Source organism: Eschrichtius robustus, chromosome 14 (assembly GCF_028021215.1).
Source record: "Eschrichtius robustus isolate mEscRob2 chromosome 14, mEscRob2.pri, whole genome shotgun sequence".
In the NCBI taxonomy this organism is placed as follows: Eukaryota; Metazoa; Chordata; class Mammalia; order Artiodactyla; family Eschrichtiidae; genus Eschrichtius; species Eschrichtius robustus.
Genome location: NC_090837.1, coordinates 62,271,046 through 62,413,378, shown reverse-complemented (window position 1 = coordinate 62,413,378; position 142,333 = coordinate 62,271,046).

The following is a 142,333-nucleotide window of genomic DNA, read 5'->3' as shown; positions in this document are numbered from 1 at the left end:
TGAGCCTGGCAGAGAGGCAGACTCTGCCACTCAGCATTCGCACACGGCTGAGCCCAGGTAACGGGACAGAGAGAGGGAGAAAGATAGCCGTAAGCACGAGCTTTTCCTCAAGAGAGCCTAGGCCTCACCTTTCAAGCCCACTTGAATTTCCTAGAGAAAGCACCAGGCCTCGCTGTGCTTTCCTCTGGCAGGAAACTTGGCTCTCTTTCTTCAGGAGACACACTGACTCAGGACTGCCCTACCCCAAGGACTCACGGTGTGCAGGCCGATTGGTTGAGATCAGCCCTTCTAGCTCTTTCACGGATGATACCAACTGGGAAAAGAGCCGTTCAAAACCTGGAAACCGTGGTGGTTTTCCCTAGTCTACACAGGAACAGCACTGTGAGGGAGAGGAGCTGCTGACGCGTGGTAGCAAAATCTCCTCTTCTGAATAGAAACATTTCGTTGTCAGCGGGTTCCGTAAGCCGTGCCCCATTTTCTCAGCAGCCTATAAAGGAGGCCAATCAGGTGGCAGACTCCCCTCAGGCCCTACTTCCCAGGATGTGATACAGACACGTCGCCTGCTTCAGCCCAAAGGCACAGCTTATCGTAAGGTAAAAACCGAGTGGGAGAGTTCCTGCCTAATCCCTGCCACAAGCACAAGCATATTGCCATTGGTCAAAGGCTTTCTCCACAAGCTTAACACGTTTGCTCCCATCTAGCCTCCGAAGTCCGGGTTTACCTAGCTAGGAATCAAACTTGAGGACTAGTACTCAGAGGGCTGGCGGCTGCAAACTGTTTCGGCAGGCAGCCCAAACCGAGTACACCTACTTGTAATTTCCATTGGCAGAACAAATGGTGTCAACCTACACGCCCCTAGCCCAGGAGGGGCGACGGACACATTCTCCATGTGAAACAAGCCCATGCCTTCAGGGTGAAAGGCCTCTATGCCTCTTTGCTTCTGCAGCCAAGGGATAGGGTCAGGTCTGAAAGGCTTCCAAAGGAGCAGAGTCAAAGAACCTTTGAACCACAGAGCAGGTGCAGCCCAGAACAAGGACTGAACTTGGCCTGAGAACACCCACTGCGCACCGCTTCTTTGGGGTCCACATGTGTAGAGAAAGGGGGTTGATATCTGCTACGTCATAACTTCTCTGGGACACGTAGGGTGAGCACAAGCAGAGTGGCCTACTTCTCATCACAATTTCCTGTGTAAGTTGTACAAGGCAAACTCCCTGCTTGAATCCCTGCGTGGGGTACGTACCCTCAAGAGAATGATGGAAGCTTGGGACCCTGGGCTGGTATCTACGTTAATGTTCTGTGCATCCACTTCGCAGCTTCTCTCTCTAAGCGGGTCCCAATGGCTTTTTGGAAGAGTTTCCTGAGAGGGTCGGAAACAGGAAAGTAGCCGACAGCCCCACGAGGTGACAGTGCTCTCCAGGAAAAAGGCTACAAGCCTCAGACCTTTGCGTTCTCTATGGTACAGGAAAGAACACTGGGCTTGGAAGCTTCTTCCATTCCGTTTGAGAGTCGCACTTCCACTGTGTCCTAGGATTCCAAGTGTTGCCATGTCGTCACAATGGCCAGTGCTTAGGCATAGGACGGCAGAGTGCCTGGCAGCTCTCACAGACACCTTAGGACTGCTGGCTTTTTGGCTCCTTCCAGCTCCTCCAGATGCTCTGTCATTAGTTATTTCATGTCAGAAAATCTCTGGCCACCCTCATTCCTCCTCCACGAAGTAAGACACAAACAGAATTGCCCTAAAGGGAAGAAGCCTTCTGAGCCTGGCAGAGAGGCAGACTCAGCCACTCAGCATTCCCACACGCCTGAGCCCAGGGTACGGGACAGAGAGAGGGAGAAAGATAGCCGTAAGCACGAGCTTTTCCTCAATAGAGCCTAGGCCTCACCTTTCAAGCCCACTTGAATTTCCTAGAGAAAGCACCAGGCCTCGCTGTGCTTTCCTCTGGCAGGAAACTTGGCTTTCGTTCTTTAGGAGACACACTGACTCAGGACTGCCCTACCCCAAGGACTCACGGTGTGCAGGCCGATTGGTTGAGATCAGCCCTTCTAGCTCTTTCACGGATGATACCAACTGGGAAAAGAGCCGTTCAAAACCTGGAAACCGTGGTGGTTTTCCCTAGTCTACACAGGAACAGCACTGTGAGGGAGAGGAGCTGCTGACGCGTGGTAGCAAAATCTCCTCTTCTGAATAGAAACATTTCGTTGTCAGCGGGTTCCGTAAGCCTTGCCCCATTTTCTCAGCAGCCTATAAAGGAGGCCAATCAGGTGGCAGACTCCCCTCAGGCCCTACTTCCCAGGATGTGATACAGACACGTCGCCTGCTTCAGCCCAAAGGCACAGCTTATCGTAAGGTAAAAACCCTGAGTGGGAGCGTTCCTAACTAATCCCTGCCACAAGCACAAGCATATTGCCATTGGTCAAAGGCTTTCTCCACAAGCTTAACACGTTTGCTCCCATCTAGCCTGCGAAGTCCGGGTTTACCAACAAGGAATCAAACTTGAGTTCTAGTACTCAGAGGGCAGGCGACTGCAAACTGTTTCAGCAGGCAGCCCAAACCGAGTACACCTACTTGTAATTTCCATGGGCAGAACAAATGGTGTCAACTTACAGGCCTCCAGCCCTGGAGGGGCGAGGGACACATTCTCCTTGTGAAACAAGCCCATGCCTTCAGGGTGAAAGGCCTCTATGCCTCTTTGCTTCTGCAGCCCAGGATAGGGTCAGGTCTGAAAGGCTTCCAAAAGAGCAGAGATAAAGAACCTTTGAACCACAGAGCAGGTGCAGCCGAGAACAAGGACTTCTCTTGGCCTGAGAACACCAACTGCCCAGCGCTTCTTTGGGGTGCACATGTGTGGAGAAAGGGGGTTGCCATCTGCTGCATCATAACTTCTCCGGGCCACGTAGTGTGAGCACAAGCAGAGTGACCCAACGTCTCCTCCCAGTTTCCTGTGTAAGTTGTACAAGGCAAACTCCCTGCTTGAATCCCTGCGTGGGGTACTTACCCTCCAGAGAAAAATGGATGCTTGGGACCCTGGGATAGTATCTAGGTTAATGTTGTGTGCATCCACGTCGCAGCTGTTCTCTCTAAGCAGGTCCCAACGGCGTTTTGGAAGAGTTTCCTGAGAGGGTCGGAAACAGGAAAGTAGCCGACAGGCCCACAAGGATGCCAGTGCTCTCCAGCAACAATGCTACCAGCCTTAGACACTTGCGTTCTCTTGGGTACATGAAAGAACACTGGGCTTGGAAGCTTCTTCGTTCCAGTTTGCGAGTTGCCCTTCCACAGTGTCCTAGGATTCCAAGTGTTGCCATGCCGTCACAATGGCCAATTCTTAGGCCTATGACGGCAGAGTGTCTGGCAGCTCGCAAAGAGACCTTAGGAGTGCTGGCTTTTTGGCTCCTTCCACCGAGAAACCAGCTCCTCCAGATGCTCTGTCATTAGTTATTTCATGTCAGAAAATCTCTGGCCACCCTCATTCCTCCTCCACGAAGTAAGACACAAACAGAATTGCCCTAAAGGGAAGAAGCCCTCTGAGCCTGGCAGAGAGGCAGACTCTGCCACTCAGCATTCGCACACGGCTGAGCCCAGGTAACGGGACAGAGAGAGGGAGAAAGATAGCCGTAAGCACGAGCTTTTCCTCAATAGAGCCTAGGCCTCACCTTTCAAGCCCACTTGAATTTCCTAGAGAAAGCACCAGGCCTCGCTGTGCTTTCCTCTGGCAGGAAACTTGGCTTTCGTTCTTTAGGAGACACACTGACTCAGGACTGCCCTACCCCAAGGACTCACGGTGTGCAGGCCGATTGGTTGAGATCAGCCCTTCTAGCTCTTTCACGGATGATACCAACTGGGAAAAGAGCCGTTCAAAACCTGGAAACCGTGGTGGTTTTCCCTAGTCTACACAGGAACAGCACTGTGAGGGAGAGGAGCTGCTGACGCGTGGTAGCAAAATCTCCTCTTCTGAATAGAAACATTTCGTTGTCAGCGGGTTCCGTAAGCCTTGCCCCATTTTCTCAGCAGCCTATAAAGGAGGCCAATCAGGTGGCAGACTCCCCTCCGGCCCTACTTCCCAGGATGTGATACAGACACGTCGCCTGCTTCAGCCCAAAGGCACAGCTTATCGTAAGGTAAAAACCCTGAGTGGGAGAGTTCCTGCCTAATCCCTGCCACAAGCACAAGCATATTGCCATTGGTCAAAGGCTTTCTCCACAAGCTTAACACGTTTGCTCCCATCTAGCCTCCGAAGTCCGGGTTTACCTAGCTAGGAATCAAACTTGAGGACTAGTACTCAGAGGGCTGGCGGCTGCAAACTGTTTCGGCAGGCAACCCAAACCGAGTACACCTACTTGTAATTTCCATTGGCAGAACAAATGGTGTCAACCTACACGCCCCTAGCCCAGGAGGGGCGACGGACACATTCTCCATGTGAAACAAGCCCATGCCTTCAGGGTGAAAGGCCTCTATGCCTCTTTGCTTCTGCAGCCAAGGGATAGGGTCAGGTCTGAAAGGCTTCCAAAGGAGCAGAGTCAAAGAACCTTTGAACCACAGAGCAGGTGCAGCCCAGAACAAGGACTGAACTTGGCCTGAGAACACCCACTGCGCACCGCTTCTTTGGGGTCCACATGTGTAGAGAAATGGGGTTGATATCTGCTACGTCATAACTTCTCTGGGACACGTAGGGTGAGCACAAGCAGAGTGGCCTACTTCTCATCACAATTTCCTGTGTAAGTTGTACAAGGCAAACTCCCTGCTTGAATCCCTGCGTGGGGTACGTACCCTCAAGAGAATGATGGAAGCTTGGGACCCTGGGCTGGTATCTACGTTAATGTTCTGTGCATCCACTTCGCAGCTTCTCTCTCTAAGCGGGTCCCAATGGCTTTTTGGAAGAGTTTCCTGAGAGGGTCGGAAACAGGAAAGTAGCCGACAGCCCCACGAGGTGACAGTGCTCTCCAGGAAAAAGGCTACAAGCCTCAGACCTTTGCGTTCTCTATGGTACAGGAAAGAACACTGGGCTTGGAAGCTTCTTCCATTCCGTTTGAGAGTCGCACTTCCACTGTGTCCTAGGATTCCAAGTGTTGCCATGTCGTCACAATGGCCAGTGCTTAGGCATAGGACGGCAGAGTGTCTGGCAGCTCTCACAGACACCTTAGGACTGCTGGCTTTTTGGCTCCTTCCAGCTCCTCCAGATGCTCTGTCATTAGTTATTTCATGTCAGAAAATCTCTGGCCACCCTCATTCCTCCTCCACGAAGTAAGACACAAACAGAATTGCCCTAAAGGGAAGAAGCCTTCTGAGCCTGGCAGAGAGGCAGACTCAGCCACTCAGCATTCCCACACGCCTGAGCCCAGGGTACGGGACAGAGAGAGGGAGAAAGATAGCCGTAACCACGAGTTTTTCCTCAATATAGTCTAGGCCTCACCTTTGAAGCCCACTTGAATTTCCTAGAGAAAGCACCAGGCCCTCGCTGTGCTTTCCTCTGGCAGGAAACTTGGCTCTCTTTCTTCAGGAGACACACTGACTCAGGACTGCCCTACCCCAAGGACGCACGGTGTGCAGGCCGATTGGTTGAGATCAGCCCTTCTAGCTCTTTCACGGATGATACCAACTGGGAAAAGAGCCGTTCAAAACCTGGAAACCGTGGTGGTTTTCCCTAGTCTACACAGGAACAGCACTCTGAGGGAGAGGAGCTGCTGACGCGTGGTAGCAAAATCTCCTCTTCTGAATAGAAACATTTCGTTGTAAGGGGGTTCCCTAAGCCTTGCCCCATTTTCTCAGCTGCCTATACTGGAGGCCAATCAGGTGGCAGACTCCCCTCAGGCCTTACTTCCCAGGATGTGATACAGACACGTCGCCTGCTTCAGCCCAAAGGCACAGCTGATTGTAAGGTAAAAACCCTGAGTGGGAGCGTTCCTAACTAATCCCTGCCACAAGCACAAGCATATTGCCATTGGTCAAAGGCTTTCTCCACAAGCTTAACACGTTTGCTCCCATCTAGCCTGCGAAGTCCGGGTTTACCAACAAGGAATCAAACTTGAGTTCTAGTACTCAGAGGGCAGGCGACTGCAAACTGTTTCAGCAGGCAGCCCAAACCGAGTACACCTACTTGTAATTTCCATGGGCAGAACAAATGGTGTCAACTTACAGGCCTCCAGCCCTGGAGGGGCGAGGGACACATTCTCCTTGTGAAACAAGCCCATGCCTTCAGGGTGAAAGGCCTCTATGCCTCTTTGCTTCTGCAGCCCAGGATAGGGTCAGGTCTGAAAGGCTTCCAAAAGAGCAGAGATAAAGAACCTTTGAACCACAGAGCAGGTGCAGCCGAGAACAAGGACTTCTCTTGGCCTGAGAACACCAACTGCCCAGCGCTTCTTTGGGGTGCACATGTGTGGAGAAAGGGGGTTGCCATCTGCTGCATCATAACTTCTCCGGGCCACGTAGTGTGAGCACAAGCAGAGTGACCCAACGTCTCCTCCCAGTTTCCTGTGTAAGTTGTACAAGGCAAACTCCCTGCTTGAATCCCTGCGTGGGGTACTTACCCTCCAGAGAAAAATGGATGCTTGGGACCCTGGGATAGTATCTAGGTTAATGTTGTGTGCATCCACGTCGCAGCTGTTCTCTCTAAGCAGGTCCCAACGGCGTTTTGGAAGAGTTTCCTGAGAGGGTCGGAAACAGGAAAGTAGCCGACAGGCCCACAAGGATGCCAGTGCTCTCCAGCAACAATGCTACCAGCCTTAGACACTTGCGTTCTCTTGGGTACATGAAAGAACACTGGGCTTGGAAGCTTCTTCGTTCCAGTTTGCGAGTTGCCCTTCCACAGTGTCCTAGGATTCCAAGTGTTGCCATGCCGTCACAATGGCCAATTCTTAGGCCTATGACGGCAGAGTGTCTGGCAGCTCGCAAAGAGACCTTAGGAATGCCGGCTTTTTGGCTCCTTCCACCGAGAAACCAGCTCCTCCAGATGCTCTGTCATTAGTTATTTCATGTCAGAAAATCTCTGGCCACCCTCATTCCTCCTCCACGAAGTAAGACACAAACAGAATTGCCCTAAAGGGAAGAAGCCTTCTGAGCCTGGCAGAGAGGCAGACTCTGCCACTCAGCATTCGCACACGGCTGAACCCAGGTAACGGGACAGAGAGAGGGAGAAAGATAGCCGTAAGCACGAGCTTTTCCTCAAGAGAGCCTAGGCCTCACCTTTCAAGCCCACTTGAATTTCCTAGAGAAAGCACCAGGCCTCGCTGTGCTTTCCTCTGGCAGGAAACTTGGCTCTCTTTCTTCAGGAGACACACTGACTCAGGACTGCCCTACCCCAAGGACTCACGGTGTGCAGGCCGATTGGTTGAGATCAGCCCTTCTAGCTCTTTCACGGATGATACCAACTGGGAAAAGAGCCGTTCAAAACCTGGAAACCGTGGTGGTTTTCCCTAGTCTACACAGGAACAGCACTGTGAGGGAGAGGAGCTGCTGACGCGTGGTAGCAAAATCTCCTCTTCTGAATAGAAACATTTCGTTGTCAGCGGGTTCCGTAAGCCGTGCCCCATTTTCTCAGCAGCCTATAAAGGAGGCCAATCAGGTGGCAGACTCCCCTCAGGCCCTACTTCCCAGGATGTGATACAGACACGTCGCCTGCTTCAGCCCAAAGGCACAGCTTATCGTAAGGTAAAAACCGAGTGGGAGAGTTCCTGCCTAATCCCTGCCACAAGCACAAGCATATTGCCATTGGTCAAAGGCTTTCTCCACAAGCTTAACACGTTTGCTCCCATCTAGCGTCCGAAGTCCGGGTTTACCTAGCAAGGAATCAAACTTGAGGACTAGTACTCAGAGGGCTGGCGGCTGCAAACTGTTTCGGCAGGCAGCCCAAACCGAGTACACCTACTTGTAATTTCCATTGGCAGAACAAATGGTGTCAACCTACACGCCCCTAGCCCAGGAGGGGCGACGGACACATTCTCCATGTGAAACAAGCCCATGCCTTCAGGGTGAAAGGCCTCTATGCCTCTTTGCTTCTGCAGCCAAGGGATAGGGTCAGGTCTGAAAGGCTTCCAAAGGAGCAGAGTCAAAGAACCTTTGAACCACAGAGCAGGTGCAGCCCAGAACAAGGACTGAACTTGGCCTGAGAACACCCACTGCGCACCGCTTCTTTGGGGGTCCACATGTGTAGAGAAAGGGGGTTGATATCTGCTACGTCATAACTTCTCTGGGACACGTAGGGTGAGCACAAGCAGAGTGGCCTACTTCTCATCACAATTTCCTGTGTAAGTTGTACAAGGCAAACTCCCTGCTTGAATCCCTGCGTGGGGTACGTACCCTCAAGAGAATGATGGAAGCTTGGGACCCTGGGCTGGTATCTACGTTAATGTTCTGTGCATCCACTTCGCAGCTTCTCTCTCTAAGCGGGTCCCAATGGCTTTTTGGAAGAGTTTCCTGAGAGGGTCGGAAACAGGAAAGTAGCCGACAGCCCCACGAGGTGACAGTGCTCTCCAGGAAAAAGGCTACAAGCCTCAGACCTTTGCGTTCTCTATGGTACAGGAAAGAACACTGGGCTTGGAAGCTTCTTCCATTCCGTTTGAGAGTCGCACTTCCACTGTGTCCTAGGATTCCAAGTGTTGCCATGTCGTCACAATGGCCAGTGCTTAGGCATAGGACGGCAGAGTGCCTGGCAGCTCTCACAGACACCTTAGGACTGCTGGCTTTTTGGCTCCTTCCAGCTCCTCCAGATGCTCTGTCATTAGTTATTTCATGTCAGAAAATCTCTGGCCACCCTCATTCCTCCTCCACGAAGTAAGACACAAACAGAATTGCCCTAAAGGGAAGAAGCCTTCTGAGCCTGGCAGAGAGGCAGACTCAGCCACTCAGCATTCCCACACGCCTGAGCCCAGGGTACGGGACAGAGAGAGGGAGAAAGATAGCCGTAAGCACGAGCTTTTCCTCAATAGAGCCTAGGCCTCACCTTTCAAGCCCACTTGAATTTCCTAGAGAAAGCACCAGGCCTCGCTGTGCTTTCCTCTGGCAGGAAACTTGGCTTTCGTTCTTTAGGAGACACACTGACTCAGGACTGCCCTACCCCAAGGACTCACGGTGTGCAGGCCGATTGGTTGAGATCAGCCCTTCTAGCTCTTTCACGGATGATACCAACTGGGAAAAGAGCCGTTCAAAACCTGGAAACCGTGGTGGTTTTCCCTAGTCTACACAGGAACAGCACTGTGAGGGAGAGGAGCTGCTGACGCGTGGTAGCAAAATCTCCTCTTCTGAATAGAAACATTTCGTTGTCAGCGGGTTCCGTAAGCCTTGCCCCATTTTCTCAGCAGCCTATAAAGGAGGCCAATCAGGTGGCAGACTCCCCTCAGGCCCTACTTCCCAGGATGTGATACAGACACGTCGCCTGCTTCAGCCCAAAGGCACAGCTTATCGTAAGGTAAAAACCCTGAGTGGGAGCGTTCCTAACTAATCCCTGCCACAAGCACAAGCATATTGCCATTGGTCAAAGGCTTTCTCCACAAGCTTAACACGTTTGCTCCCATCTAGCCTGCGAAGTCCGGGTTTACCAACAAGGAATCAAACTTGAGTTCTAGTACTCAGAGGGCAGGCGACTGCAAACTGTTTCAGCAGGCAGCCCAAACCGAGTACACCTACTTGTAATTTCCATGGGCAGAACAAATGGTGTCAACTTACAGGCCTCCAGCCCTGGAGGGGCGAGGGACACATTCTCCTTGTGAAACAAGCCCATGCCTTCAGGGTGAAAGGCCTCTATGCCTCTTTGCTTCTGCAGCCCAGGATAGGGTCAGGTCTGAAAGGCTTCCAAAAGAGCAGAGATAAAGAACCTTTGAACCACAGAGCAGGTGCAGCCGAGAACAAGGACTTCTCTTGGCCTGAGAACACCAACTGCCCAGCGCTTCTTTGGGGTGCACATGTGTGGAGAAAGGGGGTTGCCATCTGCTGCATCATAACTTCTCCGGGCCACGTAGTGTGAGCACAAGCAGAGTGACCCAACGTCTCCTCCCAGTTTCCTGTGTAAGTTGTACAAGGCAAACTCCCTGCTTGAATCCCTGCGTGGGGTACTTACCCTCCAGAGAAAAATGGATGCTTGGGACCCTGGGATAGTATCTAGGTTAATGTTGTGTGCATCCACGTCGCAGCTGTTCTCTCTAAGCAGGTCCCAACGGCGTTTTGGAAGAGTTTCCTGAGAGGGTCGGAAACAGGAAAGTAGCCGACAGGCCCACAAGGATGCCAGTGCTCTCCAGCAACAATGCTACCAGCCTTAGACACTTGCGTTCTCTTGGGTACATGAAAGAACACTGGGCTTGGAAGCTTCTTCGTTCCAGTTTGCGAGTTGCCCTTCCACAGTGTCCTAGGATTCCAAGTGTTGCCATGCCGTCACAATGGCCAATTCTTAGGCCTATGACGGCAGAGTGTCTGGCAGCTCGCAAAGAGACCTTAGGAGTGCTGGCTTTTTGGCTCCTTCCACCGAGAAACCAGCTCCTCCAGATGCTCTGTCATTAGTTATTTCATGTCAGAAAATCTCTGGCCACCCTCATTCCTCCTCCACGAAGTAAGACACAAACAGAATTGCCCTAAAGGGAAGAAGCCCTCTGAGCCTGGCAGAGAGGCAGACTCTGCCACTCAGCATTCGCACACGGCTGAGCCCAGGTAACGGGACAGAGAGAGGGAGAAAGATAGCCGTAAGCACGAGCTTTTCCTCAATAGAGCCTAGGCCTCACCTTTCAAGCCCACTTGAATTTCCTAGAGAAAGCACCAGGCCTCGCTGTGCTTTCCTCTGGCAGGAAACTTGGCTTTCGTTCTTTAGGAGACACACTGACTCAGGACTGCCCTACCCCAAGGACTCACGGTGTGCAGGCCGATTGGTTGAGATCAGCCCTTCTAGCTCTTTCACGGATGATACCAACTGGGAAAAGAGCCGTTCAAAACCTGGAAACCGTGGTGGTTTTCCCTAGTCTACACAGGAACAGCACTGTGAGGGAGAGGAGCTGCTGACGCGTGGTAGCAAAATCTCCTCTTCTGAATAGAAACATTTCGTTGTCAGCGGGTTCCGTAAGCCTTGCCCCATTTTCTCAGCAGCCTATAAAGGAGGCCAATCAGGTGGCAGACTCCCCTCCGGCCCTACTTCCCAGGATGTGATACAGACACGTCGCCTGCTTCAGCCCAAAGGCACAGCTTATCGTAAGGTAAAAACCCTGAGTGGGAGAGTTCCTGCCTAATCCCTGCCACAAGCACAAGCATATTGCCATTGGTCAAAGGCTTTCTCCACAAGCTTAACACGTTTGCTCCCATCTAGCCTCCGAAGTCCGGGTTTACCTAGCTAGGAATCAAACTTGAGGACTAGTACTCAGAGGGCTGGCGGCTGCAAACTGTTTCGGCAGGCAACCCAAACCGAGTACACCTACTTGTAATTTCCATTGGCAGAACAAATGGTGTCAACCTACACGCCCCTAGCCCAGGAGGGGCGACGGACACATTCTCCATGTGAAACAAGCCCATGCCTTCAGGGTGAAAGGCCTCTATGCCTCTTTGCTTCTGCAGCCAAGGGATAGGGTCAGGTCTGAAAGGCTTCCAAAGGAGCAGAGTCAAAGAACCTTTGAACCACAGAGCAGGTGCAGCCCAGAACAAGGACTGAACTTGGCCTGAGAACACCCACTGCGCACCGCTTCTTTGGGGTCCACATGTGTAGAGAAATGGGGTTGATATCTGCTACGTCATAACTTCTCTGGGACACGTAGGGTGAGCACAAGCAGAGTGGCCTACTTCTCATCACAATTTCCTGTGTAAGTTGTACAAGGCAAACTCCCTGCTTGAATCCCTGCGTGGGGTACGTACCCTCAAGAGAATGATGGAAGCTTGGGACCCTGGGCTGGTATCTACGTTAATGTTCTGTGCATCCACTTCGCAGCTTCTCTCTCTAAGCGGGTCCCAATGGCTTTTTGGAAGAGTTTCCTGAGAGGGTCGGAAACAGGAAAGTAGCCGACAGCCCCACGAGGTGACAGTGCTCTCCAGGAAAAAGGCTACAAGCCTCAGACCTTTGCGTTCTCTATGGTACAGGAAAGAACACTGGGCTTGGAAGCTTCTTCCATTCCGTTTGAGAGTCGCACTTCCACTGTGTCCTAGGATTCCAAGTGTTGCCATGTCGTCACAATGGCCAGTGCTTAGGCATAGGACGGCAGAGTGTCTGGCAGCTCTCACAGACACCTTAGGACTGCTGGCTTTTTGGCTCCTTCCAGCTCCTCCAGATGCTCTGTCATTAGTTATTTCATGTCAGAAAATCTCTGGCCACCCTCATTCCTCCTCCACGAAGTAAGACACAAACAGAATTGCCCTAAAGGGAAGAAGCCTTCTGAGCCTGGCAGAGAGGCAGACTCAGCCACTCAGCATTCCCACACGCCTGAGCCCAGGGTACGGGACAGAGAGAGGGAGAAAGATAGCCGTAACCACGAGTTTTTCCTCAATATAGTCTAGGCCTCACCTTTGAAGCCCACTTGAATTTCCTAGAGAAAGCACCAGGCCCTCGCTGTGCTTTCCTCTGGCAGGAAACTTGGCTCTCTTTCTTCAGGAGACACACTGACTCAGGACTGCCCTACCCCAAGGACGCACGGTGTGCAGGCCGATTGGTTGAGATCAGCCCTTCTAGCTCTTTCACGGATGATACCAACTGGGAAAAGAGCCGTTCAAAACCTGGAAACCGTGGTGGTTTTCCCTAGTCTACACAGGAACAGCACTCTGAGGGAGAGGAGCTGCTGACGCGTGGTAGCAAAATCTCCTCTTCTGAATAGAAACATTTCGTTGTAAGGGGGTTCCCTAAGCCTTGCCCCATTTTCTCAGCTGCCTATACTGGAGGCCAATCAGGTGGCAGACTCCCCTCAGGCCTTACTTCCCAGGATGTGATACAGACACGTCGCCTGCTTCAGCCCAAAGGCACAGCTGATTGTAAGGTAAAAACCCTGAGTGGGAGCGTTCCTAACTAATCCCTGCCACAAGCACAAGCATATTGCCATTGGTCAAAGGCTTTCTCCACAAGCTTAACACGTTTGCTCCCATCTAGCCTGCGAAGTCCGGGTTTACCAACAAGGAATCAAACTTGAGTTCTAGTACTCAGAGGGCAGGCGACTGCAAACTGTTTCAGCAGGCAGCCCAAACCGAGTACACCTACTTGTAATTTCCATGGGCAGAACAAATGGTGTCAACTTACAGGCCTCCAGCCCTGGAGGGGCGAGGGACACATTCTCCTTGTGAAACAAGCCCATGCCTTCAGGGTGAAAGGCCTCTATGCCTCTTTGCTTCTGCAGCCCAGGATAGGGTCAGGTCTGAAAGGCTTCCAAAAGAGCAGAGATAAAGAACCTTTGAACCACAGAGCAGGTGCAGCCGAGAACAAGGACTTCTCTTGGCCTGAGAACACCAACTGCCCAGCGCTTCTTTGGGGTGCACATGTGTGGAGAAAGGGGGTTGCCATCTGCTGCATCATAACTTCTCCGGGCCACGTAGTGTGAGCACAAGCAGAGTGACCCAACGTCTCCTCCCAGTTTCCTGTGTAAGTTGTACAAGGCAAACTCCCTGCTTGAATCCCTGCGTGGGGTACTTACCCTCCAGAGAAAAATGGATGCTTGGGACCCTGGGATAGTATCTAGGTTAATGTTGTGTGCATCCACGTCGCAGCTGTTCTCTCTAAGCAGGTCCCAACGGCGTTTTGGAAGAGTTTCCTGAGAGGGTCGGAAACAGGAAAGTAGCCGACAGGCCCACAAGGATGCCAGTGCTCTCCAGCAACAATGCTACCAGCCTTAGACACTTGCGTTCTCTTGGGTACATGAAAGAACACTGGGCTTGGAAGCTTCTTCGTTCCAGTTTGCGAGTTGCCCTTCCACAGTGTCCTAGGATTCCAAGTGTTGCCATGCCGTCACAATGGCCAATTCTTAGGCCTACGACGGCAGAGTGTCTGGCAGCTCGCAGAGACCTTAGGAATGCTGGCTTTTGGGCTCCTTCCACCGAGAAACCAGCTCCTCCAGATGCTCTGTCATTAGTTATTTCATGTCAGAAAATCTCTGGCCACCCTCATTCCTCCTCCACGAAGTAAGACACAAACAGAATTGCCCTAAAGGGAAGAAGCCTTCTGAGCCTGGCAGAGAGGCAGACTCAGCCACTCAGCATTCCCACACGCCTGAGCCCAGGGTACGGGACAGAGAGAGGGAGAAAGATAGCCGTAACCACGAGTTTTTCCTCAATATAGTCTAGGCCTCACCTTTGAAGCCCACTTGAATTTCCTAGAGAAAGCACCAGGCCCTCGCTGTGCTTTCCTCTGGCAGGAAACTTGGCTCTCTTTCTTCAGGAGACACACTGACTCAGGACTGCCCTACCCCAAGGACGCACGGTGTGCAGGCCGATTGGTTGAGATCAGCCTTTCTAGCTCTTTCACGGATGATACCAACTGGGAAAAGAGCCGTTCAAAACCTGGAAACCGTGGTGGTTTTCCCTAGTCTACACAGGAACAGCACTGTGAGGGAGAGGAGCTGCTGACGCGTGGTAGCAAAATCTCCTCTTCTGAATAGAAACATTTCGTTGTAAGGGGGTTCCCTAAGCCTTGCCCCATTTTCTCAGCAGCCTATAAAGGAGGCCAATCAGGTGGCAGATTCCCCTCAGGCCCTACTTCCCAGGATGTGATACAGACACGTCGCCTGCTTCAGCCCAAAGGCACAGCTTATCGTAAGGGAAAAACCCTGAGTGAGAGAGTTCCTGCCTAATCCCTGCCACAAGCACAAGCATATTGCCATTGGTCAAAGGCTTTCTCCACAAGCTTAACACGTTTGCTCCCATCTAGCCTCCGAAGTCCGGGTTTACCTAGCTAGGAATCAAACTTGAGGACTAGTACTCAGAGGGCTGGCGGCTGCAAACTGTTTCGGCAGGCAACCCAAACCGAGTACACCTACTTGTAATTTCCATTGGCAGAACAAATGGTGTCAACCTACACGTTCCTAGCGCAGGAGGGGCGACGGACACATTCTCCATGTGAAACAAGCCCATGCCTTCAGGGTGAAAGGCCTCTATGCCTCTTTGCTTCTGCAGCCAAGGGATAGGGTCAGGTCTGAAAGGCTTCCAAAGGAGCAGAGTCAAAGAACCTTTGAACCACAGAGCAGGTGCAGCCCAGAACAAGGACTGAACTTGGCCTGAGAACACCCACTGCGCACCGCTTCTTTGGGGTCCACATGTGTAGAGAAAGGGGGTTGATATCTGCTACGTCATAACTTCTCTGGGACACGTAGGGTGAGCACAAGCAGAGTGGCCTACTTCTCATCACAATTTCCTGTGTAAGTTGTACAAGGCAAACTCCCTGCTTGAATCCCTGCGTGGGGTACGTACCCTCAAGAGAATGATGGAAGCTTGGGACCCTGGGCTGGTATCTACGTTAATGTTCTGTGCATCCACTTCGCAGCTTCTCTCTCTAAGCGGGTCCCAATGGCTTTTTGGAAGAGTTTCCTGAGAGGGTCGGAAACAGGAAAGTAGCCGACAGCCCCACGAGGTGACAGTGCTCTCCAGGAAAAAGGCTACAAGCCTCAGACCTTTGCGTTCTCTATGGTACAGGAAAGAACACTGGGCTTGGAAGCTTCTTCCATTCCGTTTGAGAGTCGCACTTCCACTGTGTCCTAGGATTCCAAGTGTTGCCATGTCGTCACAATGGCCAGTTCTTAGGCATAGGACGGCAGAGTGTCTGGCAGCTCTCACAGACACCTTAGGACTGCTGGCTTTTTGGCTCCTTCCAGCTCCTCCAGATGCTCTGTCATTAGTTATTTCATGTCAGAAAACCTCTGGCCACCCTCATTCCTCCTCCACGAAGTAAGACACAAACAGAATTGCCCTAAAGGGAAGAAGCCTTCTGAGCCTGGCAGAGAGGCAGACTCAGCCACTCAGCATTCCCACACGTCTGAGCCCAGGGTACGGGACAGAGAGAGGGAGAAAGATAGCCGTAACCACGAGTTTTTCCTCAATATAGTCTAGGCCTCACCTTTGAAGCCCACTTGAATTTCCTAGAGAAAGCACCAGGCCCTCGCTGTGCTTTCCTCTGGCAGGAAACTTGGCTCTCTTTCTTCAGGAGACACACTGACTCAGGACTGCCCTACCCCAAGGACGCACGGTGTGCAGGCCGATTGGTTGAGATCAGCCCTTCTAGCTCTTTCACGGATGATACCAACTGGGAAAAGAGCCGTTCAAAACCTGGAAACCGTGGTGGTTTTCCCTAGTCTACACAGGAACAGCACTGTGAGGGAGAGGAGCTGCTGACGCGTGGTAGCAAAATCTCCTCTTCTGAATAGAAACATTTCGTTGTAAGGGGGTTCCCTAAGCCTTGCCCCATTTTCTCAGCAGCCTATAAAGGAGGCCAATCAGGTGGCAGATTCCCCTCAGGCCCTACTTCCCAGGATGTGATACAGACACGTCGCCTGCTTCAGCCCAAAGGCACAGCTTATCGTAAGGGAAAAACCCTGAGTGAGAGAGTTCCTGCCTAATCCCTGCCACAAGCACAAGCATATTGCCATTGGTCAAAGGCTTTCTCCACAAGCTTAACACGTTTGCTCCCATCTAGCCTCCGAAGTCCGGGTTTACCTAGCTAGGAATCAAACTTGAGGACTAGTACTCAGAGGGCTGGCGGCTGCAAACTGTTTCGGCAGGCAACCCAAACCGAGTACACCTACTTGTAATTTCCATTGGCAGAACAAATGGTGTCAACCTACACGCCCCTAGCGCAGGAGGGGCGACGGACACATTCTCCATGTGAAACAAGCCCATGCCTTCAGGGTGAAAGGCCTCTATGCCTCTTTGCTTCTGCAGCCAAGGGATAGGGTCAGGTCTGAAAGGCTTCCAAAGGAGCAGAGTCAAAGAACCTTTGAACCACAGAGCAGGTGCAGCCCAGAACAAGGACTGAACTTGGCCTGAGAACACCCACTGCGCACCGCTTCTTTGGGGTCCACATGTGTAGAGAAAGGGGGTTGATATCTGCTACGTCATAACTTCTCTGGGACACGTAGGGTGAGCACAAGCAGAGTGGCCTACTTCTCATCACAATTTCCTGTGTAAGTTGTACAAGGCAAACTCCCTGCTTGAATCCCTGCGTGGGGTACGTACCCTCAAGAGAATGATGGAAGCTTGGGACCCTGGGCTGGTATCTACGTTAATGTTCTGTGCATCCACTTCGCAGCTTCTCTCTCTAAGCGGGTCCCAATGGCTTTTTGGAAGAGTTTCCTGAGAGGGTCGGAAACAGGAAAGTAGCCGACAGCCCCACGAGGTGACAGTGCTCTCCAGGAAAAAGGCTACAAGCCTCAGACCTTTGCGTTCTCTATGGTACAGGAAAGAACACTGGGCTTGGAAGCTTCTTCCGTTCCGTTTGAGAGTCGCACTTCCACTGTGTCCTAGGATTCCAAGTGTTGCCATGTCGTCACAATGGCCAGTTCTTAGGCATAGGACGGCAGAGTGTCTGGCAGCTCTCACAGACACCTTAGGACTGCTGGCTTTTTGGCTCCTTCCAGCTCCTCCAGATGCTCTGTCATTAGTTATTTCATGTCAGAAAATCTCTGGCCACCCTCATTCCTCCTCCACGAAGTAAGACACAAACAGAATTGCCCTAAAGGGAAGAAGCCTTCTGAGCCTGGCAGAGAGGCAGACTCAGCCACTCAGCATTCCCACACGTCTGAGCCCAGGGTACGGGACAGAGAGAGGGAGAAAGATAGCCGTAACCACGAGTTTTTCCTCAATATAGTCTAGGCCTCACCTTTGAAGCCCACTTGAATTTCCTAGAGAAAGCACCAGGCCCTCGCTGTGCTTTCCTCTGGCAGGAAACTTGGCTCTCTTTCTTCAGGAGACACACTGACTCAGGACTGCCCTACCCCAAGGACGCACGGTGTGCAGGCCGATTGGTTGAGATCAGCCCTTCTAGCTCTTTCACGGATGATACCAACTGGGAAAAGAGCCGTTCAAAACCTGGAAACCGTGGTGGTTTTCCCTAGTCTACACAGGAACAGCACTGTGAGGGAGAGGAGCTGCTGACGCGTGGTAGCAAAATCTCCTCTTCTGAATAGAAACATTTCGTTGTAAGGGGGTTCCCTAAGCCTTGCCCCATTTTCTCAGCTGCCTATACTGGAGGCCAATCAGGTGGCAGACTCCCCTCAGGCCTTACTTCCCAGGATGTGATACAGACACGTCGCCTGCTTCAGCCCAAAGGCACAGCTGATTGTAAGGTAAAAACCCTGAGTGGGAGCGTTCCTAACTAATCCCTGCCACATGCACAAGCATATTGCCATTGGTCAAAGGCTTTCTCCACAAGCTTAACACGTTTGCTCCCATCTAGCCTGCGAAGTCCGGGTTTACCAACAAGGAATCAAACTTGAGTTCTAGTACTCAGAGGGCAGGCGACTGCAAACTGTTTCAGCAGGCAGCCCAAACCGAGTACACCTACTTGTAATTTCCATGGGCAGAACAAATGGTGTCAACTTACAGGCCTCCAGCCCTGGAGGGGCGAGGGACACATTCTCCTTGTGAAACAAGCCCATGCCTTCAGGGTGAAAGGCCTCTATGCCTCTTTGCTTCTGCAGCCCAGGATAGGGTCAGGTCTGAAAGGCTTCCAAAAGAGCAGAGATAAAGAACCTTTGAACCACAGAGCAGGTGCAGCCGAGAACAAGGACTTCTCTTGGCCTGAGAACACCAACTGCCCAGCGCTTCTTTGGGGTGCACATGTGTGGAGAAAGGGGGTTGCCATCTGCTGCATCATAACTTCTCCGGGCCACGTAGTGTGAGCACAAGCAGAGTGACCCAACGTCTCCTCCCAGTTTCCTGTGTAAGTTGTACAAGGCAAACTCCCTGCTTGAATCCCTGCGTGGGGTACTTACCCTCCAGAGAAAAATGGATGCTTGGGACCCTGGGATAGTATCTAGGTTAATGTTGTGTGCATCCACGTCGCAGCTGTTCTCTCTAAGCAGGTCCCAACGGCGTTTTGGAAGAGTTTCCTGAGAGGGTCGGAAACAGGCAAGTAGCCGACAGGCCCACAAGGATGCCAGTGCTCTCCAGCAACAATGCTACCAGCCTTAGACACTTGCGTTCTCTTGGGTACATGAAAGAACACTGGGCTTGGAAGCTTCTTCGTTCCAGTTTGCGAGTTGCCCTTCCACAGTGTCCTAGGATTCCAAGTGTTGCCATGCCGTCACAATGGCCAATTCTTAGGCCTATGACGGCAGAGTGTCTGGCAGCTCGCAAAGAGACCTTAGGAGTGCTGGCTTTTTGGCTCCTTCCACCGAGAAACCAGCTCCTCCAGATGCTCTGTCATTAGTTATTTCATGTCAGAAAATCTCTGACCACCCTCATTCCTCCTCCACGAAGTAAGACACAAACAGAATTGCCCTAAAGGGAAGAAGCCCTCTGAGCCTGGCAGAGAGGCAGACTCTGCCACTCAGCATTCGCACACGGCTGAGCCCAGGTAACGGGACAGAGAGAGGGAGAAAGATAGCCGTAAGCACGAGCTTTTCCTCAATAGAGCCTAGGCCTCACCTTTCAAGCCCACTTGAATTTCCTAGAGAAAGCACCAGGCCTCGCTGTGCTTTCCTCTGGCAGGAAACTTGGCTTTCGTTCTTTAGGAGACACACTGACTCAGGACTGCCCTACCCCAAGGACTCACGGTGTGCAGGCCGATTGGTTGAGATCAGCCCTTCTAGCTCTTTCACGGATGATACCAACTGGGAAAAGAGCCGTTCAAAACCTGGAAACCGTGGTGGTTTTCCCTAGTCTACACAGGAACAGCACTGTGAGGGAGAGGAGCTGCTGACGCGTGGTAGCAAAATCTCCTCTTCTGAATAGAAACATTTCGTTGTCAGAGGGTTCCGTAAGCCTTGCCCCATTTTCTCAGCAGCCTATAAAGGAGGCCAATCAGGTGGCAGACTCCCCTCCGGCCCTACTTCCCAGGATGTGATACAGACACGTCGCCTGCTTCAGCCCAAAGGCACAGCTTATCGTAAGGTAAAAACCCTGAGTGGGAGAGTTCCTGCCTAATCCCTGCCACAAGCACAAGCATATTGCCATTGGTCAAAGGCTTTCTCCACAAGCTTAACACGTTTGCTCCCATCTAGCCTCCGAAGTCCGGGTTTACCTAGCTAGGAATCAAACTTGAGGACTAGTACTCAGAGGGCTGGCGGCTGCAAACTGTTTCGGCAGGCAACCCAAACCGAGTACACCTACTTGTAATTTCCATTGGCAGAACAAATGGTGTCAACCTACACGCCCCTAGCCCAGGAGGGGCGACGGACACATTCTCCATGTGAAACAAGCCCATGCCTTCAGGGTGAAAGGCCTCTATGCCTCTTTGCTTCTGCAGCCAAGGGATAGGGTCAGGTCTGAAAGGCTTCCAAAGGAGCAGAGTCAAAGAACCTTTGAACCACAGAGCAGGTGCAGCCCAGAACAAGGACTGAACTTGGCCTGAGAACACCCACTGCGCACCGCTTCTTTGGGGTCCACATGTGTAGAGAAAGGGGGTTGATATCTGCTACGTCATAACTTCTCTGGGACACGTAGGGTGAGCACAAGCAGAGTGGCCTACTTCTCATCACAATTTCCTGTGTAAGTTGTACAAGGCAAACTCCCTGCTTGAATCCCTGCGTGGGGTACGTACCCTCAAGAGAATGATGGAAGCTTGGGACCCTGGGCTGGTATCTACGTTAATGTTCTGTGCATCCACTTCGCAGCTTCTCTCTCTAAGCGGGTCCCAATGGCTTTTTGGAAGAGTTTCCTGAGAGGGTCGGAAACAGGAAAGTAGCCGACAGCCCCACGAGGTGACAGTGCTCTCCAGGAAAAAGGCTACAAGCCTCAGACCTTTGCGTTCTCTATGGTACAGGAAAGAACACTGGGCTTGGAAGCTTCTTCCATTCCGTTTGAGAGTCGCACTTCCACTGTGTCCTAGGATTCCAAGTGTTGCCATGTCGTCACAATGGCCAGTGCTTAGGCATAGGACGGCAGAGTGTCTGGCAGCTCTCACAGACACCTTAGGACTGCTGGCTTTTTGGCTCCTTCCAGCTCCTCCAGATGCTCTGTCATTAGTTATTTCATGTCAGAAAATCTCTGGCCACCCTCATTCCTCCTCCACGAAGTAAGACACAAACAGAATTGCCCTAAAGGGAAGAAGCCTTCTGAGCCTGGCAGAGAGGCAGACTCAGCCACTCAGCATTCCCACACGCCTGAGCCCAGGGTACGGGACAGAGAGAGGGAGAAAGATAGCCGTAACCACGAGTTTTTCCTCAATATAGTCTAGGCCTCACCTTTGAAGCCCACTTGAATTTCCTAGAGAAAGCACCAGGCCCTCGCTGTGCTTTCCTCTGGCAGGAAACTTGGCTCTCTTTCTTCAGGAGACACACTGACTCAGGACTGCCCTACCCCAAGGACGCACGGTGTGCAGGCCGATTGGTTGAGATCAGCCCTTCTAGCTCTTTCACGGATGATACCAACTGGGAAAAGAGCCGTTCAAAACCTGGAAACCGTGGTGGTTTTCCCTAGTCTACACAGGAACAGCACTGTGAGGGAGAGGAGCTGCTGACGCGTGGTAGCAAAATCTCCTCTTCTGAATAGAAACATTTCGTTGTAAGGGGGTTCCCTAAGCCTTGCCCCATTTTCTCAGCTGCCTATACTGGAGGCCAATCAGGTGGCAGACTCCCCTCAGGCCTTACTTCCCAGGATGTGATACAGACACGTCGCCTGTTTCAGCCCAAAGGCACAGCTGATTGTAAGGTAAAAACCCTGAGTGGGAGCGTTCCTAACTAATCCCTGCCACAAGCACAAGCATATTGCCATTGGTCAAAGGCTTTCTCCACAAGCTTAACACGTTTGCTCCCATCTAGCCTGCGAAGTCCGGGTTTACCAACAAGGAATCAAACTTGAGTTCTAGTACTCAGAGGGCAGGCGACTGCAAACTGTTTCAGCAGGCAGCCCAAACCGAGTACACCTACTTGTAATTTCCATGGGCAGAACAAATGGTGTCAACTTACAGGCCTCCAGCCCTGGAGGGGCGAGGGACACATTCTCCTTGTGAAACAAGCCCATGCCTTCAGGGTGAAAGGCCTCTATGCCTCTTTGCTTCTGCAGCCCAGGATAGGGTCAGGTCTGAAAGGCTTCCAAAAGAGCAGAGATAAAGAACCTTTGAACCACAGAGCAGGTGCAGCCGAGAACAAGGACTTCTCTTGGCCTGAGAACACCAACTGCCCAGCGCTTCTTTGGGGTGCACATGTGTGGAGAAAGGGGGTTGCCATCTGCTGCATCATAACTTCTCCGGGCCACGTAGTGTGAGCACAAGCAGAGTGACCCAACGTCTCCTCCCAGTTTCCTGTGTAAGTTGTACAAGGCAAACTCCCTGCTTGAATCCCTGCGTGGGGTACTTACCCTCCAGAGAAAAATGGATGCTTGGGACCCTGGGATAGTATCTAGGTTAATGTTGTGTGCATCCACGTCGCAGCTGTTCTCTCTAAGCAGGTCCCAACGGCGTTTTGGAAGAGTTTCCTGAGAGGGTCGGAAACAGGCAAGTAGCCGACAGGCCCACAAGGATGCCAGTGCTCTCCAGCAACAATGCTACCAGCCTTAGACACTTGCGTTCTCTTGGGTACATGAAAGAACACTGGGCTTGGAAGCTTCTTCGTTCCAGTTTGCGAGTTGCCCTTCCACAGTGTCCTAGGATTCCAAGTGTTGCCATGCCGTCACAATGGCCAATTCTTAGGCCTATGACGGCAGAGTGTCTGGCAGCTCGCAAAGAGACCTTAGGAGTGCTGGCTTTTGGGCTCCTTCCACCGAGAAACCAGCTCCTCCAGATGCTCTGTCATTAGTTATTTCATGTCAGAAAATCTCTGGCCACCCTCATTCCTCCTCCACGAAGTAAGACACAAACAGAATTGCCCTAAAGGGAAGAAGCCCTCTGAGCCTGGCAGAGAGGCAGACTCTGCCACTCAGCATTCGCACACGGCTGAGCCCAGGTAACGGGACAGAGAGAGGGAGAAAGATAGCCGTAAGCACGAGCTTTTCCTCAAGAGAGCCTAGGCCTCACCTTTCAAGCCCACTTGAATTTCCTAGAGAAAGCACCAGGCCTCGCTGTGCTTTCCTCTGGCAGGAAACTTGGCTTTCGTTCTTTAGGAGACACACTGACTCAGGACTGCCCTACCCCAAGGACTCACGGTGTGCAGGCCGATTGGTTGAGATCAGCCCTTCTAGCTCTTTCACGGATGATACCAACTGGGAAAAGAGCCGTTCAAAACCTGGAAACCGTGGTGGTTTTCCCTAGTCTACACAGGAACAGCACTGTGAGGGAGAGGAGCTGCTGACGCGTGGTAGCAAAATCTCCTCTTCTGAATAGAAACATTTCGTTGTCAGCGGGTTCCGTAAGCCTTGCCCCATTTTCTCAGCAGCCTATAAAGGAGGCCAATCAGGTGGCAGACTCCCCTCCGGCCCTACTTCCCAGGATGTGATACAGACACGTCGCCTGCTTCAGCCCAAAGGCACAGCTTATCGTAAGGTAAAAACCCTGAGTGGGAGAGTTCCTGCCTAATCCCTGCCACAAGAACAAGCATATTGCCATTGGTCAAAGGCTTTCTCCACAAGCTTAACACGTTTGCTCCCATCTAGCCTCCGAAGTCCGGGTTTACCTAGCTAGGAATCAAACTTGAGGACTAGTACTCAGAGGGCTGGCGGCTGCAAACTGTTTCGGCAGGCAACCCAAACCGAGTACACCTACTTGTAATTTCCATTGGCAGAACAAATGGTGTCAACCTACACGCCCCTAGCCCAGGAGGGGCGACGGACACATTCTCCATGTGAAACAAGCCCATGCCTTCAGGGTGAAAGGCCTCTATGCCTCTTTGCTTCTGCAGCCAAGGGATAGGGTCAGGTCTGAAAGGCTTCCAAAGGAGCAGAGTCAAAGAACCTTTGAACCACAGAGCAGGTGCAGCCCAGAACAAGGACTGAACTTGGCCTGAGAACACCCACTGCGCACCGCTTCTTTGGGGTCCACATGTGTAGAGAAAGGGGGTTGATATCTGCTACGTCATAACTTCTCTGGGACACGTAGGGTGAGCACAAGCAGAGTGGCCTACTTCTCATCACAATTTCCTGTGTAAGTTGTACAAGGCAAACTCCCTGCTTGAATCCCTGCGTGGGGTACGTACCCTCAAGAGAATGATGGAAGCTTGGGACCCTGGGCTGGTATCTACGTTAATGTTCTGTGCATCCACTTCGCAGCTTCTCTCTCTAAGCGGGTCCCAATGGCTTTTTGGAAGAGTTTCCTGAGAGGGTCGGAAACAGGAAAGTAGCCGACAGCCCCACGAGGTGACAGTGCTCTCCAGGAAAAAGGCTACAAGCCTCAGACCTTTGCGTTCTCTATGGTACAGGAAAGAACACTGGGCTTGGAAGCTTCTTCCATTCCGTTTGAGAGTCGCACTTCCACTGTGTCCTAGGATTCCAAGTGTTGCCATGTCGTCACAATGGCCAGTTCTTAGGCATAGGACGGCAGAGTGTCTGGCAGCTCTCACAGACACCTTAGGACTGCTGGCTTTTTGGCTCCTTCCAGCTCCTCCAGATGCTCTGTCATTAGTTATTTCATGTCAGAAAATCTCTGGCCACCCTCATTCCTCCTCCACGAAGTAAGACACAAACAGAATTGCCCTAAAGGGAAGAAGCCTTCTGAGCCTGGCAGAGAGGCAGACTCAGCCACTCAGCATTCCCACACGCCTGAGCCCAGGGTACGGGACAGAGAGAGGGAGAAAAATAGCCGTAACCACGAGTTTTTCCTCAATATAGTCTAGGCCTCACCTTTGAAGCCCACTTGAATTTCCTAGAGAAAGCACCAGGCCCTCGCTGTGCTTTCCTCTGGCAGGAAACTTGGCTCTCTTTCTTCAGGAGACACACTGACTCAGGACTGCCCTACCCCAAGGACGCACGGTGTGCAGGCCGATTGGTTGAGATCAGCCCTTCTAGCTCTTTCACGGATGATACCAACTGGGAAAAGAGCCGTTCAAAACCTGGAAACCGTGGTGGTTTTCCCTAGTCTACACAGGAACAGCACTCTGAGGGAGAGGAGCTGCTGACGCGTGGTAGCAAAATCTCCTCTTCTGAATAGAAACATTTCGTTGTAAGGGGGTTCCCTAAGCCTTGCCCCATTTTCTCAGCTGCCTATACTGGAGGCCAATCAGGTGGCAGACTCCCCTCAGGCCTTACTTCCCAGGATGTGATACAGACACGTCGCCTGCTTCAGCCCAAAGGCACAGCTGATTGTAAGGTAAAAACCCTGAGTGGGAGCGTTCCTAACTAATCCCTGCCACAAGCACAAGCATATTGCCATTGGTCAAAGGCTTTCTCCACAAGCTTAACACGTTTGCTCCCATCTAGCCTGCGAAGTCCGGGTTTACCAACAAGGAATCAAACTTGAGTTCTAGTACTCAGAGGGCAGGCGACTGCAAACTGTTTCAGCAGGCAGCCCAAACCGAGTACACCTACTTGTAATTTCCATGGGCAGAACAAATGGTGTCAACTTACAGGCCTCCAGCCCTGGAGGGGCGAGGGACACATTCTCCTTGTGAAACAAGCCCATGCCTTCAGGGTGAAAGGCCTCTATGCCTCTTTGCTTCTGCAGCCCAGGATAGGGTCAGGTCTGAAAGGCTTCCAAAAGAGCAGAGATAAAGAACCTTTGAACCACAGAGCAGGTGCAGCCGAGAACAAGGACTTCTCTTGGCCTGAGAACACCAACTGCCCAGCGCTTCTTTGGGGTGCACATGTGTGGAGAAAGGGGGTTGCCATCTGCTGCATCATAACTTCTCCGGGCCACGTAGTGTGAGCACAAGCAGAGTGACCCAACGTCTCCTCCCAGTTTCCTGTGTAAGTTGTACAAGGCAAACTCCCTGCTTGAATCCCTGCGTGGGGTACTTACCCTCCAGAGAAAAATGGATGCTTGGGACCCTGGGATAGTATCTAGGTTAATGTTGTGTGCATCCACGTCGCAGCTGTTCTCTCTAAGCAGGTCCCAACGGCGTTTTGGAAGAGTTTCCTGAGAGGGTCGGAAACAGGAAAGTAGCCGACAGGCCCACAAGGATGCCAGTGCTCTCCAGCAACAATGCTACCAGCCTTAGACACTTGCGTTCTCTTGGGTACATGAAAGAACACTGGGCTTGGAAGCTTCTTCGTTCCAGTTTGCGAGTTGCCCTTCCACAGTGTCCTAGGATTCCAAGTGTTGCCATGCCGTCACAATGGCCAATTCTTAGGCCTATGACGGCAGAGTGTCTGGCAGCTCGCAAAGAGACCTTAGGAATGCCGGCTTTTTGGCTCCTTCCACCGAGAAACCAGCTCCTCCAGATGCTCTGTCATTAGTTATTTCATGTCAGAAAATCTCTGGCCACCCTCATTCCTCCTCCACGAAGTAAGACACAAACAGAATTGCCCTAAAGGGAAGAAGCCTTCTGAGCCTGGCAGAGAGGCAGACTCTGCCACTCAGCATTCACACACGGCTGAACCCAGGTAACGGGACAGAGAGAGGGAGAAAGATAGCCGTAAGCACGAGCTTTTCCTCAAGAGAGCCTAGGCCTCACCTTTCAAGCCCACTTGAATTTCCTAGAGAAAGCACCAGGCCTCGCTGTGCTTTCCTCTGGCAGGAAACTTGGCTCTCTTTCTTCAGGAGACACACTGACTCAGGACTGCCCTACCCCAAGGACTCACGGTGTGCAGGCCGATTGGTTGAGATCAGCCCTTCTAGCTCTTTCACGGATGATACCAACTGGGAAAAGAGCCGTTCAAAACCTGGAAACCGTGGTGGTTTTCCCTAGTCTACACAGGAACAGCACTGTGAGGGAGAGGAGCTGCTGACGCGTGGTAGCAAAATCTCCTCTTCTGAATAGAAACATTTCGTTGTAAGCGGGTTCCGTAAGCCGTGCCCCATTTTCTCAGCAGCCTATAAAGGAGGCCAATCAGGTGGCAGACTCCCCTCAGGCCCTACTTCCCAGGATGTGATACAGACACGTCGCCTGCTTCAGCCCAAAGGCACAGCTTATCGTAAGGTAAAAACCGAGTGGGAGAGTTCCTGCCTAATCCCTGCCACAAGCACAAGCATATTGCCATTGGTCAAAGGCTTTCTCCACAAGCTTAACACGTTTGCTCCCATCTAGCCTCCGAAGTCCGGGTTTACCTAGCTAGGAATCAAACTTGAGGACTAGTACTCAGAGGGCTGGCGGCTGCAAACTGTTTCGGCAGGCAGCCCAAACCGAGTACACCTACTTGTAATTTCCATTGGCAGAACAAATGGTGTCAACCTACACGCCCCTAGCCCAGGAGGGGCGACGGACACATTCTCCATGTGAAACAAGACCATGCCTTCAGGGTGAAAGGCCTCTATGCCTCTTTGCTTCTGCAGCCAAGGGATAGGGTCAGGTCTGAAAGGCTTCCAAAGGAGCAGAGTCAAAGAACCTTTGAACCACAGAGCAGGTGCAGCCCAGAACAAGGACTGAACTTGGCCTGAGAACACCCACTGCGCACCGCTTCTTTGGGGTCCACATGTGTAGAGAAAGGGGGTTGATATCTGCTACGTCATAACTTCTCTGGGACACGTAGGGTGAGCACAAGCAGAGTGGCCTACTTCTCATCACAATTTCCTGTGTAAGTTGTACAAGGCAAACTCCCTGCTTGAATCCCTGCGTGGGGTACGTACCCTCAAGAGAATGATGGAAGCTTGGGACCCTGGGCTGGTATCTACGTTAATGTTCTGTGCATCCACTTCGCAGCTTCTCTCTCTAAGCGGGTCCCAATGGCTTTTTGGAAGAGTTTCCTGAGAGGGTCGGAAACAGGAAAGTAGCCGACAGCCCCACGAGGTGACAGTGCTCTCCAGGAAAAAGGCTACAAGCCTCAGACCTTTGCGTTCTCTATGGTACAGGAAAGAACACTGGGCTTGGAAGCTTCTTCCATTCCGTTTGAGAGTCGCACTTCCACTGTGTCCTAGGATTCCTAGTGTTGCCATGTCGTCACAATGGCCAGTGCTTAGGCATAGGACGGCAGAGTGCCTGGCAGCTCTCACAGACACCTTAGGACTGCTGGCTTTTTGGCTCCTTCCAGCTCCTCCAGATGCTCTGTCATTAGTTATTTCATGTCAGAAAATCTCTGGCCACCCTCATTCCTCCTCCACGAAGTAAGACACAAACAGAATTGCCCTAAAGGGAAGAAGCCTTCTGAGCCTGGCAGAGAGGCAGACTCAGCCACTCAGCATTCCCACACGCCTGAGCCCAGGGTACGGGACAGAGAGAGGGAGAAAGATAGCCGTAAGCACGAGCTTTTCCTCAATAGAGCCTAGGCCTCACCTTTCAAGCCCACTTGAATTTCCTAGAGAAAGCACCAGGCCCTCGCTGTGCTTTCCTCTGGCAGGAAACTTGGCTCTCTTTCTTCAGGAGACACACTGACTCAGGACTGCCCTACCCCAAGGACGCACGGTGTACAGGCCGATTGGTTGAGATCAGCCCTTCTAGCTCTTTCACGCATGATACCAACTGGGAAAAGAGCCGTTCAAAACCTGGAAACCGTGGTGGTTTTCCCTAGTCTACACAGGAACAGCACTCTGAGGGAGAGGAGCTGCTGACGCGTGGTAGCAAAATCTCCTCTTCTGAATAGAAACATTTCGTTGTAAGGGGGTTCCCTAAGCCTTGCCCCATTTTCTCAGCTGCCTATACTGGAGGCCAATCAGGTGGCAGACTCCCCTCAGGCCTTACTTCCCAGGATGTGATACAGACACGTCGCCTGCTTCAGCCCAAAGGCACAGCTGATTGTAAGGTAAAAACCCTGAGTGGGAGCGTTCCTAACTAATCCCTGCCACAAGCACAAGCATATTGCCATTGGTCAAAGGCTTTCTCCACAAGCTTAACACGTTTGCTCCCATCTAGCCTGCGAAGTCCGGGTTTACCAACAAGGAATCAAACTTGAGTTCTAGTACTCAGAGGGCAGGCGACTGCAAACTGTTTCAGCAGGCAGCCCAAACCGAGTACACCTACTTGTAATTTCCATGGGCAGAACAAATGGTGTCAACTTACAGGCCTCCAGCCCTGGAGGGGCGAGGGACACATTCTCCTTGTGAAACAAGCCCATGCCTTCAGGGTGAAAGGCCTCTATGCCTCTTTGCTTCTGCAGCCCAGGATAGGGTCAGGTCTGAAAGGCTTCCAAAAGAGCAGAGATAAAGAACCTTTGAACCACAGAGCAGGTGCAGCCGAGAACAAGGACTTCTCTTGGCCTGAGAACACCAACTGCCCAGCGCTTCTTTGGGGTGCACATGTGTGGAGAAAGGGGGTTGCCATCTGCTGCATCATAACTTCTCCGGGCCACGTAGTGTGAGCACAAGCAGAGTGACCCAACGTCTCCTCCCAGTTTCCTGTGTAAGTTGTACAAGGCAAACTCCCTGCTTGAATCCCTGCGTGGGGTACTTACCCTCCAGAGAAAAATGGATGCTTGGGACCCTGGGATAGTATCTAGGTTAATGTTGTGTGCATCCACGTCGCAGCTGTTCTCTCTAAGCAGGTCCCAACGGCGTTTTGGAAGAGTTTCCTGAGAGGGTCGGAAACAGGAAAGTAGCCGACAGGCCCACAAGGATGCCAGTGCTCTCCAGCAACAATGCTACCAGCCTTAGACACTTGCGTTCTCTTGGGTACATGAAAGAACACTGGGCTTGGAAGCTTCTTCGTTCCAGTTTGCGAGTTGCCCTTCCACAGTGTCCTAGGATTCCAAGTGTTGCCATGCCGTCACAATGGCCAATTCTTAGGCCTATGACGGCAGAGTGTCTGGCAGCTCGCAAAGAGACCTTAGGAATGCTGGCTTTTGGGCTCCTTCCACCGAGAAACCAGCTCCTCCAGATGCTCTGTCATTAGTTATTTCATGTCAGAAAATCTCTGGCCACCCTCATTCCTCCTCCACGAAGTAAGACACAAACAGAATTGCCCTAAAGGGAAGAAGCCTTCTGAGCCTGGCAGAGAGGCAGACTCTGCCACTCAGCATTCGCACACGGCTGAGCCCAGGTAACGGGACAGAGAGAGGGAGAAAGATAGCCGTAAGCACGAGCTTTTCCTCAAGAGAGCCTAGGCCTCACCTTTCAAGCCCACTTGAATTTCCTAGAGAAAGCACCAGGCCTCGCTGTGCTTTCCTCTGGCAGGAAACTTGGCTCTCTTTCTTCAGGAGACACACTGACTCAGGACTGCCCTACCCCAAGGACTCACGGTGTGCAGGCCGATTGGTTGAGATCAGCCCTTCTAGCTCTTTCACGGATGATACCAACTGGGAAAAGAGCCGTTCAAAACCTGGAAACCGTGGTGGTTTTCCCTAGTCTACACAGGAACAGCACTGTGAGGGAGAGGAGCTGCTGACGCGTGGTAGCAAAATCTCCTCTTCTGAATAGAAACATTTCGTTGTCAGCGGGTTCCGTAAGCCGTGCCCCATTTTCTCAGCAGCCTATAAAGGAGGCCAATCAGGTGGCAGACTCCCCTCAGGCCCTACTTCCCAGGATGTGATACAGACACGTCGCCTGCTTCAGCCCAAAGGCACAGCTTATCGTAAGGTAAAAACCGAGTGGGAGAGTTCCTGCCTAATCCCTGCCACAAGCACAAGCATATTGCCATTGGTCAAAGGCTTTCTCCACAAGCTTAACACGTTTGCTCCCATCTAGCCTCCGAAGTCCGGGTTTACCTAGCTAGGAATCAAACTTGAGGACTAGTACTCAGAGGGCTGGCGGCTGCAAACTGTTTCGGCAGGCAGCCCAAACCGAGTACACCTACTTGTAATTTCCATTGGCAGAACAAATGGTGTCAACCTACACGCCCCTAGCCCAGGAGGGGCGACGGACACATTCTCCATGTGAAACAAGCCCATGCCTTCAGGGTGAAAGGCCTCTATGCCTCTTTGCTTCTGCAGCCAAGGGATAGGGTCAGGTCTGAAAGGCTTCCAAAGGAGCAGAGTCAAAGAACCTTTGAACCACAGAGCAGGTGCAGCCCAGAACAAGGACTGAACTTGGCCTGAGAACACCCACTGCGCACCGCTTCTTTGGGGTCCACATGTGTAGAGAAAGGGGGTTGATATCTGCTACGTCATAACTTCTCTGGGACACGTAGGGTGAGCACAAGCAGAGTGGCCTACTTCTCATCACAATTTCCTGTGTAAGTTGTACAAGGCAAACTCCCTGCTTGAATCCCTGCGTGGGGTACGTACCCTCAAGAGAATGATGGAAGCTTGGGACCCTGGGCTGGTATCTACGTTAATGTTCTGTGCATCCACTTCGCAGCTTCTCTCTCTAAGCGGGTCCCAATGGCTTTTTGGAAGAGTTTCCTGAGAGGGTCGGAAACAGGAAAGTAGCCGACAGCCCCACGAGGTGACAGTGCTCTCCAGGAAAAAGGCTACAAGCCTCAGACCTTTGCGTTCTCTATGGTACAGGAAAGAACACTGGGCTTGGAAGCTTCTTCCATTCCGTTTGAGAGTCGCACTTCCACTGTGTCCTAGGATTCCAAGTGTTGCCATGTCGTCACAATGGCCAGTGCTTAGGCATAGGACGGCAGAGTGCCTGGCAGCTCTCACAGACACCTTAGGACTGCTGGCTTTTTGGCTCCTTCCAGCTCCTCCAGATGCTCTGTCATTAGTTATTTCATGTCAGAAAATCTCTGGCCACCCTCATTCCTCCTCCACGAAGTAAGACACAAACAGAATTGCCCTAAAGGGAAGAAGCCTTCTGAGCCTGGCAGAGAGGCAGACTCAGCCACTCAGCATTCCCACACGCCTGAGCCCAGGGTACGGGACAGAGAGAGGGAGAAAGATAGCCGTAAGCACGAGCTTTTCCTCAATAGAGCCTAGGCCTCACCTTTCAAGCCCACTTGAATTTCCTAGAGAAAGCACCAGGCCTCGCTGTGCTTTCCTCTGGCAGGAAACTTGGCTTTCGTTCTTTAGGAGACACACTGACTCAGGACTGCCCTACCCCAAGGACTCACGGTGTGCAGGCCGATTGGTTGAGATCAGCCCTTCTAGCTCTTTCACGGATGATACCAACTGGGAAAAGAGCCGTTCAAAACCTGGAAACCGTGGTGGTTTTCCCTAGTCTACACAGGAACAGCACTGTGAGGGAGAGGAGCTGCTGACGCGTGGTAGCAAAATCTCCTCTTCTGAATAGAAACATTTCGTTGTCAGCGGGTTCCGTAAGCCTTGCCCCATTTTCTCAGCAGCCTATAAAGGAGGCCAATCAGGTGGCAGACTCCCCTCAGGCCCTACTTCCCAGGATGTGATACAGACACGTCGCCTGCTTCAGCCCAAAGGCACAGCTTATCGTAAGGTAAAAACCCTGAGTGGGAGCGTTCCTAACTAATCCCTGCCACAAGCACAAGCATATTGCCATTGGTCAAAGGCTTTCTCCACAAGCTTAACACGTTTGCTCCCATCTAGCCTGCGAAGTCCGGGTTTACCAACAAGGAATCAAACTTGAGTTCTAGTACTCAGAGGGCAGGCGACTGCAAACTGTTTCAGCAGGCAGCCCAAACCGAGTACACCTACTTGTAATTTCCATGGGCAGAACAAATGGTGTCAACTTACAGGCCTCCAGCCCTGGAGGGGCGAGGGACACATTCTCCTTGTGAAACAAGCCCATGCCTTCAGGGTGAAAGGCCTCTATGCCTCTTTGCTTCTGCAGCCCAGGATAGGGTCAGGTCTGAAAGGCTTCCAAAAGAGCAGAGATAAAGAACCTTTGAACCACAGAGCAGGTGCAGCCGAGAACAAGGACTTCTCTTGGCCTGAGAACACCAACTGCCCAGCGCTTCTTTGGGGTGCACATGTGTGGAGAAAGGGGGTTGCCATCTGCTGCATCATAACTTCTCCGGGCCACGTAGTGTGAGCACAAGCAGAGTGACCCAACGTCTCCTCCCAGTTTCCTGTGTAAGTTGTACAAGGCAAACTCCCTGCTTGAATCCCTGCGTGGGGTACTTACCCTCCAGAGAAAAATGGATGCTTGGGACCCTGGGATAGTATCTAGGTTAATGTTGTGTGCATCCACGTCGCAGCTGTTCTCTCTAAGCAGGTCCCAACGGCGTTTTGGAAGAGTTTCCTGAGAGGGTCGGAAACAGGAAAGTAGCCGACAGGCCCACAAGGATGCCAGTGCTCTCCAGCAACAATGCTACCAGCCTTAGACACTTGCGTTCTCTTGGGTACATGAAAGAACACTGGGCTTGGAAGCTTCTTCGTTCCAGTTTGCGAGTTGCCCTTCCACAGTGTCCTAGGATTCCAAGTGTTGCCATGCCGTCACAATGGCCAATTCTTAGGCCTATGACGGCAGAGTGTCTGGCAGCTCGCAAAGAGACCTTAGGAGTGCTGGCTTTTTGGCTCCTTCCACCGAGAAACCAGCTCCTCCAGATGCTCTGTCATTAGTTATTTCATGTCAGAAAATCTCTGGCCACCCTCATTCCTCCTCCACGAAGTAAGACACAAACAGAATTGCCCTAAAGGGAAGAAGCCCTCTGAGCCTGGCAGAGAGGCAGACTCTGCCACTCAGCATTCGCACACGGCTGAGCCCAGGTAACGGGACAGAGAGAGGGAGAAAGATAGCCGTAAGCACGAGCTTTTCCTCAATAGAGCCTAGGCCTCACCTTTCAAGCCCACTTGAATTTCCTAGAGAAAGCACCAGGCCTCGCTGTGCTTTCCTCTGGCAGGAAACTTGGCTTTCGTTCTTTAGGAGACACACTGACTCAGGACTGCCCTACCCCAAGGACTCACGGTGTGCAGGCCGATTGGTTGAGATCAGCCCTTCTAGCTCTTTCACGGATGATACCAACTGGGAAAAGAGCCGTTCAAAACCTGGAAACCGTGGTGGTTTTCCCTAGTCTACACAGGAACAGCACTGTGAGGGAGAGGAGCTGCTGACGCGTGGTAGCAAAATCTCCTCTTCTGAATAGAAACATTTCGTTGTCAGCGGGTTCCGTAAGCCTTGCCCCATTTTCTCAGCAGCCTATAAAGGAGGCCAATCAGGTGGCAGACTCCCCTCCGGCCCTACTTCCCAGGATGTGATACAGACACGTCGCCTGCTTCAGCCCAAAGGCACAGCTTATCGTAAGGTAAAAACCCTGAGTGGGAGAGTTCCTGCCTAATCCCTGCCACAAGCACAAGCATATTGCCATTGGTCAAAGGCTTTCTCCACAAGCTTAACACGTTTGCTCCCATCTAGCCTCCGAAGTCCGGGTTTACCTAGCTAGGAATCAAACTTGAGGACTAGTACTCAGAGGGCTGGCGGCTGCAAACTGTTTCGGCAGGCAACCCAAACCGAGTACACCTACTTGTAATTTCCATTGGCAGAACAAATGGTGTCAACCTACACGCCCCTAGCCCAGGAGGGGCGACGGACACATTCTCCATGTGAAACAAGCCCATGCCTTCAGGGTGAAAGGCCTCTATGCCTCTTTGCTTCTGCAGCCAAGGGATAGGGTCAGGTCTGAAAGGCTTCCAAAGGAGCAGAGTCAAAGAACCTTTGAACCACAGAGCAGGTGCAGCCCAGAACAAGGACTGAACTTGGCCTGAGAACACCCACTGCGCACCGCTTCTTTGGGGTCCACATGTGTAGAGAAATGGGGTTGATATCTGCTACGTCATAACTTCTCTGGGACACGTAGGGTGAGCACAAGCAGAGTGGCCTACTTCTCATCACAATTTCCTGTGTAAGTTGTACAAGGCAAACTCCCTGCTTGAATCCCTGCGTGGGGTACGTACCCTCAAGAGAATGATGGAAGCTTGGGACCCTGGGCTGGTATCTACGTTAATGTTCTGTGCATCCACTTCGCAGCTTCTCTCTCTAAGCGGGTCCCAATGGCTTTTTGGAAGAGTTTCCTGAGAGGGTCGGAAACAGGAAAGTAGCCGACAGCCCCACGAGGTGACAGTGCTCTCCAGGAAAAAGGCTACAAGCCTCAGACCTTTGCGTTCTCTATGATACAGGAAAGAACACTGGGCTTGGAAGCTTCTTCCATTCCGTTTGAGAGTCGCACTTCCACTGTGTCCTAGGATTCCAAGTGTTGCCATGTCGTCACAATGGCCAGTGCTTAGGCATAGGACGGCAGAGTGTCTGGCAGCTCTCACAGACACCTTAGGACTGCTGGCTTTTTGGCTCCTTCCAGCTCCTCCAGATGCTCTGTCATTAGTTATTTCATGTCAGAAAATCTCTGGCCACCCTCATTCCTCCTCCACGAAGTAAGACACAAACAGAATTGCCCTAAAGGGAAGAAGCCTTCTGAGCCTGGCAGAGAGGCAGACTCAGCCACTCAGCATTCCCACACGCCTGAGCCCAGGGTACGGGACAGAGAGAGGGAGAAAGATAGCCGTAACCACGAGTTTTTCCTCAATATAGTCTAGGCCTCACCTTTGAAGCCCACTTGAATTTCCTAGAGAAAGCACCAGGCCCTCGCTGTGCTTTCCTCTGGCAGGAAACTTGGCTCTCTTTCTTCAGGAGACACACTGACTCAGGACTGCCCTACCCCAAGGACGCACGGTGTGCAGGCCGATTGGTTGAGATCAGCCCTTCTAGCTCTTTCACGGATGATACCAACTGGGAAAAGAGCCGTTCAAAACCTGGAAACCGTGGTGGTTTTCCCTAGTCTACACAGGAACAGCACTCTGAGGGAGAGGAGCTGCTGACGCGTGGTAGCAAAATCTCCTCTTCTGAATAGAAACATTTCGTTGTAAGGGGGTTCCCTAAGCCTTGCCCCATTTTCTCAGCTGCCTATACTGGAGGCCAATCAGGTGGCAGACTCCCCTCAGGCCTTACTTCCCAGGATGTGATACAGACACGTCGCCTGCTTTAGCCCAAAGGCACAGCTGATTGTAAGGTAAAAACCCTGAGTGGGAGCGTTCCTAACTAATCCCTGCCACAAGCACAAGCATATTGCCATTGGTCAAAGGCTTTCTCCACAAGCTTAACACGTTTGCTCCCATCTAGCCTGCGAAGTCCGGGTTTACCAACAAGGAATCAAACTTGAGTTCTAGTACTCAGAGGGCAGGCGACTGCAAACTGTTTCAGCAGGCAGCCCAAACCGAGTACACCTACTTGTAATTTCCATGGGCAGAACAAATGGTGTCAACTTACAGGCCTCCAGCCCTGGAGGGGCGAGGGACACATTCTCCTTGTGAAACAAGCCCATGCCTTCAGGGTGAAAGGCCTCTATGCCTCTTTGCTTCTGCAGCCCAGGATAGGGTCAGGTCTGAAAGGCTTCCAAAAGAGCAGAGATAAAGAACCTTTGAACCACAGAGCAGGTGCAGCCGAGAACAAGGACTTCTCTTGGCCTGAGAACACCAACTGCCCAGCGCTTCTTTGGGGTGCACATGTGTGGAGAAAGGGGGTTGCCATCTGCTGCATCATAACTTCTCCGGGCCACGTAGTGTGAGCACAAGCAGAGTGACCCAACGTCTCCTCCCAGTTTCCTGTGTAAGTTGTACAAGGCAAACTCCCTGCTTGAATCCCTGCGTGGGGTACTTACCCTCCAGAGAAAAATGGATGCTTGGGACCCTGGGATAGTATCTAGGTTAATGTTGTGTGCATCCACGTCGCAGCTGTTCTCTCTAAGCAGGTCCCAACGGCGTTTTGGAAGAGTTTCCTGAGAGGGTCGGAAACAGGAAAGTAGCCGACAGGCCCACAAGGATGCCAGTGCTCTCCAGCAACAATGCTACCAGCCTTAGACACTTGCGTTCTCTTGGGTACATGAAAGAACACTGGGCTTGGAAGCTTCTTCGTTCCAGTTTGCGAGTTGCCCTTCCACAGTGTCCTAGGATTCCAAGTGTTGCCATGCCGTCACAATGGCCAATTCTTAGGCCTACGACGGCAGAGTGTCTGGCAGCTCGCAGAGACCTTAGGAATGCTGGCTTTTGGGCTCCTTCCACCGAGAAACCAGCTCCTCCAGATGCTCTGTCATTAGTTATTTCATGTCAGAAAATCTCTGGCCACCCTCATTCCTCCTCCACGAAGTAAGACACAAACAGAATTGCCCTAAAGGGAAGAAGCCTTCTGAGCCTGGCAGAGAGGCAGACTCAGCCACTCAGCATTCCCACACGCCTGAGCCCAGGGTACGGGACAGAGAGAGGGAGAAAGATAGCCGTAACCACGAGTTTTTCCTCAATATAGTCTAGGCCTCACCTTTGAAGCCCACTTGAATTTCCTAGAGAAAGCACCAGGCCCTCGCTGTGCTTTCCTCTGGCAGGAAACTTGGCTCTCTTTCTTCAGGAGACACACTGACTCAGGACTGCCCTACCCCAAGGACGCACGGTGTGCAGGCCAATTGGTTGAGATCAGCCTTTCTAGCTCTTTCACGGATGATACCAACTGGGAAAAGAGCCGTTCAAAACCTGGAAACCGTGGTGGTTTTCCCTAGTCTACACAGGAACAGCACTGTGAGGGAGAGGAGCTGCTGACGCGTGGTAGCAAAATCTCCTCTTCTGAATAGAAACATTTCGTTGTAAGGGGGTTCCCTAAGCCTTGCCCCATTTTCTCAGCAGCCTATAAAGGAGGCCAATCAGGTGGCAGATTCCCCTCAGGCCCTACTTCCCAGGATGTGATACAGACACGTCGCCTGCTTCAGCCCAAAGGCACAGCTTATCGTAAGGGAAAAACCCTGAGTGAGAGAGTTCCTGCCTAATCCCTGCCACAAGCACAAGCATATTGCCATTGGTCAAAGGCTTTCTCCACAAGCTTAACACGTTTGCTCCCATCTAGCCTCCGAAGTCCGGGTTTACCTAGCTAGGAATCAAACTTGAGGACTAGTACTCAGAGGGCTGGCGGCTGCAAACTGTTTCGGCAGGCAACCCAAACCGAGTACACCTACTTGTAATTTCCATTGGCAGAACAAATGGTGTCAACCTACACGTTCCTAGCGCAGGAGGGGCGACGGACACATTCTCCATGTGAAACAAGCCCATGCCTTCAGGGTGAAAGGCCTCTATGCCTCTTTGCTTCTGCAGCCAAGGGATAGGGTCAGGTCTGAAAGGCTTCCAAAGGAGCAGAGTCAAAGAACCTTTGAACCACAGAGCAGGTGCAGCCCAGAACAAGGACTGAACTTGGCCTGAGAACACCCACTGCGCACCGCTTCTTTGGGGTCCACATGTGTAGAGAAAGGGGGTTGATATCTGCTACGTCATAACTTCTCTGGGACACGTAGGGTGAGCACAAGCAGAGTGGCCTACTTCTCATCACAATTTCCTGTGTAAGTTGTACAAGGCAAACTCCCTGCTTGAATCCCTGCGTGGGGTACGTACCCTCAAGAGAATGATGGAAGCTTGGGACCCTGGGCTGGTATCTACGTTAATGTTCTGTGCATCCACTTCGCAGCTTCTCTCTCTAAGCGGGTCCCAATGGCTTTTTGGAAGAGTTTCCTGAGAGGGTCGGAAACAGGAAAGTAGCCGACAGCCCCACGAGGTGACAGTGCTCTCCAGGAAAAAGGCTACAAGCCTCAGACCTTTGCGTTCTCTATGGTACAGGAAAGAACACTGGGCTTGGAAGCTTCTTCCATTCCGTTTGAGAGTCGCACTTCCACTGTGTCCTAGGATTCCAAGTGTTGCCATGTCGTCACAATGGCCAGTTCTTAGGCATAGGACGGCAGAGTGTCTGGCAGCTCTCACAGACACCTTAGGACTGCTGGCTTTTTGGCTCCTTCCAGCTCCTCCAGATGCTCTGTCATTAGTTATTTCATGTCAGAAAATCTCTGGCCACCCTCATTCCTCCTCCACGAAGTAAGACACAAACAGAATTGCCCTAAAGGGAAGAAGCCTTCTGAGCCTGGCAGAGAGGCAGACTCAGCCACTCAGCATTCCCACACGTCTGAGCCCAGGGTACGGGACAGAGAGAGGGAGAAAGATAGCCGTAACCACGAGTTTTTCCTCAATATAGTCTAGGCCTCACCTTTGAAGCCCACTTGAATTTCCTAGAGAAAGCACCAGGCCCTCGCTGTGCTTTCCTCTGGCAGGAAACTTGGCTCTCTTTCTTCAGGAGACACACTGACTCAGGACTGCCCTACCCCAAGGACGCACGGTGTGCAGGCCGATTGGTTGAGATCAGCCCTTCTAGCTCTTTCACGGATGATACCAACTGGGAAAAGAGCCGTTCAAAACCTGGAAACCGTGGTGGTTTTCCCTAGTCTACACAGGAACAGCACTGTGAGGGAGAGGAGCTGCTGACGCGTGGTAGCAAAATCTCCTCTTCTGAATAGAAACATTTCGTTGTAAGGGGGTTCCCTAAGCCTTGCCCCATTTTCTCAGCAGCCTATAAAGGAGGCCAATCAGGTGGCAGATTCCCCTCAGGCCCTACTTCCCAGGATGTGATACAGACACGTCGCCTGCTTCAGCCCAAAGGCACAGCTTATCGTAAGGGAAAAACCCTGAGTGAGAGAGTTCCTGCCTAATCCCTGCCACAAGCACAAGCATATTGCCATTGGTCAAAGGCTTTCTCCACAAGCTTAACACGTTTGCTCCCATCTAGCCTCCGAAGTCCGGGTTTACCTAGCTAGGAATCAAACTTGAGGACTAGTACTCAGAGGGCTGGCGGCTGCAAACTGTTTCGGCAGGCAACCCAAACCGAGTACACCTACTTGTAATTTCCATTGGCAGAACAAATGGTGTCAACCTACACGCCCCTAGCGCAGGAGGGGCGACGGACACATTCTCCATGTGAAACAAGCCCATGCCTTCAGGGTGAAAGGCCTCTATGCCTCTTTGCTTCTGCAGCCAAGGGATAGGGTCAGGTCTGAAAGGCTTCCAAAGGAGCAGAGTCAAAGAACCTTTGAACCACAGAGCAGGTGCAGCCCAGAACAAGGACTGAACTTGGCCTGAGAACACCCACTGCGCACCGCTTCTTTGGGGTCCACATGTGTAGAGAAAGGGGGTTGATATCTGCTACGTCATAACTTCTCTGGGACACGTAGGGTGAGCACAAGCAGAGTGGCCTACTTCTCATCACAATTTCCTGTGTAAGTTGTACAAGGCAAACTCCCTGCTTGAATCCCTGCGTGGGGTACGTACCCTCAAGAGAATGATGGAAGCTTGGGACCCTGGGCTGGTATCTACGTTAATGTTCTGTGCATCCACTTCGCAGCTTCTCTCTCTAAGCGGGTCCCAATGGCTTTTTGGAAGAGTTTCCTGAGAGGGTCGGAAACAGGAAAGTAGCCGACAGCCCCACGAGGTGACAGTGCTCTCCAGGAAAAAGGCTACAAGCCTCAGACCTTTGCGTTCTCTATGGTACAGGAAAGAACACTGGGCTTGGAAGCTTCTTCCATTCCGTTTGAGAGTCGCACTTCCACTGTGTCCTAGGATTCCAAGTGTTGCCATGTCGTCACAATGGCCAGTTCTTAGGCATAGGACGGCAGAGTGTCTGGCAGCTCTCACAGACACCTTAGGACTGCTGGCTTTTTGGCTCCTTCCAGCTCCTCCAGATGCTCTGTCATTAGTTATTTCATGTCAGAAAATCTCTGGCCACCCTCATTCCTCCTCCACGAAGTAAGACACAAACAGAATTGCCCTAAAGGGAAGAAGCCTTCTGAGCCTGGCAGAGAGGCAGACTCAGCCACTCAGCATTCCCACACGTCTGAGCCCAGGGTACGGGACAGAGAGAGGGAGAAAGATAGCCGTAACCACGAGTTTTTCCTCAATATAGTCTAGGCCTCACCTTTGAAGCCCACTTGAATTTCCTAGAGAAAGCACCAGGCCCTCGCTGTGCTTTCCTCTGGCAGGAAACTTGGCTCTCTTTCTTCAGGAGACACACTGACTCAGGACTGCCCTACCCCAAGGACGCACGGTGTGCAGGCCGATTGGTTGAGATCAGCCCTTCTAGCTCTTTCACGGATGATACCAACTGGGAAAAGAGCCGTTCAAAACCTGGAAACCGTGGTGGTTTTCCCTAGTCTACACAGGAACAGCACTGTGAGGGAGAGGAGCTGCTGACGCGTGGTAGCAAAATCTCCTCTTCTGAATAGAAACATTTCGTTGTAAGGGGGTTCCCTAAGCCTTGCCCCATTTTCTCAGCTGCCTATACTGGAGGCCAATCAGGTGGCAGACTCCCCTCAGGCCTTACTTCCCAGGATGTGATACAGACACGTCGCCTGCTTCAGCCCAAAGGCACAGCTGATTGTAAGGTAAAAACCCTGAGTGGGAGCGTTCCTAACTAATCCCTGCCACATGCACAAGCATATTGCCATTGGTCAAAGGCTTTCTCCACAAGCTTAACACGTTTGCTCCCATCTAGCCTGCGAAGTCCGGGTTTACCAACAAGGAATCAAACTTGAGTTCTAGTACTCAGAGGGCAGGCGACTGCAAACTGTTTCAGCAGGCAGCCCAAACCGAGTACACCTACTTGTAATTTCCATGGGCAGAACAAATGGTGTCAACTTACAGGCCTCCAGCCCTGGAGGGGCGAGGGACACATTCTCCTTGTGAAACAAGCCCATGCCTTCAGGGTGAAAGGCCTCTATGCCTCTTTGCTTCTGCAGCCCAGGATAGGGTCAGGTCTGAAAGGCTTCCAAAAGAGCAGAGATAAAGAACCTTTGAACCACAGAGCAGGTGCAGCCGAGAACAAGGACTTCTCTTGGCCTGAGAACACCAACTGCCCAGCGCTTCTTTGGGGTGCACATGTGTGGAGAAAGGGGGTTGCCATCTGCTGCATCATAACTTCTCCGGGCCACGTAGTGTGAGCACAAGCAGAGTGACCCAACGTCTCCTCCCAGTTTCCTGTGTAAGTTGTACAAGGCAAACTCCCTGCTTGAATCCCTGCGTGGGGTACTTACCCTCCAGAGAAAAATGGATGCTTGGGACCCTGGGATAGTATCTAGGTTAATGTTGTGTGCATCCACGTCGCAGCTGTTCTCTCTAAGCAGGTCCCAACGGCGTTTTGGAAGAGTTTCCTGAGAGGGTCGGAAACAGGCAAGTAGCCGACAGGCCCACAAGGATGCCAGTGCTCTCCAGCAACAATGCTACCAGCCTTAGACACTTGCGTTCTCTTGGGTACATGAAAGAACACTGGGCTTGGAAGCTTCTTCGTTCCAGTTTGCGAGTTGCCCTTCCACAGTGTCCTAGGATTCCAAGTGTTGCCATGCCGTCACAATGGCCAATTCTTAGGCCTATGACGGCAGAGTGTCTGGCAGCTCGCAAAGAGACCTTAGGAGTGCTGGCTTTTTGGCTCCTTCCACCGAGAAACCAGCTCCTCCAGATGCTCTGTCATTAGTTATTTCATGTCAGAAAATCTCTGACCACCCTCATTCCTCCTCCACGAAGTAAGACACAAACAGAATTGCCCTAAAGGGAAGAAGCCCTCTGAGCCTGGCAGAGAGGCAGACTCTGCCACTCAGCATTCGCACACGGCTGAGCCCAGGTAACGGGACAGAGAGAGGGAGAAAGATAGCCGTAAGCACGAGCTTTTCCTCAATAGAGCCTAGGCCTCACCTTTCAAGCCCACTTGAATTTCCTAGAGAAAGCACCAGGCCTCGCTGTGCTTTCCTCTGGCAGGAAACTTGGCTTTCGTTCTTTAGGAGACACACTGACTCAGGACTGCCCTACCCCAAGGACTCACGGTGTGCAGGCCGATTGGTTGAGATCAGCCCTTCTAGCTCTTTCACGGATGATACCAACTGGGAAAAGAGCCGTTCAAAACCTGGAAACCGTGGTGGTTTTCCCTAGTCTACACAGGAACAGCACTGTGAGGGAGAGGAGCTGCTGACGCGTGGTAGCAAAATCTCCTCTTCTGAATAGAAACATTTCGTTGTCAGAGGGTTCCGTAAGCCTTGCCCCATTTTCTCAGCAGCCTATAAAGGAGGCCAATCAGGTGGCAGACTCCCCTCCGGCCCTACTTCCCAGGATGTGATACAGACACGTCGCCTGCTTCAGCCCAAAGGCACAGCTTATCGTAAGGTAAAAACCCTGAGTGGGAGAGTTCCTGCCTAATCCCTGCCACAAGCACAAGCATATTGCCATTGGTCAAAGGCTTTCTCCACAAGCTTAACACGTTTGCTCCCATCTAGCCTCCGAAGTCCGGGTTTACCTAGCTAGGAATCAAACTTGAGGACTAGTACTCAGAGGGCTGGCGGCTGCAAACTGTTTCGGCAGGCAACCCAAACCGAGTACACCTACTTGTAATTTCCATTGGCAGAACAAATGGTGTCAACCTACACGCCCCTAGCCCAGGAGGGGCGACGGACACATTCTCCATGTGAAACAAGCCCATGCCTTCAGGGTGAAAGGCCTCTATGCCTCTTTGCTTCTGCAGCCAAGGGATAGGGTCAGGTCTGAAAGGCTTCCAAAGGAGCAGAGTCAAAGAACCTTTGAACCACAGAGCAGGTGCAGCCCAGAACAAGGACTGAACTTGGCCTGAGAACACCCACTGCGCACCGCTTCTTTGGGGTCCACATGTGTAGAGAAAGGGGGTTGATATCTGCTACGTCATAACTTCTCTGGGACACGTAGGGTGAGCACAAGCAGAGTGGCCTACTTCTCATCACAATTTCCTGTGTAAGTTGTACAAGGCAAACTCCCTGCTTGAATCCCTGCGTGGGGTACGTACCCTCAAGAGAATGATGGAAGCTTGGGACCCTGGGCTGGTATCTACGTTAATGTTCTGTGCATCCACTTCGCAGCTTCTCTCTCTAAGCGGGTCCCAATGGCTTTTTGGAAGAGTTTCCTGAGAGGGTCGGAAACAGGAAAGTAGCCGACAGCCCCACGAGGTGACAGTGCTCTCCAGGAAAAAGGCTACAAGCCTCAGACCTTTGCGTTCTCTATGGTACAGGAAAGAACACTGGGCTTGGAAGCTTCTTCCATTCCGTTTGAGAGTCGCACTTCCACTGTGTCCTAGGATTCCAAGTGTTGCCATGTCGTCACAATGGCCAGTGCTTAGGCATAGGACGGCAGAGTGTCTGGCAGCTCTCACAGACACCTTAGGACTGCTGGCTTTTTGGCTCCTTCCAGCTCCTCCAGATGCTCTGTCATTAGTTATTTCATGTCAGAAAATCTCTGGCCACCCTCATTCCTCCTCCACGAAGTAAGACACAAACAGAATTGCCCTAAAGGGAAGAAGCCTTCTGAGCCTGGCAGAGAGGCAGACTCAGCCACTCAGCATTCCCACACGCCTGAGCCCAGGGTACGGGACAGAGAGAGGGAGAAAGATAGCCGTAACCACGAGTTTTTCCTCAATATAGTCTAGGCCTCACCTTTGAAGCCCACTTGAATTTCCTAGAGAAAGCACCAGGCCCTCGCTGTGCTTTCCTCTGGCAGGAAACTTGGCTCTCTTTCTTCAGGAGACACACTGACTCAGGACTGCCCTACCCCAAGGACGCACGGTGTGCAGGCCGATTGGTTGAGATCAGCCCTTCTAGCTCTTTCACGGATGATACCAACTGGGAAAAGAGCCGTTCAAAACCTGGAAACCGTGGTGGTTTTCCCTAGTCTACACAGGAACAGCACTCTGAGGGAGAGGAGCTGCTGACGCGTGGTAGCAAAATCTCCTCTTCTGAATAGAAACATTTCGTTGTAAGGGGGTTCCCTAAGCCTTGCCCCATTTTCTCAGCTGCCTATACTGGAGGCCAATCAGGTGGCAGACTCCCCTCAGGCCTTACTTCCCAGGATGTGATACAGACACGTCGCCTGTTTCAGCCCAAAGGCACAGCTGATTGTAAGGTAAAAACCCTGAGTGGGAGCGTTCCTAACTAATCCCTGCCACAAGCACAAGCATATTGCCATTGGTCAAAGGCTTTCTCCACAAGCTTAACACGTTTGCTCCCATCTAGCCTGCGAAGTCCGGGTTTACCAACAAGGAATCAAACTTGAGTTCTAGTACTCAGAGGGCAGGCGACTGCAAACTGTTTCAGCAGGCAGCCCAAACCGAGTACACCTACTTGTAATTTCCATGGGCAGAACAAATGGTGTCAACTTACAGGCCTCCAGCCCTGGAGGGGCGAGGGACACATTCTCCTTGTGAAACAAGCCCATGCCTTCAGGGTGAAAGGCCTCTATGCCTCTTTGCTTCTGCAGCCCAGGATAGGGTCAGGTCTGAAAGGCTTCCAAAAGAGCAGAGATAAAGAACCTTTGAACCACAGAGCAGGTGCAGCCGAGAACAAGGACTTCTCTTGGCCTGAGAACACCAACTGCCCAGCGCTTCTTTGGGGTGCACATGTGTGGAGAAAGGGGGTTGCCATCTGCTGCATCATAACTTCTCCGGGCCACGTAGTGTGAGCACAAGCAGAGTGACCCAACGTCTCCTCCCAGTTTCCTGTGTAAGTTGTACAAGGCAAACTCCCTGCTTGAATCCCTGCGTGGGGTACTTACCCTCCAGAGAAAAATGGATGCTTGGGACCCTGGGATAGTATCTAGGTTAATGTTGTGTGCATCCACGTCGCAGCTGTTCTCTCTAAGCAGGTCCCAACGGCGTTTTGGAAGAGTTTCCTGAGAGGGTCGGAAACAGGCAAGTAGCCGACAGGCCCACAAGGATGCCAGTGCTCTCCAGCAACAATGCTACCAGCCTTAGACACTTGCGTTCTCTTGGGTACATGAAAGAACACTGGGCTTGGAAGCTTCTTCGTTCCAGTTTGCGAGTTGCCCTTCCACAGTGTCCTAGGATTCCAAGTGTTGCCATGCCGTCACAATGGCCAATTCTTAGGCCTATGACGGCAGAGTGTCTGGCAGCTCGCAAAGAGACCTTAGGAGTGCTGGCTTTTGGGCTCCTTCCACCGAGAAACCAGCTCCTCCAGATGCTCTGTCATTAGTTATTTCATGTCAGAAAATCTCTGGCCACCCTCATTCCTCCTCCACGAAGTAAGACACAAACAGAATTGCCCTAAAGGGAAGAAGCCCTCTGAGCCTGGCAGAGAGGCAGACTCTGCCACTCAGCATTCGCACACGGCTGAGCCCAGGTAACGGGACAGAGAGAGGGAGAAAGATAGCCGTAAGCACGAGCTTTTCCTCAATAGAGCCTAGGCCTCACCTTTCAAGCCCACTTGAATTTCCTAGAGAAAGCACCAGGCCTCGCTGTGCTTTCCTCTGGCAGGAAACTTGGCTTTCGTTCTTTAGGAGACACACTGACTCAGGACTGCCCTACCCCAAGGACTCACGGTGTGCAGGCCGATTGGTTGAGATCAGCCCTTCTAGCTCTTTCACGGATGATACCAACTGGGAAAAGAGCCGTTCAAAACCTGGAAACCGTGGTGGTTTTCCCTAGTCTACACAGGAACAGCACTGTGAGGGAGAGGAGCTGCTGACGCGTGGTAGCAAAATCTCCTCTTCTGAATAGAAACATTTCGTTGTCAGCGGGTTCCGTAAGCCTTGCCCCATTTTCTCAGCAGCCTATAAAGGAGGCCAATCAGGTGGCAGACTCCCCTCCGGCCCTACTTCCCAGGATGTGATACAGACACGTCGCCTGCTTCAGCCCAAAGGCACAGCTTATCGTAAGGTAAAAACCCTGAGTGGGAGAGTTCCTGCCTAATCCCTGCCACAAGCACAAGCATATTGCCATTGGTCAAAGGCTTTCTCCACAAGCTTAACACGTTTGCTCCCATCTAGCCTCCGAAGTCCGGGTTTACCTAGCTAGGAATCAAACTTGAGGACTAGTACTCAGAGGGCTGGCGGCTGCAAACTGTTTCGGCAGGCAACCCAAACCGAGTACACCTACTTGTAATTTCCATTGGCAGAACAAATGGTGTCAACCTACACGCCCCTAGCCCAGGAGGGGCGACGGACACATTCTCCATGTGAAACAAGCCCATGCCTTCAGGGTGAAAGGCCTCTATGCCTCTTTGCTTCTGCAGCCAAGGGATAGGGTCAGGTCTGAAAGGCTTCCAAAGGAGCAGAGTCAAAGAACCTTTGAACCACAGAGCAGGTGCAGCCCAGAACAAGGACTGAACTTGGCCTGAGAACACCCACTGCGCACCGCTTCTTTGGGGTCCACATGTGTAGAGAAAGGGGGTTGATATCTGCTACGTCATAACTTCTCTGGGACACGTAGGGTGAGCACAAGCAGAGTGGCCTACTTCTCATCACAATTTCCTGTGTAAGTTGTACAAGGCAAACTCCCTGCTTGAATCCCTGCGTGGGGTACGTACCCTCAAGAGAATGATGGAAGCTTGGGACCCTGGGCTGGTATCTACGTTAATGTTCTGTGCATCCACTTCGCAGCTTCTCTCTCTAAGCGGGTCCCAATGGCTTTTTGGAAGAGTTTCCTGAGAGGGTCGGAAACAGGAAAGTAGCCGACAGCCCCACGAGGTGACAGTGCTCTCCAGGAAAAAGGCTACAAGCCTCAGACCTTTGCGTTCTCTATGGTACAGGAAAGAACACTGGGCTTGGAAGCTTCTTCCATTCCGTTTGAGAGTCGCACTTCCACTGTGTCCTAGGATTCCAAGTGTTGCCATGTCGTCACAATGGCCAGTTCTTAGGCATAGGACGGCAGAGTGTCTGGCAGCTCTCACAGACACCTTAGGACTGCTGGCTTTTTGGCTCCTTCCAGCTCCTCCAGATGCTCTGTCATTAGTTATTTCATGTCAGAAAATCTCTGGCCACCCTCATTCCTCCTCCACGAAGTAAGACACAAACAGAATTGCCCTAAAGGGAAGAAGCCTTCTGAGCCTGGCAGAGAGGCAGACTCAGCCACTCAGCATTCCCACACGCCTGAGCCCAGGGTACGGGACAGAGAGAGGGAGAAAAATAGCCGTAACCACGAGTTTTTCCTCAATATAGTCTAGGCCTCACCTTTGAAGCCCACTTGAATTTCCTAGAGAAAGCACCAGGCCCTCGCTGTGCTTTCCTCTGGCAGGAAACTTGGCTCTCTTTCTTCAGGAGACACACTGACTCAGGACTGCCCTACCCCAAGGACGCACGGTGTGCAGGCCGATTGGTTGAGATCAGCCCTTCTAGCTCTTTCACGGATGATACCAACTGGGAAAAGAGCCGTTCAAAACCTGGAAACCGTGGTGGTTTTCCCTAGTCTACACAGGAACAGCACTCTGAGGGAGAGGAGCTGCTGACGCGTGGTAGCAAAATCTCCTCTTCTGAATAGAAACATTTCGTTGTAAGGGGGTTCCCTAAGCCTTGCCCCATTTTCTCAGCTGCCTATACTGGAGGCCAATCAGGTGGCAGACTCCCCTCAGGCCTTACTTCCCAGGATGTGATACAGACACGTCGCCTGCTTCAGCCCAAAGGCACAGCTGATTGTAAGGTAAAAACCCTGAGTGGGAGCGTTCCTAACTAATCCCTGCCACAAGCACAAGCATATTGCCATTGGTCAAAGGCTTTCTCCACAAGCTTAACACGTTTGCTCCCATCTAGCCTGCGAAGTCCGGGTTTACCAACAAGGAATCAAACTTGAGTTCTAGTACTCAGAGGGCAGGCGACTGCAAACTGTTTCAGCAGGCAGCCCAAACCGAGTACACCTACTTGTAATTTCCATGGGCAGAACAAATGGTGTCAACTTACAGGCCTCCAGCCCTGGAGGGGCGAGGGACACATTCTCCTTGTGAAACAAGCCCATGCCTTCAGGGTGAAAGGCCTCTATGCCTCTTTGCTTCTGCAGCCCAGGATAGGGTCAGGTCTGAAAGGCTTCCAAAAGAGCAGAGATAAAGAACCTTTGAACCACAGAGCAGGTGCAGCCGAGAACAAGGACTTCTCTTGGCCTGAGAACACCAACTGCCCAGCGCTTCTTTGGGGTGCACATGTGTGGAGAAAGGGGGTTGCCATCTGCTGCATCATAACTTCTCCGGGCCACGTAGTGTGAGCACAAGCAGAGTGACCCAACGTCTCCTCCCAGTTTCCTGTGTAAGTTGTACAAGGCAAACTCCCTGCTTGAATCCCTGCGTGGGGTACTTACCCTCCAGAGAAAAATGGATGCTTGGGACCCTGGGATAGTATCTAGGTTAATGTTGTGTGCATCCACGTCGCAGCTGTTCTCTCTAAGCAGGTCCCAACGGCGTTTTGGAAGAGTTTCCTGAGAGGGTCGGAAACAGGCAAGTAGCCGACAGGCCCACAAGGATGCCAGTGCTCTCCAGCAACAATGCTACCAGCCTTAGACACTTGCGTTCTCTTGGGTACATGAAAGAACACTGGGCTTGGAAGCTTCTTCGTTCCAGTTTGCGAGTTGCCCTTCCACAGTGTCCTAGGATTCCAAGTGTTGCCATGCCGTCACAATGGCCAATTCTTAGGCCTATGACGGCAGAGTGTCTGGCAGCTCGCAAAGAGACCTTAGGAATGCTGGCTTTTGGGCTCCTTCCACCGAGAAACCAGCTCCTCCAGATGCTCTGTCATTAGTTATTTCATGTCAGAAAATCTCTGGCCACCCTCATTCCTCCTCCACGAAGTAAGACACAAACAGAATTGCCCTAAAGGGAAGAAGCCTTCTGAGCCTGGCAGAGAGGCAGACTCTGCCACTCAGCATTCGCACACGGCTGAGCCCAGGTAACGGGACAGAGAGAGGGAGAAAGATAGCCGTAAGCACGAGCTTTTCCTCAAGAGAGCCTAGGCCTCACCTTTCAAGCCCACTTGAATTTCCTAGAGAAAGCACCAGGCCTCGCTGTGCTTTCCTCTGGCAGGAAACTTGGCTCTCTTTCTTCAGGAGACACACTGACTCAGGACTGCCCTACCCCAAGGACTCACGGTGTGCAGGCCGATTGGTTGAGATCAGCCCTTCTAGCTCTTTCACGGATGATACCAACTGGGAAAAGAGCCGTTCAAAACCTGGAAACCGTGGTGGTTTTCCCTAGTCTACACAGGAACAGCACTGTGAGGGAGAGGAGCTGCTGACGCGTGGTAGCAAAATCTCCTCTTCTGAATAGAAACATTTCGTTGTCAGCGGGTTCCGTAAGCCTTGCCCCATTTTCTCAGCAGCCTATAAAGGAGGCCAATCAGGTGGCAGACTCCCCTCCGGCCCTACTTCCCAGGATGTGATACAGACACGTCGCCTGCTTCAGCCCAAAGGCACAGCTTATCGTAAGGTAAAAACCCTGAGTGGGAGAGTTCCTGCCTAATCCCTGCCACAAGCACAAGCATATTGCCATTGGTCAAAGGCTTTCTCCACAAGCTTAACACGTTTGCTCCCATCTAGCCTGCGAAGTCCGGGTTTACCTAGCTAGGAATCAAACTTGAGGACTAGTACTCAGAGGGCTGGCGGCTGCAAACTGTTTCGGCAGGCAACCCAAACCGAGTACACCTACTTGTAATTTCCATTGGCAGAACAAATGGTGTCAACCTACACGCCCCTAGCCCAGGAGGGGCGACGGACACATTCTCCATGTGAAACAAGCCCATGCCTTCAGGGTGAAAGGCCTCTATGCCTCTTTGCTTCTGCAGCCAAGGGATAGGGTCAGGTCTGAAAGGCTTCCAAAGGAGCAGAGTCAAAGAACCTTTGAACCACAGAGCAGGTGCAGCCCAGAACAAGGACTGAACTTGGCCTGAGAACACCCACTGCGCACCGCTTCTTTGGGGTCCACATGTGTAGAGAAAGGGGGTTGATATCTGCTACGTCATAACTTCTCTGGGACACGTAGGGTGAGCACAAGCAGAGTGGCCTACTTCTCATCACAATTTCCTGTGTAAGTTGTACAAGGCAAACTCCCTGCTTGAATCCCTGCGTGGGGTACGTACCCTCAAGAGAATGATGGAAGCTTGGGACCCTGGGCTGGTATCTACGTTAATGTTCTGTGCATCCACTTCGCAGCTTCTCTCTCTAAGCGGGTCCCAATGGCTTTTTGGAAGAGTTTCCTGAGAGGGTCGGAAACAGGAAAGTAGCCGACAGCCCCACGAGGTGACAGTGCTCTCCAGGAAAAAGGCTACAAGCCTCAGACCTTTGCGTTCTCTATGGTACAGGAAAGAACACTGGGCTTGGAAGCTTCTTCCATTCCGTTTGAGAGTCGCACTTCCACTGTGTCCTAGGATTCCAAGTGTTGCCATGTCGTCACAATGGCCAGTTCTTAGGCATAGGACGGCAGAGTGTCTGGCAGCTCTCACAGACACCTTAGGACTGCTGGCTTTTTGGCTGCTTCCAGCTCCTCCAGATGCTCTGTCATTAGTTATTTCATGTCAGAAAATCTCTGGCCACCCTCATTCCTCCTCCACGAAGTAAGACACAAACAGAATTGCCCTAAAGGGAAGAAGCCTTCTGAGCCTGGCAGAGAGGCAGACTCAGCCACTCAGCATTCCCACACGCCTGAGCCCAGGGTACGGGACAGAGAGAGGGAGAAAAATAGCCGTAACCACGAGTTTTTCCTCAATATAGTCTAGGCCTCACCTTTGAAGCCCACTTGAATTTCCTAGAGAAAGCACCAGGCCCTCGCTGTGCTTTCCTCTGGCAGGAAACTTGGCTCTCTTTCTTCAGGAGACACACTGACTCAGGACTGCCCTACCCCAAGGACGCACGGTGTGCAGGCCGATTGGTTGAGATCAGCCCTTCTAGCTCTTTCACGGATGATACCAACTGGGAAAAGAGCCGTTCAAAACCTGGAAACCGTGGTGGTTTTCCCTAGTCTACACAGGAACAGCACTCTGAGGGAGAGGAGCTGCTGACGCGTGGTAGCAAAATCTCCTCTTCTGAATAGAAACATTTCGTTGTAAGGGGGTTCCCTAAGCCTTGCCCCATTTTCTCAGCTGCCTATACTGGAGGCCAATCAGGTGGCAGACTCCCCTCAGGCCTTACTTCCCAGGATGTGATACAGACACGTCGCCTGCTTCAGCCCAAAGGCACAGCTGATTGTAAGGTAAAAACCCTGAGTGGGAGCGTTCCTAACTAATCCCTGCCACAAGCACAAGCTTATTGCCATTGGTCAAAGGCTTTCTCCACAAGCTTAACACGTTTGCTCCCATCTAGCCTGCGAAGTCCGGGTTTACCAACAAGGAATCAAACTTGAGTTCTAGTACTCAGAGGGCAGGCGACTGCAAACTGTTTCAGCAGGCAGCCCAAACCGAGTACACCTACTTGTAATTTCCATGGGCAGAACAAATGGTGTCAACTTACAGGCCTCCAGCCCTGGAGGGGCGAGGGACACATTCTCCTTGTGAAACAAGCCCATGCCTTCAGGGTGAAAGGCCTCTATGCCTCTTTGCTTCTGCAGCCCAGGATAGGGTCAGGTCTGAAAGGCTTCCAAAAGAGCAGAGATAAAGAACCTTTGAACCACAGAGCAGGTGCAGCCGAGAACAAGGACTTCTCTTGGCCTGAGAACACCAACTGCCCAGCGCTTCTTTGGGGTGCACATGTGTGGAGAAAGGGGGTTGCCATCTGCTGCATCATAACTTCTCCGGGCCACGTAGTGTGAGCACAAGCAGAGTGACCCAACGTCTCCTCCCAGTTTCCTGTGTAAGTTGTACAAGGCAAACTCCCTGCTTGAATCCCTGCGTGGGGTACTTACCCTCCAGAGAAAAATGGATGCTTGGGACCCTGGGATAGTATCTAGGTTAATGTTGTGTGCATCCACGTCGCAGCTGTTCTCTCTAAGCAGGTCCCAACGGCGTTTTGGAAGAGTTTCCTGAGAGGGTCGGAAACAGGCAAGTAGCCGACAGGCCCACAAGGATGCCAGTGCTCTCCAGCAACAATGCTACCAGCCTTAGACACTTGCGTTCTCTTGGGTACATGAAAGAACACTGGGCTTGGAAGCTTCTTCGTTCCAGTTTGCGAGTTGCCCTTCCACAGTGTCCTAGGATTCCAAGTGTTGCCATGCCGTCACAATGGCCAATTCTTAGGCCTATGACGGCAGAGTGTCTGGCAGCTCGCAAAGAGACCTTAGGAATGCTGGCTTTTGGGCTCCTTCCACCGAGAAACCAGCTCCTCCAGATGCTCTGTCATTAGTTATTTCATGTCAGAAAATCTCTGGCCACCCTCATTCCTCCTCCACGAAGTAAGACACAAACAGAATTGCCCTAAAGGGAAGAAGCCTTCTGAGCCTGGCAGAGAGGCAGACTCTGCCACTCAGCATTCGCACACGGCTGAGCCCAGGTAACGGGACAGAGAGAGGGAGAAAGATAGCCGTAAGCACGAGCTTTTCCTCAAGAGAGCCTAGGCCTCACCTTTCAAGCCCACTTGAATTTCCTAGAGAAAGCACCAGGCCTCGCTGTGCTTTCCTCTGGCAGGAAACTTGGCTCTCTTTCTTCAGGAGACACACTGACTCAGGACTGCCCTACCCCAAGGACTCACGGTGTGCAGGCCGATTGGTTGAGATCAGCCCTTCTAGCTCTTTCACGGATGATACCAACTGGGAAAAGAGCCGTTCAAAACCTGGAAACCGTGGTGGTTTTCCCTAGTCTACACAGGAACAGCACTGTGAGGGAGAGGAGCTGCTGACGCGTGGTAGCAAAATCTCCTCTTCTGAATAGAAACATTTCGTTGTCAGCGGGTTCCGTAAGCCTTGCCCCATTTTCTCAGCAGCCTATAAAGGAGGCCAATCAGGTGGCAGACTCCCCTCCGGCCCTACTTCCCAGGATGTGATACAGACACGTCGCCTGCTTCAGCCCAAAGGCACAGCTTATCGTAAGGTAAAAACCCTGAGTGGGAGAGTTCCTGCCTAATCCCTGCCACAAGCACAAGCATATTGCCATTGGTCAAAGGCTTTCTCCACAAGCTTAACACGTTTGCTCCCATCTAGCCTGCGAAGTCCGGGTTTACCTAGCTAGGAATCAAACTTGAGGACTAGTACTCAGAGGGCTGGCGGCTGCAAACTGTTTCGGCAGGCAGCCCAAACCGAGTACACCTACTTGTAATTTCCATTGGCAGAACAAATGGTGTCAACCTACACGCCCCTAGCCCAGGAGGGGCGACGGACACATTCTCCATGTGAAACAAGCCCATGCCTTCAGGGTGAAAGGCCTCTATGCCTCTTTGCTTCTGCAGCCAAGGGATAGGGTCAGGTCTGAAAGGCTTCCAAAGGAGCAGAGTCAAAGAACCTTTGAACCACAGAGCAGGTGCAGCCCAGAACAAGGACTGAACTTGGCCTGAGAACACCCACTGCGCACCGCTTCTTTGGGGTCCACATGTGTAGAGAAAGGGGGTTGATATCTGCTACGTCATAACTTCTCTGGGACACGTAGGGTGAGCACAAGCAGAGTGGCCTACTTCTCATCACAATTTCCTGTGTAAGTTGTACAAGGCAAACTCCCTGCTTGAATCCCTGCGTGGGGTACGTACCCTCAAGAGAATGATGGAAGCTTGGGACCCTGGGCTGGTATCTACGTTAATGTTCTGTGCATCCACTTCGCAGCTTCTCTCTCTAAGCGGGTCCCAATGGCTTTTTGGAAGAGTTTCCTGAGAGGGTCGGAAACAGGAAAGTAGCCGACAGCCCCACGAGGTGACAGTGCTCTCCAGGAAAAAGGCTACAAGCCTCAGACCTTTGCGTTCTCTATGGTACAGGAAAGAACACTGGGCTTGGAAGCTTCTTCCATTCCGTTTGAGAGTCGCACTTCCACTGTGTCCTAGGATTCCAAGTGTTGCCATGTCGTCACAATGGCCAGTTCTTAGGCATAGGACGGCAGAGTGTCTGGCAGCTCTCACAGACACCTTAGGACTGCTGGCTTTTTGGCTCCTTCCAGCTCCTCCAGATGCTCTGTCATTAGTTATTTCATGTCAGAAAATCTCTGGCCACCCTCATTCCTCCTCCACGAAGTAAGACACAAACAGAATTGCCCTAAAGGGAAGAAGCCTTCTGAGCCTGGCAGAGAGGCAGACTCAGCCACTCAGCATTCCCACACGCCTGAGCCCAGGGTACGAGACAGAGAGAGGGAGAAAGATAGCCGTAACCACGAGTTTTTCCTCAATATAGTCTAGGCCTCACCTTTGAAGCCCACTTGAATTTCCTAGAGAAAGCACCAGGCCCTCGCTGTGCTTTCCTCTGGCAAGAAACTTGGCTCTCTTTCTTCAGGAGACACACTGACTCAGGACTGCCCTACCCCAAGGACGCACGGTGTGCAGGCCGATTGGTTGAGATCAGCCCTTCTAGCTCTTTCACGGATGATACCAACTGGGAAAAGAGCCGTTCAAAACCTGGAAACCGTGGTGGTTTTCCCTAGTCTACACAGGAACAGCACTCTGAGGGAGAGGAGCTGCTGACGCGTGGTAGCAAAATCTCCTCTTCTGAATAGAAACATTTCGTTGTAAGGGGGTTCCCTAAGCCTTGCCCCATTTTCTCAGCTGCCTATACTGGAGGCCAATCAGGTGGCAGACTCCCCTCAGGCCTTACTTCCCAGGATGTGATACAGACACGTCGCCTGTTTCAGCCCAAAGGCACAGCTGATTGTAAGGTAAAAACCCTGAGTGGGAGCGTTCCTAACTAATCCCTGCCACAAGCACAAGCATATTGCCATTGGTCAAAGGCTTTCTCCACAAGCTTAACACGTTTGCTCCCATCTAGCCTGCGAAGTCCGGGTTTACCAACAAGGAATCAAACTTGAGTTCTAGTACTCAGAGGGCAGGCGACTGCAAACTGTTTCAGCAGGCAGCCCAAACCGAGTACACCTACTTGTAATTTCCATGGGCAGAACAAATGGTGTCAACTTACAGGCCTCCAGCCCTGGAGGGGCGAGGGACACATTCTCCTTGTGAAACAAGCCCATGCCTTCAGGGTGAAAGGCCTCTATGCCTCTTTGCTTCTGCAGCCCAGGATAGGGTCAGGTCTGAAAGGCTTCCAAAAGAGCAGAGATAAAGAACCTTTGAACCACAGAGCAGGTGCAGCCGAGACAAGGACTTCTCTTGGCCTGAGAACACCAACTGCCCAGCGCTTCTTTGGGGTGCACATGTGTGGAGAAAGGGGGTTGCCATCTGCTGCATCATAACTTCTCCGGGCCACGTAGTGTGAGCACAAGCAGAGTGACCCAACGTCTCCTCCCAGTTTCCTGTGTAAGTTGTACAAGGCAAACTCCCTGCTTGAATCCCTGCGTGGGGTACTTACCCTCCAGAGAAAAATGGATGCTTGGGACCCTGGGATAGTATCTAGGTTAATGTTGTGTGCATCCACGTCGCAGCTGTTCTCTCTAAGCAGGTCCCAACGGCGTTTTGGAAGAGTTTCCTGAGAGGGTCGGAAACAGGCAAGTAGCCGACAGGCCCACAAGGATGCCAGTGCTCTCCAGCAACAATGCTACCAGCCTTAGACACTTGCGTTCTCTTGGGTACATGAAAGAACACTGGGCTTGGAAGCTTCTTCGTTCCAGTTTGCGAGTTGCCCTTCCACAGTGTCCTAGGATTCCAAGTGTTGCCATGCCGTCACAATGGCCAATTCTTAGGCCTATGACGGCAGAGTGTCTGGCAGCTCGCAAAGAGACCTTAGGAGTGCTGGCTTTTTGGCTCCTTCCACCGAGAAACCAGCTCCTCCAGATGCTCTGTCATTAGTTATTTCATGTCAGAAAATCTCTGGCCACCCTCATTCCTCCTCCACGAAGTAAGACACAAACAGAATTGCCCTAAAGGGAAGAAGCCCTCTGAGCCTGGCAGAGAGGCAGACTCTGCCACTCAGCATTCGCACACGGCTGAGCCCAGGTAACGGGACAGAGAGAGGGAGAAAGATAGCCGTAAGCACGAGCTTTTCCTCAATAGAGCCTAGGCCTCACCTTTCAAGCCCACTTGAATTTCCTAGAGAAAGCACCAGGCCTCGCTGTGCTTTCCTCTGGCAGGAAACTTGGCTTTCGTTCTTTAGGAGACACACTGACTCAGGACTGCCCTACCCCAAGGACTCACGGTGTGCAGGCCGATTGGTTGAGATCAGCCCTTCTAGCTCTTTCACGGATGATACCAACTGGGAAAAGAGCCGTTCAAAACCTGGAAACCGTGGTGGTTTTCCCTAGTCTACACAGGAACAGCACTGTGAGGGAGAGGAGCTGCTGACGCGTGGTAGCAAAATCTCCTCTTCTGAATAGAAACATTTCGTTGTCAGCTGGTTCCGTAAGCCTTGCCCCATTTTCTCAGCAGCCTATAAAGGAGGCCAATCAGGTGGCAGACTCCCCTCCGGCCCTACTTCCCAGGATGTGATACAGACACGTCGCCTGCTTCAGCCCAAAGGCACAGCTTATCGTAAGGTAAAAACCCTGAGTGGGAGAGTTCCTGCCTAATCCCTGCCACAAGCACAAGCATATTGCCATTGGTCAAAGGCTTTCTCCACAAGCTTAACACGTTTGCTCCCATCTAGCCTCCGAAGTCCGGGTTTACCTAGCTAGGAATCAAACTTGAGGACTAGTACTCAGAGGGCTGGCGGCTGCAAACTGTTTCGGCAGGCAACCCAAACCGAGTACACCTACTTGTAATTTCCATTGGCAGAACAAATGGTGTCAACCTACACGCCCCTAGCCCAGGAGGGGCGACGGACACATTCTCCATGTGAAACAAGCCCATGCCTTCAGGGTGAAAGGCCTCTATGCCTCTTTGCTTCTGCAGCCAAGGGATAGGGTCAGGTCTGAAAGGCTTCCAAAGGAGCAGAGTCAAAGAACCTTTGAACCACAGAGCAGGTGCAGCCCAGAACAAGGACTGAACTTGGCCTGAGAACACCCACTGCGCACCGCTTCTTTGGGGTCCACATGTGTAGAGAAAGGGGGTTGATATCTGCTACGTCATAACTTCTCTGGGACACGTAGGGTGAGCACAAGCAGAGTGGCCTACTTCTCATCACAATTTCCTGTGTAAGTTGTACAAGGCAAACTCCCTGCTTGAATCCCTGCGTGGGGTACGTACCCTCAAGAGAATGATGGAAGCTTGGGACCCTGGGCTGGTATCTACGTTAATGTTCTGTGCATCCACTTCGCAGCTTCTCTCTCTAAGCGGGTCCCAATGGCTTTTTGGAAGAGTTTCCTGAGAGGGTCGGAAACAGGAAAGTAGCCGACAGCCCCACGAGGTGACAGTGCTCTCCAGGAAAAAGGCTACAAGCCTCAGACCTTTGCGTTCTCTATGGTACAGGAAAGAACACTGGGCTTGGAAGCTTCTTCCATTCCGTTTGAGAGTCGCACTTCCACTGTGTCCTAGGATTCCAAGTGTTGCCATGTCGTCACAATGGCCAGTTCTTAGGCATAGGACGGCAGAGTGTCTGGCAGCTCTCACAGACACCTTAGGACTGCTGGCTTTTTGGCTGCTTCCAGCTCCTCCAGATGCTCTGTCATTAGTTATTTCATGTCAGAAAATCTCTGGCCACCCTCATTCCTCCTCCACGAAGTAAGACACAAACAGAATTGCCCTAAAGGGAAGAAGCCTTCTGAGCCTGGCAGAGAGGCAGACTCAGCCACTCAGCATTCCCACACGCCTGAGCCCAGGGTACGGGACAGAGAGAGGGAGAAAAATAGCCGTAACCACGAGTTTTTCCTCAATATAGTCTAGGCCTCACCTTTGAAGCCCACTTGAATTTCCTAGAGAAAGCACCAGGCCCTCGCTGTGCTTTCCTCTGGCAGGAAACTTGGCTCTCTTTCTTCAGGAGACACACTGACTCAGGACTGCCCTACCCCAAGGACGCACGGTGTGCAGGCCGATTGGTTGAGATCAGCCCTTCTAGCTCTTTCACGGATGATACCAACTGGGAAAAGAGCCGTTCAAAACCTGGAAACCGTGGTGGTTTTCCCTAGTCTACACAGGAACAGCACTCTGAGGGAGAGGAGCTGCTGACGCGTGGTAGCAAAATCTCCTCTTCTGAATAGAAACATTTCGTTGTAAGGGGGTTCCCTAAGCCTTGCCCCATTTTCTCAGCTGCCTATACTGGAGGCCAATCAGGTGGCAGACTCCCCTCAGGCCTTACTTCCCAGGATGTGATACAGACACGTCGCCTGCTTCAGCCCAAAGGCACAGCTGATTGTAAGGTAAAAACCCTGAGTGGGAGCGTTCCTAACTAATCCCTGCCACAAGCACAAGCATATTGCCATTGGTCAAAGGCTTTCTCCACAAGCTTAACACGTTTGCTCCCATCTAGCCTGCGAAGTCCGGGTTTACCAACAAGGAATCAAACTTGAGTTCTAGTACTCAGAGGGCAGGCGACTGCAAACTGTTTCAGCAGGCAGCCCAAACCGAGTACACCTACTTGTAATTTCCATGGGCAGAACAAATGGTGTCAACTTACAGGCCTCCAGCCCTGGAGGGGCGAGGGACACATTCTCCTTGTGAAACAAGCCCATGCCTTCAGGGTGAAAGGCCTCTATGCCTCTTTGCTTCTGCAGCCCAGGATAGGGTCAGGTCTGAAAGGCTTCCAAAAGAGCAGAGATAAAGAACCTTTGAACCACAGAGCAGGTGCAGCCGAGAACAAGGACTTCTCTTGGCCTGAGAACACCAACTGCCCAGCGCTTCTTTGGGGTGCACATGTGTGGAGAAAGGGGGTTGCCATCTGCTGCATCATAACTTCTCCGGGCCACGTAGTGTGAGCACAAGCAGAGTGACCCAACGTCTCCTCCCAGTTTCCTGTGTAAGTTGTACAAGGCAAACTCCCTGCTTGAATCCCTGCGTGGGGTACTTACCCTCCAGAGAAAAATGGATGCTTGGGACCCTGGGATAGTATCTAGGTTAATGTTGTCTGCATCCACGTCGCAGCTGTTCTCTCTAAGCAGGTCCCAACGGCGTTTTGGAAGAGTTTCCTGAGAGGGTCGGAAACAGGCAAGTAGCCGACAGGCCCACAAGGATGCCAGTGCTCTCCAGCAACAATGCTACCAGCCTTAGACACTTGCGTTCTCTTGGGTACATGAAAGAACACTGGGCTTGGAAGCTTCTTCGTTCCAGTTTGCGAGTTGCCCTTCCACAGTGTCCTAGGATTCCAAGTGTTGCCATGCCGTCACAATGGCCAATTCTTAGGCCTATGACGGCAGAGTGTCTGGCAGCTCGCAAAGAGACCTTAGGAATGCTGGCTTTTGGGCTCCTTCCACCGAGAAACCAGCTCCTCCAGATGCTCTGTCATTAGTTATTTCATGTCAGAAAATCTCTGGCCACCCTCATTCCTCCTCCACGAAGTAAGACACAAACAGAATTGCCCTAAAGGGAAGAAGCCTTCTGAGCCTGGCAGAGAGGCAGACTCTGCCACTCAGCATTCGCACACGGCTGAGCCCAGGTAACGGGACAGAGAGAGGGAGAAAGATAGCCGTAAGCACGAGCTTTTCCTCAAGAGAGCCTAGGCCTCACCTTTCAAGCCCACTTGAATTTCCTAGAGAAAGCACCAGGCCTCGCTGTGCTTTCCTCTGGCAGGAAACTTGGCTCTCTTTCTTCAGGAGACACACTGACTCAGGACTGCCCTACCCCAAGGACTCACGGTGTGCAGGCCGATTGGTTGAGATCAGCCCTTCTAGCTCTTTCACGGATGATACCAACTGGGAAAAGAGCCGTTCAAAACCTGGAAACCGTGGTGGTTTTCCCTAGTCTACACAGGAACAGCACTGTGAGGGAGAGGAGCTGCTGACGCGTGGTAGCAAAATCTCCTCTTCTGAATAGAAACATTTCGTTGTCAGCGGGTTCCGTAAGCCTTGCCCCATTTTCTCAGCAGCCTATAAAGGAAGCCAATCAGGTGGCAGACTCCCCTCCGGCCCTACTTCCCAGGATGTGATACAGACACGTCGCCTGCTTCAGCCCAAAGGCACAGCTTATCGTAAGGTAAAAACCCTGAGTGGGAGAGTTCCTGCCTAATCCCTGCCACAAGCACAAGCATATTGCCATTGGTCAAAGGCTTTCTCCACAAGCTTAACACGTTTGCTCCCATCTAGCCTCCGAAGTCCGGGTTTACCTAGCTAGGAATCAAACTTGAGGACTAGTACTCAGAGGGCTGGCGGCTGCAAACTGTTTCGGCAGGCAACCCAAACCGAGTACACCTACTTGTAATTTCCATTGGCAGAACAAATGGTGTCAACCTACACGCCCCTAGCCCAGGAGGGGCGACGAACACATTCTCCATGTGAAACAAGCCCATGCCTTCAGGGTGAAAGGCCTCTATGCCTCTTTGCTTCTGCAGCCAAGGGATAGGGTCAGGTCTGAAAGGCTTCCAAAGGAGCAGAGTCAAAGAACCTTTGAACCACAGAGCAGGTGCAGCCCAGAACAAGGACTGAACTTGGCCTGAGAACACCCACTGCGCACCGCTTCTTTGGGGTCCACATGTGTAGAGAAAGGGGGTTGATATCTGCTACGTCATAACTTCTCTGGGACACGTAGGGTGAGCACAAGCAGAGTGGCCTACTTCTCATCACAATTTCCTGTGTAAGTTGTACAAGGCAAACTCCCTGCTTGAATCCCTGCGTGGGGTACGTACCCTCAAGAGAATGATGGAAGCTTGGGACCCTGGGCTGGTATCTACGTTAATGTTCTGTGCATCCACTTCGCAGCTTCTCTCTCTAAGCGGGTCCCAATGGCTTTTTGGAAGAGTTTCCTGAGAGGGTCGGAAACAGGAAAGTAGCCGACAGCCCCACGAGGTGACAGTGCTCTCCAGGAAAAAGGCTACAAGCCTCAGACCTTTGCGTTCTCTATGGTACAGGAAAGAACACTGGGCTTGGAAGCTTCTTCCATTCCGTTTGAGAGTCGCACTTCCACTGTGTCCTAGGATTCCAAGTGTTGCCATGTCGTCACAATGGCCAGTTCTTAGGCATAGGACGGCAGAGTGTCTGGCAGCTCTCACAGACACCTTAGGACTGCTGGCTTTTTGGCTCCTTCCAGCTCCTCCAGATGCTCTGTCATTAGTTATTTCATGTCAGAAAATCTCTGGCCACCCTCATTCCTCCTCCACGAAGTAAGACACAAACAGAATTGCCCTAAAGGGAAGAAGCCTTCTGAGCCTGGCAGAGAGGCAGACTCAGCCACTCAGCATTCCCACACGCCTGAGCCCAGGGTACGGGACAGAGAGAGGGAGAAAAATAGCCGTAACCACGAGTTTTTCCTCAATATAGTCTAGGCCTCACCTTTGAAGCCCACTTGAATTTCCTAGAGAAAGCACCAGGCCCTCGCTGTGCTTTCCTCTGGCAGGAAACTTGGCTCTCTTTCTTCAGGAGACACACTGACTCAGGACTGCCCTACCCCAAGGACGCACGGTGTGCAGGCCGATTGGTTGAGATCAGCCCTTCTAGCTCTTTCACGGATGATACCAACTGGGAAAAGAGCCGTTCAAAACCTGGAAACCGTGGTGGTTTTCCCTAGTCTACACAGGAACAGCACTCTGAGGGAGAGGAGCTGCTGACGCGTGGTAGCAAAATCTCCTCTTCTGAATAGAAACATTTCGTTGTAAGGGGGTTCCCTAAGCCTTGCCCCATTTTCTCAGCTGCCTATACTGGAGGCCAATCAGGTGGCAGACTCCCCTCAGGCCTTACTTCCCAGGATGTGATACAGACACGTCGCCTGCTTCAGCCCAAAGGCACAGCTGATTGTAAGGTAAAAACCCTGAGTGGGAGCGTTCCTAACTAATCCCTGCCACAAGCACAAGCATATTGCCATTGGTCAAAGGCTTTCTCCACAAGCTTAACACGTTTGCTCCCATCTAGCCTGCGAAGTCCGGGTTTACCAACAAGGAATCAAACTTGAGTTCTAGTACTCAGAGGGCAGGCGACTGCAAACTGTTTCAGCAGGCAGCCCAAACCGAGTACACCTACTTGTAATTTCCATGGGCAGAACAAATGGTGTCAACTTACAGGCCTCCAGCCCTGGAGGGGCGAGGGACACATTCTCCTTGTGAAACAAGCCCATGCCTTCAGGGTGAAAGGCCTCTATGCCTCTTTGCTTCTGCAGCCCAGGATAGGGTCAGGTCTGAAAGGCTTCCAAAAGAGCAGAGATAAAGAACCTTTGAACCACAGAGCAGGTGCAGCCGAGAACAAGGACTTCTCTTGGCCTGAGAACACCAACTGCCCAGCGCTTCTTTGGGGTGCACATGTGTGGAGAAAGGGGGTTGCCATCTGCTGCATCATAACTTCTCCGGGCCACGTAGTGTGAGCACAAGCAGAGTGACCCAACGTCTCCTCCCAGTTTCCTGTGTAAGTTGTACAAGGCAAACTCCCTGCTTGAATCCCTGCGTGGGGTACTTACCCTCCAGAGAAAAATGGATGCTTGGGACCCTGGGATAGTATCTAGGTTAATGTTGTGTGCATCCACGTCGCAGCTGTTCTCTCTAAGCAGGTCCCAACGGCGTTTTGGAAGAGTTTCCTGAGAGGGTCGGAAACAGGCAAGTAGCCGACAGGCCCACAAGGATGCCAGTGCTCTCCAGCAACAATGCTACCAGCCTTAGACACTTGCGTTCTCTTGGGTACATGAAAGAACACTGGGCTTGGAAGCTTCTTCGTTCCAGTTTGCGAGTTGCCCTTCCACAGTGTCCTAGGATTCCAAGTGTTGCCATGCCGTCACAATGGCCAATTCTTAGGCCTATGACGGCAGAGTGTCTGGCAGCTCGCAAAGAGACCTTAGGAATGCTGGCTTTTGGGCTCCTTCCACCGAGAAACCAGCTCCTCCAGATGCTCTGTCATTAGTTATTTCATGTCAGAAAATCTCTGGCCACCCTCATTCCTCCTCCACGAAGTAAGACACAAACAGAATTGCCCTAAAGGGAAGAAGCCTTCTGAGCCTGGCAGAGAGGCAGACTCTGCCACTCAGCATTCGCACACGGCTGAGCCCAGGTAACGGGACAGAGAGAGGGAGAAAGATAGCCGTAAGCACGAGCTTTTCCTCAAGAGAGCCTAGGCCTCACCTTTCAAGCCCACTTGAATTTCCTAGAGAAAGCACCAGGCCTCGCTGTGCTTTCCTCTGGCAGGAAACTTGGCTCTCTTTCTTCAGGAGACACACTGACTCAGGACTGCCCTACCCCAAGGACTCACGGTGTGCAGGCCGATTGGTTGAGATCAGCCCTTCTAGCTCTTTCACGGATGATACCAACTGGGAAAAGAGCCGTTCAAAACCTGGAAACCGTGGTGGTTTTCCCTAGTCTACACAGGAACAGCACTGTGAGGGAGAGGAGCTGCTGACGCGTGGTAGCAAAATCTCCTCTTCTGAATAGAAACATTTCGTTGTCAGCGGGTTCCGTAAGCCTTGCCCCATTTTCTCAGCAGCCTATAAAGGAAGCCAATCAGGTGGCAGACTCCCCTCCGGCCCTACTTCCCAGGATGTGATACAGACACGTCGCCTGCTTCAGCCCAAAGGCACAGCTTATCGTAAGGTAAAAACCCTGAGTGGGAGAGTTCCTGCCTAATCCCTGCCACAAGCACAAGCATATTGCCATTGGTCAAAGGCTTTCTCCACAAGCTTAACACGTTTGCTCCCATCTAGCCTCCGAAGTCCGGGTTTACCTAGCTAGGAATCAAACTTGAGGACTAGTACTCAGAGGGCTGGCGGCTGCAAACTGTTTCGGCAGGCAACCCAAACCGAGTACACCTACTTGTAATTTCCATTGGCAGAACAAATGGTGTCAACCTACACGCCCCTAGCCCAGGAGGGGCGACGAACACATTCTCCATGTGAAACAAGCCCATGCCTTCAGGGTGAAAGGCCTCTATGCCTCTTTGCTTCTGCAGCCAAGGGATAGGGTCAGGTCTGAAAGGCTTCCAAAGGAGCAGAGTCAAAGAACCTTTGAACCACAGAGCAGGTGCAGCCCAGAACAAGGACTGAACTTGGCCTGAGAACACCCACTGCGCACCGCTTCTTTGGGGTCCACATGTGTAGAGAAAGGGGGTTGATATCTGCTACGTCATAACTTCTCTGGGACACGTAGGGTGAGCACAAGCAGAGTGGCCTACTTCTCATCACAATTTCCTGTGTAAGTTGTACAAGGCAAACTCCCTGCTTGAATCCCTGCGTGGGGTACGTACCCTCAAGAGAATGATGGAAGCTTGGGACCCTGGGCTGGTATCTACGTTAATGTTCTGTGCATCCACTTCGCAGCTTCTCTCTCTAAGCGGGTCCCAATGGCTTTTTGGAAGAGTTTCCTGAGAGGGTCGGAAACAGGAAAGTAGCCGACAGCCCCACGAGGTGACAGTGCTCTCCAGGAAAAAGGCTACAAGCCTCAGACCTTTGCGTTCTCTATGGTACAGGAAAGAACACTGGGCTTGGAAGCTTCTTCCATTCCGTTTGAGAGTCGCACTTCCACTGTGTCCTAGGATTCCAAGTGTTGCCATGTCGTCACAATGGCCAGTTCTTAGGCATAGGACGGCAGAGTGTCTGGCAGCTCTCACAGACACCTTAGGACTGCTGGCTTTTTGGCTCCTTCCAGCTCCTCCAGATGCTCTGTCATTAGTTATTTCATGTCAGAAAATCTCTGGCCACCCTCATTCCTCCTCCACGAAGTAAGACACAAACAGAATTGCCCTAAAGGGAAGAAGCCTTCTGAGCCTGGCAGAGAGGCAGACTCAGCCACTCAGCATTCCCACACGCCTGAGCCCAGGGTACGGGACAGAGAGAGGGAGAAAAATAGCCGTAACCACGAGTTTTTCCTCAATATAGTCTAGGCCTCACCTTTGAAGCCCACTTGAATTTCCTAGAGAAAGCACCAGGCCCTCGCTGTGCTTTCCTCTGGCAGGAAACTTGGCTCTCTTTCTTCAGGAGACACACTGACTCAGGACTGCCCTACCCCAAGGACGCACGGTGTGCAGGCCGATTGGTTGAGATCAGCCCTTCTAGCTCTTTCACGGATGATACCAACTGGGAAAAGAGCCGTTCAAAACCTGGAAACCGTGGTGGTTTTCCCTAGTCTACACAGGAACAGCACTGTGAGGGAGAGGAGCTGCTGACGCGTGGTAGCAAAATCTCCTCTTCTGAATAGAAACATTTCGTTGTAAGGGGGTTCCCTAAGCCTTGCCCCATTTTCTCAGCTGCCTATACTGGAGGCCAATCAGGTGGCAGACTCCCCTCAGGCCTTACTTCCCAGGATGTGATACAGACACGTCGCCTGCTTCAGCCCAAAGGCACAGCTGATTGTAAGGTAAAAACCCTGAGTGGGAGCGTTCCTAACTAATCCCTGCCACAAGCACAAGCATATTGCCATTGGTCAAAGGCTTTCTCCACAAGCTTAACACGTTTGCTCCCATCTAGCCTGCGAAGTCCGGGTTTACCAACAAGGAATCAAACTTGAGTTCTAGTACTCAGAGGGCAGGCGACTGCAAACTGTTTCAGCAGGCAGCCCAAACCGAGTACACCTACTTGTAATTTCCATGGGCAGAACAAATGGTGTCAACTTACAGGCCTCCAGCCCTGGAGGGGCGAGGGACACATTCTCCTTGTGAAACAAGCCCATGCCTTCAGGGTGAAAGGCCTCTATGCCTCTTTGCTTCTGCAGCCCAGGATAGGGTCAGGTCTGAAAGGCTTCCAAAAGAGCAGAGATAAAGAACCTTTGAACCACAGAGCAGGTGCAGCCGAGAACAAGGACTTCTCTTGGCCTGAGAACACCAACTGCCCAGCGCTTCTTTGGGGTGCACATGTGTGGAGAAAGGGGGTTGCCATCTGCTGCATCATAACTTCTCCGGGCCACGTAGTGTGAGCACAAGCAGAGTGACCCAACGTCTCCTCCCAGTTTCCTGTGTAAGTTGTACAAGGCAAACTCCCTGCTTGAATCCCTGCGTGGGGTACTTACCCTCCAGAGAAAAATGGATGCTTGGGACCCTGGGATAGTATCTAGGTTAATGTTGTGTGCATCCACGTCGCAGCTGTTCTCTCTAAGCAGGTCCCAACGGCGTTTTGGAAGAGTTTCCTGAGAGGGTCGGAAACAGGCAAGTAGCCGACAGGCCCACAAGGATGCCAGTGCTCTCCAGCAACAATGCTACCAGCCTTAGACACTTGCGTTCTCTTGGGTACATGAAAGAACACTGGGCTTGGAAGCTTCTTTGTTCCAGTTTGCGAGTTGCCCTTCCACAGTGTCCTAGGATTCCAAGTGTTGCCATGCCGTCACAATGGCCAATTCTTAGGCCTATGACGGCAGAGTGTCTGGCAGCTCGCAAAGAGACCTTAGGAATGCTGGCTTTTGGGCTCCTTCCACCGAGAAACCAGCTCCTCCAGATGCTCTGTCATTAGTTATTTCATGTCAGAAAATCTCTGGCCACCCTCATTCCTCCTCCACGAAGTAAGACACAAACAGAATTGCCCTAAAGGGAAGAAGCCTTCTGAGCCTGGCAGAGAGGCAGACTCTGCCACTCAGCATTCGCACACGGCTGAGCCCAGGTAACGGGACAGAGAGAGGGAGAAAGATAGCCGTAAGCACGAGCTTTTCCTCAAGAGAGCCTAGGCCTCACCTTTCAAGCCCACTTGAATTTCCTAGAGAAAGCACCAGGCCTCGCTGTGCTTTCCTCTGGCAGGAAACTTGGCTCTCTTTCTTCAGGAGACACACTGACTCAGGACTGCCCTACCCCAAGGACTCACGGTGTGCAGGCCGATTGGTTGAGATCAGCCCTTCTAGCTCTTTCACGGATGATACCAACTGGGAAAAGAGCCGTTCAAAACCTGGAAACCGTGGTGGTTTTCCCTAGTCTACACAGGAACAGCACTGTGAGGGAGACGAGCTGCTGACGCGTGGTAGCAAAATCTCCTCTTCTGAATAGAAACATTTCGTTGTCAGCGGGTTCCGTAAGCCTTGCCCCATTTTCTCAGCAGCCTATAAAGGAAGCCAATCAGGTGGCAGACTCCCCTCCGGCCCTACTTCCCAGGATGTGATACAGACACGTCGCCTGCTTCAGCCCAAAGGCACAGCTTATCGTAAGGTAAAAACCCTGAGTGGGAGAGTTCCTGCCTAATCCCTGCCACAAGCACAAGCATATTGCCATTGGTCAAAGGCTTTCTCCACAAGCTTAACACGTTTGCTCCCATCTAGCCTGCGAAGTCCGGGTTTACCTAGCTAGGAATCAAACTTGAGGACTAGTACTCAGAGGGCTGGCCCCTGCAAACTGTTTCGGCAGGCAACCCAAACCGAGTACACCTACTTGTAATTTCCATTGGCAGAACAAATGGTGTCAACCTACACGCCCCTAGCCCAGGAGGGGCGACGGACACATTCTCCATGTGAAACAAGCCCATGCCTTCAGGGTGAAAGGCCTCTATGCCTCTTTGCTTCTGCAGCCAAGGGATAGGGTCAGGTCTGAAAGGCTTCCAAAGGAGCAGAGTCAAAGAACCTTTGAACCACAGAGCAGGTGCAGCCCAGAACAAGGACTGAACTTGGCCTGAGAACACCCACTGCGCACCGCTTCTTTGGGGTCCACATGTGTAGAGAAAGGGGGTTGATATCTGCTACGTCATAACTTCTCTGGGACACGTAGGGTGAGCACAAGCAGAGTGGCCTACTTCTCATCACAATTTCCTGTGTAAGTTGTACAAGGCAAACTCCCTGCTTGAATCCCTGCGTGGGGTACGTACCCTCAAGAGAATGATGGAAGCTTGGGACCCTGGGCTGGTATCTACGTTAATGTTCTGTGCATCCACTTCGCAGCTTCTCTCTCTAAGCGGGTCCCAATGGCTTTTTGGAAGAGTTTCCTGAGAGGGTCGGAAACAGGAAAGTAGCCGACAGCCCCACGAGGTGACAGTGCTCTCCAGGAAAAAGGCTACAAGCCTCAGACCTTTGCGTTCTCTATGGTACAGGAAAGAACACTGGGCTTGGAAGCTTCTTCCATTCCGTTTGAGAGTCGCACTTCCACTGTGTCCTAGGATTCCAAGTGTTGCCATGTCGTCACAATGGCCAGTTCTTAGGCATAGGACGGCAGAGTGTCTGGCAGCTCTCACAGACACCTTAGGACTGCTGGCTTTTTGGCTCCTTCCAGCTCCTCCAGATGCTCTGTCATTAGTTATTTCATGTCAGAAAATCTCTGGCCACCCTCATTCCTCCTCCACGAAGTAAGACACAAACAGAATTGCCCTAAAGGGAAGAAGCCTTCTGAGCCTGGCAGAGAGGCAGACTCAGCCACTCAGCATTCCCACACGCCTGAGCCCAGGGTACGGGACAGAGAGAGGGAGAAAGATAGCCGTAACCACGAGTTTTTCCTCAATATAGTCTAGGCCTCACCTTTGAAGCCCACTTGAATTTCCTAGAGAAAGCACCAGGCCCTCGCTGTGCTTTCCTCTGGCAGGAAACTTGGCTCTCTTTCTTCAGGAGACACACTGACTCAGGACTGCCCTACCCCAAGGACGCACGGTGTGCAGGCCGATTGGTTGAGATCAGCCCTTCTAGCTCTTTCACGGATGATACCAACTGGGAAAAGAGCCGTTCAAAACCTGGAAACCGTGGTGGTTTTCCCTAGTCTACACAGGAACAGCACTGTGAGGGAGAGGAGCTGCTGACGCGTGGTAGCAAAATCTCCTCTTCTGAATAGAAACATTTCGTTGTAAGGGGGTTCCCTAAGCCTTGCCCCATTTTCTCAGCTGCCTATACTGGAGGCCAATCAGGTGGCAGACTCCCCTCAGGCCTTACTTCCCAGGATGTGATACAGACACGTCGCCTGCTTCAGCCCAAAGGCACAGCTGATTGTAAGGTAAAAACCCTGAGTGGGAGCGTTCCTAACTAATCCCTGCCACAAGCACAAGCATATTGCCATTGGTCAAAGGCTTTCTCCACAAGCTTAACACGTTTGCTCCCATCTAGCCTGCGAAGTCCGGGTTTACCAACAAGGAATCAAACTTGAGTTCTAGTACTCAGAGGGCAGGCGACTGCAAACTGTTTCAGCAGGCAGCCCAAACCGAGTACACCTACTTGTAATTTCCATGGGCAGAACAAATGGTGTCAACTTACAGGCCTCCAGCCCTGGAGGGGCGAGGGACACATTCTCCTTGTGAAACAAGCCCATGCCTTCAGGGTGAAAGGCCTCTATGCCTCTTTGCTTCTGCAGCCCAGGATAGGGTCAGGTCTGAAAGGCTTCCAAAAGAGCAGAGATAAAGAACCTTTGAACCACAGAGCAGGTGCAGCCGAGAACAAGGACTTCTCTTGGCCTGAGAACACCAACTGCCCAGCGCTTCTTTGGGGTGCACATGTGTGGAGAAAGGGGGTTGCCATCTGCTGCATCATAACTTCTCCGGGCCACGTAGTGTGAGCACAAGCAGAGTGACCCAACGTCTCCTCCCAGTTTCCTGTGTAAGTTGTACAAGGCAAACTCCCTGCTTGAATCCCTGCGTGGGGTACTTACCCTCCAGAGAAAAATGGATGCTTGGGACCCTGGGATAGTATCTAGGTTAATGTTGTGTGCATCCACGTCGCAGCTGTTCTCTCTAAGCAGGTCCCAACGGCGTTTTGGAAGAGTTTCCTGAGAGGGTCGGAAACAGGCAAGTAGCCGACAGGCCCACAAGGATGCCAGTGCTCTCCAGCAACAATGCTACCAGCCTTAGACACTTGCGTTCTCTTGGGTACATGAAAGAACACTGGGCTTGGAAGCTTCTTCGTTCCAGTTTGCGAGTTGCCCTTCCACAGTGTCCTAGGATTCCAAGTGTTGCCATGCCGTCACAATGGCCAATTCTTAGGCCTATGACGGCAGAGTGTCTGGCAGCTCGCAAAGAGACCTTAGGAGTGCTGGCTTTTTGGCTCCTTCCACCGAGAAACCAGCTCCTCCAGATGCTCCGTCATTAGTTATTTCATGTCAGAAAATCTCTGGCCACCCTCATTCCTCCTCCACGAAGTAAGACACAAACAGAATTGCCCTAAAGGGAAGAAGCCCTCTGAGCCTGGCAGAGAGGCAGACTCTGCCACTCAGCATTTGCACACGGCTGAGCCCAGGTAACGGGACAGAGAGAGGGAGAAAGATAGCCGTAAGCACGAGCTTTTCCTCAATAGAGCCTAGGCCTCACCTTTCAAGCCCACTTGAATTTCCTAGAGAAAGCACCAGGCCTCGCTGTGCTTTCCTCTGGCAGGAAACTTGGCTTTCGTTCTTTAGGAGACACACTGACTCAGGACTGCCCTACCCCAAGGACTCACGGTGTGCAGGCCGATTGGTTGAGATCAGCCCTTCTAGCTCTTTCACGGATGATACCAACTGGGAAAAGAGCCGTTCAAAACCTGGAAACCGTGGTGGTTTTCCCTAGTCTACACAGGAACAGCACTGTGAGGGAGAGGAGCTGCTGACGCGTGGTAGCAAAATCTCCTCTTCTGAATAGAAACATTTCGTTGTCAGCGGGTTCCGTAAGCCTTGCCCCATTTTCTCAGCAGCCTATAAAGGAGGCCAATCAGGTGGCAGACTCCCCTCAGGCCCTACTTCCCAGGATGTGATACAGACACGTCGCCTGCTTCAGCCCAAAGGCACAGCTTATCGTAAGGTAAAAACCCTGAGTGGGAGAGTTCCTGCCTAATCCCTGCCACAAGCACAAGCATATTGCCATTGGTCAAAGGCTTTCTCCACAAGCTTAACACGTTTGCTCCCATCTAGCCTCCGAAGTCCGGGTTTACCTAGCTAGGAATCAAACTTGAGGACTAGTACTCAGAGGGCTGGCGGCTGCAAACTGTTTCGGCAGGCAACCCAAACCGAGTACACCTACTTGTAATTTCCATTGGCAGAACAAATGGTGTCAACCTACACGCCCCTAGCCCAGGAGGGGCGACGGACACATTCTCCATGTGAAACAAGCCCATGCCTTCAGGGTGAAAGGCCTCTATGCCTCTTTGCTTCTGCAGCCAAGGGATAGGGTCAGGTCTGAAAGGCTTCCAAAGGAGCAGAGTCAAAGAACCTTTGAACCACAGAGCAGGTGCAGCCCAGAACAAGGACTGAACTTGGCCTGAGAACACCCACTGCGCACCGCTTCTTTGGGGTCCACATGTGTAGAGAAAGGGGGTTGATATCTGCTACGTCATAACTTCTCTGGGACACGTAGGGTGAGCACAAGCAGAGTGGCCTACTTCTCATCACAATTTCCTGTGTAAGTTGTACAAGGCAAACTCCCTGCTTGAATCCCTGCGTGGGGTACGTACCCTCAAGAGAATGATGGAAGCTTGGGACCCTGGGCTGGTATCTACGTTAATGTTCTGTGCATCCACTTCGCAGCTTCTCTCTCTAAGCGGGTCCCAATGGCTTTTTGGAAGAGTTTCCTGAGAGGGTCGGAAACAGGAAAGTAGCCGACAGCCCCACGAGGTGACAGTGCTCTCCAGGAAAAAGGCTACAAGCCTCAGACCTTTGCGTTCTCTATGGTACAGGAAAGAACACTGGGCTTGGAAGCTTCTTCCATTCCGTTTGAGAGTCGCACTTCCACTGTGTCCTAGGATTCCAAGTGTTGCCATGTCGTCACAATGGCCAGTGCTTAGGCATAGGACGGCAGAGTGTCTGGCAGCTCTCACAGACACCTTAGGACTGCTGGCTTTTTGGCTCCTTCCAGCTCCTCCAGATGCTCTGTCATTAGTTATTTCATGTCAGAAAATCTCTGGCCACCCTCATTCCTCCTCCACGAAGTAAGACACAAACAGAATTGCCCTAAAGGGAAGAAGCCTTCTGAGCCTGGCAGAGAGGCAGACTCAGCCACTCAGCATTCCCACACGCCTGAGCCCAGGGTACGGGACAGAGAGAGGGAGAAAGATAGCCGTAACCACGAGTTTTTCCTCAATATAGTCTAGGCCTCACCTTTGAAGCCCACTTGAATTTCCTAGAGAAAGCACCAGGCCCTCGCTGTGCTTTCCTCTGGCAGGAAACTTGGCTCTCTTTCTTCAGGAGACACACTGACTCAGGACTGCCCTACCCCAAGGACGTACGGTGTGCAGGCCGATTGGTTGAGATCAGCCCTTCTAGCTCTTTCACGGATGATACCAACTGGGAAAAGAGCCGTTCAAAACCTGGAAACCGTGGTGGTTTTCCCTAGTCTACACAGGAACAGCACTCTGAGGGAGAGGAGCTGCTGACGCGTGGTAGCAAAATCTCCTCTTCTGAATAGAAACATTTCGTTGTAAGGGGGTTCCCTAAGCCTTGCCCCATTTTCTCAGCTGCCTATACTGGAGGCCAATCAGGTGGCAGACTCCCCTCAGGCCTTACTTCCCAGGATGTGATACAGACACGTCGCCTGCTTCAGCCCAAAGGCACAGCTTATCGTAAGGTAAAAACCCTGAGTGGGAGAGTTCCTGCCTAATCCCTGCCACAAGCACAAGCATATTGCCATTGGTCAAAGGCTTTCTCCACAAGCTTAACACGTTTGCTCCCATCTAGCCTGCGAAGTCCGGGTTTACCTAGCTAGGAATCAAACTTGAGGACTAGTACTCAGAGGGCTGGCGGCTGCAAACTGTTTCGGCAGGCAGCCCAAACCGAGTACACCTACTTGTAATTTCCATGGGCAGAACAAATGGTGTCAACCTACACGCCCCTAGCCCAGGAGGGGCGACGGACACATTCTCCATGTGAAACAAGCCCATGCCTTCAGGGTGAAAGGCCTCTATGCCTCTTTGCTTCTGCAGCCAAGGGATAGGGTCAGGTCTGAAAGGCTTCCAAAGGAGCAGAGTCAAAGAACCTTTGAACCACAGAGCAGGTGCAGCCCAGAACAAGGACTGAACTTGGCCTGAGAACACCCACTGCGCACCGCTTCTTTGGGGTCCACATGTGTAGAGAAAGGGGGTTGATATCTGCTACGTCATAACTTCTCTGGGACACGTAGGGTGAGCACAAGCAGAGTGGCCTACTTCTCATCACAATTTCCTGTGTAAGTTGTACAAGGCAAACTCCCTGCTTGAATCCCTGCGTGGGGTACGTACCCTCAAGAGAATGATGGAAGCTTGGGACCCTGGGCTGGTATCTACGTTAATGTTCTGTGCATCCACTTCGCAGCTTCTCTCTCTAAGCGGGTCCCAATGGCTTTTTGGAAGAGTTTCCTGAGAGGGTCGGAATCAGGAAAGTAGCCAACAGCCCCACGAGGTGACAGTGCTCTCCAGGAAAAAGGCTACAAGCCTCAGACCTTTGCGTTCTCTATGGTACAGGAAAGAACACTGGGCTTGGAAGCTTCTTCCATTCCGTTTGAGAGTCGCACTTCCACTGTGTCCTAGGATTCCAAGTGTTGCCATGTCGTCACAATGGCCAGTTCTTAGGCATAGGACGGCAGAGTGTCTGGCAGCTCTCACAGACACCTTAGGACTGCTGGCTTTTTGGCTCCTTCCAGCTCCTCCAGATGCACTGTCATTAGTTATTTCATGTCAGAAAATCTCTGGCCACCCTCATTCCTCCTCCACGAAGTAAGACACAAACAGAATTGCCCTAAAGGGAAGAAGCCTTCTGAGCCTGGCAGAGAGGCAGACTCAGCCACTCAGCATTCCCACACGCCTGAGCCCAGGGTACGGGACAGAGAGAGGGAGAAAGATAGCCGTAACCACGAGTTTTTCCTCAATATAGTCTAGGCCTCACCTTTGAAGCCCACTTGAATTTCCTAGAGAAAGCACCAGGCCCTCGCTGTGCTTTCCTCTGGCAGGAAACTTGGCTCTCTTTCTTCAGGAGACACACTGACTCAGGACTGCCCTACCCCAAGGACGCACGGTGTGCAGGCCGATTGGTTGAGATCAGCCCTTCTAGCTCTTTCACGGATGATACCAACTGGGAAAAGAGCCGTTCAAAACCTGGAAACCGTGGTGGTTTTCCCTAGTCTACACAGGAACAGCACTGTGAGGGAGAGGAGATGCTGACGCGTGGTAGCAAAATCTCCTCTTCTGAATAGAAACATTTCGTTGTAAGGGGGTTCCCTAAGCCTTGCCCCATTTTCTCAGCTGCCTATACTGGAGGCCAATCAGGTGGCAGACTCCCCTCAGGCCTTACTTCCCAGGATGTGATACAGACACGTCGCCTGCTTCAGCCCAAAGGCACAGCTGATTGTAAGGTAAAAACCCTGAGTGGGAGCGTTCCTAACTAATCCCTGCCACATGCACAAGCATATTGCCATTGGTCAAAGGCTTTCTCCACAAGCTTAACACGTTTGCTCCCATCTAGCCTGCGAAGTCCGGGTTTACCAACAAGGAATCAAACTTGAGTTCTAGTACTCAGAGGGCAGGCGACTGCAAACTGTTTCAGCAGGCAGCCCAAACCGAGTACACCTACTTGTAATTTCCATGGGCAGAACAAATGGTGTCAACTTACAGGCCTCCAGCCCTGGAGGGGCGAGGGACACATTCTCCTTGTGAAACAAGCCCATGCCTTCAGGGTGAAAGGCCTCTATGCCTCTTTGCTTCTGCAGCCCAGGATAGGGTCAGGTCTGAAAGGCTTCCAAAAGAGCAGAGATAAAGAACCTTTGAACCACAGAGCAGGTGCAGCCGAGAACAAGGACTTCTCTTGGCCTGAGAACACCAACTGCCCAGCGCTTCTTTGGGGTGCACATGTGTGGAGAAAGGGGGTTGCCATCTGCTGCATCATAACTTCTCCGGGCCACGTAGTGTGAGCACAAGCAGAGTGACCCAACGTCTCCTCCCAGTTTCCTGTGTAAGTTGTACAAGGCAAACTCCCTGCTTGAATCCCTGCGTGGGGTACTTACCCTCCAGAGAAAAATGGATGCTTGGGACCCTGGGATAGTATCTAGGTTAATGTTGTGTGCATCCACGTCGCAGCTGTTCTCTCTAAGCAGGTCCCAACGGCGATTTGGAAGAGTTTCCTGAGAGGGTCGGAAACAGGCAAGTAGCCGACAGGCCCACAAGGATGCCAGTGCTCTCCAGCAACAATGCTACCAGCCTTAGACACTTGCGTTCTCTTGGGTACATGAAAGAACACTGGGCTTGGAAGCTTCTTCGTTCCAGTTTGCGAGTTGCCCTTCCACAGTGTCCTAGGATTCCAAGTGTTGCCATGCCGTCACAATGGCCAATTCTTAGGCCTATGACGGCAGAGTGTCTGGCAGCTCGCAAAGAGACCTTAGGAGTGCTGGCTTTTTGGCTCCTTCCACCGAGAAAGCAGCTCCTCCAGATGCTCTGTCATTAGTTATTTCATGTCAGAAAATCTCTGGCCACCCTCATTCCTCCTCCACGAAGTAAGACACAAACAGAATTGCCCTAAAGGGAAGAAGCCCTCTGAGCCTGGCAGAGAGGCAGACTCTGCCACTCAGCATTTGCACACGGCTGAGCCCAGGTAACGGGACAGAGAGAGGGAGAAAGATAGCCGTAAGCACGAGCTTTTCCTCAATAGAGCCTAGGCCTCACCTTTCAAGCCCACTTGAATTTCCTAGAGAAAGCACCAGGCCTCGCTGTGCTTTCCTCTGGCAGGAAACTTGGCTTTCGTTCTTTAGGAGACACACTGACTCAGGACTGCCCTACCCCAAGGACTCACGGTGTGCAGGCCGATTGGTTGAGATCAGCCCTTCTAGCTCTTTCACGGATGATACCAACTGGGAAAAGAGCCGTTCAAAACCTGGAAACCGTGGTGGTTTTCCCTAGTCTACACAGGAACAGCACTGTGAGGGAGAGGAGCTGCTGACGCGTGGTAGCAAAATCTCCTCTTCTGAATAGAAACATTTCGTTGTCAGCGGGTTCCGTAAGCCTTGCCCCATTTTCTCAGCAGCCTATAAAGGAGGCCAATCAGGTGGCAGACTCCCCTCCGGCCCTACTTCCCAGGATGTGATACAGACACGTCGCCTGCTTCAGCCCAAAGGCACAGCTTAGCGTAAGGTAAAAACCCTGAGTGGGAGAGTTCCTGCCTAATCCCTGCCACAAGCACAAGCATATTGCCATTGGTCAAAGGCTTTCTCCACAAGCTTAACACGTTTGCTCCCATCTAGCCTGCGAAGTCCGGGTTTACCTAGCTAGGAATCAAACTTGAGGACTAGTACTCAGAGGGCTGGCGGCTGCAAACTGTTTCGGCAGGCAGCCCAAACCGAGTACACCTACTTGTAATTTCCATTGGCAGAACAAATGGTGTCAACCTACACGCCCCTAGCCCAGGAGGGGCGACGGACACATTCTCCATGTGAAACAAGCCCATGCCTTCAGGGTGAAAGGCCTCTATGCCTCTTTGCTTCTGCAGCCAAGGGATAGGGTCAGGTCTGAAAGGCTTCCAAAGGAGCAGAGTCAAAGAACCTTTGAACCACAGAGCAGGTGCAGCCCAGAACAAGGACTGAACTTGGCCTGAGAACACCCACTGCGCACCGCTTCTTTGGGGTCCACATGTGTAGAGAAAGGGGGTTGATATCTGCTACGTCATAACTTCTCTGGGACACGTAGGGTGAGCACAAGCAGAGTGGCCTACTTCTCATCACAATTTCCTGTGTAAGTTGTACAAGGCAAACTCCCTGCTTGAATCCCTGCGTGGGGTACGTACCCTCAAGAGAATGATGGAAGCTTGGGACCCTGGGCTGGTATCTACGTTAATGTTCTGTGCATCCACTTCGCAGCTTCTCTCTCTAAGCGGGTCCCAATGGCTTTTTGGAAGAATTTCCTGAGAGGGTCGGAAACAGGAAAGTAGCCAACAGCCCCACGAGGTGACAGTGCTCTCCAGGAAAAAGGCTACAAGCCTCAGACCTTTGCGTTCTCTACGGTACAGGAAAGAACACTGGGCTTGGAAGCTTCTTCCATTCCGTTTGAGAGTCGCACTTCCACTGTGTCCTAGGATTCCAAGTGTTGCCATGTCGTCACAATGGCCAGTTCTTAGGCATAGGACGGCAGAGTGTCTGGCAGCTCTCACAGACACCTTAGGACTGCTGGCTTTTTGGCTCCTTCCAGCTCCTCCAGATGCTCTGTCATTAGTTATTTCATGTCAGAAAATCTCTGGCCACCCTCATTCCTCCTCCACGAAGTAAGACACAAACAGAATTGCCCTAAAGGGAAGAAGCCTTCTGAGCCTGGCAGAGAGGCAGACTCAGCCACTCAGCATTCCCACACGCCTGAGCCCAGGGTACGGGACAGAGAGAGGGAGAAAGATAGCCGTAACCACGAGTTTTTCCTCAATATAGTCTAGGCCTCACCTTTGAAGCCCACTTGAATTTCCTAGAGAAAGCACCAGGCCCTCGCTGTGCTTTCCTCTGGCAGGAAACTTGGCTCTCTTTCTTCAGGAGACACACTGACTCAGGACTGCCCTACCCCAAGGACGCACGGTGTGCAGGCCGATTGGTTGAGATCAGCCCTTCTAGCTCTTTCACGGATGATACCAACTGGGAAAAGAGCCGTTCAAAACCTGGAAACCGTGGTGGTTTTCCCTAGTCTACACAGGAACAGCACTGTGAGGGAGAGGAGCTGCTGACGCGTGGTAGCAAAATCTCCTCTTCTGAATAGAAACATTTCGTTGTAAGGGGGTTCCCTAAGCCTTGCCCCATTTTCTCAGCTGCCTATACTGGAGGCCAATCAGGTGGCAGACTCCCCTCAGGCCTTACTTCCCAGGATGTGATACAGACACGTCGCCTGCTTCAGCCCAAAGGCACAGCTGATTGTAAGGTAAAAACCCTGAGTGGGAGCGTTCCTAACTAATCCCTGCCACAAGCACAAGCATATTGCCATTGGTCAAAGGCTTTCTCCACAAGCTTAACACGTTTGCTCCCATCTAGCCTGCGAAGTCCGGGTTTACCAACAAGGAATCAAACTTGAGTTCTAGTACTCAGAGGGCAGGCGACTGCAAACTGTTTCAGCAGGCAGCCCAAACCGAGTACACCTACTTGTAATTTCCATGGGCAGAACAAATGGTGTCAACTTACAGGCCTCCAGCCCTGGAGGGGCGAGGGACACATTCTCCTTGTGAAACAAGCCCATGCCTTCAGGGTGAAAGGCCTCTATGCCTCTTTGCTTCTGCAGCCCAGGATAGGGTCAGGTCTGAAAGGCTTCCAAAAGAGCAGAGATAAAGAACCTTTGAACCACAGAGCAGGTGCAGCCGAGAACAAGGACTTCTCTTGGCCTGAGAACACCAACTGCCCAGCGCTTCTTTGGGGTGCACATGTGTGGAGAAAGGGGGTTGCCATCGGCTGCATCATAACTTCTCCGGGCCACGTAGTGTGAGCACAAGCAGAGTGACCCAACGTCTCCTCCCAGTTTCCTGTGTAAGTTGTACAAGGCAAACTCCCTGCTTGAATCCCTGCGTGGGGTACTTACCCTCCAGAGAAAAATGGATGCTTGGGACCCTGGGATAGTATCTAGGTTAATGTTGTGTGCATCCACGTCGCAGCTGTTCTCTCTAAGCAGGTCCCAACGGCGTTTTGGAAGAGTTTCCTGAGAGGGTCGGAAACAGGCAAGTAGCCGACAGGCCCACAAGGATGCCAGTGCTCTCCAGCAACAATGCTACCAGCCTTAGACACTTGCGTTCTCTTGGGTACATGAAAGAACACTGGGCTTGGAAGCTTCTTCGTTCCAGTTTGCGAGTTGCCCTTCCACAGTGTCCTAGGATTCCAAGTGTTGCCATGCCGTCACAATGGCCAATTCTTAGGCCTATGACGGCAGAGTGTCTGGCAGCTCGCAAAGAGACCTTAGGAGTGCTGGCTTTTTGGCTCCTTCCACCGAGAAAGCAGCTCCTCCAGATGCTCCGTCATTAGTTATTTCATGTCAGAAAATCTCTGGCCACCCTCATTCCTCCTCCACGAAGTAAGACACAAACAGAATTGCCCTAAAGGGAAGAAGCCCTCTGAGCCTGGCAGAGAGGCAGACTCTGCCACTCAGCATTTGCACACGGCTGAGCCCAGGTAACGGGACAGAGAGAGGGAGAAAGATAGCCGTAAGCACGAGCTTTTCCTCAATAGAGCCTAGGCCTCACCTTTCAAGCCCACTTGAATTTCCTAGAGAAAGCACCAGGCCTCGCTGTGCTTTCCTCTGGCAGGAAACTTGGCTTTCGTTCTTTAGGAGACACACTGACTCAGGACTGCCCTACCCCAAGGACTCACGGTGTGCAGGCCGATTGGTTGAGATCAGCCCTTCTAGCTCTTTCACGGATGATACCAACTGGGAAAAGAGCCGTTCAAAACCTGGAAACCGTGGTGGTTTTCCCTAGTCTACACAGGAACAGCACTGTGAGGGAGAGGAGCTGCTGACGCGTGGTAGCAAAATCTCCTCTTCTGAATAGAAACATTTCGTTGTCAGCGGGTTCCGTAAGCCTTGCCCCATTTTCTCAGCAGCCTATAAAGGAGGCCAATCAGGTGGCAGACTCCCCTCCGGCCCTACTTCCCAGGATGTGATACAGACACGTCGCCTGCTTCAGCCCAAAGGCACAGCTTATCGTAAGGTAAAAACCCTGAGTGGGAGAGTTCCTGCCTAATCCCTGCCACAAGCACAAGCATATTGCCATTGGTCAAAGGCTTTCTCCACAAGCTTAACACGTTTGCTCCCATCTAGCCTCCGAAGTCCGGGTTTACCTAGCTAGGAATCAAACTTGAGGACTAGTACTCAGAGGGCTGGCCCCTGCAAACTGTTTCGGCAGGCAACCCAAACCGAGTACACCTACTTGTAATTTCCATTGGCAGAACAAATGGTGTCAACCTACACGCCCCTAGCCCAGGAGGGGCGACGGACACATTCTCCATGTGAAACAAGCCCATGCCTTCAGGGTGAAAGGCCTCTATGCCTCTTTGCTTCTGCAGCCAAGGGATAGGGTCAGGTCTGAAAGGCTTCCAAAGGAGCAGAGTCAAAGAACCTTTGAACCACAGAGCAGGTGCAGCCCAGAACAAGGACTGAACTTGGCCTGAGAACACCCACTGCGCACCGCTTCTTTGGGGTCCACATGTGTAGAGAAAGGGGGTTGATATCTGCTACGTCATAACTTCTCTGGGACACGTAGGGTGAGCACAAGCAGAGTGGCCTACTTCTCATCACAATTTCCTGTGTAAGTTGTACAAGGCAAACTCCCTGCTTGAATCCCTGCGTGGGGTACGTACCCTCAAGAGAATGATGGAAGCTTGGGACCCTGGGCTGGTATCTACGTTAATGTTCTGTGCATCCACTTCGCAGCTTCTCTCTCTAAGCGGGTCCCAATGGCTTTTTGGAAGAGTTTCCTGAGAGGGTCGGAAACAGGAAAGTAGCCGACAGCCCCACGAGGTGACAGTGCTCTCCAGGAAAAAGGCTACAAGCCTCAGACCTTTGCGTTCTCTATGGTACAGGAAAGAACACTGGGCTTGGAAGCTTCTTCCATTCCGTTTGAGAGTCGCACTTCCACTGTGTCCTAGGATTCCAAGTGTTGCCATGTCGTCACAATGGCCAGTTCTTAGGCATAGGACGGCAGAGTGTCTGGCAGCTCTCACAGACACCTTAGGACTGCTGGCTTTTTGGCTCCTTCCAGCTCCTCCAGATGCTCTGTCATTAGTTATTTCATGTCAGAAAATCTCTGGCCACCCTCATTCCTCCTCCACGAAGTAAGACACAAACAGAATTGCCCTAAAGGGAAGAAGCCTTCTGAGCCTGGCAGAGAGGCAGACTCAGCCACTCAGCATTCCCACACGCCTGAGCCCAGGGTACGGGACAGAGAGAGGGAGAAAGATAGCCGTAACCACGAGTTTTTCCTCAATATAGTCTAGGCCTCACCTTTGAAGCCCACTTGAATTTCCTAGAGAAAGCACCAGGCCCTCGCTGTGCTTTCCTCTGGCAGGAAACTTGGCTCTCTTTCTTCAGGAGACACACTGACTCAGGACTGCCCTACCCCAAGGACGCACGGTGTGCAGGCCGATTGGTTGAGATCAGCCCTTCTAGCTCTTTCACGGATGATACCAACTGGGAAAAGAGCCGTTCAAAACCTGGAAACCGTGGTGGTTTTCCCTAGTCTACACAGGAACAGCACTGTGAGGGAGAGGAGATGCTGACGCGTGGTAGCAAAATCTCCTCTTCTGAATAGAAACATTTCGTTGTAAGGGGGTTCCCTAAGCCTTGCCCCATTTTCTCAGCTGCCTATACTGGAGGCCAATCAGGTGGCAGACTCCCCTCAGGCCTTACTTCCCAGGATGTGATACAGACACGTCGCCTGCTTCAGCCCAAAGGCACAGCTGATTGTAAGGTAAAAACCCTGAGTGGGAGCGTTCCTAACTAATCCCTGCCACATGCACAAGCATATTGCCATTGGTCAAAGGCTTTCTCCACAAGCTTAACACGTTTGCTCCCATCTAGCCTGCGAAGTCCGGGTTTACCAACAAGGAATCAAACTTGAGTTCTAGTACTCAGAGGGCAGGCGACTGCAAACTGTTTCAGCAGGCAGCCCAAACCGAGTACACCTACTTGTAATTTCCATGGGCAGAACAAATGGTGTCAACTTACAGGCCTCCAGCCCTGGAGGGGCGAGGGACACATTCTCCTTGTGAAACAAGCCCATGCCTTCAGGGTGAAAGGCCTCTATGCCTCTTTGCTTCTGCAGCCCAGGATAGGGTCAGGTCTGAAAGGCTTCCAAAAGAGCAGAGATAAAGAACCTTTGAACCACAGAGCAGGTGCAGCCGAGAACAAGGACTTCTCTTGGCCTGAGAACACCAACTGCCCAGCGCTTCTTTGGGGTGCACATGTGTGGAGAAAGGGGGTTGCCATCTGCTGCATCATAACTTCTCCGGGCCACGTAGTGTGAGCACAAGCAGAGTGACCCAACGTCTCCTCCCAGTTTCCTGTGTAAGTTGTACAAGGCAAACTCCCTGCTTGAATCCCTGCGTGGGGTACTTACCCTCCAGAGAAAAATGGATGCTTGGGACCCTGGGATAGTATCTAGGTTAATGTTGTGTGCATCCACGTCGCAGCTGTTCTCTCTAAGCAGGTCCCAACGGCGATTTGGAAGAGTTTCCTGAGAGGGTCGGAAACAGGCAAGTAGCCGACAGGCCCACAAGGATGCCAGTGCTCTCCAGCAACAATGCTACCAGCCTTAGACACTTGCGTTCTCTTGGGTACATGAAAGAACACTGGGCTTGGAAGCTTCTTCGTTCCAGTTTGCGAGTTGCCCTTCCACAGTGTCCTAGGATTCCAAGTGTTGCCATGCCGTCACAATGGCCAATTCTTAGGCCTATGACGGCAGAGTGTCTGGCAGCTCGCAAAGAGACCTTAGGAGTGCTGGCTTTTTGGCTCCTTCCACCGAGAAAGCAGCTCCTCCAGATGCTCTGTCATTAGTTATTTCATGTCAGAAAATCTCTGGCCACCCTCATTCCTCCTCCACGAAGTAAGACACAAACAGAATTGCCCTAAAGGGAAGAAGCCCTCTGAGCCTGGCAGAGAGGCAGACTCTGCCACTCAGCATTTGCACACGGCTGAGCCCAGGTAACGGGACAGAGAGAGGGAGAAAGATAGCCGTAAGCACGAGCTTTTCCTCAATAGAGCCTAGGCCTCACCTTTCAAGCCCACTTGAATTTCCTAGAGAAAGCACCAGGCCTCGCTGTGCTTTCCTCTGGCAGGAAACTTGGCTTTCGTTCTTTAGGAGACACACTGACTCAGGACTGCCCTACCCCAAGGACTCACGGTGTGCAGGCCGATTGGTTGAGATCAGCCCTTCTAGCTCTTTCACGGATGATACCAACTGGGAAAAGAGCCGTTCAAAACCTGGAAACCGTGGTGGTTTTCCCTAGTCTACACAGGAACAGCACTGTGAGGGAGAGGAGCTGCTGACGCGTGGTAGCAAAATCTCCTCTTCTGAATAGAAACATTTCGTTGTCAGCGGGTTCCGTAAGCCTTGCCCCATTTTCTCAGCAGCCTATAAAGGAGGCCAATCAGGTGGCAGACTCCCCTCCGGCCCTACTTCCCAGGATGTGATACAGACACGTCGCCTGCTTCAGCCCAAAGGCACAGCTTAGCGTAAGGTAAAAACCCTGAGTGGGAGAGTTCCTGCCTAATCCCTGCCACAAGCACAAGCATATTGCCATTGGTCAAAGGCTTTCTCCACAAGCTTAACACGTTTGCTCCCATCTAGCCTGCGAAGTCCGGGTTTACCTAGCTAGGAATCAAACTTGAGGACTAGTACTCAGAGGGCTGGCGGCTGCAAACTGTTTCGGCAGGCAGCCCAAACCGAGTACACCTACTTGTAATTTCCATTGGCAGAACAAATGGTGTCAACCTACACGCCCCTAGCCCAGGAGGGGCGACGGACACATTCTCCATGTGAAACAAGCCCATGCCTTCAGGGTGAAAGGCCTCTATGCCTCTTTGCTTCTGCAGCCAAGGGATAGGGTCAGGTCTGAAAGGCTTCCAAAGGAGCAGAGTCAAAGAACCTTTGAACCACAGAGCAGGTGCAGCCCAGAACAAGGACTGAACTTGGCCTGAGAACACCCACTGCGCACCGCTTCTTTGGGGTCCACATGTGTAGAGAAAGGGGGTTGATATCTGCTACGTCATAACTTCTCTGGGACACGTAGGGTGAGCACAAGCAGAGTGGCCTACTTCTCATCACAATTTCCTGTGTAAGTTGTACAAGGCAAACTCCCTGCTTGAATCCCTGCGTGGGGTACGTACCCTCAAGAGAATGATGGAAGCTTGGGACCCTGGGCTGGTATCTACGTTAATGTTCTGTGCATCCACTTCGCAGCTTCTCTCTCTAAGCGGGTCCCAATGGCTTTTTGGAAGAATTTCCTGAGAGGGTCGGAAACAGGAAAGTAGCCAACAGCCCCACGAGGTGACAGTGCTCTCCAGGAAAAAGGCTACAAGCCTCAGACCTTTGCGTTCTCTACGGTACAGGAAAGAACACTGGGCTTGGAAGCTTCTTCCATTCCGTTTGAGAGTCGCACTTCCACTGTGTCCTAGGATTCCAAGTGTTGCCATGTCGTCACAATGGCCAGTTCTTAGGCATAGGACGGCAGAGTGTCTGGCAGCTCTCACAGACACCTTAGGACTGCTGGCTTTTTGGCTCCTTCCAGCTCCTCCAGATGCTCTGTCATTAGTTATTTCATGTCAGAAAATCTCTGGCCACCCTCATTCCTCCTCCACGAAGTAAGACACAAACAGAATTGCCCTAAAGGGAAGAAGCCTTCTGAGCCTGGCAGAGAGGCAGACTCAGCCACTCAGCATTCCCACACGCCTGAGCCCAGGGTACGGGACAGAGAGAGGGAGAAAGATAGCCGTAACCACGAGTTTTTCCTCAATATAGTCTAGGCCTCACCTTTGAAGCCCACTTGAATTTCCTAGAGAAAGCACCAGGCCCTCGCTGTGCTTTCCTCTGGCAGGAAACTTGGCTCTCTTTCTTCAGGAGACACACTGACTCAGGACTGCCCTACCCCAAGGACGCACGGTGTGCAGGCCGATTGGTTGAGATCAGCCCTTCTAGCTCTTTCACGGATGATACCAACTGGGAAAAGAGCCGTTCAAAACCTGGAAACCGTGGTGGTTTTCCCTAGTCTACACAGGAACAGCACTGTGAGGGAGAGGAGCTGCTGACGCGTGGTAGCAAAATCTCCTCTTCTGAATAGAAACATTTCGTTGTAAGGGGGTTCCCTAAGCCTTGCCCCATTTTCTCAGCTGCCTATACTGGAGGCCAATCAGGTGGCAGACTCCCCTCAGGCCTTACTTCCCAGGATGTGATACAGACACGTCGCCTGCTTCAGCCCAAAGGCACAGCTGATTGTAAGGTAAAAACCCTGAGTGGGAGCGTTCCTAACTAATCCCTGCCACAAGCACAAGCATATTGCCATTGGTCAAAGGCTTTCTCCACAAGCTTAACACGTTTGCTCCCATCTAGCCTGCGAAGTCCGGGTTTACCAACAAGGAATCAAACTTGAGTTCTAGTACTCAGAGGGCAGGCGACTGCAAACTGTTTCAGCAGGCAGCCCAAACCGAGTACACCTACTTGTAATTTCCATGGGCAGAACAAATGGTGTCAACTTACAGGCCTCCAGCCCTGGAGGGGCGAGGGACACATTCTCCTTGTGAAACAAGCCCATGCCTTCAGGGTGAAAGGCCTCTATGCCTCTTTGCTTCTGCAGCCCAGGATAGGGTCAGGTCTGAAAGGCTTCCAAAAGAGCAGAGATAAAGAACCTTTGAACCACAGAGCAGGTGCAGCCGAGAACAAGGACTTCTCTTGGCCTGAGAACACCAACTGCCCAGCGCTTCTTTGGGGTGCACATGTGTGGAGAAAGGGGGTTGCCATCGGCTGCATCATAACTTCTCCGGGCCACGTAGTGTGAGCACAAGCAGAGTGACCCAACGTCTCCTCCCAGTTTCCTGTGTAAGTTGTACAAGGCAAACTCCCTGCTTGAATCCCTGCGTGGGGTACTTACCCTCCAGAGAAAAATGGATGCTTGGGACCCTGGGATAGTATCTAGGTTAATGTTGTGTGCATCCACGTCGCAGCTGTTCTCTCTAAGCAGGTCCCAACGGCGTTTTGGAAGAGTTTCCTGAGAGGGTCGGAAACAGGCAAGTAGCCGACAGGCCCACAAGGATGCCAGTGCTCTCCAGCAACAATGCTACCAGCCTTAGACACTTGCGTTCTCTTGGGTACATGAAAGAACACTGGGCTTGGAAGCTTCTTCGTTCCAGTTTGCGAGTTGCCCTTCCACAGTGTCCTAGGATTCCAAGTGTTGCCATGCCGTCACAATGGCCAATTCTTAGGCCTATGACGGCAGAGTGTCTGGCAGCTCGCAAAGAGACCTTAGGAGTGCTGGCTTTTTGGCTCCTTCCACCGAGAAAGCAGCTCCTCCAGATGCTCCGTCATTAGTTATTTCATGTCAGAAAATCTCTGGCCACCCTCATTCCTCCTCCACGAAGTAAGACACAAACAGAATTGCCCTAAAGGGAAGAAGCCCTCTGAGCCTGGCAGAGAGGCAGACTCTGCCACTCAGCATTTGCACACGGCTGAGCCCAGGTAACGGGACAGAGAGAGGGAGAAAGATAGCCGTAAGCACGAGCTTTTCCTCAATAGAGCCTAGGCCTCACCTTTCAAGCCCACTTGAATTTCCTAGAGAAAGCACCAGGCCTCGCTGTGCTTTCCTCTGGCAGGAAACTTGGCTTTCGTTCTTTAGGAGACACACTGACTCAGGACTGCCCTACCCCAAGGACTCACGGTGTGCAGGCCGATTGGTTGAGATCAGCCCTTCTAGCTCTTTCACGGATGATACCAACTGGGAAAAGAGCCGTTCAAAACCTGGAAACCGTGGTGGTTTTCCCTAGTCTACACAGGAACAGCACTGTGAGGGAGAGGAGCTGCTGACGCGTGGTAGCAAAATCTCCTCTTCTGAATAGAAACATTTCGTTGTCAGCGGGTTCCGTAAGCCTTGCCCCATTTTCTCAGCAGCCTATAAAGGAGGCCAATCAGGTGGCAGACTCCCCTCCGGCCCTACTTCCCAGGATGTGATACAGACACGTCGCCTGCTTCAGCCCAAAGGCACAGCTTATCGTAAGGTAAAAACCGAGTGGGAGAGTTCCTGCCTAATCCCTGCCACAAGCACAAGCATATTGCCATTGGTCAAAGGCTTTCTCCACAAGCTTAACACGTTTGCTCCCATCTAGCCTCCGAAGTCCGGGTTTACCTAGCTAGGAATCAAACTTGAGGACTAGTACTCAGAGGGCTGGCCCCTGCAAACTGTTTCGGCAGGCAACCCAAACCGAGTACACCTACTTGTAATTTCCATTGGCAGAACAAATGGTGTCAACCTACACGCCCCTAGCCCAGGAGGGGCGACGGACACATTCTCCATGTGAAACAAGCCCATGCCTTCAGGGTGAAAGGCCTCTATGCCTCTTTGCTTCTGCAGCCAAGGGATAGGGTCAGGTCTGAAAGGCTTCCAAAGGAGCAGAGTCAAAGAACCTTTGAACCACAGAGCAGGTGCAGCCCAGAACAAGGACTGAACTTGGCCTGAGAACACCCACTGCGCACCGCTTCTTTGGGGTCCACATGTGTAGAGAAAGGGGGTTGATATCTGCTACGTCATAACTTCTCTGGGACACGTAGGGTGAGCACAAGCAGAGTGGCCTACTTCTCATCACAATTTCCTGTGTAAGTTGTACAAGGCAAACTCCCTGCTTGAATCCCTGCGTGGGGTACGTACCCTCAAGAGAATGATGGAAGCTTGGGACCCTGGGCTGGTATCTACGTTAATGTTCTGTGCATCCACTTCGCAGCTTCTCTCTCTAAGCGGGTCCCAATGGCTTTTTGGAAGAGTTTCCTGAGAGGGTCGGAAACAGGAAAGTAGCCGACAGCCCCACGAGGTGACAGTGCTCTCCAGGAAAAAGGCTACAAGCCTCAGACCTTTGCGTTCTCTATGGTACAGGAAAGAACACTGGGCTTGGAAGCTTCTTCCATTCCGTTTGAGAGTCGCACTTCCACTGTGTCCTAGGATTCCAAGTGTTGCCATGTCGTCACAATGGCCAGTGCTTAGGCATAGGACGGCAGAGTGTCTGGCAGCTCTCACAGACACCTTAGGACTGCTGGCTTTTTGGCTCCTTCCAGCTCCTCCAGATGCTCTGTCATTAGTTATTTCATGTCAGAAAATCTCTGGCCACCCTCATTCCTCCTCCACGAAGTAAGACACAAACAGAATTGCCCTAAAGGGAAGAAGCCTTCTGAGCCTGGCAGAGAGGCAGACTCAGCCACTCAGCATTCCCACACGCCTGAGCCCAGGGTACGGGACAGAGAGAGGGAGAAAGATAGCCGTAACCACGAGTTTTTCCTCAATATAGTCTAGGCCTCACCTTTGAAGCCCACTTGAATTTCCTAGAGAAAGCACCAGGCCTCGCTGTGCTTTCCTCTGGCAGGAAACTTGGCTCTCTTTCTTCAGGAGACACACTGACTCAGGACTGCCCTACCCCAAGGACGCACGGTGTGCAGGCCGATTGGTTGAGATCAGCCTTTCTAGCTCTTTCACGGATGATACCAACTGGGAAAAGAGCCGTTCAAAACCTGGAAACCGTGGTGGTTTTCCCTAGTCTACACAGGAACAGCACTGTGAGGGAGAGGAGCTGCTGACGCGTGGTAGCAAAATCTCCTCTTCTGAATAGAAACATTTCGTTGTAAGGGGGTTCCCTAAGCCTTGCCCCATTTTCTCAGCAGCCTATAAAGGAGGCCAATCAGGTGGCAGACTCCCCTCAGGCCCTACTTCCCAGGATGTGATACAGACACGTCGCCTGCTTCAGCCCAAAGGCACAGCTTATCGTAAGGGAAAAACCCTGAGTGAGAGAGTTCCTGCCTAATCCCTGCCACAAGCACAAGCATATTGCCATTGGTCAAAGGCTTTCTCCACAAGCTTAACACGTTTGCTCCCATCTAGCCTGCGAAGTCCGGGTTTACCAACAAGGAATCAAACTTGAGTTCTAGTACTCAGAGGGCAGGCGACTGCAAACTGTTTCAGCAGGCAGCCCAAACCGAGTACACCTACTTGTAATTTCCATGGGCAGAACAAATGGTGTCAACTTACAGGCCTCCAGCCCTGGAGGGGCGAGGGACACATTCTCCTTGTGAAACAAGCCCATGCCTTCAGGGTGAAAGGCCTCTATGCCTCTTTGCTTCTGCAGCCCAGGATAGGGTCAGGTCTGAAAGGCTTCCAAAAGAGCAGAGATAAAGAACCTTTGAACCACAGAGCAGGTGCAGCCGAGAACAAGGACTTCTCTTGGCCTGAGAACACCAACTGCCCAGCGCTTCTTTGGGGTGCACATGTGTGGAGAAAGGGGGTTGCCATCGGCTGCATCATAACTTCTCCGGGCCACGTAGTGTGAGCACAAGCAGAGTGACCCAACGTCTCCTCCCAGTTTCCTGTGTAAGTTGTACAAGGCAAACTCCCTGCTTGAATCCCTGCGTGGGGTACTTACCCTCCAGAGAAAAATGGATGCTTGGGACCCTGGGATAGTATCTAGGTTAATGTTGTGTGCATCCACGTCGCAGCTGTTCTCTCTAAGCAGGTCCCAACGGCGTTTTGGAAGAGTTTCCTGAGAGGGTCGGAAACAGGCAAGTAGCCGACAGGCCCACAAGGATGCCAGTGCTCTCCAGCAACAATGCTACCAGCCTTAGACACTTGCGTTCTCTTGGGTACATGAAAGAACACTGGGCTTGGAAGCTTCTTCGTTCCAGTTTGCGAGTTGCCCTTCCACAGTGTCCTAGGATTCCAAGTGTTGCCATGCCGTCACAATGGCCAATTCTTAGGCCTATGACGGCAGAGTGTCTGGCAGCTCGCAAAGAGACCTTAGGAATGCTGGCTTTTTGGCTCCTTCCACCGAGAAAGCAGCTCCTCCAGATGCTCCGTCATTAGTTATTTCATGTCAGAAAATCTCTGGCCACCCTCATTCCTCCTCCACGAAGTAAGACACAAACAGAATTGCCCTAAAGGGAAGAAGCCCTCTGAGCCTGGCAGAGAGGCAGACTCTGCCACTCAGCATTTGCACACGGCTGAGCCCAGGTAACGGGACAGAGAGAGGGAGAAAGATAGCCGTAAGCACGAGCTTTTCCTCAATAGAGCCTAGGCCTCACCTTTCAAGCCCACTTGAATTTCCTAGAGAAAGCACCAGGCCTCGCTGTGCTTTCCTCTGGCAGGAAACTTGGCTTTCGTTCTTTAGGAGACACACTGACTCAGGACTGCCCTACCCCAAGGACTCACGGTGTGCAGGCCGATTGGTTGAGATCAGCCCTTCTAGCTCTTTCACGGATGATACCAACTGGGAAAAGAGCCGTTCAAAACCTGGAAACCGTGGTGGTTTTCCCTAGTCTACACAGGAACAGCACTGTGAGGGAGAGGAGCTGCTGACGCGTGGTAGCAAAATCTCCTCTTCTGAATAGAAACATTTCGTTGTCAGCGGGTTCCGTAAGCCTTGCCCCATTTTCTCAGCAGCCTATAAAGGAGGCCAATCAGGTGGCAGACTCCCCTCCGGCCCTACTTCCCAGGATGTGATACAGACACGTCGCCTGCTTCAGCCCAAAGGCACAGCTTATCGTAAGGTAAAAACCCTGAGTGGGAGAGTTCCTGCCTAATCCCTGCCACAAGCACAAGCATATTGCCATTGGTCAAAGGCTTTCTCCACAAGCTTAACACGTTTGCTCCCATCTAGCCTCCGAAGTCCGGGTTTACCTAGCTAGGAATCAAACTTGAGGACTAGTACTCAGAGGGCTGGCGGCTGCAAACTGTTTCGGCAGGCAACCCAAACCGAGTACACCTACTTGTAATTTCCATTGGCAGAACAAATGGTGTCAACCTACACGCCCCTAGCCCAGGAGGGGCGACGGACACATTCTCCATGTGAAACAAGCCCATGCCTTCAGGGTGAAAGGCCTCTATGCCTCTTTGCTTCTGCAGCCAAGGGATAGGGTCAGGTCTGAAAGGCTTCCAAAGGAGCAGAGTCAAAGAACCTTTGAACCACAGAGCAGGTGCAGCCCAGAACAAGGACTGAACTTGGCCTGAGAACACCCACTGCGCACCGCTTCTTTGGGGTCCATATGTGTAGAGAAAGGGGGTTGATATCTGCTACGTCATAACTTCTCTGGGACACGTAGGGTGAGCACAAGCAGAGTGGCCTACTTCTCATCAAAATTTCCTGTGTAAGTTGTACAAGGCAAACTCCCTGCTTGAATCCCTGCGTGGGGTACGTACCCTCAAGAGAATGATGGAAGCTTGGGACCCTGGGCTGGTATCTACGTTAATGTTCTGTGCATCCACTTCGCAGCTTCTCTCTCTAAGCGGGTCCCAATGGCTTTTTGGAAGAGTTTCCTGAGAGGGTCGGAAACAGGAAAGTAGCCGACAGCCCCACGAGGTGACAGTGCTCTCCAGGAAAAAGGCTACAAGCCTCAGACCTTTGCGTTCTCTATGGTACAGGAAAGAACACTGGGCTTGGAAGCTTCTTCCATTCCGTTTGAGAGTCGCACTTCCACTGTGTCCTAGGATTCCAAGTGTTGCCATGTCGTCACAATGGCCAGTTCTTAGGCATAGGACGGCAGAGTGTCTGGCAGCTCTCACAGACACCTTAGGACTGCTGGCTTTTTGGCTCCTTCCAGCTCCTCCAGATGCTCTGTCATTAGTTATTTCATGTCAGAAAATCTCTGGCCACCCTCATTCCTCCTCCACGAAGTAAGACACAAACAGAATTGCCCTAAAGGGAAGAAGCCTTCTGAGCCTGGCAGAGAGGCAGACTCAGCCACTCAGCATTCCCACACGCCTGAGCCCAGGGTACGGGACAGAGAGAGGGAGAAAGATAGCCGTAACCACGAGTTTTTCCTCAATATAGTCTAGGCCTCACCTTTGAAGCCCACTTGAATTTCCTAGAGAAAGCACCAGGCCTCGCTGTGCTTTCCTCTGGCAGGAAACTTGGCTCTCTTTCTTCAGGAGACACACTGACTCAGGACTGCCCTACCCCAAGGACGCACGGTGTGCAGGCCGATTGGTTGAGATCAGCCTTTCTAGCTCTTTCACGGATGATACCAACTGGGAAAAGAGCCGTTCAAAACCTGGAAACCGTGGTGGTTTTCCCTAGTCTACACAGGAACAGCACTGTGAGGGAGAGGAGCTGCTGACGCGTGGTAGCAAAATCTCCTCTTCTGAATAGAAACATTTCGTTGTAAGGGGGTTCCCTAAGCCTTGCCCCATTTTCTCAGCAGCCTATAAAGGAGGCCAATCAGGTGGCAGACTCCCCTCAGGCCCTACTTCCCAGGATGTGATACAGACACGTCGCCTGCTTCAGCCCAAAGGCACAGCTTATCGTAAGGGAAAAACCCTGAGTGAGAGAGTTCCTGCCTAATCCCTGCCACAAGCACAAGCATATTGCCATTGGTCAAAGGCTTTCTCCACAAGCTTAACACGTTTGCTCCCATCTAGCCTCCGAAGTCCGGGTTTACCTAGCTAGGAATCAAACTTGAGGACTAGTACTCAGAGGGCTGGCGGCTGCAAAATGTTTCGGCAGGCAACCCAAACCGAGTACACCTACTTGTAATTTCCATTGGCAGAACAAATGGTGTCAACCTACACGCCCCTAGCCCAGGAGGGGCGACGGACACATTCTCCATGTGAAACAAGCCCATGCCTTCAGGGTGAAAGGCCTCTATGCCTCTTTGCTTCTGCAGCCAAGGGATAGGGTCAGGTCTGAAAGGCTTCCAAAGGAGCAGAGTCAAAGAACCTTTGAACCACAGAGCAGGTGCAGCCCAGAACAAGGACTGAACTTGGCCTGAGAACACCCACTGCGCACCGCTTCTTTGGGGTCCACATGTGTAGAGAAAGGGGGTTGATATCTGCTACGTCATAACTTCTCTGGGACACGTAGGGTGAGCACAAGCAGAGTGGCCTACTTCTCATCACAATTTCCTGTGTAAGTTGTACAAGGCAAACTCCCTGCTTGAATCCCTGCGTGGGGTACGTACCCTCAAGAGAATGATGGAAGCTTGGGACCCTGGGCTGGTATCTACGTTAATGTTCTGTGCATCCACTTCGCAGCTTCTCTCTCTAAGCGGGTCCCAATGGCTTTTTGGAAGAGTTTCCTGAGACGGTCGGAAACAGGAAAGTAGCCGACAGCCCCACGAGGTGACAGTGCTCTCCAGGAAAAAGGCTACAAGCCTCAGACCTTTGCGTTCTCTATGGTACAGGAAAGAACACTGGGCTTGGAAGCTTCTTCCATTCCGTTTGAGAGTCGCACTTCCACTGTGTCCTAGGATTCCAAGTGTTGCCATGTCGTCACAATGGCCAGTTCTTAGGCATAGGACGGCAGAGTGTCTGGCAGCTCTCACAGACACCTTAGGACTGCTGGCTTTTTGGCTCCTTCCAGCTCCTCCAGATGCTCTGTCATTAGTTATTTCATGTCAGAAAATCTCTGGCCACCCTCATTCCTCCTCCACGAAGTAAGACACAAACAGAATTGCCCTAAAGGGAAGAAGCCTTCTGAGCCTGGCAGAGAGGCAGACTCAGCCCCTCAGCATTCCCACACGCCTGAGCCCAGGGTACGGGACAGAGAGAGGGAGAAAGATAGCCGTAACCACGAGTTTTTCCTCAATATAGTCTAGGCCTCACCTTTGAAGCCCACTTGAATTTCCTAGAGAAAGCACCAGGCCCTCGCTGTGCTTTCCTCTGGCAGGAAACTTGGCTCTCTTTCTTCAGGAGACACACTGACTCAGGACTGCCCTACCCCAAGGACGCACGGTGTGCAGGCCGATTGGTTGAGATCAGCCCTTCTAGCTCTTTCACGGATGATACCAACTGGGAAAAGAGCCGTTCAAAACCTGGAAACCGTGGTGGTTTTCCCTAGTCTACACAGGAACAGCACTCTGAGGGAGAGGAGCTGCTGACGCGTGGTAGCAAAATCTCCTCTTCTGAATAGAAACATTTCGTTGTAAGGGGGTTCCCTAAGCCTTGCCCCATTTTCTCAGCTGCCTATACTGGAGGCCAATCAGGTGGCAGACTCCCCTCAGGCCTTACTTCCCAGGATGTGATACAGACACGTCGCCTGCTTCAGCCCAAAGGCACAGCTGATTGTAAGGTAAAAACCCTGAGTGGGAGCGTTCCTAACTAATCCCTGCCACAAGCACAAGCATATTGCCATTGGTCAAAGGCTTTCTCCACAAGCTTAACACGTTTGCTCCCATCTAGCCTGCGAAGTCCGGGTTTACCAACAAGGAATCAAACTTGAGTTCTAGTACTCAGAGGGCAGGCGACTGCAAACTGTTTCAGCAGGCAGCCCAAACCGAGTACACCTACTTGTAATTTCCATGGGCAGAACAAATGGTGTCAACTTACAGGCCTCCAGCCCTGGAGGGGCGAGGGACACATTCTCCTTGTGAAACAAGCCCATGCCTTCAGGGTGAAAGGCCTCTATGCCTCTTTGCTTCTGCAGCCCAGGATAGGGTCAGGTCTGAAAGGCTTCCAAAAGAGCAGAGATAAAGAACCTTTGAACCACAGAGCAGGTGCAGCCGAGAACAAGGACTTCTCTTGGCCTGAGAACACCAACTGCCCAGCGCTTCTTTGGGGTGCACATGTGTGGAGAAAGGGGGTTGCCATCTGCTGCATCATAACTTCTCCGGGCCACGTAGTGTGAGCACAAGCAGAGTGACCCAACGTCTCCTCCCAGTTTCCTGTGTAAGTTGTACAAGGCAAACTCCCTGCTTGAATCCCTGCGTGGGGTACTTACCCTCCAGAGAAAAATGGATGCTTGGGACCCTGGGATAGTATCTAGGTTAATGTTGTGTGCATCCACGTCGCAGCTGTTCTCTCTAAGCAGGTCCCAACGGCGTTTTGGAAGAGTTTCCTGAGAGGGTCGGAAACAGGAAAGTAGCCGACAGGCCCACAAGGATGCCAGTGCTCTCCAGCAACAATGCTACCAGCCTTAGACACTTGCGTTCTCTTGGGTACATGAAAGAACACTGGGCTTGGAAGCTTCTTCGTTCCAGTTTGCGAGTTGCCCTTCCACAGTGTCCTAGGATTCCAAGTGTTGCCATGCCGTCACAATGGCCAATTCTTAGGCCTATGACGGCAGAGTGTCTGGCAGCTCGCAAAGAGACCTTAGGAGTGCTGGCTTTTTGGCTCCTTCCACCGAGAAAGCAGCTCCTCCAGATGCTCCGTCATTAGTTATTTCATGTCAGAAAATCTCTGGCCACCCTCATTCCTCCTCCACGAAGTAAGACACAAACAGAATTGCCCTAAAGGGAAGAAGCACTCTGAGCCTGGCAGAGAGGCAGACTCTGCCACTCAGCATTTGCACACGGCTGAGCCCAGGTAACGGGACAGAGAGAGGGAGAAAGATAGCCGTAAGCACGAGCTTTTCCTCAATAGAGCCTAGGCCTCACCTTTCAAGCCCACTTGAATTTCCTAGAGAAAGCACCAGGCCTCGCTGTGCTTTCCTCTGGCAGGAAACTTGGCTTTCGTTCTTTAGGAGACACACTGACTCAGGACTGCCCTACCCCAAGGACTCACGGTGTGCAGGCCGATTGGTTGAGATCAGCCCTTCTAGCTCTTTCACGGATGATACCAACTGGGAAAAGAGCCGTTCAAAACCTGGAAACCGTGGTGGTTTTCCCTAGTCTACACAGGAACAGCACTGTGAGGGAGAGGAGCTGCTGACGCGTGGTAGCAAAATCTCCTCTTCTGAATAGAAACATTTCGTTGTCAGCGGGTTCCGTAAGCCTTGCCCCATTTTCTCAGCAGCCTATAAAGGAGGCCAATCAGGTGGCAGACTCCCCTCCGGCCCTACTTCCCAGGATGTGATACAGACACGTCGCCTGCTTCAGCCCAAAGGCACAGCTTATCGTAAGGTAAAAACCCTGAGTGGGAGAGTTCCTGCCTAATCCCTGCCACAAGCACAAGCATATTGCCATTGGTCAAAGGCTTTCTCCACAAGCTTAACACGTTTGCTCCCATCTAGCCTCCGAAGTCCGGGTTTACCTAGCTAGGAATCAAACTTGAGGACTAGTACTCAGAGGGCTGGCGGCTGCAAACTGTTTCGGCAGGCAACCCAAATCGAGTACACCTACTTGTAATTTCCATTGGCAGAACAAATGGTGTCAACCTACACGCCCCTAGCCCAGGAGGGGCGACGGACACATTCTCCATGTGAAACAAGCCCATGCCTTCAGGGTGAAAGGCCTCTATGCCTCTTTGCTTCTGCAGCCAAGGGATAGGGTCAGGTCTGAAAGGCTTCCAAAGGAGCAGAGTCAAAGAACCTTTGAACCACAGAGCAGGTGCAGCCCAGAACAAGGACTGAACTTGGCCTGAGAACACCCACTGCGCACCGCTTCTTTGGGGTCCACATGTGTAGAGAAAGGGGGTTGATATCTGCTACGTCATAACTTCTCTGGGACACGTAGGGTGAGCACAAGCAGAGTGGCCTACTTCTCATCACAATTTCCTGTGTAAGTTGTACAAGGCAAACTCCCTGCTTGAATCCCTGCGTGGGGTACGTACCCTCAAGAGAATGATGGAAGCTTGGGACCCTGGGCTGGTATCTACGTTAATGTTCTGTGCATCCACTTCGCAGCTTCTCTCTCTAAGCGGGTCCCAATGGCTTTTTGGAAGAGTTTCCTGAGAGGGTCGGAAACAGGAAAGTAGCCGACAGCCCCACGAGGTGACAGTGCTCTCCAGGAAAAAGGCTACAAGCCTCAGACCTTTGCGTTCTCTATGGTACAGGAAAGAACACTGGGCTTGGAAGCTTCTTCCATTCCGTTTGAGAGTCGCACTTCCACTGTGTCCTAGGATTCCAAGTGTTGCCATGTCGTCACAATGGCCAGTGCTTAGGCATAGGACGGCAGAGTGTCTGGCAGCTCTCACAGACACCTTAGGACTGCTGGCTTTTTGGCTCCTTCCAGCTCCTCCAGATGCTCTGTCATTAGTTATTTCATGTCAGAAAATCTCTGGCCACCCTCATTCCTCCTCCACGAAGTAAGACACAAACAGAATTGCCCTAAAGGGAAGAAGCCTTCTGAGCCTGGCAGAGAGGCAGACTCAGCCACTCAGCATTCCCACACGCCTGAGCCCAGGGTACGGGACAGAGAGAGGGAGAAAGATAGCCGTAACCACGAGTTTTTCCTCAATATAGTCTAGGCCTCACCTTTGAAGCCCACTTGAATTTCCTAGAGAAAGCACCAGGCCCTCGCTGTGCTTTCCTCTGGCAGGAAACTTGGCTCTCTTTCTTCAGGAGACACACTGACTCAGGACTGCCCTACCCCAAGGACGCACGGTGTGCAGGCCGATTGGTTGAGATCAGCCTTTCTAGCTCTTTCACGGATGATACCAACTGGGAAAAGAGCCGTTCAAAACCTGGAAACCGTGGTGGTTTTCCCTAGTCTACACAGGAACAGCACTGTGAGGGAGAGGAGCTGCTGACGCGTGGTAGCAAAATCTCCTCTTCTGAATAGAAACATTTCGTTGTAAGGGGGTTCCCTAAGCCTTGCCCCATTTTCTCAGCAGCCTATAAAGGAGGCCAATCAGGTGGCAGATTCCCCTCAGGCCCTACTTCCCAGGATGTGATACAGACACGTCGCCTGCTTCAGCCCAAAGGCACAGCTTATCGTAAGGGAAAAACCCTGAGTGAGAGAGTTCCTGCCTAATCCCTGCCACAAGCACAAGCATATTGCCATTGGTCAAAGGCTTTCTCCACAAGCTTAACACGTTTGCTCCCATCTAGCCTCCGAAGTCCGGGTTTACCTAGCTAGGAATCAAACTTGAGGACTAGTACTCAGAGGGCTGGCGGCTGCAAACTGTTTCGGCAGGCAACCCAAACCGAGTACACCTACTTGTAATTTCCATTGGCAGAACAAATGGTGTCAACCTACACGCCCCTAGCCCAGGAGGGGCGACGGACACATTCTCCATGTGAAACAAGCCCATGCCTTCAGGGTGAAAGGCCTCTATGCCTCTTTGCTTCTGCAGCCAAGGGATAGGGTCAGGTCTGAAAGGCTTCCAAAGGAGCAGAGTCAAAGAACCTTTGAACCACAGAGCAGGTGCAGCCCAGAACAAGGACTGAACTTGGCCTGAGAACACCCACTGCGCACCGCTTCTTTGGGGTCCACATGTGTAGAGAATGGGGGTTGATATCTGCTACGTCATAACTTCTCTGGGACACGTAGGGTGAGCACAAGCAGAGTGGCCTACTTCTCATCACAATTTCCTGTGTAAGTTGTACAAGGCAAACTCCCTGCTTGAATCCCTGCGTGGGGTACGTACCCTCAAGAGAATGATGGAAGCTTGGGACCCTGGGCTGGTATCTACGTTAATGTTCTGTGCATCCACTTCGCAGCTTCTCTCTCTAAGCGGGTCCCAATGGCTTTTTGGAAGAGTTTCCTGAGAGGGTCGGAAACAGGAAAGTAGCCGACAGCCCCACGAGGTGACAGTGCTCTCCAGGAAAAAGGCTACAAGCCTCAGACCTTTGCGTTCTCTATGGTACAGGAAAGAACACTGGGCTTGGAAGCTTCTTCCATTCCGTTAGAGAGTCGCACTTCCACTGTGTCCTAGGATTCCAAGTGTTGCCATGTCGTCACAATGGCCAGTTCTTAGGCATAGGACGGCAGAGTGTCTGGCAGCTCTCACAGACACCTTAGGACTGCTGGCTTTTTGGCTCCTTCCAGCTCCTCCAGATGCTCTGTCATTAGTTATTTCATGTCAGAAAATCTCTGGCCACCCTCATTCCTCCTCCACGAAGTAAGACACAAACAGAATTGCCCTAAAGGGAAGAAGCCTTCTGAGCCTGGCAGAGAGGCAGACTCAGCCACTCAGCATTCCCACACGCCTGAGCCCAGGGTACGGGACAGAGAGAGGGAGAAAGATAGCCGTAACCACGAGTTTTTCCTCAATATAGTCTAGGCCTCACCTTTGAAGCCCACTTGAATTTCCTAGAGAAAGCACCAGGCCCTCGCTGTGCTTTCCTCTGGCAGGAAACTTGGCTCTCTTTCTTCAGGAGACACACTGACTCAGGACTGCCCTACCCCAAGGACGCACGGTGTGCAGGCCGATTGGTTGAGATCAGCCCTTCTAGCTCTTTCACGGATGATACCAACTGGGAAAAGAGCCGTTCAAAACCTGGAAACCGTGGTGGTTTTCCCTAGTCTACACAGGAACAGCACTGTGAGGGAGAGGAGCTGCTGACGCGTGGTAGCAAAATCTCCTCTTCTGAATAGAAACATTTCGTTGTAAGGGGGTTCCCTAAGCCTTGCCCCATTTTCTCAGCTGCCTATACTGGAGGCCAATCAGGTGGCAGACTCCCCTCAGGCCTTACTTCCCAGGATGTGATACAGACACGTCGCCTGCTTCAGCCCAAAGGCACAGCTGATTGTAAGGTAAAAACCCTGAGTGGGAGCGTTCCTAACTAATCCCTGCCACAAGCACAAGCATATTGCCATTGGTCAAAGGCTTTCTCCACAAGCTTAACACGTTTGCTCCCATCTAGCCTGCGAAGTCCGGGTTTACCAACAAGGAATCAAACTTGAGTTCTAGTACTCAGAGGGCAGGCGACTGCAAACTGTTTCAGCAGGCAGCCCAAACCGAGTACACCTACTTGTAATTTCCATGGGCAGAACAAATGGTGTCAACTTACAGGCCTCCAGCCCTGGAGGGGCGAGGGACACATTCTCCTTGTGAAACAAGCCCATGCCTTCAGGGTGAAAGGCCTCTATGCCTCTTTGCTTCTGCAGCCCAGGATAGGGTCAGGTCTGAAAGGCTTCCAAAAGAGCAGAGATAAAGAACCTTTGAACCACAGAGCAGGTGCAGCCGAGAACAAGGACTTCTCTTGGCCTGAGAACACCAACTGCCCAGCGCTTCTTTGGGGTGCACATGTGTGGAGAAAGGGGGTTGCCATCTGCTGCATCATAACTTCTCCGGGCCACGTAGTGTGAGCACAAGCAGAGTGACCCAACGTCTCCTCCCAGTTTCCTGTGTAAGTTGTACAAGGCAAACTCCCTGCTTGAATCCCTGCGTGGGGTACTTACCCTCCAGAGAAAAATGGATGCTTGGGACCCTGGGATAGTATCTAGGTTAATGTTGTGTGCATCCACGTCGCAGCTGTTCTCTCTAAGCAGGTCCCAACGGCGTTTTGGAAGAGTTTCCTGAGAGGGTCGGAAACAGGCAAGTAGCCGACAGGCCCACAAGGATGCCAGTGCTCTCCAGCAACAATGCTACCAGCCTTAGACACTTGCGTTCTCTTGGGTACATGAAAGAACACTGGGCTTGGAAGCTTCTTCGTTCCAGTTTGCGAGTTGCCCTTCCACAGTGTCCTAGGATTCCAAGTGTTGCCATGCCGTCACAATGGCCAATTCTTAGGCCTATGACGGCAGAGTGTCTGGCAGCTCGCAAAGAGACCTTAGGAGTGCTGGCTTTTTGGCTCCTTCCACCGAGAAAGCAGTTCCTCCAGATGCTCCGTCATTAGTTATTTCATGTCAGAAAATCTCTGGCCACCCTCATTCCTCCTCCACGAAGTAAGACACAAACAGAATTGCCCTAAAGGGAAGAAGCCCTCTGAGCCTGGCAGAGAGGCAGACTCTGCCACTCAGCATTTGCACACGGCTGAGCCCAGGTAACGGGACAGAGAGAGGGAGAAAGATAGCCGTAAGCACGAGCTTTTCCTCAATAGAGCCTAGGCCTCACCTTTCAAGCCCACTTGAATTTCCTAGAGAAAGCACCAGGCCTCGCTGTGCTTTCCTCTGGCAGGAAACTTGGCTTTCGTTCTTTAGGAGACACACTGACTCAGGACTGCCCTACCCCAAGGACTCACGGTGTGCAGGCCGATTGGTTGAGATCAGCCCTTCTAGCTCTTTCACGGATGATACCAACTGGGAAAAGAGCCGTTCAAAACCTGGAAACCGTGGTGGTTTTCCCTAGTCTACACAGGAACAGCACTCTGAGGGAGAGGAGCTGCTGACGCGTGGTAGCAAAATCTCCTCTTCTGAATAGAAACATTTCGTTGTCAGCGGGTTCCGTAAGCCTTGCCCCATTTTCTCAGCAGCCTATAAAGGAGGCCAATCAGGTGGCAGACTCCCCTCCGGCCCTACTTCCCAGGATGTGATACAGACACGTCGCCTGCTTCAGCCCAAAGGCACAGCTTATCGTAAGGTAAAAACCCTGAGTGGGAGAGTTCCTGCCTAATCCCTGCCACAAGCACAAGCATATTGCCATTGGTCAAAGGCTTTCTCCACAAGCTTAACACGTTTGCTCCCATCTAGCCTCCGAAGTCCGGGTTTACCTAGCTAGGAATCAAACTTGAGGACTAGTACTCAGAGGGCTGGCGGCTGCAAACTGTTTCGGCAGGCAACCCAAACCGAGTACACCTACTTGTAATTTCCATTGGCAGAACAAATGGTGTCAACCTACACGCCCCTAGCCCAGGAGGGGCGACGGACACATTCTCCATGTGAAACAAGCCCATGCCTTCAGGGTGAAAGGCCTCTATGCCTCTTTGCTTCTGCAGCCAAGGGATAGGGTCAGGTCTGAAAGGCTTCCAAAGGAGCAGAGTCAAAGAACCTTTGAACCACAGAGCAGGTGCAGCCCAGAACAAGGACTGAACTTGGCCTGAGAACACCCACTGCGCACCGCTTCTTTGGGGTCCACATGTGTAGAGAAAGGGGGTTGATATCTGCTACGTCATAACTTCTCTGGGACACGTAGGGTGAGCACAAGCAGAGTGGCCTACTTCTCATCACAATTTCCTGTGTAAGTTGTACAAGGCAAACTCCCTGCTTGAATCCCTGCGTGGGGTACGTACCCTCAAGAGAATGATGGAAGCTTGGGACCCTGGGCTGGTATCTACGTTAATGTTCTGTGCATCCACTTCGCAGCTTCTCTCTCTAAGCGGGTCCCAATGGCTTTTTGGAAGAGTTTCCTGAGAGGGTCGGAAACAGGAAAGTAGCCGACAGCCCCACGAGGTGACAGTGCTCTCCAGGAAAAAGGCTACAAGCCTCAGACCTTTGCGTTCTCTATGGTACAGGAAAGAACACTGGGCTTGGAAGCTTCTTCCATTCCGTTTGAGAGTCGCACTTCCACTGTGTCCTAGGATTCCAAGTGTTGCCATGTCGTCACAATGGCCAGTTCTTAGGCATAGGACGGCAGAGTGTCTGGCAGCTCTCACAGACACCTTAGGACTGCTGGCTTTTTGGCTCCTTCCAGCTCCTCCAGATGCTCTGTCATTAGTTATTTCATGTCAGAAAATCTCTGGCCACCCTCATTCCTCCTCCACGAAGTAAGACACAAACAGAATTGCCCTAAAGGGAAGAAGCCTTCTGAGCCTGGCAGAGAGGCAGACTCAGCCACTCAGCATTCCCACACGCCTGAGCCCAGGGTACGGGACAGAGAGAGGGAGAAAGATAGCCGTAACCACGAGTTTTTCCTCAATATAGTCTAGGCCTCACCTTTGAAGCCCACTTGAATTTCCTAGAGAAAGCACCAGGCCCTCGCTGTGCTTTCCTCTGGCAGGAAACTTGGCTCTCTTTCTTCAGGAGACACACTGACTCAGGACTGCCCTACCCCAAGGACGCACGGTGTGCAGGCCGATTGGTTGAGATCAGCCTTTCTAGCTCTTTCACGGATGATACCAACTGGGAAAAGAGCCGTTCAAAACCTGGAAACCGTGGTGGTTTTCCCTAGTCTACACAGGAACAGCACTGTGAGGGAGAGGAGCTGCTGACGCGTGGTAGCAAAATCTCCTCTTCTGAATAGAAACATTTCGTTGTAAGGGGGTTCCCTAAGCCTTGCCCCATTTTCTCAGCAGCCTATAAAGGAGGCCAATCAGGTGGCAGATTCCCCTCAGGCCCTACTTCCCAGGATGTGATACAGACACGTCGCCTGCTTCAGCCCAAAGGCACAGCTTATCGTAAGGTAAAAACCCTGAGTGAGAGAGTTCCTGCCTAATCCCTGCCACAAGCACAAGCATATTGCCATTGGTCAAAGGCTTTCTCCACAAGCTTAACACGTTTGCTCCCATCTAGCCTCCGAAGTCCGGGTTTACCTAGCTAGGAATCAAACTTGAGGACTAGTACTCAGAGGGCTGGCGGCTGCAAACTGTTTCGGCAGGCAACCCAAACCGAGTACACCTACTTGTAATTTCCATTGGCAGAACAAATGGTGTCAACCTACACGCCCCTAGCCCAGGAGGGGCGACGGACACATTCTCCATGTGAAACAAGCCCATGCCTTCAGGGTGAAAGGCCTCTATGCCTCTTTGCTTCTGCAGCCAAGGGATAGGGTCAGGTCTGAAAGGCTTCCAAAGGAGCAGAGTCAAAGAACCTTTGAACCACAGAGCAGGTGCAGCCCAGAACAAGGACTGAACTTGGCCTGAGAACACCCACTGCGCACCGCTTCTTTGGGGTCCACATGTGTAGAGAAAGGGGGTTGATATCTGCTACGTCATAACTTCTCTGGGACACGTAGGGTGAGCACAAGCAGAGTGGCCTACTTCTCATCACAATTTCCTGTGTAAGTTGTACAAGGCAAACTCCCTGCTTGAATCCCTGCGTGGGGTACGTACCCTCAAGAGAATGATGGAAGCTTGGGACCCTGGGCTGGTATCTACGTTAATGTTCTGTGCATCCACTTCGCAGCTTCTCTCTCTAAGCGGGTCCCAATGGCTTTTTGGAAGAGTTTCCTGAGAGGGTCGGAAACAGGAAAGTAGCCGACAGCCCCACGAGGTGACAGTGCTCTCCAGGAAAAAGGCTACAAGCCTCAGACCTTTGCGTTCTCTACGGTACAGGAAAGAACACTGGGCTTGGAAGCTTCTTCCATTCCGTTTGAGAGTCGCACTTCCACTGTGTCCTAGGATTCCAAGTGTTGCCATGTCGTCACAATGGCCAGTTCTTAGGCATAGGACGGCAGAGTGTCTGGCAGCTCTCACAGACACCTTAGGACTGCTGGCTTTTTGGCTCCTTCCAGCTCCTCCAGATGCTCTGTCATTAGTTATTTCATGTCAGAAAATCTCTGGCCACCCTCATTCCTCCTCCACGAAGTAAGACACAAACAGAATTGCCCTAAAGGGAAGAAGCCTTCTGAGCCTGGCAGAGAGGCAGACTCAGCCACTCAGCATTCCCACACGCCTGAGCCCAGGGTACGGGACAGAGAGAGGGAGAAAGATAGCCGTAACCACGAGTTTTTCCTCAATATAGTCTAGGCCTCACCTTTGAAGCCCACTTGAATTTCCTAGAGAAAGCACCAGGCCCTCGCTGTGCTTTCCTCTGGCAGGAAACTTGGCTCTCTTTCTTCAGGAGACACACTGACTCAGGACTGCCCTACCCCAAGGACGCACGGTGTGCAGGCCGATTGGTTGAGATCAGCCCTTCTAGCTCTTTCACGGATGATACCAACTGGGAAAAGAGCCGTTCAAAACCTGGAAACCGTGGTGGTTTTCCCTAGTCTACACAGGAACAGCACTCTGAGGGAGAGGAGCTGCTGACGCGTGGTAGCAAAATCTCCTCTTCTGAATAGAAACATTTCGTTGTAAGGGGGTTCCCTAAGCCTTGCCCCATTTTCTCAGCTGCCTATACTGGAGGCCAATCAGGTGGCAGACTCCCCTCAGGCCTTACTTCCCAGGATGTGATACAGACACGTCGCCTGCTTCAGCCCAAAGGCACAGCTGATTGTAAGGTAAAAACCCTGAGTGGGAGCGTTCCTAACTAATCCCTGCCACAAGCACAAGCATATTGCCATTGGTCAAAGGCTTTCTCCACAAGCTTAACACGTTTGCTCCCATCTAGCCTGCGAAGTCCGGGTTTACCAACAAGGAATCAAACTTGAGTTCTAGTACTCAGAGGGCAGGCGACTGCAAACTGTTTCAGCAGGCAGCCCAAACCGAGTTCACCTACTTGTAATTTCCATGGGCAGAACAAATGGTGTCAACTTACAGGCCTCCAGCCCTGGAGGGGCGAGGGACACATTCTCCTTGTGAAACAAGCCCATGCCTTCAGGGTGAAAGGCCTCTATGCCTCTTTGCTTCTGCAGCCCAGGATAGGGTCAGGTCTGAAAGGCTTCCAAAAGAGCAGAGATAAAGAACCTTTGAACCACAGAGCAGGTGCAGCCGAGAACAAGGACTTCTCTTGGCCTGAGAACACCAACTGCCCAGCGCTTCTTTGGGGTGCACATGTGTGGAGAAAGGGGGTTGCCATCTGCTGCATCATAACTTCTCCGGGCCACGTAGTGTGAGCACAAGCAGAGTGACCCAACGTCTCCTCCCAGTTTCCTGTGTAAGTTGTACAAGGCAAACTCCCTGCTTGAATCCCTGCGTGGGGTACTTACCCTCCAGAGAAAAATGGATGCTTGGGACCCTGGGATAGTATCTAGGTTAATGTTGTGTGCATCCACGTCGCAGCTGTTCTCTCTAAGCAGGTCCCAACGGCGTTTTGGAAGAGTTTCCTGAGAGGGTCGGAAACAGGCAAGTAGCCGACAGGCCCACAAGGATGCCAGTGCTCTCCAGCAACAATGCTACCAGCCTTAGACACTTGCGTTCTCTTGGGTACATGAAAGAACACTGGGCTTGGAAGCTTCTTCGTTCCAGTTTGCGAGTTGCCCTTCCACAGTGTCCTAGGATTCCAAGTGTTGCCATGCCGTCACAATGGCCAATTCTTAGGCCTATGACGGCAGAGTGTCTGGCAGCTCGCAAAGAGACCTTAGGAGTGCTGGCTTTTTGGCTCCTTCCACCGAGAAAGCAGTTCCTCCAGATGCTCCGTCATTAGTTATTTCATGTCAGAAAATCTCTGGCCACCCTCATTCCTCCTCCACGAAGTAAGACACAAACAGAATTGCCCTAAAGGGAAGAAGCCCTCTGAGCCTGGCAGAGAGGCAGACTCTGCCACTCAGCATTTGCACACGGCTGAGCCCAGGTAACGGGACAGAGAGAGGGAGAAAGATAGCCGTAAGCACGAGCTTTTCCTCAATAGAGCCTAGGCCTCACCTTTCAAGCCCACTTGAATTTCCTAGAGAAAGCACCAGGCCTCGCTGTGCTTTCCTCTGGCAGGAAACTTGGCTTTCGTTCTTTAGGAGACACACTGACTCAGGACTGCCCTACCCCAAGGACTCACGGTGTGCAGGCCGATTGGTTGAGATCAGCCCTTCTAGCTCTTTCACGGATGATACCAACTGGGAAAAGAGCCGTTCAAAACCTGGAAACCGTGGTGGTTTTCCCTAGTCTACACAGGAACAGCACTCTGAGGGAGAGGAGCTGCTGACGCGTGGTAGCAAAATCTCCTCTTCTGAATAGAAACATTTCGTTGTCAGCGGGTTCCGTAAGCCTTGCCCCATTTTCTCAGCAGCCTATAAAGGAGGCCAATCAGGTGGCAGACTCCCCTCCGGCCCTACTTCCCAGGATGTGATACAGACACGTCGCCTGCTTCAGCCCAAAGGCACAGCTTATCGTAAGGTAAAAACCCTGAGTGGGAGAGTTCCTGCCTAATCCCTGCCACAAGCACAAGCATATTGCCATTGGTCAAAGGCTTTCTCCACAAGCTTAACACGTTTGCTCCCATCTAGCCTCCGAAGTCCGGGTTTACCTAGCTAGGAATCAAACTTGAGGACTAGTACTCAGAGGGCTGGCGGCTGCAAACTGTTTCGGCAGGCAACCCAAACCGAGTACACCTACTTGTAATTTCCATTGGCAGAACAAATGGTGTCAACCTACACGCCCCTAGCCCAGGAGGGGCGACGGACACATTCTCCATGTGAAACAAGCCCATGCCTTCAGGGTGAAAGGCCTCTATGCCTCTTTGCTTCTGCAGCCAAGGGATAGGGTCAGGTCTGAAAGGCTTCCAAAGGAGCAGAGTCAAAGAACCTTTGAACCACAGAGCAGGTGCAGCCCAGAACAAGGACTGAACTTGGCCTGAGAACACCCACTGCGCACCGCTTCTTTGGGGTCCACATGTGTAGAGAAAGGGGGTTGATATCTGCTACGTCATAACTTCTCTGGGACACGTAGGGTGAGCACAAGCAGAGTGGCCTACTTCTCATCACAATTTCCTGTGTAAGTTGTACAAGGCAAACTCCCTGCTTGAATCCCTGCGTGGGGTACGTACCCTCAAGAGAATGATGGAAGCTTGGGACCCTGGGCTGGTATCTACGTTAATGTTCTGTGCATCCACTTCGCAGCTTCTCTCTCTAAGCGGGTCCCAATGGCTTTTTGGAAGAGTTTCCTGAGAGGGTCGGAAACAGGAAAGTAGCCGACAGCCCCACGAGGTGACAGTGCTCTCCAGGAAAAAGGCTACAAGCCTCAGACCTTTGCGTTCTCTATGGTACAGGAAAGAACACTGGGCTTGGAAGCTTCTTCCATTCCGTTTGAGAGTCGCACTTCCACTGTGTCCTAGGATTCCAAGTGTTGCCATGTCGTCACAATGGCCAGTTCTTAGGCATAGGACGGCAGAGTGTCTGGCAGCTCTCACAGACACCTTAGGACTGCTGGCTTTTTGGCTCCTTCCAGCTCCTCCAGATGCTCTGTCATTAGTTATTTCATGTCAGAAAATCTCTGGCCACCCTCATTCCTCCTCCACGAAGTAAGACACAAACAGAATTGCCCTAAAGGGAAGAAGCCTTCTGAGCCTGGCAGAGAGGCAGACTCAGCCACTCAGCATTCCCACACGCCTGAGCCCAGGGTACGGGACAGAGAGAGGGAGAAAGATAGCCGTAACCACGAGTTTTTCCTCAATATAGTCTAGGCCTCACCTTTGAAGCCCACTTGAATTTCCTAGAGAAAGCACCAGGCCCTCGCTGTGCTTTCCTCTGGCAGGAAACTTGGCTCTCTTTCTTCAGGAGACACACTGACTCAGGACTGCCCTACCCCAAGGACGCACGGTGTGCAGGCCGATTGGTTGAGATCAGCCTTTCTAGCTCTTTCACGGATGATACCAACTGGGAAAAGAGCCGTTCAAAACCTGGAAACCGTGGTGGTTTTCCCTAGTCTACACAGGAACAGCACTGTGAGGGAGAGGAGCTGCTGACGCGTGGTAGCAAAATCTCCTCTTCTGAATAGAAACATTTCGTTGTAAGGGGGTTCCCTAAGCCTTGCCCCATTTTCTCAGCAGCCTATAAAGGAGGCCAATCAGGTGGCAGATTCCCCTCAGGCCCTACTTCCCAGGATGTGATACAGACACGTCGCCTGCTTCAGCCCAAAGGCACAGCTTATCGTAAGGTAAAAACCCTGAGTGAGAGAGTTCCTGCCTAATCCCTGCCACAAGCACAAGCATATTGCCATTGGTCAAAGGCTTTCTCCACAAGCTTAACACGTTTGCTCCCATCTAGCCTCCGAAGTCCGGGTTTACCTAGCTAGGAATCAAACTTGAGGACTAGTACTCAGAGGGCTGGCGGCTGCAAACTGTTTCGGCAGGCAACCCAAACCGAGTACACCTACTTGTAATTTCCATTGGCAGAACAAATGGTGTCAACCTACACGCCCCTAGCCCAGGAGGGGCGACGGACACATTCTCCATGTGAAACAAGCCCATGCCTTCAGGGTGAAAGGCCTCTATGCCTCTTTGCTTCTGCAGCCAAGGGATAGGGTCAGGTCTGAAAGGCTTCCAAAGGAGCAGAGTCAAAGAACCTTTGAACCACAGAGCAGGTGCAGCCCAGAACAAGGACTGAACTTGGCCTGAGAACACCCACTGCGCACCGCTTCTTTGGGGTCCACATGTGTAGAGAAAGGGGGTTGATATCTGCTACGTCATAACTTCTCTGGGACACGTAGGGTGAGCACAAGCAGAGTGGCCTACTTCTCATCACAATTTCCTGTGTAAGTTGTACAAGGCAAACTCCCTGCTTGAATCCCTGCGTGGGGTACGTACCCTCAAGAGAATGATGGAAGCTTGGGACCCTGGGCTGGTATCTACGTTAATGTTCTGTGCATCCACTTCGCAGCTTCTCTCTCTAAGCGGGTCCCAATGGCTTTTTGGAAGAGTTTCCTGAGAGGGTCGGAAACAGGAAAGTAGCCGACAGCCCCACGAGGTGACAGTGCTCTCCAGGAAAAAGGCTACAAGCCTCAGACCTTTGCGTTCTCTACGGTACAGGAAAGAACACTGGGCTTGGAAGCTTCTTCCATTCCGTTTGAGAGTCGCACTTCCACTGTGTCCTAGGATTCCAAGTGTTGCCATGTCGTCACAATGGCCAGTTCTTAGGCATAGGACGGCAGAGTGTCTGGCAGCTCTCACAGACACCTTAGGACTGCTGGCTTTTTGGCTCCTTCCAGCTCCTCCAGATGCTCTGTCATTAGTTATTTCATGTCAGAAAATCTCTGGCCACCCTCATTCCTCCTCCACGAAGTAAGACACAAACAGAATTGCCCTAAAGGGAAGAAGCCTTCTGAGCCTGGCAGAGAGGCAGACTCAGCCACTCAGCATTCCCACACGCCTGAGCCCAGGGTACGGGACAGAGAGAGGGAGAAAGATAGCCGTAACCACGAGTTTTTCCTCAATATAGTCTAGGCCTCACCTTTGAAGCCCACTTGAATTTCCTAGAGAAAGCACCAGGCCCTCGCTGTGCTTTCCTCTGGCAGGAAACTTGGCTCTCTTTCTTCAGGAGACACACTGACTCAGGACTGCCCTACCCCAAGGACGCACGGTGTGCAGGCCGATTGGTTGAGATCAGCCCTTCTAGCTCTTTCACGGATGATACCAACTGGGAAAAGAGCCGTTCAAAACCTGGAAACCGTGGTGGTTTTCCCTAGTCTACACAGGAACAGCACTCTGAGGGAGAGGAGCTGCTGACGCGTGGTAGCAAAATCTCCTCTTCTGAATAGAAACATTTCGTTGTAAGGGGGTTCCCTAAGCCTTGCCCCATTTTCTCAGCTGCCTATACTGGAGGCCAATCAGGTGGCAGACTCCCCTCAGGCCTTACTTCCCAGGATGTGATACAGACACGTCGCCTGCTTCAGCCCAAAGGCACAGCTGATTGTAAGGTAAAAACCCTGAGTGGGAGCGTTCCTAACTAATCCCTGCCACAAGCACAAGCATATTGCCATTGGTCAAAGGCTTTCTCCACAAGCTTAACACGTTTGCTCCCATCTAGCCTGCGAAGTCCGGGTTTACCAACAAGGAATCAAACTTGAGTTCTAGTACTCAGAGGGCAGGCGACTGCAAACTGTTTCAGCAGGCAGCCCAAACCGAGTTCACCTACTTGTAATTTCCATGGGCAGAACAAATGGTGTCAACTTACAGGCCTCCAGCCCTGGAGGGGCGAGGGACACATTCTCCTTGTGAAACAAGCCCATGCCTTCAGGGTGAAAGGCCTCTATGCCTCTTTGCTTCTGCAGCCCAGGATAGGGTCAGGTCTGAAAGGCTTCCAAAAGAGCAGAGATAAAGAACCTTTGAACCACAGAGCAGGTGCAGCCGAGAACAAGGACTTCTCTTGGCCTGAGAACACCAACTGCCCAGCGCTTCTTTGGGGTGCACATGTGTGGAGAAAGGGGGTTGCCATCTGCTGCATCATAACTTCTCCGGGCCACGTAGTGTGAGCACAAGCAGAGTGACCCAACGTCTCCTCCCAGTTTCCTGTGTAAGTTGTACAAGGCAAACTCCCTGCTTGAATCCCTGCGTGGGGTACTTACCCTCCAGAGAAAAATGGATGCTTGGGACCCTGGGATAGTATCTAGGTTAATGTTGTGTGCATCCACGTCGCAGCTGTTCTCTCTAAGCAGGTCCCAACGGCGTTTTGGAAGAGTTTCCTGAGAGGGTCGGAAACAGGCAAGTAGCCGACAGGCCCACAAGGATGCCAGTGCTCTCCAGCAACAATGCTACCAGCCTTAGACACTTGCGTTCTCTTGGGTACATGAAAGAACACTGGGCTTGGAAGCTTCTTCGTTCCAGTTTGCGAGTTGCCCTTCCACAGTGTCCTAGGATTCCAAGTGTTGCCATGCCGTCACAATGGCCAATTCTTAGGCCTATGACGGCAGAGTGTCTGGCAGCTCGCAAAGAGACCTTAGGAGTGCTGGCTTTTTGGCTCCTTCCACCGAGAAAGCAGCTCCTCCAGATGCTCCGTCATTAGTTATTTCATGTCAGAAAATCTCTGGCCACCCTCATTCCTCCTCCACGAAGTAAGACACAAACAGAATTGCCCTAAAGGGAAGAAGCCCTCTGAGCCTGGCAGAGAGGCAGACTCTGCCACTCAGCATTTGCACACGGCTGAGCCCAGGTAACGGGACAGAGAGAGGGAGGAAGATAGCCGTAAGCACGAGCTTTTCCTCAATAGAGCCTAGGCCTCACCTTTCAAGCCCACTTGAATTTCCTAGAGAAAGCACCAGGCCTCGCTGTGCTTTCCTCTGGCAGGAAACTTGGCTTTCGTTCTTTAGGAGACACACTGACTCAGGACTGCCCTACCCCAAGGACTCACGGTGTGCAGGCCGATTGGTTGAGATCAGCCCTTCTAGCTCTTTCACGGATGATACCAACTGGGAAAAGAGCCGTTCAAAACCTGGAAACCGTGGTGGTTTTCCCTAGTCTACACAGGAACAGCACTGTGAGGGAGAGGAGCTGCTGACGCGTGGTAGCAAAATCTCCTCTTCTGAATAGAAACATTTCGTTGTCAGCGGGTTCCGTAAGCCTTGCCCCATTTTCTCAGCAGCCTATAAAGGAGGCCAATCAGGTGGCAGACTCCCCTCCGGCCCTACTTCCCAGGATGTGATACAGACACGTCGCCTGCTTCAGCCCAAAGGCACAGCTTATCGTAAGGTAAAAACCCTGAGTGGGAGAGTTCCTGCCTAATCCCTGCCACAAGCACAAGCATATTGCCATTGGTCAAAGGCTTTCTCCACAAGCTTAACACGTTTGCTCCCATCTAGCCTCCGAAGTCCGGGTTTACCTAGCTAGGAATCAAACTTGAGGACTAGTACTCAGAGGGCTGGCGGCTGCAAACTGTTTCGGCAGGCAACCCAAACCGAGTACACCTACTTGTAATTTCCATTGGCAGAACAAATGGTGTCAACCTACACGCCCCTAGCCCAGGAGGGGCGACGGACACATTCTCCATGTGAAACAAGCCCATGCCTTCAGGGTGAAAGGCCTCTATGCCTCTTTGCTTCTGCAGCCAAGGGATAGGGTCAGGTCTGAAAGGCTTCCAAAGGAGCAGAGTCAAAGAACCTTTGAACCACAGAGCAGGTGCAGCCCAGAACAAGGACTGAACTTGGCCTGAGAACACCCACTGCGCACCGCTTCTTTGGGGTCCACATGTGTAGAGAAAGGGGGTTGATATCTGCTACGTCATAACTTCTCTGGGACACGTAGGGTGAGCACAAGCAGAGTGGCCTACTTCTCATCACAATTTCCTGTGTAAGTTGTACAAGGCAAACTCCCTGCTTGAATCCCTGCGTGGGGTACGTACCCTCAAGAGAATGATGGAAGCTTGGGACCCTGGGCTGGTATCTACGTTAATGTTCTGTGCATCCACTTCGCAGCTTCTCTCTCTAAGCGGGTCCCAATGGCTTTTTGGAAGAGTTTCCTGAGAGGGTCGGAAACAGGAAAGTAGCCGACAGCCCCACGAGGTGACAGTGCTCTCCAGGAAAAAGGCTACAAGCCTCAGACCTTTGCGTTCTCTATGGTACAGGAAAGAACACTGGGCTTGGAAGCTTCTTCCATTCCGTTTGAGAGTCGCACTTCCACTGTGTCCTAGGATTCCAAGTGTTGCCATGTCGTCACAATGGCCAGTTCTTAGGCATAGGACGGCAGAGTGTCTGGCAGCTCTCACAGACACCTTAGGACTGCTGGCTTTTTGGCTCCTTCCAGCTCCTCCAGATGCTCTGTCATTAGTTATTTCATGTCAGAAAATCTCTGGCCACCCTCATTCCTCCTCCACGAAGTAAGACACAAACAGAATTGCCCTAAAGGGAAGAAGCCTTCTGAGCCTGGCAGAGAGGCAGACTCAGCCACTCAGCATTCCCACACGCCTGAGCCCAGGGTACGGGACAGAGAGAGGGAGAAAGATAGCCGTAACCACGAGTTTTTCCTCAATATAGTCTAGGCCTCACCTTTGAAGCCCACTTGAATTTCCTAGAGAAAGCACCAGGCCCTCGCTGTGCTTTCCTCTGGCAGGAAACTTGGCTCTCTTTCTTCAGGAGACACACTGACTCAGGACTGCCCTACCCCAAGGACGCACGGTGTGCAGGCCGATTGGTTGAGATCAGCCTTTCTAGCTCTTTCACGGATGATACCAACTGGGAAAAGAGCCGTTCAAAACCTGGAAACCGTGGTGGTTTTCCCTAGTCTACACAGGAACAGCAATGTGAGGGAGAGGAGCTGCTGACGCGTGGTAGCAAAATCTCCTCTTCTGAATAGAAACATTTCGTTGTAAGGGGGTTCCCTAAGCCTTGCCCCATTTTCTCAGCAGCCTATAAAGGAGGCCAATCAGGTGGCAGATTCCCCTCAGGCCCTACTTCCCAGGATGTGATACAGACACGTCGCCTGCTTCAGCCCAAAGGCACAGCTTATCGTAAGGTAAAAACCCTGAGTGAGAGAGTTCCTGCCTAATCCCTGCCACAAGCACAAGCATATTGCCATTGGTCAAAGGCTTTCTCCACAAGCTTAACACGTTTGCTCCCATCTAGCCTCCGAAGTCCGGGTTTACCTAGCTAGGAATCAAACTTGAGGACTAGTACTCAGAGGGCTGGCGGCTGCAAACTGTTTCGGCAGGCAACCCAAACCGAGTACACCTACTTGTAATTTCCATTGGCAGAACAAATGGTGTCAACCTACACGCCCCTAGCCCAGGAGGGGCGACGGACACATTCTCCATGTGAAACAAGCCCATGCCTTCAGGGTGAAAGGCCTCTATGCCTCTTTGCTTCTGCAGCCAAGGGATAGGGTCAGGTCTGAAAGGCTTCCAAAGGAGCAGAGTCAAAGAACCTTTGAACCACAGAGCAGGTGCAGCCCAGAACAAGGACTGAACTTGGCCTGAGAACACCCACTGCGCACCGCTTCTTTGGGGTCCACATGTGTAGAGAAAGGGGGTTGATATCTGCTACGTCATAACTTCTCTGGGACACGTAGGGTGAGCACAAGCAGAGTGGCCTACTTCTCATCACAATTTCCTGTGTAAGTTGTACAAGGCAAACTCCCTGCTTGAATCCCTGCGTGGGGTACGTACCCTCAAGAGAATGATGGAAGCTTGGGACCCTGGGCTGGTATCTACGTTAATGTTCTGTGCATCCACTTCGCAGCTTCTCTCTCTAAGCGGGTCCCAATGGCTTTTTGGAAGAGTTTCCTGAGAGGGTCGGAAACAGGAAAGTAGCCGACAGCCCCACGAGGTGACAGTGCTCTCCAGGAAAAAGGCTACAAGCCTCAGACCTTTGCGTTCTCTACGGTACAGGAAAGAACACTGGGCTTGGAAGCTTCTTCCATTCCGTTTGAGAGTCGCACTTCCACTGTGTCCTAGGATTCCAAGTGTTGCCATGTCGTCACAATGGCCAGTTCTTAGGCATAGGACGGCAGAGTGTCTGGCAGCTCTCACAGACACCTTAGGACTGCTGGCTTTTTGGCTCCTTCCAGCTCCTCCAGATGCTCTGTCATTAGTTATTTCATGTCAGAAAATCTCTGGCCACCCTCATTCCTCCTCCACGAAGTAAGACACAAACAGAATTGCCCTAAAGGGAAGAAGCCTTCTGAGCCTGGCAGAGAGGCAGACTCAGCCACTCAGCATTCCCACACGCCTGAGCCCAGGGTACGGGACAGAGAGAGGGAGAAAGATAGCCGTAACCACGAGTTTTTCCTCAATATAGTCTAGGCCTCACCTTTGAAGCCCACTTGAATTTCCTAGAGAAAGCACCAGGCCCTCGCTGTGCTTTCCTCTGGCAGGAAACTTGGCTCTCTTTCTTCAGGAGACACACTGACTCAGGACTGCCCTACCCCAAGGACGCACGGTGTGCAGGCCGATTGGTTGAGATCAGCCCTTCTAGCTCTTTCACGGATGATACCAACTGGGAAAAGAGCCGTTCAAAACCTGGAAACCGTGGTGGTTTTCCCTAGTCTACACAGGAACAGCACTCTGAGGGAGAGGAGCTGCTGACGCGTGGTAGCAAAATCTCCTCTTCTGAATAGAAACATTTCGTTGTAAGGGGGTTCCCTAAGCCTTGCCCCATTTTCTCAGCTGCCTATACTGGAGGCCAATCAGGTGGCAGACTCCCCTCAGGCCTTACTTCCCAGGATGTGATACAGACACGTCGCCTGCTTCAGCCCAAAGGCACAGCTGATTGTAAGGTAAAAACCCTGAGTGGGAGCGTTCCTAACTAATCCCTGCCACAAGCACAAGCATATTGCCATTGGTCAAAGGCTTTCTCCACAAGCTTAACACGTTTGCTCCCATCTAGCCTGCGAAGTCCGGGTTTACCAACAAGGAATCAAACTTGAGTTCTAGTACTCAGAGGGCAGGCGACTGCAAACTGTTTCAGCAGGCAGCCCAAACCGAGTACACCTACTTGTAATTTCCATGGGCAGAACAAATGGTGTCAACTTACAGGCCTCCAGCCCTGGAGGGGCGAGGGACACATTCTCCTTGTGAAACAAGCCCATGCCTTCAGGGTGAAAGGCCTCTATGCCTCTTTGCTTCTGCAGCCCAGGATAGGGTCAGGTCTGAAAGGCTTCCAAAAGAGCAGAGATAAAGAACCTTTGAACCACAGAGCAGGTGCAGCCGAGAACAAGGACTTCTCTTGGCCTGAGAACACCAACTGCCCAGCGCTTCTTTGGGGTGCACATGTGTGGAGAAAGGGGGTTGCCATCTGCTGCATCATAACTTCTCCGGGCCACGTAGTGTGAGCACAAGCAGAGTGACCCAACGTCTCCTCCCAGTTTCCTGTGTAAGTTGTACAAGGCAAACTCCCTGCTTGAATCCCTGCGTGGGGTACTTACCCTCCAGAGAAAAATGGATGCTTGGGACCCTGGGATAGTATCTAGGTTAATGTTGTGTGCATCCACTTCGCAGCTGTTCTCTCTAAGCAGGTCCCAACGGCGTTTTGGAAGAGTTTCCTGAGAGGGTCGGAAACAGGCTAGTAGCCGACAGGCCCACAAGGATGCCAGTGCTCTCCAGCAACAATGCTACCAGCCTCAGACACTTGCGTTCTCTTTGGTACATGAAAGAACAGTGGGCTTGGAAGCTTCTTCCATCCAGTTTGCGAGTCGCCCTTCCACAGTGTCCTAGGATTCCAAGTGTTGCCATGCCGTCACAAAGATTCTTAGGCCTATGACGGCAGAGTGTCTGGCAGCTATCACGACACCTTCGGAATGCCGGCTTTTCGGCTCCTTCCAGCTCCTCCAGATGCTCTGTCATTAGTTATTTCATGTCAGAAAATCTCTGGCCACCCTCATTCCTCCTCCACGAAGTAAGACACAAACAGAATTGCCCTAAAGGGAAGAAGCCTTCTGAGCCTGGCAGAGAGGCAGACTCTGCCACTCAGCATTCGCACACGGCTGAGCCCAGGTAACGGGACAGAGAGAGGGAGAAAGATAGCCGTAAGCACGAGCTTTTCCTCAATAGAGCCTAGGCCTCACCTTTCAAGCCCACTTGAATTTCCTAGAGAAAGCACCAGGCCTCGCTGTGCTTTCCTCTGGCAGGAAACTTGGCTTTCGTTCTTTAGGAGACACACTGACTCAGGACTGCCCTACCCCAAGGACTCACGGTGTGCAGGCCGATTGGTTGAGATCAGCCCTTCTAGCTCTTTCACGGATGATACCAACTGGGAAAAGAGCCGTTCAAAACCTGGAAACCGTGGTGGTTTTCCCTAGTCTACACAGGAACAGCACTCTGAGGGAGAGGAGCTGCTGACGCGTGGTAGCAAAATCTCCTCTTCTGAATAGAAACATTTCGTTGTAAGGGGGTTCCCTAAGCCTTGCCCCATTTTCTCAGCAGCCTATAAAGGAGGCCAATCAGGTGGCAGATTCCCCTCAGGCCCTACTTCCCAGGATGTGATAGAGACACGTCGCCTGCTTCAGCCCAAAGGCACAGCTTATCGTAAGGTAAAAACCCTGAGTGGGAGAGTTCCTGCCTAATCCCTGCCACAAGCACAAGCATATTGCCATTGGTCAAAGGCTTTCTCCACAAGCTTAACACGTTTGCTCCCATCTAGCCTCCGAAGTCCGGGTTTACCTAGCTAGGAATCAAACTTGAGGACTAGTACTCAGAGGGCTGGCGGCTGCAAACTGTTTCGGCAGGCAACCCAAACCGAGTACACCTACTTGTAATTTCCATTGGCAGAACAAATGGTGTCAACCTACACGCCCCTAGCCCAGGAGGGGCGACGGACACATTCTCCATGTGAAACAAGCCCATGCCTTCAGGGTGAAAGGCCTCTATGCCTCTTTGCTTCTGCAGCCAAGTGATAGGGTCAGGTCTGAAAGGCTTCCAAAGGAGCAGAGTCAAAGAACCTTTGAACCACAGAGCAGGTGCAGCCCAGAACAAGGACTGAACTTGGCCTGAGAACACCCACTGCGCACCGCTTCTTTGGGGTCCACATGTGTAGAGAAAGGGGGTTGATATCTGCTACGTCATAACTTCTCTGGGACACGTAGGGTGAGCACAAGCAGAGTGGCCTACTTCTCATCACAATTTCCTGTGTAAGTTGTACAAGGCAAACTCCCTGCTTGAATCCCTGCGTGGGGTACGTACCCTCAAGAGAATGATGGAAGCTTGGGACCCTGGGCTGGTATCTACGTTAATGTTCTGTGCATCCACTTCGTAGCTTCTCTCTCTAAGCGGGTCCCAATGGCTTTTTGGAAGAGTTTCCTGAGAGGGTCGGAAACAGGAAAGTAGCCGACAGCCCCACGAGGTGACAGTGCTCTCCAGGAAAAAGGCTACAAGCCTCAGACCTTTGCGTTCTCTATGGTACAGGAAAGAACACTGGGCTTGGAAGCTTCTTCCATTCCGTTTGAGAGTCGCACTTCCACTGTGTCCTAGGATTCCAAGTGTTGCCATGTCGTCACAATGGCCAGTTCTTAGGCATAGGACGGCAGAGTGTCTGGCAGCTCTCACAGACACCTTAGGACTGCTGGCTTTTTGGCTCCTTCCAGCTCCTCCAGATGCTCTGTCATTAGTTATTTCATGTCAGAAAATCTCTGGCCACCCTCATTCCTCCTCCACGAAGTAAGACACAAACAGAATTGCCCTAAAGGGAAGAAGCCTTCTGAGCCTGGCAGAGAGGCAGACTCAGCCACTCAGCATTCCCACACGCCTGAGCCCAGGGTACGGGACAGAGAGAGGGAGAAAGATAGCCGTAACCACGAGATTTTCCTCAATATAGTCTAGGCCTCACCTTTGAAGCCCACTTGAATTTCCTAGAGAAAGCACCAGGCCCTCGCTGTGCTTTCCTCTGGCAGGAAACTTGGCTCTCTTTCTTCAGGAGACACACTGACTCAGGACTGCCCTACCCCAAGGACGCACGGTGTGCAGGCCGATTGGTTGAGATCAGCCCTTCTAGCTCTTTCACGGATGATACCAACTGGGAAAAGAGCCGTTCAAAACCTGGAAACCGTGGTGGTTTTCCCTAGTCTACACAGGAACAGCACTCTGAGGGAGAGGAGCTGCTGACGCGTGGTAGCAAAATCTCCTCTTCTGAATAGAAACATTTCGTTGTAAGGGGGTTCCCTAAGCCTTGCCCCATTTTCTCAGCTGCCTATACTGGAGGCCAATCAGGTGGCAGACTCCCCTCAGGCCTTACTTCCCAGGATGTGATACAGACACGTCGCCTGCTTCAGCCCAAAGGCACAGCTGATTGTAAGGTAAAAACCTTGAGTGGGAGCGTTCCTGCCTAATCCCTGCCACAAGCACAAGCATATTGCCATTGGTCAAAGGCTTTCTCCACAAGCTTAACACGTTTGCTCCCATCTAGCCTGCGAAGTCCGGGTTTACCAACAAGGAATCAAACTTGAGTTCTAGTACTCAGAGGGCAGGCGACTGCAAACTGTTTCAGCAGGCAGCCCAAACCGAGTACACCTACTTGTAATTTCCATGGGCAGAACAAATGGTGTCAACTTACAGGCCTCCAGCCCTGGAGGGGCGAGGGACACATTCTCCTTGTGAAACAAGCCCATGCCTTCAGGGTGAAAGGCCTCTATGCCTCTTTGCTTCTGCAGCCCAGGATAGGGTCAGGTCTGAAAGGCTTCCAAAAGAGCAGAGATAAAGAACCTTTGAACCACAGAGCAGGTGCAGCCGAGAACAAGGACTTCTCTTGGCCTGAGAACACCAACTGCCCAGCGCTTCTTTGGGGTGCACATGTGTGGAGAAAGGGGGTTGCCATCTGCTGCATCATAACTTCTCCGGGCCACGTAGTGTGAGCACAAGCAGAGTGACCCAACGTCTCCTCCCAGTTTCCTGTGTAAGTTGTACAAGGCAAACTCCCTGCTTGAATCCCTGCGTGGGGTACTTACCCTCCAGAGAAAAATGGATGCTTGGGACCCTGGGATAGTATCTAGGTTAATGTTGTGTGCATCCACGTCGCAGCTGTTCTCTCTAAGCAGGTCCCAACGGCGTTTTGGAAGAGTTTCCTGAGAGGGTCGGAAACAGGCAAGTAGCCGACAGGCCCACAAGGATGCCAGTGTTCTCCAGCAACAATGCTACCAGCCTCAGACACTTGCGTTCTCTTTGGTACATGAAAGAACACTGGGCTTGGAAGCTTCTTCCATCCAGTTTGCGAGTCGCCCTTCCACAGTGTCCTAGGATTCCAAGTGTTGCCATGCCGTCACAAAGATTCTTAGGCCTATGACGGCAGAGTGTCTGGCAGCTCTCACAGACACCTTCGGAATGCCGGCTTTTCGGCTCCTTCCAGCTCCTCCAGATGCTCTGTCGTTAGTTATTTCATGTCAGAAAATCTCTGGCCACCCTCATTCCTCCTCCACGAAGTAAGACACAAACAGAATTGCCCTAAAGGGAAGAAGCCTTCTGAGCCTGGCAGAGAGGCAGACTCTGCCACTCAGCATTCGCACACGGCTGAGCCCAGGTAACGGGACAGAGAGAGGGAGAAAGATAGCCGTAAGCACGAGCTTTTCCTCAATAGAGCCTAGGCCTCACCTTTCAAGCCCACTTGAATTTCCTAGAGAAAGCACCAGGCCTCGCTGTGCTTTCCTCTGGCAGGAAACTTGGCTTTCGTTCTTTAGGAGACACACTGACTCAGGACTGCCCTACCCCAAGGACTCACGGTGTGCAGGCCGATTGGTTGAGATCAGCCCTTCTAGCTCTTTCACGGATGATACCAACTGGGAAAAGAGCCGTTCAAAACCTGGAAACCGTGGTGGTTTTCCCTAGTCTACACAGGAACAGCACTCTGAGGGAGAGGAGCTGCTGACGCGTGGTAGCAAAATCTCCTCTTCTGAATAGAAACATTTCGTTGTAAGGGGGTTCCCTAAGCCTTGCCCCATTTTCTCAGCAGCCTATAAAGGAGGCCAATCAGGTGGCAGATTCCCCTCAGGCCCTACTTCCCAGGATGTGATAGAGACACGTCGCCTGCTTCAGCCCAAAGGCACAGCTTATCGTAAGGTAAAAACCCTGAGTGGGAGAGTTCCTGCCTAATCCCTGCCACAAGCACAAGCATATTGCCATTGGTCAAAGGCTTTCTCCACAAGCTTAACACGTTTGCTCCCATCTAGCCTCCGAAGTCCGGGTTTACCTAGCTAGGAATCAAACTTGAGGACTAGTACTCAGAGGGCTGGCGGCTGCAAACTGTTTCGGCAGGCAACCCAAACCGAGTACACCTACTTGTAATTTCCATTGGCAGAACAAATGGTGTCAACCTACACGCCCCTAGCCCAGGAGGGGCGACGGACACATTCTCCATGTGAAACAAGCCCATGCCTTCAGGGTGAAAGGCCTCTATGCCTCTTTGCTTCTGCAGCCAAGGGATAGGGTCAGGTCTGAAAGGCTTCCAAAGGAGCAGAGTCAAAGAACCTTTGAACCACAGAGCAGGTGCAGCCCAGAACAAGGACTGAACTTGGCCTGAGAACACCCACTGCGCACCGCTTCTTTGGGGTCCACATGTGTAGAGAAAGGGGGTTGATATCTGCTACGTCATAACTTCTCTGGGACACGTAGGGTGAGCACAAGCAGAGTGGCCTACTTCTCATCACAATTTCCTGTGTAAGTTGTACAAGGCAAACTCCCTGCTTGAATCCCTGCGTGGGGTACGTACCCTCAAGAGAATGATGGAAGCTTGGGACCCTGGGCTGGTATCTACGTTAATGTTCTGTGCATCCACTTCGTAGCTTCTCTCTCTAAGCGGGTCCCAATGGCTTTTTGGAAGAGTTTCCTGAGAGGGTCGGAAACAGGAAAGTAGCCGACAGCCCCACGAGGTGACAGTGCTCTCCAGGAAAAAGGCTACAAGCCTCAGACCTTTGCGTTCTCTATGGTACAGGAAAGAACACTGGGCTTGGAAGCTTCTTCCATTCCGTTTGAGAGTCGCACTTCCACTGTGTCCTAGGATTCCAAGTGTTGCCATGTCGTCACAATGGCCAGTTCTTAGGCATAGGACGGCAGAGTGTCTGGCAGCTCTCACAGACACCTTAGGACTGCTGGCTTTTTGGCTCCTTCCAGCTCCTCCAGATGCTCTGTCATTAGTTATTTCATGTCAGAAAATCTCTGGCCACCCTCATTCCTCCTCCACGAAGTAAGACACAAACAGAATTGCCCTAAAGGGAAGAAGCCTTCTGAGCCTGGCAGAGAGGCAGACTCAGCCACTCAGCATTCCCACACGCCTGAGCCCAGGGTACGGGACAGAGAGAGGGAGAAAGATAGCCGTAACCACGAGATTTTCCTCAATATAGTCTAGGCCTCACCTTTGAAGCCCACTTGAATTTCCTAGAGAAAGCACCAGGCCCTCGCTGTGCTTTCCTCTGGCAGGAAACTTGGCTCTCTTTCTTCAGGAGACACACTGACTCAGGACTGCCCTACCCCAAGGACGCACGGTGTGCAGGCCGATTGGTTGAGATCAGCCCTTCTAGCTCTTTCACGGATGATACCAACTGGGAAAAGAGCCGTTCAAAACCTGGAAACCGTGGTGGTTTTCCCTAGTCTACACAGGAACAGCACTCTGAGGGAGAGGAGCTGCTGACGCGTGGTAGCAAAATCTCCTCTTCTGAATAGAAACATTTCGTTGTAAGGGGGTTCCCTAAGCCTTGCCCCATTTTCTCAGCTGCCTATACTGGAGGCCAATCAGGTGGCAGACTCCCCTCAGGCCTTACTTCCCAGGATGTGATACAGACACGTCGCCTGCTTCAGCCCAAAGGCACAGCTGATTGTAAGGTAAAAACCTTGAGTGGGAGCGTTCCTGCCTAATCCCTGCCACAAGCACAAGCATATTGCCATTGGTCAAAGGCTTTCTCCACAAGCTTAACACGTTTGCTCCCATCTAGCCTGCGAAGTCCGGGTTTACCAACAAGGAATCAAACTTGAGTTCTAGTACTCAGAGGGCAGGCGACTGCAAACTGTTTCAGCAGGCAGCCCAAACCGAGTACACCTACTTGTAATTTCCATGGGCAGAACAAATGGTGTCAACTTACAGGCCTCCAGCCCTGGAGGGGCGAGGGACACATTCTCCTTGTGAAACAAGCCCATGCCTTCAGGGTGAAAGGCCTCTATGCCTCTTTGCTTCTGCAGCCCAGGATAGGGTCAGGTCTGAAAGGCTTCCAAAAGAGCAGAGATAAAGAACCTTTGAACCACAGAGCAGGTGCAGCCGAGAACAAGGACTTCTCTTGGCCTGAGAACACCAACTGCCCAGCGCTTCTTTGGGGTGCACATGTGTGGAGAAAGGGGGTTGCCATCTGCTGCATCATAACTTCTCCGGGCCACGTAGTGTGAGCACAAGCAGAGTGACCCAACGTCTCCTCCCAGTTTCCTGTGTAAGTTGTACAAGGCAAACTCCCTGCTTGAATCCCTGCGTGGGGTACTTACCCTCCAGAGAAAAATGGATGCTTGGGACCCTGGGATAGTATCTAGGTTAATGTTGTGTGCATCCACGTCGCAGCTGTTCTCTCTAAGCAGGTCCCAACGGCGTTTTGGAAGAGTTTCCTGAGAGGGTCGGAAACAGGCAAGTAGCCGACAGGCCCACAAGGATGCCAGTGTTCTCCAGCAACAATGCTACCAGCCTCAGACACTTGCGTTCTCTTTGGTACATGAAAGAACACTGGGCTTGGAAGCTTCTTCCATCCAGTTTGCGAGTCGCCCTTCCACAGTGTCCTAGGATTCCAAGTGTTGCCATGCCGTCACAAAGATTCTTAGGCCTATGACGGCAGAGTGTCTGGCAGCTCTCACAGACACCTTCGGAATGCCGGCTTTTCGGCTCCTTCCAGCTCCTCCAGATGCTCTGTCGTTAGTTATTTCATGTCAGAAAATCTCTGGCCACCCTCATTCCTCCTCCACGAAGTAAGACACAAACAGAATTGCCCTAAAGGGAAGAAGCCTTCTGAGCCTGGCAGAGAGGCAGACTCTGCCACTCAGCATTCGCACACGGCTGAGCCCAGGTAACGGGACAGAGAGAGGGAGAAAGATAGCCGTAAGCACGAGCTTTTCCTCAATAGAGCCTAGGCCTCACCTTTCAAGCCCACTTGAATTTCCTAGAGAAAGCACCAGGCCTCGCTGTGCTTTCCTCTGGCAGGAAACTTGGCTTTCGTTCTTTAGGAGACACACTGACTCAGGACTGCCCTACCCCAAGGACTCACGGTGTGCAGGCCGATTGGTTGAGATCAGCCCTTCTAGCTCTTTCACGGATGATACCAACTGGGAAAAGAGCCGTTCAAAACCTGGAAACCGTGGTGGTTTTCCCTAGTCTACACAGGAACAGCACTCTGAGGGAGAGGAGCTGCTGACGCGTGGTAGCAAAATCTCCTCTTCTGAATAGAAACATTTCGTTGTAAGGGGGTTCCCTAAGCCTTGCCCCATTTTCTCAGCAGCCTATAAAGGAGGCCAATCAGGTGGCAGATTCCCCTCAGGCCCTACTTCCCAGGATGTGATAGAGACACGTCGCCTGCTTCAGCCCAAAGGCACAGCTTATCGTAAGGTAAAAACCCTGAGTGGGAGAGTTCCTGCCTAATCCCTGCCACAAGCACAAGCATATTGCCATTGGTCAAAGGCTTTCTCCACAAGCTTAACACGTTTGCTCCCATCTAGCCTCCGAAGTCCGGGTTTACCTAGCTAGGAATCAAACTTGAGGACTAGTACTCAGAGGGCTGGCGGCTGCAAACTGTTTCGGCAGGCAACCCAAACCGAGTACACCTACTTGTAATTTCCATTGGCAGAACAAATGGTGTCAACCTACACGCCCCTAGCCCAGGAGGGGCGACGGACACATTCTCCATGTGAAACAAGCCCATGCCTTCAGGGTGAAAGGCCTCTATGCCTCTTTGCTTCTGCAGCCAAGGGATAGGGTCAGGTCTGAAAGGCTTCCAAAGGAGCAGAGTCAAAGAACCTTTGAACCACAGAGCAGGTGCAGCCCAGAACAAGGACTGAACTTGGCCTGAGAACACCCACTGCGCACCGCTTCTTTGGGGTCCACATGTGTAGAGAAAGGGGGTTGATATCTGCTACGTCATAACTTCTCTGGGACACGTAGGGTGAGCACAAGCAGAGTGGCCTACTTCTCATCACAATTTCCTGTGTAAGTTGTACAAGGCAAACTCCCTGCTTGAATCCCTGCGTGGGGTACGTACCCTCAAGAGAATGATGGAAGCTTGGGACCCTGGGCTGGTATCTACGTTAATGTTCTGTGCATCCACTTCGTAGCTTCTCTCTCTAAGCGGGTCCCAATGGCTTTTTGGAAGAGTTTCCTGAGAGGGTCGGAAACAGGAAAGTAGCCGACAGCCCCACGAGGTGACAGTGCTCTCCAGGAAAAAGGCTACAAGCCTCAGACCTTTGCGTTCTCTATGGTACAGGAAAGAACACTGGGCTTGGAAGCTTCTTCCATTCCGTTTGAGAGTCGCACTTCCACTGTGTCCTAGGATTCCAAGTGTTGCCATGTCGTCACAATGGCCAGTTCTTAGGCATAGGACGGCAGAGTGTCTGGCAGCTCTCACAGACACCTTAGGACTGCTGGCTTTTTGGCTCCTTCCAGCTCCTCCAGATGCTCTGTCATTAGTTATTTCATGTCAGAAAATCTCTGGCCACCCTCATTCCTCCTCCACGAAGTAAGACACAAACAGAATTGCCCTAAAGGGAAGAAGCCTTCTGAGCCTGGCAGAGAGGCAGACTCAGCCACTCAGCATTCCCACATGCCTGAGCCCAGGGTACGGGACAGAGAGAGGGAGAAAGATAGCCGTAACCACGAGATTTTCCTCAATATAGTCTAGGCCTCACCTTTGAAGCCCACTTGAATTTCCTAGAGAAAGCACCAGGCCCTCGCTGTGCTTTCCTCTGGCAGGAAACTTGGCTCTCTTTCTTCAGGAGACACACTGACTCAGGACTGCCCTACCCCAAGGACGCACGGTGTGCAGGCCGATTGGTTGAGATCAGCCCTTCTAGCTCTTTCACGGATGATACCAACTGGGAAAAGAGCCGTTCAAAACCTGGAAACCGTGGTGGTTTTCCCTAGTCTACACAGGAACAGCACTGTGAGGGAGAGGAGCTGCTGACGCGTGGTAGCAAAATCTCCTCTTCTGAATAGAAACATTTCGTTGTAAGGGGGTTCCCTAAGCCTTGCCCCATTTTCTCAGCTGCCTATACTGGAGGCCAATCAGGTGGCAGACTCCCCTCAGGCCTTACTTCCCAGGATGTGATACAGACACGTCGCCTGCTTCAGCCCAAAGGCACAGCTGATTGTAAGGTAAAAACCCTGAGTGGGAGCGTTCCTAACTAATCCCTGCCACAAGCACAAGCATATTGCCATTGGTCAAAGGCTTTCTCCACAAGCTTAACACGTTTGCTCCCATCTAGCCTGCGAAGTCCGGGTTTACCAACAAGGAATCAAACTTGAGTTCTAGTACTCAGAGGGCAGGCGGCTGCAAACTGTTTCAGCAGGCAGCCCAAACCGAGTACACCTACTTGTAATTTCCATGGGCAGAACAAATGGTGTCAACTTACAGGCCTCCAGCCCTGGAGGGGCGAGGGACACATTCTCCTTGTGAAACAAGCCCATGCCTTCAGGGTGAAAGGCCTCTGTGCCTCTTTGCTTCTGCAGCCCAGGATAGGGTCAGGTCTGAAAGGCTTCCAAAAGAGCAGAGATAAAGAACCTTTGAACCACAGAGCAGGTGCAGCCGAGAACAAGGACTTCTCTTGGCCTGAGAACACCAACTGCCCAGCGCTTCTTTGGGGTGCACATGTGTGGAGAAAGGGGGTTGCCATCTGCTGCATCATAACTTCTCCGGGCCACGTAGTGTGAGCACAAGCAGAGTGACCCAACGTCTCCTCCCAGTTTCCTGTGTAAGTTGTACAAGGCAAACTCCCTGCTTGAATCCCTGCGTGGGGTACTTACCCTCCAGAGAAAAATGGATGCTTGGGACCCTGGGATAGTATCTAGGTTAATGTTGTGTGCATCCACGTCGCAGCTGTTCTCTCTAAGCAGGTCCCAACGGCGTTTTGGAAGAGTTTCCTGAGAGGGTCGGAAACAGGCAAGTAGCCGACAGGCCCACAAGGATGCCAGTGCTCTCCAGCAACAATGCTACCAGCCTCAGACACTTGCGTTCTCTTTGGTACATGAAAGAACACTGGGCTTGGAAGCTTCTTCCATCCAGTTTGCGAGTCGCCCTTCCACAGTGTCCTAGGATTCCAAGTGTTGCCATGCCGTCACAAAGATTCTTAGGCCTATGACGGCAGAGTGTCTGGCAGCTCTCACAGACACCTTCGGAATGCCGGCTTTTCGGCTCCTTCCAGCTCCTCCAGATGCTCTGTCGTTAGTTATTTCATGTCAGAAAATCTCTGGCCACCCTCATTCCTCCTCCACGAAGTAAGACACAAACAGAATTGCCCTAAAGGGAAGAAGCCTTCTGAGCCTGGCAGAGAGGCAGACTCTGCCACTCAGCATTCGCACACGGCTGAGCCCAGGTAACGGGACAGAGAGAGGGAGAAAGATAGCCGTAAGCACGAGCTTTTCCTCAATAGAGCCTAGGCCTCACCTTTCAAGCCCACTTGAATTTCCTAGAGAAAGCACCAGGCCTCGCTGTGCTTTCCTCTGGCAGGAAACTTGGCTTTCGTTCTTTAGGAGACACACTGACTCAGGACTGCCCTACCCCAAGGACTCACGGTGTGCAGGCCGATTGGTTGAGATCAGCCCTTCTAGCTCTTTCACGGATGATACCAACTGGGAAAAGAGCCGTTCAAAACCTGGAAACCGTGGTGGTTTTCCCTAGTCTACACAGGAACAGCACTGTGAGGGAGAGGAGCTGCTGACGCGTGGTAGCAAAATCTCCTCTTCTGAATAGAAACATTTCGTTGTAAGCGGGTTCCGTAAGCCTTGCCCCATTTTCTCAGCAGCCTATAAAGGAGGCCAATCAGGTGGCAGATTCCCCTCAGGCCCTACTTCCCAGGATGTGATACAGACACGTCGCCTGCTTCAGCCCAAAGGCACAGCTTATCGTAAGGTAAAAACCCTGAGTGGGAGAGTTCCTGCCTAATCCCTGCCACAAGCACAAGCATATTGCCATTGGTCAAAGGCTTTCTCCACAAGCTTAACACGTTTGCTCCCATCTAGCCTCCGAAGTCCGGGTTTACCTAGCTAGGAATCAAACTTGAGGACTAGTACTCAGAGGGCTGGCGGCTGCAAACTGTTTCGGCAGGCAGCCCAAACCGAGTACACCTACTTGTAATTTCCATTGGCAGAACAAATGGTGTCAACCTACACGCCCCTAGCCCAGGAGGGGCGACGGACACATTCTCCATGTGAAACAAGCCCATGCCTTCAGGGTGAAAGGCCTCTATGCCTCTTTGCTTCTGCAGCCAAGGGATAGGGTCAGGTCTGAAAGGCTTCCAAAGGAGCAGAGTCAAAGAACCTTTGAACCACAGAGCAGGTGCAGCCCAGAACAAGGACTGAACTTGGCCTGAGAACACCCACTGCGCACCGCTTCTTTGGGGTCCACATGTGTAGAGAAAGGGGGTTGATATCTGCTACGTCATAACTTCTCTGGGACACGTAGGGTGAGCACAAGCAGAGTGGCCTACTTCTCATCACAATTTCCTGTGTAAGTTGTACAAGGCAAACTCCCTGCTTGAATCCCTGCGTGGGGTACGTACCCTCAAGAGAATGATGGAAGCTTGGGACCCTGGGCTGGTATCTACGTTAATGTTCTGTGCATCCACTTCGCAGCTTCTCTCTCTAAGCGGGTCCCAATGGCTTTTTGGAAGAGTTTCCTGAGAGGGTCGGAAACAGGAAAGTAGCCGACAGCCCCACGAGGTGACAGTGCTCTCCAGGAAAAAGTCTACAAGCCTCAGACCTTTGCGTTCTCTATGGTACAGGAAAGAACACTAGGCTTGGAAGCTTCTTCCATTCCGTTTGAGAGTCGCACTTCCACTGTGTCCTAGGATTCCAAGTGTTGCCATGTCGTCACAATGGCCAGTTCTTAGGCATAGGACGGCAGAGTGTCTGGCAGCTCTCACAGACACCTTAGGACTGCTGGCTTTTTGGCTCCTTCCAGCTCCTCCAGATGCTCTGTCATTAGTTATTTCATGTCAGAAAATCTCTGGCCACCCTCATTCCTCCTCCACGAAGTAAGACACAAACAGAATTGCCCTAAAGGGAAGAAGCCTTCTGAGCCTGGCAGAGAGGCAGACTCAGCCACTCAGCATTCCCACACGCCTGAGCCCAGGGTACGGGACAGAGAGAGGGAGAAAGATAGCCGTAACCACGAGTTTTTCCTCAATATAGTCTAGGCCTCACCTTTGAAGCCCACTTGAATTTCCTAGAGAAAGCACCAGGCCCTCGCTGTGCTTTCCTCTGGCAGGAAACTTGGCTCTCTTTCTTCAGGAGACACACTGACTCAGGACTGCCCTACCCCAAGGACGCACGGTGTGCAGGCCGATTGGTTGAGATCAGCCCTTCTAGCTCTTTCACGGATGATACCAACTGGGAAAAGAGCCGTTCAAAACCTGGAAACCGTGGTGGTTTTCCCTAGTCTACACAGGAACAGCACTCTGAGGGAGAGGAGCTGCTGACGCGTGGTAGCAAAATCTCCTCTTCTGAATAGAAACATTTCGTTGTAAGGGGGTTCCCTAAGCCTTGCCCCATTTTCTCAGCTGCCTATACTGGAGGCCAATCAGGTGGCAGACTCCCCTCAGGCCTTACTTCCCAGGATGTGATACAGACACGTCGCCTGCTTCAGCCCAAAGGCACAGCTGATTGTAAGGTAAAAACCCTGAGTGGGAGCGTTCCTAACTAATCCCTGCCACAAGCACAAGCATATTGCCATTGGTCAAAGGCTTTCTCCACAAGCTTAACACGTTTGCTCCCATCTAGCCTGCGAAGTCCGGGTTTACCAACAAGGAATCAAACTTGGGTTCTAGTACTCAGAGGGCAGGCGACTGCAAACTGTTTCAGCAGGCAGCCCAAACCGAGTACACCTACTTGTAATTTCCATGGGCAGAACAAATGGTGTCAACTTACAGGCCTCCAGCCCTGGAGGGGCAAGGGACACATTCTCCTTGTGAAACAAGCCCATGCCTTCAGGGTGAAAGGCCTCTATGCCTCTTTGCTTCTGCAGCCCAGGATAGGGTCAGGTCTGAAAGGCTTCCAAAAGAGCAGAGATAAAGAACCTTTGAACCACAGAGCAGGTGCAGCCGAGAACAAGGACTTCTCTTGGCCTTAGAACACCAACTGCCCAGCGCTTCTTTGGGGTGCACATGTGTGGAGAAAGGGGGTTGCCATCTGCTGCATCATAACTTCTCCGGGCCACGTAGTGTGAGCACAAGCAGAGTGACCCAACGTCTCCTCCCAGTTTCCTGTGTAAGTTGTACAAGGCAAACTCCCTGCTTGAATCCCTGCGTGGGGTACTTACCCTCCAGAGAAAAATGGATGCTTGGGACCCTGGGATAGTATCTAGGTTAATGTTGTGTGCATCCACGTCGCAGCTGTTCTCTCTAAGCAGGTCCCAACGGCGTTTTGGAAGAGTTTCCTGAGAGGGTCGGAAATAGGAAAGTAGCCGACAGGCCCACAAGGATGCCAGTGCTCTCCAGCAACAATGCTACCAGCCTTAGACACTTGCGTTCTCTTGGGTACATGAAAGAACACTGGGCTTGGAAGCTTCTTCGTTCCAGTTTGCGAGTTGCCCTTCCACAGTGTCCTAGGATTCCAAGTGTTGCCATGCCGTCACAATGGCCAATTCTTAGGCCTATGACGGCAGAGTGTCTGGCAGCTCGCAAAGAGACCTTAGGAATGCCGGCTTTATGGCTCCTTCCACCGAGAAACCAGCTCCTCCAGATGCTCTGTCATTAGTTATTTCATGTCAGAAAATCTCTGGCCACCCTCATTCCTCCTCCACGAAGTAAGACACAAACAGAATTGCCCTAAAGGGAAGAAGCCTTCTGAGCCTGGCAGAGAGGCAGACTCTGCCACTCAGCATTCGCACACGGCTGAGCCCAGGTAACGGGACAGAGAGAGGGAGAAAGATAGCCGTAAGCACGAGCTTTTCCTCAATAGAGCCTAGGCCTCACCTTTCAAGCCCACTTGAATTTCCTAGAGAAAGCACCAGGCCTCGCTGTGCTTTCCTCTGGCAGGAAACTTGGCTTTCGTTCTTTAGGAGACACACTGACTCAGGACTGCCCTACCCCAAGGACTCACGGTGTGCAGGCCGATTGGTTGAGATCAGCCCTTCTAGCTCTTTCACGGATGATACCAACTGGGAAAAGAGCCGTTCAAAACCTGGAAACCGTGGTGGTTTTCCCTAGTCTACACAGGAACAGCACTGTGAGGGAGAGGAGCTGCTGACGCGTGGTAGCAAAATCTCCTCTTCTGAATAGAAACATTTCGTTGTAAGCGGGTTCCGTAAGCCTTGCCCCATTTTCTCAGCAGCCTATAAAGGAGGCCAATCAGGTGGCAGATTCCCCTCAGGCCCTACTTCCCAGGATGTGATACAGACACGTCGCCTGCTTCAGCCCAAAGGCACAGCTTATCGTAAGGTAAAAACCCTGAGTGGGAGAGTTCCTGCCTATTCCCTGCCACAAGCACAAGCATATTGCCATTGGTCAAAGGCTTTCTCCACAAGCTTAACACGTTTGCTCCCATCTAGCCTCCGAAGTCCGGGTTTACCTAGCTAGGAATCAAACTTGAGGACTAGTACTCAGAGGGCTGGCGGCTGCAAACTGTTTCGGCAGGCAACCCAAACCGAGTACACCTACTTGTAATTTCCATTGGCAGAACAAATGGTGTCAACCTACACGCCCCTAGCCCAGGAGGGGCGACGGACACATTCTCCATGTGAAACAAGCCCATGCCTTCAGGGTGAAAGGCCTCTATGCCTCTTTGCTTCTGCAGCCAAGGGATAGGGTCAGGTCTGAAAGGCTTCCAAAGGAGCAGAGTCAAAGAACCTTTGAACCACAGAGCAGGTGCAGCCCAGAACAAGGACTGAACTTGGCCTGAGAACACCCACTGCGCACCGCTTCTTTGGGGTCCACATGTGTAGAGAAAGGGGGTTGATATCTGCTACGTCATAACTTCTCTGGGACACGTAGGGTGAGCACAAGCAGAGTGGCCTACTTCTCATCACAATTTCCTGTGTAAGTTGTACAAGGCAAACTCCCTGCTTGAATCCCTGCGTGGGGTACGTACCCTCAAGAGAATGATGGAAGCTTGGGACCCTGGGCTGGTATCTACGTTAATGTTCTGTGCATCCACTTCGCAGCTTCTCTCTCTAAGCGGGTCCCAATGGCTTTTTGGAAGAGTTTCCTGAGAGGGTCGGAAACAGGAAAGTAGCCGACAGCCCCACGAGGTGACAGTGCTCTCCAGGAAAAAGGCTACAAGCCTCAGACCTTTGCGTTCTCTATGGTACAGGAAAGAACACTGGGCTTGGAAGCTTCTTCCATTCCGTTTGAGAGTCGCACTTCCACTGTGTCCTAGGATTCCAAGTGTTGCCATGTCGTCACAATGGCCAGTTCTTAGGCATAGGACGGCAGAGTGTCTGGCAGCTCTCACAGACACCTTAGGACTGCTGGCTTTTTGGCTCCTTCCAGCTCCTCCAGATGCTCTGTCGTTAGTTATTTCATGTCAGAAAATCTCTGGCCACCCTCATTCCTCCTCCACGAAGTAAGACACAAACAGAATTGCCCTAAAGGGAAGAAGCCTTCTGAGCCTGGCAGAGAGGCAGACTCAGCCACTCAGCATTCCCACACGCCTGAGCCCAGGGTATGGGACAGAGAGAGGGAGAAAGATAGCCGTAACCACGAGTTTTTCCTCAATATAGTCTAGGCCTCACTTTGAAGCCCACTTGAATTTCCTAGAGAAAGCACCAGGCCCTCGCTGTGCTTTCCTCTGGCAGGAAACTTGGCTGTCTTTCTTCAGGAGACACACTGACTCAGGACTGCCCTACCCCAAGGACGCACGGTGTGCAGGCCGATTGGTTGAGATCAGCCCTTCTAGCTCTTTCACGGATGATACCAACTGGGAAAAGAGCCGTTCAAAACCTGGAAACCGTGGTGGTTTTCCCTAGTCTACACAGGAACAGCACTCTGAGGGAGAGGAGCTGCTGACGCGTGGTAGCAAAATCTCCTCTTCTGAATAGAAACATTTCGTTGTAAGGGGGTTCCCTAAGCCTTGCCCCATTTTCTCAGCTGCCTATACTGGAGGCCAATCAGGTGGCAGACTCCCCTCAGGCCTTACTTCCCAGGATGTGATACAGACACGTCGCCTGCTTCAGCCCAAAGGCACAGCTGATTGTAAGGTAAAAACCCTGAGTGGGAGCGTTCCTAACTAATCCCTGCCACAAGCACAAGCATATTGCCATTGGTCAAAGGCTTTCTCCACAAGCTTAACACGTTTGCTCCCATCTAGCCTGCGAAGTCCGGGTTTACCAACAAGGAATCAAACTTGAGTTCTAGTACTCAGAGGGCAGGCGACTGCAAACTGTTTCAGCAGGCAGCCCAAACCGAGTACACCTACTTGTAATTTCCATGGGCAGAACAAATGGTGTCAACTTACAGGCCTCCAGCCCTGGAGGGGCGAGGGACACATTCTCCTTGTGAAACAAGCCCATGCCTTCAGGGTGAAAGGCCTCTATGCCTCTTTGCTTCTGCAGCCCAGGATAGGGTCAGGTCTGAAAGGCTTCCAAAAGAGCAGAGATAAAGAACCTTTGAACCACAGAGCAGGTGCAGCCGAGAACAAGGACTTCTCTTGGCCTGAGAACACCAACTGCCCAGCGCTTCTTTGGGGTGCACATGTGTGGAGAAAGGGGGTTGCCATCTGCTGCATCATAACTTCTCCGGGCCACGTAGTGTGAGCACAAGCAGAGTGACCCAACGTCTCCTCCCAGTTTCCTGTGTAAGTTGTACAAGGCAAACTCCCTGCTTGAATCCCTGCGTGGGGTACTTACCCTCCAGAGAAAAATGGATGCTTGGGACCCTGGGATAGTATCTAGGTTAATGTTGTGTGCATCCACGTCGCAGCTGTTCTCTCTAAGCAGGTCCCAACGGCGTTTTGGAAGAGTTTCCTGAGAGGGTCGGAAACAGGCAAGTAGCCGACAGGCCCACAAGGATGCCAGTGCTCTCCAGCAACAATGCTACCAGCCTCAGACACTTGCGTTCTCTTTGGTACATGAAAGAACAGTGGGCTTGGAAGCTTCTTCCATCCAGTTTGCGAGTCGCCCTTCCACAGTGTCCTAGGATTCCAAGTGTTGCCATGCCGTCACAAAGATTCTTAGGCCTATGACGGCAGAGTGTCTGGCAGCTCTCACAGACACCTTCGGAATGCCGGCTTTTCGGCTCCTTCCAGCTCCTCCAGATGCTCTGTCGTTAGTTATTTCATGTCAGAAAATCTCTGGCCACCCTCATTCCTCCTCCACGAAGTAAGACACAAACAGAATTGCCCTAAAGGGAAGAAGCCTTCTGAGCCTGGCAGAGAGGCAGACTCTGCCACTCAGCATTCGCACACGGCTGAGCCCAGGTAACGGGACAGAGAGAGGGAGAAAGATAGCCGTAAGCACGAGCTTTTCCTCAATAGAGCCTAGGCCTCACCTTTCAAGCCCACTTGAATTTCCTAGAGAAAGCACCAGGCCTCGCTGTGCTTTCCTCTGGCAGGAAACTTGGCTTTCGTTCTTTAGGAGACACACTGACTCAGGACTGCCCTACCCCAAGGACTCACGGTGTGCAGGCCGATTGGTTGAGATCAGCCCTTCTAGCTCTTTCACGGATGATACCAACTGGGAAAAGAGCCGTTCAAAACCTGGAAACCGTGGTGGTTTTCCCTAGTCTACACAGGAACAGCACTGTGAGGGAGAGGAGCTGCTGACGCGTGGTAGCAAAATCTCCTCTTCTGAATAGAAACATTTCGTTGTAAGCGGGTTCCGTAAGCCTTGCCCCATTTTCTCAGCAGCCTATAAAGGAGGCCAATCAGGTGGCAGATTCCCCTCAGGCCCTACTTCCCAGGATGTGATACAGACACGTCGCCTGCTTCAGCCCAAAGGCACAGCTTATCGTAAGGTAAAAACCCTGAGTGGGAGAGTTCCTGCCTAATCCCTGCCACAAGCACAAGCATATTGCCATTGGTCAAAGGCTTTCTCCACAAGCTTAAAACGTTTGCTCCCATCTAGCCTCCGAAGTCCGGGTTTACCTAGCTAGGAATCAAACTTGAGGACTAGTACTCAGAGGGCTGGCGGCTGCAAACTGTTTCGGCAGGCAGCCCAAACCGAGTACACCTACTTGTAATTTCCATTGGCAGAACAAATGGTGTCAACCTACACGCCCCTAGCCCAGGAGGGGCGACGGACACATTCTCCATGTGAAACAAGCCCATGCCTTCAGGGTGAAAGGCCTCTATGCCTCTTTGCTTCTGCAGCCAAGGGATAGGGTCAGGTCTGAAAGGCTTCCAAAGGAGCAGAGTCAAAGAACCTTTGAACCACAGAGCAGGTGCAGCCCAGAACAAGGACTGAACTTGGCCTGAGAACACCCACTGCGCACCGCTTCTTTGGGGTCCACATGTGTAGAGAAAGGGGGTTGATATCTGCTACGTCATAACTTCTCTGGGACACGTAGGGTGAGCACAAGCAGAGTGGCCTACTTCTCATCACAATTTCCTGTGTAAGTTGTACAAGGCAAACTCCCTGCTTGAATCCCTGCGTGGGGTACGTACCCTCAAGAGAATGATGGAAGCTTGGGACCCTGGGCTGGTATCTACGTTAATGTTCTGTGCATCCAATTCGCAGCTTCTCTCTCTAAGCGGGTCCCAATGGCTTTTTGGAAGAGTTTCCTGAGACGGTCGGAAACAGGAAAGTAGCCGACAGCCCCACGAGGTGACAGTGCTCTCCAGGAAAAAGGCTACAAGCCTCAGACCTTTGCGTTCTCTATGGTACAGGAAAGAACACTGGGCTTGGAAGCTTCTTCCATTCCGTTTGAGAGTCGCACTTCCACTGTGTCCTAGGATTCCAAGTGTTGCCATGTCGTCACAATGGCCAGTTCTTAGGCATAGGACGGCAGAGTGTCTGGCAGCTCTCACAGACATCTTAGGACTGCTGGCTTTTTGGCTCCTTCCAGCTCCTCCAGATGCTCTGTCATTAGTTATTTCATGTCAGAAAATCTCTGGCCACCCTCATTCCTCCTCCACGAAGTAAGACACAAACAGAATTGCCCTAAAGGGAAGAAGCCTTCTGAGCCTGGCAGAGAGGCAGACTCAGCCACTCAGCATTCCCACACGCCTGAGCCCAGGGTACGGGACAGAGAGAGGGAGAAAGATAGCCGTAACCACGAGTTTTTCCTCAATATAGTCTAGGCCTCACCTTTGAAGCCCACTTGAATTTCCTAGAGAAAGCACCAGGCCCTCGCTGTGCTTTCCTCTGGCAGGAAACTTGGCTCTCTTTCTTCAGGAGACACACTGACTCAGGACTGCCCTACCCCAAGGACGCACGGTGTGCAGGCCGATTGGTTGAGATCAGCCCTTCTAGCTCTTTCACGGATGATACCAACTGGGAAAAGAGCCGTTCAAAACCTGGAAACCGTGGTGGTTTTCCCTAGTCTACACAGGAACAGCACTCTGAGGGAGAGGAGCTGCTGACGCGTGGTAGCAAAATCTCCTCTTCTGAATAGAAACATTTCGTTGTAAGGGGGTTCCCTAAGCCTTGCCCCATTTTCTCAGCTGCCTATACTGGAGGCCAATCAGGTGGCAGACTCCCCTCAGGCCTTACTTCCCAGGATGTGATACAGACACGTCGCCTGCTTCAGCCCAAAGGCACAGCTGATTGTAAGGTAAAAACCCTGAGTGGGAGCGTTCCTAACTAATCCCTGCCACAAGCACAAGCATATTGCCATTGGTCAAAGGCTTTCTCCACAAGCTTAACACGTTTGCTCCCATCTAGCCTGCGAAGTCCGGGTTTACCAACAAGGAATCAAACTTGAGTTCTAGTACTCAGAGGGCAGGCGACTGCAAACTGTTTCAGCAGGCAGCCCAAACCGAGTACACCTACTTGTAATTTCCATGGGCAGAACAAATGGTGTCAACTTACAGGCCTCCAGCCCTGGAGGGGCGAGGGACACATTCTCCTTGTGAAACAAGCCCATGCCTTCAGGGTGAAAGGCCTCTATGCCTCTTTGCTTCTGCAGCCCAGGATAGGGTCAGGTCTGAAAGGCTTCCAAAAGAGCAGAGATAAAGAACCTTTGAACCACAGAGCAGGTGCAGCCGAGAACAAGGACTTCTCTTGGCCTGAGAACACCAACTGCCCAGCGCTTCTTTGGGGTGCACATGTGTGGAGAAAGGGGGTTGCCATCTGCTGCATCATAACTTCTCCGGGCCACGTAGTGTGAGCACAAGCAGAGTGACCCAACGTCTCCTCCCAGTTTCCTGTGTAAGTTGTACAAGGCAAACTCCCTGCTTGAATCCCTGCGTGGGGTACTTACCCTCCAGAGAAAAATGGATGCTTGGGACCCTGGGATAGTATCTAGGTTAATGTTGTGTGCATCCACGTCGCAGCTGTTCTCTCTAAGCAGGTCCCAACGGCGTTTTGGAAGAGTTTCCTGAGAGGGTCGGAAACAGGCAAGTAGCCGACAGGCCCACAAGGATGCCAGTGCTCTCCAGCAACAATGCTACCAGCCTTAGACACTTGCGTTCTCTTGGGTACATGAAAGAACACTGGGCTTGGAAGCTTCTTCGTTCCAGTTTGCGAGTTGCCCTTCCACAGTGTCCTAGGATTCCAAGTGTTGCCATGCCGTCACAATGGCCAATTCTTAGGCCTATGACGGCAGAGTGTCTGGCAGCTCGCAAAGAGACCTTAGGAGTGCTGGCTTTTTGGCTCCTTCCACCGAGAAAGCAGCTCCTCCAGATGCTCCGTCATTAGTTATTTCATGTCAGAAAATCTCTGGCCACCCTCATTCCTCCTCCACGAAGTAAGACACAAACAGAATTGCCCTAAAGGGAAGAAGCCCTCTGAGCCTGGCAGAGAGGCAGACTCTGCCACTCAGCATTTGCACACGGCTGAGCCCAGGTAACGGGACAGAGAGAGGGAGAAAGATAGCCGTAAGCACGAGCTTTTCCTCAATAGAGCCTAGGCCTCACCTTTCAAGCCCACTTGAATTTCCTAGAGAAAGCACCAGGCCTCGCTGTGCTTTCCTCTGGCAGGAAACTTGGCTTTCGTTCTTTAGGAGACACACTGACTCAGGACTGCCCTACCCCAAGGACTCACGGTGTGCAGGCCGATTGGTTGAGATCAGCCCTTCTAGCTCTTTCACGGATGATACCAACTGGGAAAAGAGCCGTTCAAAACCTGGAAACCTTGGTGGTTTTCCCTAGTCTACACAGGAACAGCACTGTGAGGGAGAGGAGCTGCTGACGCGTGGTAGCAAAATCTCCTCTTCTGAATAGAAACATTTCGTTGTCAGCGGGTTCCGTAAGCCTTGCCCCATTTTCTCAGCAGCCTATAAAGGAGGCCAATCAGGTGGCAGACTCCCCTCCGGCCCTACTTCCCAGGATGTGATACAGACACGTCGCCTGCTTCAGCCCAAAGGCACAGCTTATCGTAAGGTAAAAACCCTGAGTGGGAGAGTTCCTGCCTAATCCCTGCCACAAGCACAAGCATATTGCCATTGGTCAAAGGCTTTCTCCACAAGCTTAACACGTTTGCTCCCATCTAGCCTCCGAAGTCCGGGTTTACCTAGCTAGGAATCAAACTTGAGGACTAGTACTCAGAGGGCTGGCGGCTGCAAACTGTTTCGGCAGGCAACCCAAACCGAGTACACCTACTTGTAATTTCCATTGGCAGAACAAATGGTGTCAACCTACACGCCCCTAGCCCAGGAGGGGCGACGGACACATTCTCCATGTGAAACAAGCCCATGCCTTCAGGGTGAAAGGCCTCTATGCCTCTTTGCTTCTGCAGCCAAGGGATAGGGTCAGGTCTGAAAGGCTTCCAAAGGAGCAGAGTCAAAGAACCTTTGAACCACAGAGCAGGTGCAGCCCAGAACAAGGACTGAACTTGGCCTGAGAACACCCACTGCGCACCGCTTCTTTGGGGTCCACATGTGTAGAGAAAGGGGGTTGATATCTGCTACGTCATAACTTCTCTGGGACACGTAGGGTGAGCACAAGCAGAGTGGCCTACTTCTCATCACAATTTCCTGTGTAAGTTGTACAAGGCAAACTCCCTGCTTGAATCCCTGCGTGGGGTACGTACCCTCAAGAGAATGATGGAAGCTTGGGACCCTGGGCTGGTATCTACGTTAATGTTCTGTGCATCCACTTCGCAGCTTCTCTATCTAAGCGGGTCCCAATGGCTTTTTGGAAGAGTTTCCTGAGAGGGTCGGAAACAGGAAAGTAGCCGACAGCCCCACGAGGTGACAGTGCTCTCCAGGAAAAAGGCTACAAGCCTCAGACCTTTGCGTTCTCTATGGTACAGGAAAGAACACTGGGCTTGGAAGCTTCTTCCATTCTGTTTGAGAGTCGCACTTCCACTGTGTCCTAGGATTCCAAGTGTTGCCATGTCGTCACAATGGCCAGTTCTTAGGCATAGGACGGCAGAGTGTCTGGCAGCTCTCACAGACACCTTAGGACTGTTGGCTTTTTGGCTCCTTCCAGCTCCTCCAGATGCTCTGTCATTAGTTATTTCATGTCAGAAAATCTCTGGCCACCCTCATTCCTCCTCCACGAAGTAAGACACAAACAGAATTGCCCTAAAGGGAAGAAGCCTTCTGAGCCTGGCAGAGAGGCAGACTCAGCCACTCAGCATTCCCACACGCCTGAGCCCAGGGTACGGGACAGAGAGAGGGAGAAAGATAGCCGTAACCACGAGTTTTTCCTCAATATAGTCTAGGCCTCACCTTTGAAGCCCACTTGAATTTCCTAGAGAAAGCACCAGGCCCTCGCTGTGCTTTCCTCTGGCAGGAAACTTGGCTCTCTTTCTTCAGGAGACACACTGACTCAGGACTGCCCTACCCCAAGGACGCACGGTGTGCAGGCCGATTGGTTGAGATCAGCCTTTCTAGCTCTTTCACGGATGATACCAACTGGGAAAAGAGCCGTTCAAAACCTGGAAACCGTGGTGGTTTTCCCTAGTCTACACAGGAACAGCACTGTGAAGGAGAGGAGCTGCTGACGCGTGGTAGCAAAATCTCCTCTTCTGAATAGAAACATTTCGTTGTAAGGGGGTTCCCTAAGCCTTGCCCCATTTTCTCAGCAGCCTATAAAGGAGGCCAATCAGGTGGCAGATTCCCCTCAGGCCCTACTTCCCAGGATGTGATACAGACACGTCGCCTGCTTCAGCCCAAAGGCACAGCTTATCGTAAGGGAAAAACCCTGAGTGAGAGAGTTCCTGCCTAATCCCTGCCACAAGCACAAGCATATTGCCATTGGTCAAAGGCTTTCTCCACAAGCTTAACACGTTTGCTCCCATCTAGCCTCCGAAGTCCGGGTTTACCTAGCTAGGAATCAAACTTGAGGACTAGTACTCAGAGGGCTGGCGGCTGCAAACTGTTTCGGCAGGCAACCCAAACCGAGTACACCTACTTGTAATTTCCATTGGCAGAACAAATGGTGTCAACCTACACGCCCCTAGCCCAGGAGGGGCGACGGACACATTCTCCATGTGAAACAAGCCCATGCCTTCAGGGTGAAAGGCCTCTATGCCTCTTTGCTTCTGCAGCCAAGGGATAGGGTCAGGTCTGAAAGGCTTCCAAAGGAGCAGAGTCAAAGAACCTTTGAACCACAGAGCAGGTGCAGCCCAGAACAAGGACTGAACTTGGCCTGAGAACACCCACTGCGCACCGCTTCTTTGGGGTCCACATGTGTAGAGAAAGGGGGTTGATATCTGCTACGTCATAACTTCTCTGGGACACGTAGGGTGAGCACAAGCAGAGTGGCCTACTTCTCATCACAATTTCCTGTGTAAGTTGTACAAGGCAAACTCCCTGCTTGAATCCCTGCGTGGGGTACGTACCCTCAAGAGAATGATGGAAGCTTGGGACCCTGGGCTGGTATCTACGTTAATGTTCTGTGCATCCACTTCGCAGCTTCTCTCTCTAAGCGGGTCCCAATGGCTTTTTGGAAGAGTTTCCTGAGAGGGTCGGAAACAGGAAAGTAGCCGACAGCCCCACGAGGTGACAGTGCTCTCCAGGAAAAAGGCTACAAGCCTCAGACCTTTGCGTTCTCTACGGTACAGGAAAGAACACTGGGCTTGGAAGCTTCTTCCATTCCGTTTGAGAGTCGCACTTCCACTGTGTCCTAGGATTCCAAGTGTTGCCATGTCGTCACAATGGCCAGTTCTTAGGCATAGGACGGCAAAGTGTCTGGCAGCTCTCACAGACACCTTAGGACTGCTGGCTTTTTGGCTCCTTCCAGCTCCTCCAGATGCTCTGTCATTAGTTATTTCATGTCAGAAAATCTCTGGCCACCCTCATTCCTCCTCCACGAAGTAAGACACAAACAGAATTGCCCTAAAGGGAAGAAGCCTTCTGAGCCTGGCAGAGAGGCAGACTCAGCCACTCAGCATTCCCACACGCCTGAGCCCAGGGTACGGGACAGAGAGAGGGAGAAAGATAGCCGTAACCACGAGTTTTTCCTCAATATAGTCTAGGCCTCACCTTTGAAGCCCACTTGAATTTCCTAGAGAAAGCACCAGGCCCTCGCTGTGCTTTCCTCTGGCAGGAAACTTGGCTCTCTTTCTTCAGGAGACACACTGACTCAGGACTGCCCTACCCCAAGGACGCACTGTGTGCAGGCCGATTGGTTGAGATCAGCCCTTCTAGCTCTTTCACGGATGATACCAACTGGGAAAAGAGCCGTTCAAAACCTGGAAACCGTGGTGGTTTTCCCTAGTCTACACAGGAACAGCACTGTGAGGGAGAGGAGCTGCTGACGCGTGGTAGCAAAATCTCCTCTTCTGAATAGAAACATTTCGTTGTAAGGGGGTTCCCTAAGCCTTGCCCCATTTTCTCAGCTGCCTATACTGGAGGCCAATCAGGTGGCAGACTCCCCTCAGGCCTTACTTCCCAGGATGTGATACAGACACGTCGCCTGCTTCAGCCCAAAGGCACAGCTGATTGTAAGGTAAAAACCCTGAGTGGGAGCGTTCCTAACTAATCCCTGCCACAAGCACAAGCATATTGCCATTGGTCAAAGGCTTTCTCCACAAGCTTAACACGTTTGCTCCCATCTAGCCTGCGAAGTCCGGGTTTACCAACAAGGAATCAAACTTGAGTTCTAGTACTCAGAGGGCAGGCGACTGCAAACTGTTTCAGCAGGCAGCCCAAACCGAGTACACCTACTTGTAATTTCCATGGGCAGAACAAATGGTGTCAACTTACAGGCCTCCAGCCCTGGAGGGGCGAGGGACACATTCTCCTTGTGAAACAAGCCCATGCCTTCAGGGTGAAAGGCCTCTATGCCTCTTTGCTTCTGCAGCCCAGGATAGGGTCAGGTCTGAAAGGCTTCCAAAAGAGCAGAGATAAAGAACCTTTGAACCACAGAGCAGGTGCAGCCGAGAACAAGGACTTCTCTTGGCCTGAGAACACCAACTGCCCAGCGCTTCTTTGGGGTGCACATGTGTGGAGAAAGGGGGTTGCCATCTGCTGCATCATAACTTCTCCGGGCCACGTAGTGTGAGCACAAGCAGAGTGACCCAACGTCTCCTCCCAGTTTCCTGTGTAAGTTGTACAAGGCAAACTCCCTGCTTGAATCCCTGCGTGGGGTACTTACCCTCCAGAGAAAAATGGATGCTTGGGACCCTGGGATAGTATCTAGGTTAATGTTGTGTGCATCCACTTCGCAGCTGTTCTCTCTAAGCAGGTCCCAACGGCGTTTTGGAAGAGTTTCCTGAGAGGGTCGGAAACAGGCAAGTAGCCGACAGGCCCACAAGGATGCCAGTGCTCTCCAGCAACAATGCTACCAGCCT